Source organism: Dromiciops gliroides, chromosome 2 (genome assembly GCF_019393635.1).
Source record: "Dromiciops gliroides isolate mDroGli1 chromosome 2, mDroGli1.pri, whole genome shotgun sequence".
Taxonomy (NCBI): Eukaryota; Metazoa; Chordata; class Mammalia; order Microbiotheria; family Microbiotheriidae; genus Dromiciops; species Dromiciops gliroides.
The window spans coordinates 30,537,332-30,659,227 of record NC_057862.1 but is presented as its reverse complement, the minus strand read 5'-3'; the positions used below and the strand labels follow the sequence as shown (position 1 = coordinate 30,659,227).

Here is a 121,896-nt window from a genome sequence, read left to right as displayed (position 1 = left end):
CCAAGAAGTCACTTAACCCTGTTTGCCTCAGTTTCCTCATCTGTAAAATGCCTGGAGGGGGAAATGACAGACCACTCCATTTCTTTTCTTTTCTTCTTCTTCTTTTTTTTTTTTGCAGGGCAATGAGGTTTAAGTGACTTTCTCAGGGTCACACAGCTAGTAAGTGTTAAGTGTCTGAGGCTGGATTCGAACTCAGGTACTCCTGAATCCAGGACTGGTGCTTTACCACTGCACCATCTAGCTGCCCCCCACTCCATTTCTTTGCCAAGAAAACCCCAAACAGAGTCACAAAGAATCAGACACAATTGAATAACAGTAACAACAAATAAACTGTGGCGTGATGAAAAGGGATGAAAAGGTTAAGTTATAAGAAATAACAGTAATGAAGAATTCAGAGAAACTTGGGAAGACTTTTATAAAATGATATGGAAAAAAAATAAGCAGAACCAGAACAAACCATAAATGGAATGGAAACCAAAATGGAAAGATTTTAGAACCCTGAGTATACAATGACCAATGATGACTTCAGAAGATTGAGGAGAGGCGTATCTCCTGAGTCTCCAGAGAGAGGTAGAGGCTGATAGCTTTAGAATGATTTGTTCCCCTTGATTGTGCTTATTTGTTAAAAGTGTGTTTTCCAAAATTATTATTACTACTGTATTTTATAAATTAATTGCTATTTATATGTTAATGGCTATTATACCAGTTTTCCCAGTAAGCATTGATTATTAAGTGATATTGGATATCAGTAAAGTATTGACCACCTTTCTCCCTAACTTCTTATACCTACATAGTCCTAAGAGTAAGAGTGGGCACCAAGAGAAATCATTCTGAGCCAAGGGAGAAGGTCAAGAGAGAGCAAAAAGAGAGTGCGACCCTGGCATGGTCAAGGGTTTTATCTTCTTTAGATAGAGGCGGGTCATTATACATTGATCAAAGCTAATTGGTTAGCATCATTCAATTTCCTTGGTTGACATGACTTGAGGGTGGTCTAAATTAAAATGAACTCTACCTAAGACTTTAGTGAAAAGTATGCAAAAAGACCCTGGCTGAAGGACAAAAGCCAGGTCTATGTGTGGTTTGATCCCATTAGTTCACTGAGCTAGACAAAAGAATCAATCTCCATTTCTTTTGTTCCCTTAGGTTTATTCCAGATAAGATTTGCTTGAAGTTCCTCAAGAACTGGAGTGGGGGTGGGAGGGAGGGAGAAAGGACTGAAACTGATGTCTGGGTCCCCCCAAGAAATTCATTATTGAGCTGCTAGGTGGCGTAGTGGATAAAGCACTGGCCCTGGATTCATGAGCATCTGCATTCAAATCTGGCCTCAGACACTTGACACTTACTAGCTGTGTGACCCTGGGCAAGTCACTTAACCCTAATTGCCCTGAAAAAAATCATCATTAATAAGTATTTTCTCACAAAAGGGTGAGTAATATTACTAGGGGAAAGAGAATAGTCAGTGGGAAAGAGCAGCAATGTGAAAATGGTGAAAAGTTCATCAAATTTAAAAAGAAAAAAATGGAAATCCTTGGCAACTTAGTTAGAACAGTTTTTGTTAGGGCAGCTAGGTGGCGCAGTGGTAGGGCAGCTAGGTGGCGTAGTGGATAAAGCACTGGCCTTGGATTCAGGAGGACCTGAGTTCAAATCCAGCCTCAGACACTTGACACTTACTAGCTGTGTGACCCTGGGCAAGTCACTTAACCCTCTTGCCCTGGGGGGGAAAAAAGAATAGTTTTTGTTGAATAGGTAGGTAGGGTTGGAAGATGAAAAGCTAGAGTGTAATAGTGTTGAAAAGTCAGTGGGGGATAGGAACTCAGTATTTGACAAAAACTGCTCGGAAAACTGGAAGATAGTATGGCAGAAACTAGGCATAGACCAACATCTTACACCTTATACAAAAATAAGGTCAAAATGGGTTCAAGATTTAGACATAAAGGGTGATACCATAGATATATTAGGAGAGGAAGAAGTAGTTTACCTCTCAGATCTATGGGGAGGAAAACAATTTATGTCCAAACAAGAAATAGGGAATATTACAAAATGCAAGATGGAGAACTTTGATTACACTAAATTAAAAAGATTTTCTACAAACAGAAGCAATGCAACCAAAATAAGAGGGGAGGCAGAAAGGTGGGAAACAATTTTTACAGCCAATATTTCTGATAAAGGCCTCATTTCTAAAATATATAGGGAACTAAATCAATTTTATAAGAATGTAAGTCATTCCCCAATTGAGAAATGGTCAAAGGATATGAACAGGCAGTTTTCTTTTTTTAAAAGTATTGTATTATTTTCCAGTTACATATAAGGATAGTTTTCAACATTTGTTTTCATGGGGTTTTTAGTTCCAAATTTTTCTCCCACTCTCCCTTCCCTCCCTCCTCCCTAAGATGGAAAAGCAGTCTGATATAGGTTATATTTGTACAATCACATTAAACATATTTCTGCATTAGTCATCTTGTGAAAGAATCAGCACAAGGGAAAAACCTTAAAAAAGAAGGGGGAAAACCAGCCCAAAGTAGAAGCAGTATAGTTCAATCTGCATTCAGAATCCACAGTTCTTTTTTCTGGATATGGAGAACATTTTCTATCAGGAGTTCTTTGAAATTGTTTTGGATCATTGCACTGTTGAGAAGAACCAAGTCTATCACCACTGTTCATCACACAATGTTGCTGTTACTGTGTACAATGTTCTCCTAGTTCTGCTCCTCTCAGTCAGCATCAGTTCATGTAAGTCCTTCCAGGTTTCTTTGAACTTCTCCTGCTCATCGTTTCTTACAGCACAATAGTATTCTATTACATTCATATACCACAACTTGTTTAGTCATTCCCCTATTGATGGGAATTCCCTCGATTTCCAATTCTTTGCCACTACAAAGAGAGCTGCTATAAATATTTTTGTACATATAGGAAACAGACAGTTTTCTAACGAAGGAATCAAAGCTATCTATTGCAATATGAAAAAATGCTCTAAATAATTATTGATTAGAGAAATGCAAATTAAAACAATTCTGAGGTACCACCTCACACCTATCAGATTGGCTAATATGACAAAAAAAAAAGGAAAATAATAAATGTTAGAGAAGCTGTGGAAAAATTGGAACACTAATGCATTGTTGGTGGAGCTGTGAACTGATTCAACCATTCTGAAATTTAATTTTTTTTTGTGGGGCAATTGGGGTTAAGTGACTTGCCCAGGGTCACACAGCTAGTAAGTGTTAAGTGTCTGAGTCCAGATTTGAACTCAGGTACTTCTGAAACCAGGGCCAGTGCTCTATCCACTGTTCCACCTAGCTGCCCCCTGATCCAACCATTTTGGAGAGCCATTTGGAACTATGCCCAAAGGCTTATGGGACTGTTCATACCCTTTGACCCAGTGGTACCACTGCTACATCTATATCCCGAAGAGATCATAGAAGAGGGAAAAGGACCCACATGTACAAAAATACTTATAGCAGCTCTCTTTGTTGTGGCAAAGAATTGGAAATCGAGGGAATGCCTATCAATTGGGGAATGGTTGAACAAGTTGTGGTATATGAATGTAATAGAATACTATTGTGCTGTAAGAAACAGTGAGCAGGAGGATTTCAGAGAAACCTGGAAGGACATACATGAACTGATGCTGACTGAGAGGAGCAGAACTAGGAGAACATTGTACGCAGTAACAGCAACATTGTGTGATGAACAGTGGTGATAGACTTGGCTCTTCTCAACAGTGCAATGATCCAAAACAATTTCAAAGAACTCCTGATAGAAAATGTTCTCCACATCCAGAAAAAAGAACTGTGGATTCTGAATGCAGATTGAACCACATTGTTTCTACTTGGGCTGGGGTTTTTCCCCCTTCCTTTTTGAGGTTTTTCCCTTGTGCTCTGATTATTCTTTCACAAGATGACTAATGCAGAAATATGTTTAATGTGAATGCACATATATAACCTATATCAGATTGCTTTCCGTCTTGGGGAGGAGGAAAGGAAGGGAAAGTGGGAGAAAAATTTAGAACAAAAAATCCTATGAAAACAAATGTTGAAAACTATCCTTATATGTAACTGGAAAATAATAAAATACTTTTATTTATTAAAAAAAGAAAGAAAATTGAGTGGGAGATTGTTTCTTATGGAGCAACATCTGGGTTCAAGTTGTGGAAGCACTAGGATAAGAATGATGACATGGTAGCAAAAATATCTTTTTATTATGATACAGTTAAGCTTAAATAAGGTAGGTCACATTTGCAGCAGGATGGAGAGATATCGCTAAATGGCTGCTTAGATGGGGAACTCCCACCATCATAGGCTGATTCAAGATATAGGCTTCAATGAATGAATTGAGACAGTCCCTTGTATTTATTTGGATCTCCCTTTGACCGTCTAGGTAGTTGTAACAAATATGAGATGATCTGCTGATCACTATGAGCCAGATCAGGTGTTACATAGAATTCCATTGACTGGGCCTAGACAGTGATCACTACTCTAGCTGAAATCAAGAGAGAGAGCCTTTTTTACCTGTCTTTCTAAAGCCTCCAGTGGAAAATAGGCACACTCATGCACTTTTGGTTGAGCTGTGAACTGATCTAGGCATTCTGGAAAGAAATTTGTTATTAAAATATACATACTCTTTGACCTGGCTATACCACTACTATCCCCCAAAGATATCAGGGAAAGAGAGAAGACAAGGACCCATAGGTACAAAAACATTTAGAGTAGCTTTTTTCCTAGCAGAAAAAAAAAAAAGCCTACCAGAAAAAAAACACTAGAAGCTTGGGCAGTGCCCATGTATTAGGGAATGGCTGGGGGAACATTGCATATATGAATGGAATGGAATATTATTGCATATGCAACAATGAATATGGGATGGTAGAAAGGGGAAAGGGGAAAGGGGAGTAAACATTTTTATAGTACCTATGTAATAGAGTCTATGTAGTTTTATATAATGTTAATATTCATATTAATACTTATAGGTACCATGTAATACTTATATTTATTAATAATATTTATAGAGCTTACTGTGCTCTGGGCACTGTGCTAAACAGTGCTTTTAACAAATATTTTTTTATTTAATTCTCACAACAAATCTGAGAGATAGGTGCTATCATGATCCCCCTTTGACAATGAAGAAAACTGAGGTAGAGGTTTAGTGACTTCTCCAAGGTCACATAGCTAGCAGGTGGGGAAGTTAGATTTGAATTCACGTGTTCCTGATTCCAAGCCCAGCAGTCTATCCGTTATACCACCAGCCATGTTATAGTTGTCATCAGAAGGCATGGGTTAGAATTCCAGTTCTGCTTACTACCTATATGACTTCGGGGAAGTGGTATAACTCTCTGGGCCACAGTTCCTCATTAGAAAAACAAGGGGGTTGGACTAGGTGTTTTTACTTGTGTTCCTTTTTCAGAGAGAGGCAGTTTAATCTGGATGTGAGGAAAGGTATGTTGAAATGATTATATAAGAAATTACAAAGTAAATCCATTAGATTATGTATTCCTTGAGAGCAGGGAATCTCCTTTGCTTCTTTTGCCTCCACTGAGATTAGCACCATGACTGGCACATAGTAGGCATTTAAATGCTTATTGACCATGATATATGTAGACAAAAGACATTCATATTAGAAATCAAAGGGATGCCTATCCATTGGGGAATGGCTAAACAAGCTGTGGTATATGATGGTGATGGAATATTATTGGGCTATAAGAAATGACAAGCAGGATGATTTCATAACAGACTGGAAAGACTTGTATGAACTGATGCATAGTGAAGTGAACAGAACCAAGAGAATGTTGTGCACGGTGACAGCAATGTTGTTTGATGAGGAACTGTGAATGACTTATCTCGGTAATACAACAATACAAGACAATCCCAAAGGACTAATGATGAAGCATACTATCCACCTCCAAAGAGAAAACTGATATTGATTGAATATAGACTGAAACATGCTATTTTTTATTTTATTTCTTTCATTTTTTCTTTTACTCGTTTTCTTGTACAAAATGACTAATATGCCAATGTTTTAGATAACTGCAAAAGTGTAACCTATATCTGATTGCTTACTGCCTCAGGGATGGGGGAGGGGAGGGAGAAAGGAGGGATAGAATTTGGAACTCAAAACTTTAAATAAAAATGTTTATTATAAAAAAAGAGAGACTCAGAGATCAAAGGGGAAAAGACACTCAAAAAACTTAAAAAAATTTTTTTTAATGTACTCTATTTAAGGGAGGGATGGTTCAAAAATTTTTGTCTTTCCCTACAAAGTACATCACAAAATAAATGTTCATTGTTTAGGTGAATAGACTAGAGCCCATTGCCCATTGGGGAGCACAGCCTATTTAAAATCTTCCTGCCTTTTCCCCAAGATTCAGTCTTTTCCAAGAACCTATGTGTAGCTTACTTGCTGGCTTATTTCCATGGGTGTCTATGTTTGTGTGAGCATGTGCATGAAGCTGAGTGCAATCAACAAACATTTATTAAGCACTTAGTACAGACCAGGTGCTGTGTTAAGAACCAAGGATACAAAGCAAGGTGAAGACAGTTCCAGCTCCCAAGGAGCTCACAATAATATGGAGGAGACAATATGCAAACAGTCATGTACAAACAAGACATACAGAGAGTAACTTGGAGTTAATCTCAGATGGAAGGCACAGCTATTAGGGAACTGGGAAAGGCTTTTAGCAGAAGGTGAGACTTAGAGGAAGCCAGGGAAGACAGAGATAAGGAGGGAGAGTTTCCCAGGCATGGGGGACAACCAGTGAAAATGTACAGAATCAAGAGCTAGAGTGTCTAGTGTGGGGGCAGCTAAGTGGCGCAGTAGAAAAAGCACTGGCCCTGGATTCAGGAGGATCTGAGTTCAAATCCAGCCTCACACACTTGACACTTAACTAGCTGTGTGACCTTGGGCAAGTCACTTAACCCTCATTACCCAACAACAACAACAAAAATAGAGTGTCTATTGGGAGGAATAGCAAGGAAGCTAGTATTACTGCATTGAAGAGTGTGTAGTCAGAAGTAAGGTGTAGGAAGACTAGGAAAGGAAGAAGGGTCTGGGTTGATTCAGGCCCTCCTGAATCCAGGGCTGGTGCTTTATCCACTGTGCCACCTAGCTGCGCCCCCTGGACTCACTCTTCAAGATTGATGTCTACATCACCATTTAGGGCTCTTTGGGTTTTCTGAAGGGTCAAAGGGACTTCAGTTGTTATTGGCTTGAGCTCCTAGACTTGTGTGTTGTTCTCATTGTTAATTACTAGTGATTAGGGAGGACCTCAGTTTCATTTAATTAATTAATATCAATCAGTTTTTACAAAGGGATATTTACTGCAAATATATAGCAAGAATAGAAATATAACCATTCCCCCTTCCCCCCCCCCCAGCAGCTGGAAGCACACCGTTCCCTCTACCACCTCAGTCCCTGGAGAGAGTGGGCTTAGACTTAACAGTTTCTATAAATTCTCCTCAAATTCTCTTCCAAAATTGAGGGAATACCCATCAATTGGTGAATAGCTAAACAAGTTGTGGTATATGAATGTAATGGAATACTATTGTGCTATAAGAAATGATGAGCAGGAGGATTTCAGAGAAACCTGGAAGGACTTACATGAAATGATGCTGACTGAGAGGAGCAGAACCAGGAAAATATTGTACACAGTAACAACAACACTGTGTGATGAACAATGGTAATAGACTTGGTTCTTCTCAACAGTGCAATGATCCAAAACAATTTCAAAGAACTCCTGATAGAAAATGTTCTCCACATCCAGAAAAAAGAACTGTGGATTCTGAATGCATATTGAACCATACTGCTTCTACTTTTGGGCTGTTTTTCCCTCTTCTTTTCTGAGGTTTTTTCCCTTGTGCTGTTTCTTTCACAAGATGACTAATGCAGAAATATGTTTAATGTGATTGTGCATATATAACCTGTATCATATTGCTTTCTGTCTTGGGGAGGGGGGAGGGAAGGGAAGGTGGGAAAAAAATTGGAACTAAAAATCCTATGAAAACAAATGTTGAAAACTATCCTTACATGTAACTGGAAAATAATAAAATACTTTTATAAAATTAAAAAAAAATTTCTTCCAAATTCACTCTGCTAAGGGCTAAAATTCTAGCTAAACTGTCTAAAATATCTAATGAGTGGTTGCCAATAAATTATAAGCTTTAGCAAGAGTTAGGCTTTTAAGCATTTATCAGGGAGAATAAGAATTTGGTAAAGAGAGAGAGAAAGGCCTACATTCATCTATCTATTAAAGGGAGAGCGCATTTCTAGCTCCATTCTCCACCAGAGTCCCCAGGAAAGAGCCCCAGTCAGACCGCCAGGCTCCCCCTTCTTTCTCCCACAAGCAAACGTCACTTCCTGATGCCAAAGAAAAGCCACATGGCCTTGCCCTCAAAGACCTTCACCTCATGGCGGATCTTTTCTACAGTAAGTCTCTAGCAGGTGGCGTCATTCCAATCATTACAACTCTGGATGGGTCCCCATCTCATTACCCTCTGGTCTGGGTGGAGCAGGTCACTTAAGAGCCTCATTCCTAGGGGGCAGCTAGGTGGCGCAGTGGATAAAGCACAAGCCTTGGATTCAGGAGTACCTGAGTTCAAGTCCGGCCTCAGACACTTGACACTTAGTAGCTGTGTGACCCTGGGCAAGTCACTTAACCCCCATTGCCCCGAAAAAACCCCTAACACCCCCCCAAAAAAACTAAGCACACTCTTCAGGGCAGCTAGGTGGCACAGTGGATAGAATACCAGCCCTGGATTCAGGAGGACCTGAGTTCAAATCCGGCCTCAGACCCTTGACACTTACTAGCTGTGTGACCCTGGGCAAGTCACTTAATGCCAATTGCCTCACCAAAAAAAAAAAAATAAGTAAAGAGCCTCATTCTTAATTTTCTGGCCTCTGGCAGAACCTGGCATGGACACAAGCTCCCAGACTTCTGGTCCTTCTCCTCCCCACCCTTCAAAGCTTACAAGATCATCATCATCTCCAGTCTCCATCTAAAAGCAGGAAAAAATAGACTCAAGAAAGGCACACAAGCAAGACGATGTACTTGTGGGCCTGAGGTCACTCTCTCCACCAAAGGCTTGGTCCTTGCCTCCTCCCTTGAACACAGCCAGGCATGAATGAGAACTCTCTATACCTTGGCAGGTTAATGTCTTCTCTAATGCACCCCCCACACACTTCTGTCTAGTCATTCAGTCTCTCCATTACATGGTTAGCCAACAAGAATCATTTGTAGCATTGCTGCATATTCCAACTCAGAGATCAGGGTACTATCAATACACACTATCTTGACAATTTGGAAACAGGGTCCCCAGCCTTGGTCAAGTAGAGATTGCATCTGCCAAGCACCTTTGTATTGCAAACTAGCCTTACCCATCATCCCATTAAATATATTCACTACTGAGGGTGTGACCTGGAGGACCCAAGTAAAGGGAAAAGGACTGTTGACTTGAAAAATGGTCTTTATAGAAAGGGCCAAAGAGAATTAATTGAGTTATAATTAGTGTATACCTGAGCCATATCCTTAGACTTGTCTCTCTGAAACAGAACAAAACAAAACACTACAAAGGAGAAAATAGCAAGATACCAAAGCTGAGAACTCTAACAGAGCCTGTGAGATTGAGCTCTCAGTCCATGAAAACTCAGATCTGCATTTCTGGCTGCCAAGTCTCTGGTACGACTTTAATTAAAAAAAAAATTTTTTTAAATTTAAAATTTGTGACTTGCCCAGGGTCACACAGCTAGTAAGTTGTTAAGTGTCTGAGGCGGGATTCGAACTCAGGTCCTCTTGAATCCAGGGCCAGTGCTTTATCCATTGTGCCACCTAGCTGCCTCCTTGGTACCACTTTTAAAACTTGGCACCCTCCAGAATGCTCCCTACCATCCAGAACCCTCACCCTGTGACACCTTCATCAACCAATCAACATTCAGTTAACAAGGATTTAGTAAGCATATGAGGAGTTAGCAGGGGAGAAATTCTAATAAAGTCCTGCCCAGTTTTAACATTCTGGGCATGTCATGGAGTTGGGAGATAAGAGGGTAAGCCAGCAAGGAGAGTGACTGATAGGTAGAGTGAGTGCATGGGATTATTGTCTAACAGGGCTAGAAAGGTAAGATGGGGCCACCTCATGAAGACCTTTAAATGCTGAAGGATGGAGGTTAAATTGGATTATATAGCTCTTTCCCACATCTGACCTCTCATCATTCAGAGCTATAATTAAGGATTTTTGAACTGAGGTAACGCCACAGAGAATTCCCAAGAAGGGAGGCAGAGCTTCTAAGATTCCCTAAGACTTTTGCTGGAAAGATTACCTACTCCCTGCCCCCACAAAAAAGGAAACTTTTTTTTTTGGCAGCTTCCCATTTGAACTAGTGATTGCTAACTAGGTACCAAGGCCAGTACTCTTGGCATCCAAGAAGATTGATTACTAGTGGTCAGAAAGACAATGGTGATTCTTATGACAAAAGTTTTGCATAGACATTTTTGGCAAAAGGAGCTCAAAATGAACTTGAATTTAACTCCTCTCACACTTCTCCTCCCCAGCAGTCAAATGATGAAGTCAAAACTGAAGGGATGACAGAGATTAGCTAGTCCAATTGCTTCACATTTTCCAGAGGAAAAAACTGAGGCCCCAAACAGGGGAAGTAACTCACCCAAGGTTGCAGAGCAAAGCACAATCAACTCTTTTTTTTTTTTTTTTGGTGAGGCAATTGGGATTAAGTGACTTGCCCAAGGTCACACAGCCAGTAAGTGTTAAGTGTCTGAGGCTGGATTTGAACTCAGGTACTCCTGACTCCAGGGCCAGTGCTCTATCCACTGTGCCATCTAGCTGCCCCCACAATCAACTCTTACTGAAATTCAGACTGTGTTGAGGTACAAGTCAAATGGAGCCTATTTTTTTCCCATATAAATATTTTTTTATTTTCCAGTTACATGTAGAGATAGTTTTCAACATTTGTTTTTATAAGATTTCTTGTTTCAAAATTTTCTCCCTCCCCCCTTCCCAAGACAGCAAGTAATCTGATATAGATTATATATGTACAATCATGTTAAACATATTTCTGCATTAGTCATCTTGTGAAAGAATCAGCACAAGGGAAAAACCTCAAAAAAGAAGGGGGAAAAACAGCCCAAAAGGAGAAGCAGTATGGTTCAATATGCATTTAGAATCCACAGTTCTTTTTTTCTGGATGTGGAAGAATCAGATCAAAAAGGAAAAACCTCAAAAAAGAAAAACAACAACAACAAAAACAATAGAAATAATATGGTTCGATCTGCATCCAGATTCAACAGTTTTTTTTTTATGGATTTGGAGAGCATTTTCCATCGTGAGTCCCCTGGAACTATCTTGGACCATTGTATTGCTAGAAGAATCAAGTCTATCACAGTTGATCAACACACACTGTTGTTGATACTGTGTACAATGTTCTCCTGGTTCTGTGGAGCCTATATTTTATAGACTCATAGACTCTTTGTCAGAAAATATTAAGCGAGGCAGCTGGTGGCTCAGATGGATACAGCACGGGGCCTGGAGTCAGGAAGATCTGAGTTCAAATCCTGCCTTAGATACTTATTAGTTGTGTGACCCTGGGTTAGTTGCTTACCCTCTGATTGCCTGACAAAAGGATCTACTTGAGAAGGGAATAGCACCCCATTCCAGTGTCTGCCAAGAAAACCTCATGGACAGTAGGTCCACAGGGTCATGAAGAAATCGACTGCAAACATTTATTAAGTGCCTACTATATGCCAAGTACTGTGCCAAGGAAGCAAGGTGGATACAAAGAAAGGCAACAAACAGTCTCTGCCCTCAAGAAGCTCCCAGTCTAATGGGGAGACAAGATATATGTAGGATAAATTGGAGATGATGGAAGGCACTAGCATTAAAGGGTGATCCAAAGGGGACAGCTAGGTGGCAGAGTGGATAGAGCACTGGCCCTGGATTCAGGAGGACCTGAGTTCAACTCCGGCCTGAGACACTTAACACTTACTAGCTGTGTGACCTTGGGCAAGTCACTTAACCTCCAATTGCCTCACCAAAAAAAAAAAAAAGGCGGGGAGATCCGAAAGGCTTTTTCAAGAAGGTGGGGTTTTAGTTGGGACTTGAAGCCAGAGAAGCTGGGAGGGAGAGCATTCCAGGCATGGGGAACAGGCTGCTTTGATTTAGGAACAGCCAAGAGACCAGTGTCCCTGAACTGGAGACTATGGAGTTGGGAGAATCATCTAAGAAGACAGGGAAGGTAGGAGGGGACCAGGCTGTGAGAGGCTTTGAAGGCCAAACAGAGCATTTTGTATTTGATCGTGGAGGCCACAGGTTGCCGGGCTCTGCTTCTTGGGAAAATTTAAACAGCTTGGCAGAGTCACAGCTGCCAGGGAAAGAAAAGTTTCCAGGTTGAGAGGAGCAGAGGGATCTCCAGGAATGGCTTTCTATTGTGAACTAATGAAATGGACTCCCTTCCTTCGACCCCCAATTCTCCCCTGCTCTCATTAGAGGTGGGGATAGAGTGCTAGGTCTGGAGTCAGGAAGTCCTGAATTCAAATCCAGCCACAGATATTCACTAGCTGTGTGACCCTGGACAAGTCACTTAACCTCTGCTTGCCTCAGTTTCCTCAACTGTAGAATGGGGATCAGAATAGCCCCTACTTCCCAGGGTTGTCATGTAGATCAAAGAGATAATATTTGTGAAATGCTCCCCTCCATCATACCAGAAACCCCTCCCCAGGAAGTACCAGAAGGGGTGTGGCGATAGGATTGTTATTGTTCAGTTGTATCTGACTCTTGGTGATCCCATCTGGGGTTTTCTTGGCAAAGATACTGAAGCACTTTGCCATTTCCTTCTCCAGCCCGTTTTTCAGATGAGGAAAGAGAGGCAAATAGGGTGAAATGACTTGCTCAGGGTCACACAGCCAGTAGGTGCCTGAGACTGGTTTTGAACTCTGGTCTTCCTGACTCTAGGTCCAGTGCTCTAACCACTGTGCCGTCTAGCTTCCCTGGGGATATGATAGCTGTTGTCAAATGCTTGCTAGGAAGAAGGATTAGCCTTCTTCTCTTGGGTCCCAGGGGACAAAAACTAGAGAATGGGTGGGAGCTATCCCAAAGGGGATGGGCTGCCTGGGGAGGCAGAGACACCCCCTTCATCGGGGCTCCTTGAGCAGAGGCTGGAGGACCACTTGTTGGCAGGTTGGATTCATTTTCAAGAATGAGTTCTACAAATGTTGAGATTCCTTCCATCCTGTTTCAGTCAGATCTGATCCTATGAGTAAGGCGTCAGGTTCCTGGCTGTTATACTTGGAATGTGGTCCCTCTAGTGGGGAAAATGAGGTACTGGCTTTTATTCACAGAACAGCAAAAACATGCTCTGAGTCCTAGAAATAACTCAGCTGACTATATTCAAATCCCTGAAATGGCCTGAGCCTTGCCAAATAGATTTCTGGGACCTGGATCTTTTTGTATATCGGGTTTTTTGTGTGTTTTGTTTGGTTTGGTTTGGTTTGGTGCGGCAATGAGGGTTAAGTTACACAGGGTCACACAGCTAGTAAGTATCAAGTATCTGAGGCCGCATTTGAACTCAGGTCCTCCTGAATCCAGGGCCAGTGCTTATCCACTGCATCACCTAGTTGCTCCTATATGTTTTTTAAAAGATGAAAAGTAATCCAAATGCAGACAGTGTGGAATGTAATCCACTATAGACAACCAAGTAATGGTCAGGAGAAAATAACAATCACTAATTATGACCACATTACAGCAACAAAACTTTCCCCTCAAAGGGTACTTTTATTTTTCCAGTCATTCAGTTGTGTCTGACTCTTTGTGACCCTATTTGGGATTTTCTTGACAAAGATAATGAAACAGTCTGCCATTTCCTTCTTCTACTTATTTTGCAGATGAGAAAACTGAGGCAAACAGAGTTAGGTGACTTGCCCAGGATTACATTAGTAAGTGTCTGAGACCTGATTTGAACTTTCCTCTTCCTGACTCTAGGCCCAGGGCCCTAACCACTGTGCTACTTTTATTATGTATATGAAAGATAGCTAGGCAGCTCAGTGGGTAGAGTTCAGATTCAGCCTCGGATACTTACTAACTGTGTGACCCTGGAAAAGTCACTTCACCCTGTTTACCTCAGTTTCCTCATCTGGAAAATGAGCTGGAGAAGGAAATGGCAAACCACTCCAGTATCTTTGCCAAGAAAAGCCCAAATGGGGTCCAGAAGAATCAAAGATGACTGAAAGGGTTCAACAACAGCAAATTAATTTCCAAGTCCTTTCTCCTATTAGAATGTAAACCCTGCTAGAGCAGGGACTGTTTTTGGTTTCTCTGTCTTCTTTAGATTCTGCAATACTTAGCACTGTAGTACTTGATAAGCACTTCAAAATGCCTGTTAATTGACAAATTAAATGGAACAAGACTCATGTTTTCTACCCTGTGGGGGTGTTGTCAGGAAAGTATACAGTGGAAAGCATCACAGAAATAGGAGCAGTTACTATTGTCCAAAATGTAAACTTGAGGAAACAGGCTGGGGAGGGGGGATGGGAAAGAGTGGCTTGCCCAAGGTCATGTTCATGTGATACTTAGTGATAAATCCAGAAATTGAACTAGGATCTTGTTACTTCAAGCCCAGTATCTTGCCCCCCCCTTCCCCCCCCCCATTATATGCTACTGGCTATTACTAGAATCTACTTTTTTGTTACTCAAAATCATAGGGTCGTAGATTTAGAACTGGAAAGGACCTCTCAGGTCATTTGTTCCAACCATCTAAAGTCCCAGATGACCAGAATCTCCCTGTGCACTCGGACTTTAGAGGTAGTCATCTTAGGCCAATCGGTATTTGTTTGAGACCTTTTAACTGTATCTGAAACACATGGTGATTTCCATCCTTTGCTTGAACACCTGTAGTCAAGTCAACAAGCATTCATTAAGCACCTACTGTGTTCCAAGCATTATGCTAAGCAAGCACTGGGAATACAAAGAAGGCAAGAACTGGTCTCTGCTCTCAAGGATTTCACAGTCTAATGAAAGAGGAACCTACTCGTTCTGGGGTTGACCTATTTCACTTTTGAATAGTTCAGATAAACCCTTCCATATACACAGGACTAAAAGGGAAGACCGTACATGAGAGTGTGAACCTCTTTTTATTACAGCTTCCTTTGAATTTTAAGAATTTAAATATTTACATTTTATATATATGAATATGTAATACCTTCAACATGTAACTTTCAAAGCTGTCCTGCTTGTTTAGGATTCCTCCTGGTCTTTTTTCTGTTTTCTTCTATTTGTTTCAATAGCATGTTTCAGTGACCTTTAAAAAAAAACACCCACCTTTTTGCAAGCCCTTAGCTCCCCACTTGTTTCTCTCCATTCTCTCTAGAATCCTTTGATAAAAGGGGTAAAAACAAACCTTTATAATAGATATGCATATTTAAGTGAAACAAATGCATGCATTGGTCATGTCTAAAAATGTAATTCTAGTCTGCCTGGAGTCTGTCATCTCTCTGTCTGGAGGTAGGTGGCCTGCTTTGTCACTTGTCCTCTGGCATCTTTGGTTGGCCATTGCACAGATCAGAGTTCTTGCATCTTTCTTTTTTTTATCATAAAAGTATTTTATTATTTTCCAGGTACATGTAAAGATAATTTTCAACATTTTTTTTTGTGAGGCAATTGGGGTTAAGTGACTTGCCCAGGGTCACACAGCTAGTAAGTGTTAAGTGTCTGAGGCCAAATTTGAACTCAGGTCCTCCTGACTCCAGGGTCGGTACTCTATCCACTGCACCACCTAGCCGCCCCTCAACATTTGTTTTCATAAGATTTTTAATTCCAAATTTTTCTCCTTTCCTCCCTTCCCTTCCCTATTCCCAAGACAGAAAGCAATCTGATATAGGTTATATATGTACAATTGAGTCTTGCCATGTTGTTTTTACAATGTTACTGTTGTACAAATTGTTCTGCTGCTTCTGTTTGCTCTACTCTTCTTTGGTTCATACAAGTCTTCCAGTTTCTGAGAGATTACCTCATTTCTTATGGTATAATACTATTCCATCATATTCATATGTAAAGGCAAGGGAAAGAACAGACATAACTGGAAAGAATAAACAAAATAGGGACAGAACCAATAAAGGGGTTTTATGTCGGCCAGGGTGGGGAGAATAGGCTACTTGTGCTTGTTTTCTCACGCCATCTGGAGGCTTTATTTTTATCCTATACAGTGGTGTCTTGCTTTTAGATACTATTTACAATATTAAGAATAGGTCCGGGGCAGCTAGGTGGCAAAGTGGTTAGAGCACCGGCCCTGGATTCAGGAGTACCTGAGTTCAAATCCGGCCTCAGACACTTAACACGTACTAGCTGTGTGACTCTGGGCAAGTCACTTAACCCCAATTGCCTCGCTAAAAAACAACAACAACAACAAAAAGGTCCAAGTAGCCCTATGTTTTCTAGAGTTTTAATTTTTTTTAATTAAATTTTTTTTTTCTAGAGTTTTTAACAGAAACAAGTGGTGGCTTTTGTCAAACCTTTTTCTGTTGACTGTAATGATTGGAATGACGCCACCTACTGGAGACTTGCTGTGGAGAGCTCCACCATGAGGAAAATGCCTCAGAGGCATTGTGGCTTTTCCTTGGTGTCAGGAAATGACGTTTGCTCATGGGTGCTGTCTATCAAGTCTACCAGCCAATCAACTGGAGGAGCCTCCTATGGTCTGGGAGGAGACAGGAAGGAGGAAAGGGAGCCTGCGCAGAGAGCGCTGGCCTTTTTGGCTTTCGGACTTGATGGTGGTGGTGGCAGAGGACTTCACAGGAAATTTGAGGAAAGATGGGAATGCCAGGCTGTTAGAATTCTGTTCTCAATCTTTTTCTTTCTATTTTCCAATAAACCCTTAAAAACCTAAACTCGTTTTATCAGTGATTTTTAGTCAGTTTCCCCCAAACTGGGGGAACACATTAGAATCCACATTTAGAATCTTAAATTACACATGATAGACCATGTGTTGATTATTTTATTATTTCGTTATCAACTTAGTCTATTATGCATTTATATTTTCTTATGTCGAACCAACCCTGCCCTCCTGATATAAATCCAATTTGGTATTTAATCTTTTTTTTTTTTTGGTGGGTGGTGTATAATCTTTTAAATATGTTGTGGTAACTTCTTTAGTAATATTTTACTTAATATTCTGCATCAATATTCTTTAGGAATATTGGCCTGTAGTTTTATTTTTCTTTGTCATCTCTTCCTGTTATAGGCATCAAGATCATATTTGTACCATAGAAATTTGCCTCTATCTTTTACTACCTGTGTGACCTTAGGCAAGTCATTTCATTTTCCTGAGCCTCAATTTCTCATTTGTAAAAGGAAAAGTTGGACTAGGTGGCCTCAGATCTCTTCCAGCTCTAGATGCATAATTCTTTCTGAGATTATCCACTATGATCCCTCCCCATTTACAAGGGCTGGAGAGTAACTTACTCAAATTCACAAAGCTCAATGCCTGGTACATAGTTTTTAATAAATGCTTGTTAATTGACCAGAATAGTAATGAAACCATCTGGGTTTACTAATTCTATATCTATATCTACTATTTTTTCCACTAACCCAAAATTAGGGCCAGTGACAGAGAACTGGGCTTGGATTTCTGATTTCGAGTCTTTACTTTGCCATAATACGTGTGCCCTAGGATAAGTCACTTTTCTGGCCTTTAGGTTGTTTTTTTTTTTTTTAATCTATAAATCCATAAAATGGCAGCAGCGGTGGGATGGTGGGGGTGGAGAGAGTACCCTTTTTGTCTTGCCTAGCTCCAAGATCCTACCATTCTAAATGTCTGGTTCCTTATTTCTGCCATGGGGATAGTAACATCAATCATGGCACCTTCTTATTTCTCCAAGTGAAGATGAAGGTGATCTTGAGCTTTGCTATAGCATGTAAATGACATTATTTTGTTCCATTCATATATAGGACCCTAGTTGAAAACACATCTACCTCCTCATAGGTCAACAACGCATCAAAGATCTGTGATTTTGTCAGTGTGAAAATTTCCTCCAGCAATACACATTGTGAGCCATCTATAACTTCATAACTTGGCAGATTAATCTTCGAGAGTTACTTGAGACTCAGAGGACTTGTCCATAGTCACACAGCTAGTAAGTGTCAGAAGCAGGATTTGAATCCAGGTTGTCCTGATTCCAAATTCAGCCAACAAGCTTTATTTTTTTTGTGTGTTCTCTTAGAATAATAACTCACATTTACTCAGCTGTTTAAGGCTTATATAACATTTTCCTCATTTATTATCCCATCTTACAGATAGGCAGCCTGAGGTTCTGAGAAATAAAAAACAATTTTGCCCAGAGTCAAACAGCTAACCTGGAACCTTGGACTTTCCTGACTCCAACTGCAAGGCTCTTCCCTCTACTCAGAGTTAACTCACAAATAATTTAGGCTTGATGTTTTCTGCCTCTAAAAACTATGTTGAGTTTATTTTTGGTATGCTTATATGTGTATATTCTTATATTATATTTATATACAATATATCACAATACATCATATATATTATTGTATATATTATATCAATTATATTACCAATATAGCATCATTAGTTAATTAATAACAATAATATAATAAATAACATTATATAATATAGTTATATTATTTTATATACTTGTATGTGTAATGATTGGAATGATGCCACCTGCTGGAGACTTACTGTAGAAGAGTTCTGCCCATGAAGCGAAGGTCTTTGAGGGCAAGACCAGAAGTCTTTTCTTTGGCGTCAGGAAGTGACGTTTGCTTGTGGGAGGAAGAAGGAAGAGACTGGCGGCTCAGTCTCATTCTCTTTCCTTTGGACTCTGGTGGAGAGTGGAGCTAGAAATGCACTCTCCCTTTAATGGATAGGAATCTAGGCCTTTCTCTCTCTCTTTACTAAATTCTTATTCTCCTTAATAAATGCCTAAAAGTCTAACTCTTGCTAAAGCTTATAATTTATTGGCGGCCACTCATTAGATATTTTAGACAGACTAGCTAGAATTTTAGCCTTTAACATATGCATATATTTTATAGTATATAATGTATTTATATATTATATCACAATACAGTACATATTACTGTATACAATATTATATCAATTATATTAATAATATAATATCAATGATTAATATTAATAATGCAATAAATAGTATTATACATTATATTTTATATACTTATATGTGTATGTTGTCTCCAGAGCCAGATCATAAGCTCCCTGAGGACAGGGTCTGTTCTATTATTGTCTTTGAATCTCAGGTACCTATCGTGTGCTTAGGGCATAGCAGGTGCTTAATGCTTGTTGATTGAGTGATGCCAGGAAAAAAACTTCAAAATACTTTAGGCTTTATCAGAAGTGTCCTTGCTAGGGCAGCTAGGTGGTTCAGTGGATAAAGCACTGGCCCTGGATTCAGGAGGACCTGAGTTCAAATCTGGCCTCAGACACTTAACACTTACTAGCTGTGTGACCCTGGGCAAGTCACTTAATGCCAATTGCCTCACCAAAACAAAACAAAAACCCAACCCAAAAAAACAACAAAAAAAAGAAGTGTCCTTGCTGTCCTAGGAAGTTGGGAGCTCCCCTTCAAGGGAGGTCATCAAGCAAAGACCCGCCCAATGATCACTTGGCAGTTATACTGTAGTGGGGGTAGGGGGAGGATTCATTTTGAGTAACTATTGGATTAGAAGGCCACTGACATCCCTCCCAGTTCTAAATATGGTGATTCTATACAATAGAATCCCCATTCTCCAAGCTTTCAGTGGATTTCTCTTGGGGTCCAGGGACTCTTGGGTTTTGTTCTGTCTCCAGCACATAGCACAGGGCCTGGGATGAAGTAAATGATCAATTAACATTGTTTAAGCACCTCTGAAATCCCAGGTACTGCAGAGAATACATACACAAAGATGAAAAGAGGAGTTCCAATGGTAAGACCTTAAGCAATTTACCAAATACCAACCCCTTAGCAGAGCAAGGGCAAGACACCCAATCTTCCTCTTTCCGCTGTATGCAAAACTGCAAAGGGTCAGTCAGGTGGAACCTCTTTTTGCAGATGGAGAAACTGAAGGACAGTCATGAAGAGGAGGGCAAAGGTGAATTAAAACTATAATATCCTATTGTCATAGAGCAACTAGGTGGTGCAGTGGATTCCTGGAGTCAGGAAGACCCAAGTTCAAAACCAGCCTCAGACCTTACTAGCTATGTGACTGCAAGTCAATTAACCCTGTTTGCCTCAGTTTCTTCATCTGTAAAAGGAGCTGGAGAAGGAAATGGCAAACCACTCCAATATCTCGGCCAAGAAAACCCTAAATGGGATCATGAAGAGTTGTATACAACTGAAAAATGACTGAGAAACAAAATTGTCACAGTATATGTGTGGAGCTCGGGTCTTAAGAGAGCATTGAATTTAAGGAGAATTGAATCAAATCAAGATGATTTAAGTTCAAATCTCAGCTCTGCCATTGACTGTCCATTTCCTTCTCTATAAAATGCATGGTTTAGAGTAGGCAGCCTTAGTGCTCTCTTCCAATTCAAGGTCTAACATCCTACATCTGGTCATCAAAGTCAGGAGTTTGGGGATCCTAGGCTGGGGAGCCAAGGGTCCCAGGGGAAACTTACAGAGCACAGTGCCGGGCACATGGTAGGTACTATAAAAATGCTTATTCCTTCTTCCCATTTCCCTTTATCCCTTCCTCTCCGAGAGAGGTAAAGGTGTGTGTGGAAGGGAGGAAGCAATAGGATAGTATAACATGAGGAGAAATAAAGGTGGGGGAGAGGTCCGGTGTAGGGGCATTGAGACACCAATATACCCTGCAAAGAACACGGGGTTTAGAGTCTAGGCTCAAATCTCATGTCCATCATTTAGTATCTGTGTGACTTTGGGCAAGTTATTTAAACTGTCTGGGTCTTGGGTTCCTCCTTACTGGACTAGATAAAATCCAGAATACTTTTCAGCCCAAGTGCTGCAAACTTGTGAAGAGGTAGTGCTTGGGGCTCAAGTCAAACTATTAATTGGCTGGGAACTCAGAAATGATTTACTTGGGCTTCTGGGTCTTGTAGTTTTTTGACTCTTCCTAAATCCTGCTTGTGTCCATTTCACAGTAGTCTCCTATTTGCTTTGGGTTCATGGGAGTTTACTTGGGATTCGTGTAGTTTACTTGGGATTCTGGGTCTTGTAGTTTTTTGACTCTTCCTAAATCCTGCTTGTGTCCATTTCACGATAGTCTCCTATTTGCTTTGGGTTCGTGGGAGCATTCCTAAAAAGAGACTGTGCATTGGTGCTCGGAAATTACTCGGGATGGCTCAATCATCCATGAAGACTGACCTTTTCAGGACTTAATTTACCAATCTGTAAAGTGAAGGGATTGCACAAGATCATCGCTTAGGTCTTAGTAGATGCACTCTAGGCTTTAGGCTTTTTCAATCCCATCTTCCCTTTCTCACTCTGCCTGCCTGCCTTGCATTATGGGAGCTGGAGTCCAGCTCCTGCCTGGAGTCCTGGCCCAGGGCATATTTCCTTGTGGTTGTGCCCACCAGGATTTCCCAGAATAATTAGTAGACTTCTCCAAAGCACTTTGAACTTGTTTGACCTTAACAAAAACACTTAAAATCCCTTCGATTTCTCTAGGACTCTTCGAGGCAATGTGCTACACTGGAAAGAAATGGATTCTCCTGGATTTGATTCCAGGCTCTGCCATTTACTGCTCTTATGATCCAGAGCTAGCTAGGCATTTCCCCTCTCTGGACCTCAGTTTCCTCCTTTATAAAATGAAGGCATTCAGCTAGGTGACAACTAAGATCTCTTTTACTTCCATATCTACTGAAAGAACATTATCTCCATGGTACAGTGTAAGGAAATGAAAGTTAAAAATGTTAAAAGACTTGCCCTGGTATCAGAAATATCATTTGAACCTTATAATCAAAGCATTTAAAGCTGGGAAAGGACCCAGTTGTAAATGAATGATTAGAACTCATGCAATCTTACCTCCCACTGCCGCTTTTTATAATTCAGAAAACAGGTGCCCAGAGAGGGGAAATGACTTGCTTAAGGTAACAGATTATAAGCTTCACTGTTTCTACTACACCTTGCTTGAAGATAAACCCTGCCCTCCTTTACCTTTATATAGATCATAGTCCATTCCGGGAAGATCCTCCTCCCTTTTTGCCCATTAAATTGCTATTCGTGATTTATTGTTGTTTGTCCTTCATTCTTGACGAGCACCATGACATCTGGAGGTGATGTCATGACTTGCAGTGAACTGGATTTAAGTGAGGGATGGCTGAGCAAGGTCGCCAACCTCACTCTCTCCTCCAGAGCCATCTGGGTCCAGTGGCAAGATCAGGACAACTGGAGATGACCCTGAATGGTTAATTGGGGTGAAGTGACTTGCCCACAGTCACACAGCTAGTAAGTGTCTAAGGTGAGATTTGAACTCAGGTCTTCCCAACTTCAGGGCCAGTGCTCTATCCACTACACCACCTCACTGCCCCTATTCATCCTTTAAAGAGTAGTCAGATAGCAACCTCAGAAACTTTCTTCAGTTCCCCTAGCTAGTAATAACCTCCTTACCTAACCTGGGTGGGCCTCAGGTTCTTTTACATGTCAGATGATCTCTAAGGCCCCTTTCAAATCTAAATCTATGATTCCATCAGATTTCACATAAAACTTTATTTTGCACTGTTCTAAAGGACTTACTACGTGTAACAATAAGAGCAGCTCTGTGAGTCCAAGGAAGCTGGACTCCTTGACCTCTCCCTTTTCATTAAAGGATTTCATTCAGCTCTGAACCCTGGCTTGTGGCCTGGGTTCAGGCCTCTGGGGAACTTAACCTCGAAAGGGAGGAGTCAGGCTCTTTTTCTTGAACTTTTCTGTCTCTTTATTGGGAGCTTTGGGGTAAAAAATGACCTAAAACTTAGGTTTGGTTCATGTCTAGGGTATTCAGAAAAAGAGAGAGTAGAAAGGTACATAAGGTACAATGTAAATCAGACTGAGGACAGCTATTTATTTCCTCCATATAAATGAAACACTTAATACAAGAGATTAATAAGCACACACTGAAAAAAGACCTAAGCAGGAGAAATAATATAACTGCTCTTGAATTCTCCCAGAAGGTTGAGATTCTAGCATCAGAACATGAAGCAGTTTGTGGAACTACTGAGTAGGAATCTTACATTTCACTGTGACTTTTTCTTTACTGTCTAAGCTATTCTCTTCAGGGCCTTGTCTTCTGGCAAGTCAGATCAGGCCTGAGATTCCTTCTCCTGTCCATTGTATGGAGCAAACTGCCTCAGTTTACCCAAATAACTCGAGGAGACCACCAAGTCAAGCAGAGACAGATTTATTACATCCTCATGAGGACGGGCAAAACCCAATTACACATTGAAGTCTTGCAAAGATATGCCCAATCCTCTAGGTTTTTATAGTAATCTTGAAAAGGACTGTCCCCACGTACACCTAGGGTGGATGAGCTCACAATCTAACATCCAATCCTGTCTCATCCAAGGTGCGTGTTCAGCTCGTGATCAATGTATGGAGACATGCATACGTGTTCCAGGAGCAAGGGGGAAAAGGGGAGGGGGAACAAGGTCAAACCAAAGGAAAAGGAAACAGGGGAGTGAGAGTCAGATGTTTCAAATCTCACAGTTCCCACTGACTCCCCTCTCCAGGCCCCTGTCTCTAAAGATAAGGATGACAGGGTTAAAATTTATCTTCGGCTATGTTGGGAAGTCAAAGAAATAATTGGCAATTAAACTTAAAGGAGACAGTGAGAATTTGACAAGCAATAAACTTCTAAACTAACTATATTGGGTCAGGGCTGGGTACCTTCCAGACCCCATCCTCAGAGTTTAATCTGACTCAAATCCATAATCATATCATACACCATGATCACCCTTTCCAAGGAAGATGTTTTTGTAAAATAGGCTTTTTAAAAAAAAAAATTTTTTTATTAGTGAGGCAATTGGGGTTAAGTGACTTGCCCAAGGTCACACAGCTAGTAAATGTTAAGTGTCTGAGGCCAGATTTGAACTCAGGTACTCCTGACTTTAGGGCTGGTGCTTTATCCACTGCGCCACCTAGCCACCCCATAAAATAGCCTTTTGGTTGCTGGTCAGCTCATACTGAGGATCTCTGGAATTCTGGAGATGAAAGTTTACAAGGTTGCTTCTGAGATTGGAAATACCCTCTGTTGTGTTTTTTTGTTTTGTTTTTGTTTTTTGCGGGGCAATGAGGGTTAAGTGACTTGCCCAGGGTCACACAGCTAGTAAGTGTCAAGTGTCTGAGGCCAGATTTGAACTCAGGTCCTCCTGACTCCAGGGCAGGTACTCTATCCACTGTGCCACCTAGCTGCCCCTGGAAATACCCTCTGAAGAGTGTTGCTTAGTCACTTATACTCAGGAATGAAGCAAAACAGAAGAGGTAGTACAAAATGTCAGCTCAGATTCACCTAGATAGGACATGTGCCTTACCTGCTAGATTCAAGTAGCTGTTGTGATTCTCCTCCTGGGAAAGATTTGGAGAGAGAAAAAGCTAGACGGGAAGGTCACGCTCTTTAAGGCCTATGCCACATATTTAATATATATATATATAATATATATATATATATATGTATGTATACACACATATACATATATATGTGTGTATATACACACATATATGTATATATGTATTGTGAAGACATATATGTTATAGTTATGATGTATGTTATATTCTTTAATATAGTGTAAGCTCTTTGAGAATGGTTACTATCTTATCCATTTGTTACATTCTACAATAGTGGTTTCCTATTTGTTTTGCTGTTGAGTCTTGCATTTGCTATTGTAGTCTCTAAAAACCTCATCACTTCTTTTTTTTTTTTAATCCAAGAATCTTTTTATTATGTTTTTTAGTCATTTATGCCATGAATCCGTAGGGGATTGCTTCCAACAGCTCGGGTTCCTTGCCATTGGTCCTCACAAAGTGTGCTTTTCTGGGTAGAGCAGGCTGACGTTTCAGTTGAACCCAGGTGCCTTTTTCTTTGGCTTCCTTCTTCTTCTGGTCATTTTCTTTTACCCTCTTCAGGAAGCTATCTCTGCTCTTAGAATGCTTAATATGCTCAATACGCACATTAATTCTCTTGGCTAGAATCTTTCCCTTAACCTGTTTGTTTACAACAATGCCTACAGCATGTTGAGTAACATTATAGACCCGTCCGGTCTTGCCATGGTAACATTTGTGGGGCATTCCTTGCTGAACTGTGCCCATACCCTTGATATCTACAATATCACCTTTCTTGTATATTCGCATATACGTAGCCAAAGGGACAACACCATGTTTTCTAAAGGGCCTAGAAAACATGTAACGTGTTCCTCTCCTTTTTCCTTTTGTGTTCGTCATTTTGGCAACTCACTGGAATATGGCAGAGCCGGTGGAACAACCTCATCACTTCTTATGGGTTTAACTGTCATCTCTATGTAGATGACTTTCAGATCTATATATACTGCCTCAGTTTCTCCCTTGAGGTTCAGTCATGAATCACCAATTGCCTATTGGATATTCCAAACTGGATGTCCTGGAGACACCTTAAACTCACTTCTTATCTTTCCCTTGTGGAAATTTATTTTGATTTGGGGACCCTACCTTTAGGCTGAGATTAGAAAGCCTTAGGCCCTCAGGGTCTCTCCCCCTCCTCCTCAGCTTCAGCTGATCGAAAAAGCCCCATGGGCTATACAAGACGCCAGGTCAGACAGCTGGGGGGGGGGGAAAGCCCCCAGCTCCCTCCGACCTGAGCGGAGCTATCTGAAGGATCCTGGATGGCCTGTGCTGAGGCATGAGGCTCGAGAGCACCCCCCCCCCAGCTGCAGCTCTGGCTGGCGGATTAGCTTGGTCTGTGGGGGCGAAGGAAGCCCCGAGATTTGAGTGGAGAGAAGAAAAGGTATAGATAGACCTGGGAGACGGACTAGGGAGGAAGGCTGACTAGAGCAAGGGAAGGAGACGGATGGAGGAGACGGACTAGAGGAAGGAGACTCAAGGAAGGACTAGGAGAGAAGCTGACTAGAGGGGAGCCTGGACAAGGACAGAGGAGAGTTCGGTTGATGGGGATGACAAGGTTACAGGCCTTAATACAAACCAGGGAAAGTGTAACGTGCCCTGAGGCCAGCGGCGGCCTAGGCCCTTATTGTATTCAAGAAGTTCCAAGCGCAGCAGGTGGGAAAGAGATGCAGTGGAAAGAGACCACAGGAAAGCAGTCAGGTTGTACACTTTATTTCCCTGTATTCCTACTTTTAAATAGTATCTCATAAATAAACTCTGCTTTGATTATTTGGTTAAGAGGCTTCTTAATCTTTAGTCTATCTGTTTGGGAGCAGTGTGGTGGAACTTTATAAACGGCCCATATTAAATTAACAAAGTCAGATAGCCAAATAGTCAACAGTCCCCAGATTAGTCCTCCAGTCAGCGTCAGCCCCCAAAATTAGGCTAGTCAATTCAAAAATATTTCTACACCCTCCAGACCTTCCCCTCTTCCAAAGTTCCCTATTTCTACTGAAGATACTCCCATCCTATCAAGGGCTCAGTTTCTAAATCTTGGCATTATCTCCAACTCTCCACTCTCCCTCCCTCACTCCATGTATCTGTTTACCACATCTTGCTCTTTACAACTTCATAATATTTCTTTTATCTGATTCCAACTTTGTACTCATAACCTAGTGGAGATCCTCATCACTTTTCCCCTAGCTGCTTGTACCAGCCTCTGAAGTGATCTTCCTGCCTCAGATCTTCCCCACTGTAATCCTAACCTGCTTCCAAAGTAATTTTCCTTAAGCTCAAATCTGACCCAAATCCTCTACTTAACCAACTTCAGTGACTTCCTATTGCATCTAGGCTAAAATATAACTTCCTCTGTTTAGCTTTTTTTTTTTTTTGACAAGGCAATTGGGGTTAAGTGACTTGCCCAGAGTCACACAGTTACCAAGTGTCAAGTGTCTGAGGCCAAATTTGAACTCAGGTCCTCCTGAATCCAAGGCCAGTGCTTTATCCACTGTGCCACCTAGCTGTCCCTATTTAGCTTTTAAAGCCCTATACAACTTGGGCGCAATATAATTTTCTAGCCTGATTGGATATCACTTCTCACACTCTGTGATCAAGACAAACCAGCCCTTTCTCTGTTCTTTACTCACAACATTTTTTGCACTGGCTGTTGCACGTGCCTGTAATGTCCTCCTTCCCTATTTTTACCTTGTAGAATTCATCTCCTCCTTTGAAATGCTGTTCCTGATCCTTCCAACTGCTAGCACTCTCTCCCTAGCTACTTTGTATTGAACTATTTTGAACTTTGTACATTATACATAATATTTTGGCATTAACTTATATTTATGCTACATATTTTATATGTATGCTATTTCTCCCATTAGAATATATATGTATATATGCATACATACATGTATGTATATTTTATTTATTTATATGTGTGTGCCTGACATATATACTGTGTAATCAATCATCAAATATTTATTAAGTGCCTACTATTTCCCAGAAGCATCAGTAGCTTATTTTAAAATTTTATTTATTTATTTTTTGTTTTGTTTTGTTTTTTTGCGGGGCAATGAGGGTCAAGTGACCTGCCCAGGGTCACACAGCTAGTAAGTGTCTGAACTCAGGTCTTCCTCAATCCAGGGCGGATGCTTTATCCACTGCGCCACCCAGCTGCCCCAGCATTAGTAGCTTAAAGCTTCAGTAAGACTTCTGGGACACTCTGTATCCATTATTGTCCTAGTTCTGCTTCCCCCTCCCTTTGCATCAGTTCATATAAGTCTTTCTATACTTTTCTGTATTTTTCATATTCATCATTTCTTACAACACAGTAATATTTCATTATATTCATATGCCATAACCTGTTTATGTCTCTTATTTTTAGTGAGTGATCTTTCAAATGGTTGTTGATAGCTTGCAATTCTTTCTGGAATTGCATATTTCTTTATATCCTGTGATGATTTTATCTACTGAATGATAATTGGGGTGACTGAAAAGGTTTTGCAGTTGTTTGGGGGTAAATATTTTCTTCTCTCTTTGAAGTCATTGAAAATTGGCGAGGACTTATTTTCTCTGGAAATCTTAATGCCAATTGGCAATCCTTAAAAAAAAAAGATTGTTTAAAAAGAAAAGAACACAATCCTTGGGGCATGAGATGGACAGACAGAGTTATTGAACTTTGCTTCCAAAAGGAGATGACAGTCTTTTGGTCTTCTGCCCTGGTCAGAGCACAAGTAAAATATCATGTACAGCTCTGAGCTCTACATTATAGGAAAGACATTGACAAGCTAGAGAGGATCCAGAGGAGTGTGACCACAAATGGTAGGAGGCTCAAGAGTTTGACACACATTGAGCAATCTAGGATGTTCAAAGTTGTGGTATACGAATTTAATGGAATACTATTGTGCTGTAAGAAATAATGAACAGGCAGATTTCAGAAAAACCTGGAAAGACTTAAGTGGACTGATGCTGAGTGAAGTAAGCAGAACCAGGAGAACATTGTACACAGTAACAACAACATTGTGTGATGATCAACTGTGATAGACTTGGTTTTTTTTTTTTTCGGCAGTGCATTGATCCAAAACAATTTCAAAGAACTCCTAATAGAAAATGTTCTCCACTGAATGCAGATTGAACCATACTATTTCTACTTTGTTGTTGTTGTTTTTTCTTTTTTGAGGTTTTCCCCTTTTGTTCTGATTCTTGTTTTACAACATCACTAATGCAGAAATATGTTTAATGTGATTGTACTATTTGAAGGTTTTTTTTTTATTACAAAGACTTGTTTTACTTGGTTCCAGAGGGCAGAATTAGCAGCAGTCCAATTCAACAGAACACAGCAAGTATTTCTAAATCCCCCTCTAGTGTGCAAGGCACTATGCTACAAAGAAAGGAAGGAATGAGTTTCTGCCTTAAGAAGCTTGCAGTTTACTTCATGTTTGAAGGGTATACAGGGTATACAACATGTATAGAGATAAGTAAATACAACTGTAAGGAGTGTGAACTGCTCATGTGAGATACATTATTTCAGTGTGGGTGATGAAGGCTTGCATAGACATCTCTGGAATCTTATGAATCTTTTTCCAAGAGAGATTTTGATTTCTGCCCAGAGTGAGGCTAGAAGAGGCCCCACAAATCTGGGTGCTTTGTTCTCAGAGAAGGGGAATTGGACTAGAATTATATCTATTTGCCCCCTTTGTTGCTTTTGTTGTTCAGTCATTTTTCAATCGTGTCTGACTCTTTGTGACCCTATTGGGGATTTTCTTGGCAAAGATACCAGAGCAGTTTGCCACTTCCTTCTCCAGCTCATTTTATAGATGAAGAACTGGGGCAAACAGGGTTAGATGACTTGCCCAGGGTCACACAGCTGGTAAATGTCTGAGGCTGGATTTGAACTCACAAAGGAGAGTCTTCTCACTCTAGGTGTGGCACTCTGTCCACTGTACCACCTAACTGCCCTCCTAAATGAAACAACAACAAGCCCCACTAAATTTGCTATCCTCAGGCATACTTTTTATTTTAAGCTACTTTCCTAGCCATTCTTTCTTTCTTTCTTTCTTTTTTTTTTTGGTGAGGCAATTGGGGTTAAGTGACTTGCCCAGGGTCACACAGCTAGTAATTGTTAAGTGTCTGAGGCCGGAATTGAACTCAGGTCCTCCTGAATCCAGGGCCGGTGCTATATCCATTGTGCCACCTAGCCACCCCTAAACAACATTTAAAAAACATTTATTTAAAAACATTATCATTAGACAGGATCTATAAACTTCTCCAAGTGGCCAAAGGGGGTCTATGACACAAACAGATCAAGAATCCCTTCTTCAAACCATTTCAAAAACTACAAATCCCAAAGATCCCAGGCAAGCATCAGGAACCCACTTCCTCCTCTTATTTAAACAGCCAATGAAAGGGAGAGTTGCCAAGAGTCTCGTATGACATCTGTGCTCATTAACTCCCGAGCACCTTAAAACTGGTGGCTGCTGCTTGAAGTCAGGGGAACAGAGATTGGAGGAAAGCTTCCTATATAGCTCAGGCTGTACGGTTCTTGTTTGTTGGCTGGTGGAGATTAATCTCGATAGCGCAGAATGGATGCGATACTGAATTATAGGATGGAGGATGTTGAAGATTACTATGATTTACTGGGATGCGATGAACTCTCTACGGTAAGAGAATTAACATTGTTAATTTCCTCCTCTGGGAGCTGGAGGGGGTGGGACTAGCTCATCCCTAACATCCTTTCTAGCTCTAGAGAGCCTGCGATCCTAAGAGCCTTTATGGGAACAATTCAAAGTTCTGGGCTTTTAATTTTGTAATACATTGACATAGTTTGAACAACCTGAAGGCTGCTGCTTAGAAAGCCCATTATAGTCATAAAATCTTTTATTACCTGGGAAAGAGGAGACTTTCAATAGATCTTGGTTTCTTTACTTAAATATCCTCTTTAATGCTATAAGAGCTTCTAGAATACATACAGACATCTACATATACGCACCCATGCATTCAGTGCATGTAACAGGTAGTCTGCCAAGGTGCCTTTGAAGTATTTTTTTTTTAAACTATGAGTGGGCTTTGGAAATGAAGATGATTTAAAAATAAAAGATTAGACAGACACATATATGTGCATAGACATGTATTAAAGAACAGGTCACAAAAAGAATATCCTCAGAAGTCTTCTAACTCAATAGACACACCCACACATAAGCCACAGGTTATAACCATTAGGTAATATATGGTATAGAATCAATATTTTTCTAGTACTCTTTGATTTTTATGCTTCAATTAAATATGTACTTATAGATGCAGAGACCTGAGATATTTTACAATCATGAGTGATGCTCCGCAAGCTTTTAGTTCCTTCTGAGATCACCTTCTGTTTACACTGTCTATATCTTGTATGTATACAGTTATTTGAATGGGGGTTGTCTCTCCCATTAGAATATAAGCTCCTTGAGAGCAGGGACAATTTTGTTTTTTGTTTTATTCTGTTTGTATCCCCAGCACGTAGTACAATGCCTGGCATATAGTAAATGCTTGATAAAAACTCTCTTGATTGGATCAAACAACATATGTAAGATTGATTAAAAAAATTTTTTGGGGGGGGTGCTGCAGGACAGGACCTGTGCCTTCACCTGTATGCTCCCTTTGAGGAAACTCCTACCAAAGCATATCTCCAATTTCTCTGGTACTAATAGTCTTAGGGAGTCTTGGGGGGGCACTAAAAGCTTTAAATGACTTTCTTATGATCACATTGTATGGGTCACAAGTCTTCTTGACTACCCCTACCCCCTGGTTGCCTCTCTTTTTTTATGTTAGGATTTCAAATTGTTTGACAGAAGTTCTTCTGTAAAATTGAATAATTTCCCAAACAAATCATTGGTGGACTAATGTGGAAATATGTTTTATGTGATTGCACATGTATGACCTATATCAGATTGCTTGCTGTCTTGGGGAGGGGGGAGAGAAGAGAGGGAGGGAGAAAAATTTGGAACTCAAAATCTTATAAAACAAGGAATGTTGAAAATTGTCTTTACATATAATTGGAAAAAAATATTATTAAAATTCATTGGTGAGGGGCAGCTAGGTGACACAGTGGATAGACCACCGGCCCTGGATTCAGGAGGACCTGAATTCAAATCTGGCCTCAGACACTTCACACTTACTAGCTGTGTGACCCTGGCCAAGTCACTTAACCCCAATTGCCTCACCAACAAAAAAATCATTGGTGAAAATCCTTGTAAGCATTCAGTTGGTCCCCCAACTAAAGGGAGCCAGCTTATTTTGGTGGAAGGAATGCTGGGTCTGGCATTGGATGACCTGAGTTTGGCTCCTCTGCTGTAATACTTTCCTGCCTGCATGATTTATCCTCTCTGGCCTCAGTTCGCTTATCTGTAAAATATGGGGTTTGGACTACATGACCTCTGGTCTTCAGTTCCTCCATCTATAAAATGGAAGGATCAGATCATATGAACTCTAAGGTGATTTCCAGCTCTCAACTGTTGGTCTGTACTACTGAAGATGTATTAACTTTTTAATCAACAAAGAAGGGAGACAACTGGGGAATGGTTTCCCCCTTGAATAGTCTCAAAGTCTTAATTATTCTCTTAATTATTACTAACATAAAGTGTAATCAACCACTGAGCATTTCTTTTATTCATGTAATTCTCTTTTGAGGAGAAGACTATTGGGATAGAGTGAAGCTGGCCGCAGAACTAGGAAGATCTGCCTTCAACTTCTGCTGCTTCTCACATATACTCACGAATCACTCAACCTCTCGAGGCCTCCAGGCAACTTTCTAAAACCATCACATGCAGAGCAGGTAGCCATTTAGGAGTTTCTTTCCTAGGAGCTCCTTATACCAAAGAATTCATAGATCTAGGTCCTTTCCCCTGCCTCTCCTCCAAAAAATAAACAAATAAACACCAAAACAAAACCCCAATAACAACCCACAGCCCATTCTCCTTATATACAGTGTCAAGCCATTTCATTAAAAATATTCCATTTTGTTGGCAGAAAAAAAGGACTAGAAGCTTGTTCAAGTTCATTTAGGCAGCATGAGCCTAGTGGATAGAGGTTTGGACTAGGAGACAAGAAAATCAAAATGAAAATCTCATCTTTGACCCTTGCCGTGTCACTCCAAGAAAGCCACATGACCTTTCTTAAGTTCCATGACCTGAAAAATGTCTGTAAAATGGGGTTCACCATCACTTCCACCTCCCAGGTTTGTTTTGTGGTGACCATCAGGAGAGATAAGGCTTATAAAGCATTTTGCAAACCTTAAAGTGTTATCTAAATGTGAATTATGATCTTTATTTATACTTTATATAGCCAAACTTCACCAACCCTGTTTTATAATCAACCAAGCAATTATTTACTAAGCACCTGCTAGGGGCCAAGCAGTGTGTTAGGTACCCAAAATAAAAACATCACCCATGGTGTTATTGCTGATCCTTTGAATGACATCATATTTCTTATTTCATTCATCTAAGAAATTTTTATTTAGCATTAAGAGATGTACCTGTGTCTACCCTTCCTCACAATTTTGTCTGCATTTCTTCCTACCTTCTATTTTCTGCTTGGATTGCAAATGTATCTGTGTTGAGTTAGAAGTTTTCCATGGATTTCATTTTTATTTTATTAAGTTTTTTAAAAATCATGACATAGAACATCTTTAACAAATTGGAACTTTTCATGTATAAAGAAAGCAAGAAAAAGAGGGTTGTGTATGAAAACATGACTCAATTACTTTCAGCTTGCTTTAAAAAACATGTTAAATTTAATGTAGGGTCAACATTGCCTTGCTTGTCTGATTCTCCTTCTCAACTTCATTCTCCTGTTTCCTGTGTATTTGGGGGTGGGGGCGGGGTAATGAGGGTTAAGTGACTTACCCAGGGTCACATGGCTAGTAAGTGTCAAGTATCTGAGGCTAGATTTGAACTCGGGTCCTCCTGAATCCAGGGTCGGTGCTTTATCCACTGTACCACCCAGCTGTCCCCACTCCTGTGTATTTTTTAAAAAAATGTTTCATTGACAGGATTCTTTTCCACGAGATTTTTTTTTTTTTGCATCACTGTCAATCCCTCTCCTCCCTTGTAACCAATATTTGTAATCAAGTCAAACAAGTTTGTGTTGTTGCAGTTGTCAGAAAGTGTTTATGTCTCTTTCTGCACCTACAGTCTATGATGACCTGCATGTGGCTGCGTAATCTTACCATTAGTCATTGCATTGAACAAACACCAGAAAGTCTCTGACTTCAAGAGGCTTATATTTTACTGATTGGGAGTGGGGTAGGGTGCAAAAAATACAGATTAGTAAATATAAATACAATTCGAAATGACTACAAATACAATAAATGAGTAAATACAAATAGTTTTGATTACATACAAAATAAATACCAAGTAAACTCACTATTTAGCTAACCTGATACACAGGGAAGCTATTTGAATAGTTGTTCATCCTTTGTTGTTGTTGTTGTTTTTTTTTTTTTTTGCTGGGCAATGAGGGTTAAGTGACTTGCCCAGGGTCACACAGCTAGTAAGTGTCAAGTGTCTGAGGCTGGATTTGAACTCAGGTCCTCCTGACTGCAGGGTCAGTGCTCTAGCCACTGCACCACCTAGCTGCCCTCATCCTTTTTTCTTGAAAAGGACCAATGACATCAGGAGGGTGATGCCTATTTGAATAGTCAAATAGTGTTAGATAGTTTTCTGGTCTTTCTCCTCTAAAGGGAACTAGGTTCTTTCAGGGAGCAAATGAGATAGGCCAAAATTTTCATTTAACATACATGTTCTTGTGTGGTCATCACAATAACTCTCTATGGTAGGTGCCACAGGCATTATTATCATAGTTACTGGATTGTGTATTTGGTTCAAGTCTGGACGCTGTCTTAGGAAGGACGTGTATGAGCTGGTATGCTTTCAGAGGTGGCCCATCAGCATGGGGAAGGGCCTGGAGCTTAGGCCCCACGAGGGTCAGATGAACAGGAGCTACTGAGCAAGGAAAACAGACATTTTGAAAATGATAACTGACTTCAAATACTTGGAGGGCTATGCTGGGGCAGAAGGATTAGGCCTAGTCTGCTTTCTTTCAGAGGACAGAACTAGGTGGCTAGAATGGCTAGAAGGTACAAAGAAGCAAATTGAAGCTTTACTATAAGGAAAAACTTCATACCAAGTTAAACTATCTCCACATTGAGTGGGCCACCTGGGGAGGCAGCGAAATCTACCTCCCTCCTGTCTGGAAGCCAAGGCTGAATTTCCTCTTGAAGGTTATGACAACATAACATAAGAGAATATTTTTGTTTAGATAGTAGTTGGACTCTGTGGCCTCTGGGAGAAGTTCCTTCAACTCCGTTGATCATTTTATGATTTACAAAAGTAAGGAGCAGAAAGCTTAAATGACTTCAGAGGGAGGATTTGGAGAGTCCTCATCTCTCTTGGCTCCAGGTACAACAATCCTTTTCTTACACATTTTCCTCCCAAGAGCATGACTTGTCTTAGTGAAGAGCTGAACACACTGGTATACAAGTGCTATCTATCACTAATCTTACCTGTTTATTGAAGTTAACAATTTTTTTTTTCAGGTTGACCAGATCCTGGCAGAATTTAAGATCAGAGCTCTTGAATGTCATCCTGACAAGAATCCTGAAGACCCCCAAGCAGGTAGTTTTTTTTTTTTACTTTACAAAAAAAATTAAAATGTAAACATTTTTCTTTTTAAAAAAATGTATATTGCCTTTCTTCTGCCACCTTGGCTCCACCCCCCCTTAAAATTTATATTGCTATTTTCCATTTGTACATTGCTTTCACCTTCAAATATATCTCTTCTCTTTCTTCAATCAAGAAAGTAATACCTTGTATCAAAGAATTTTTCAAAAAAGAGAAAAAGAAAAAGCAATTTTCAAAAACAACACATTAACTGAGTTTTATAGTGTATTCAGTGTTCTATACCCATAGTTTCCCATCCCTCTAATGAAGAGAGAGGAGTACATTTTCTTATTTTTTTTCAGAGCCATGCTTAGTCCTTACAATTAGTAGCTAGTCCTTTCCTTTCCTTTCCTTTCCCTTCCATTTGCTGGCACATAGTAGGCACTTAATAAATATTTATTGACATGACTTGGTAGAAGGTATTTATTCATCTGGGAATTTCTATACAGTGAAATCTCAGGTTCAATTGTTATCCCCATGTGTACTGGTCACTGTGCTAGCAAGCAAGAAAGAAAACAAACATTTATTAAGCTCCTACTATGTGCTAAGCCCTGTGCAAAATGCTTTATAAATATGACCTTTTTTTTGTTCCATAAAACAACCTTGCCTGGGAGGAATGTGCTATCCTCATTTTTATCATCCTCATTTTTTAGTTGAGGAAATGAGATAGAGGTGAAGTGACTTGCTCAGGGTCACACTGCTAGGCACTGGCACACAGTAGGTGCTTAATAAATATTTATGAATTGATGGGAATAATGCCACAGGTCATAAATTATTCAGAGAGTGTGGAGCATCTTTAGTGGTTATTAGCATCCCTCAGAGAAACAGTGCTACAAATGGTGGGGCAGTACCAAGACTAGCAGAAAAAATAGCAAAAAATGTCACTATACAATGCCAGTAATTAAACAAAACAGAAGAAATATAATTGAAAGAGAATTTTTTTTATGTATCACAATTTCTGGAATTTGAGGATGATGAGCAGCATAAAGTAGAAGAGGTGGAGGGAGATGGTTATTTCTATACATTATAAAGTAAACTGCTATTTCTGGGTTCCATCTAGGGCTTTAGGTTTTCTGGAATGTTTTATTGATGTATTTTGTTTCTATATCAGTCATTTCTGGATCCTTCCCCTTGCCTCTGTTGAGTGCTGCCTTGTCAAAAGATGCGACACCAGCTAACATAGTGACCTCATTTGAGGGGGTACATGACATTCTTCTGTAGGCTGCCAAGAAGAGGGACACATGTTTCATTAGCTGTTTTCTAGGAGAAAATTATTTATTATAACCAAAGAGAGTTTGATTTCCTTTAGCATTGTCTGTGAGATGCCTCAATGGTCCTTATTTTTTCTCTTACCCTTCTACTGGACCAAGAGAAAAAAGAAGAACCAAATCCCTGTGATAAAGGTGCACAGTCAAACAAAACAAACTCTCCTAGGCTGAAAATATACATCTTATTCTGCGTCTTAAGTCCATCCCATCTCTATCAAGAGGCATAGCTTTATTTTATTTTATTTTCATTTAGAATTTTATTTTCCAAATTACATGTAAAAACAAATTTTGACATCAATTTTTAAAAACTTTGTGTTCCAACTTTTTTCCTCCCTCCCTCCCCACCCCCACCCCCAAGAACTCAAGCAATTCAATATAAGTTGTACATGAGTAGTCATGCAAAACATTTCCACATTAGCCAGGTTGTGAAAGAAAACAGACAGAAACAAAACTTTAGATTTAGGAACTATAAAAAAAAATTATACTTCCATTTGTTTCCAGATACTATCAGTTCTTTCTCTGTAGATGGATTGCAATTTTCATAAGTCCTTCAGAGTTATATTGGAGCAATGCATTGCTGAAGATAACCACGTCCTTCACAGCAGATCATCTTACACTATTGCTGTTCTCTTGTACACAGTACATTTCACTCTGCTTCAGTTCATGTAGGCCTTTCTAGGTTTTTCTTATACCATCCTGTTCATCATAATTTTTATATAGTACCTTAAACTTGACAAAGAATTTTCTTCACAATAGCCAAGTAAAGTACCATAAGTTTTGCCGTTATAATAAATCATCATAACTGTTTCCCTCCATCCTATTCCCTTCCCATGATATTTACTTTATTTCCTATCTTCTTTTACCCTATTCTGACTGCTCCCTCCCCCACTCTGCCCTCCCTTCTTTCACTCTTCCCTCCTTATCTCCTTTCCCTCCTTACTTTTCTGCAGGGTTAGATAGATTACTCCACCCAATTGAGTGTGTATGTTATTCCCTCCTTGAGCCAACTCTGATGAGATTAAGGTCTTTGAGCTAATTCTAATGTGTATAAGGCTTCCTTAATTCCCCACACGTCCCCCATCTCTCTCCCCACTCCATAAACCCTTTTTTGTTTCTTTCATGTGAAATTTCACCCCATTCTGCCACCCCTCTATTCCCTCCCCCAGTGTATTCCTATCCCCCCTCAATTTTACCCCAAAGATGTATTCATGGGGCGGCTAGGTAACATAGTGGACAAAGCACCCGCCTTGGACCCAGGAGGACTGGAGCCCAAATTCAGCCTTGGACACAAGACACTCATTAACCCCGACTGCCCCCCCCCAAAAAAAAGAGAAACAAAAAAATAAATGCTTTACAGGTATCATCCCTTCATAATAATTTCCCACCTGTTCTCTCTGTCTAAATTTATTCCTATCATCTGCCCTAATACTCAGAAGGCTTTTATGATTTAGACATATCATCTCCATGTAGGAATGTAAACAGTTTAACCTTTTAACATTTCTTTTTCCCGTATATTTTTTTATACTTCTCTAGGGTCTTGCACTTGAAAGTCAAATTTTCTACTCAGTTCAGGTCTTTTCATCAAGAATGCCTGAAAGTCCTCTTTTTCATTGAAGTTCCATTTTTTCCCCTGAAAGATTACTCAGTTTTGCTGGATAGGTGAATTTTGGTTATAAACCCAATTCTTTTGCCCTCTGGAATATCATATTCTGTACCCTCTGATCCTTTAATGTAGAAGCTGCTAGATCTTGTGCTATCCTGACTGGGGCTCCACGGTACTTGAATTCTTTATTTTTGCCAGCTTGCAATATTTACCCCTTGACCTGAGAGCTCTGGAATTTGGCTGTAATATTCCTGGGATTTTTCCTTTTGGGATCTCTTTCAGGAGGTGATCAGTGGATTCTTTCAATTTCTATTTTACCTTCTGCTCCTAGAATATCTTGGTTTTCAGGTAGTCCAATAATTTTCAAATTATCTCTCCTGGATCTATTTTCCAGGTCAGCAGTTTTTCCAAGAAGATATTTCACATTGCCATCTATTTTTTTATTCATTTGGGTTTGCTTTGTTGTGTCTTGGTTTCTCATAAAGTCACTAGCTTCCATTTGTTCAATCCTCATTCTTAGGGAATTATTTTCGTCAGAGAGCTTTTCCATTTGGTTTTTCAAGCTGTTGACTTTTTTCTCACGTCTTTCCTGCATCACCCTTATTTCTTCTTCCATTTTTTCCTCTACCTCTCTGACTTTATTTTCAAAGTCCTTTTTGAGCACCTCTATGGCCTGAGACCAATTCATACTTTTCTTGGAAACTTTAGATGTAGGGGCCCTGATGTTGTTATCTTCCTCTGAGGGTACACCTCGATCTTCCTTGTCACTAAAGAAGCTATCTGTGGTTTGCAATTTTCTCTGCCTGCTCATCCTGCCCATCTTTCACTTGACTTTTAACTCCTTCTTAGTGTGGGGTCCTGCTTCCAGGATATACTGTTCAGTGGGTCCCAGGTGTTATGATTTAATGAGGGGAAGTTTCTTCACTCACCTGCCCCTTTCTCTGGTCCATAGATAACCCCAGGCCAACTTGCCAATCAACCAGGCAGCAAAACTTTATGTGCCATGGTTGCTAGCTCAGATGAGCCTGCACAACTCTGCTACCTGGGCCTTCATCACTCAATGTTTCTTCCTGGTTCCTCACTGAGGTAGGACATCCAAATCCCCCCTTAGCTCCTGCATACACCACCATAGATTTCCCCCCCCCCCCAGCCAGCTGTTCAGCTCTCTCACCAGACCATGTGCTTAGTTCTAGAAGATGCTGGCACTGCAGCTGATTTGGAGGCTTGGGGGTAAGTTTCTCTGGTTCAGCTTGCCTGGGGCTGTATCTCTGTTGGTGTGATCACAGGGCTGGATCACTTCCAGCCCTGCTCTCCTTTCTGCCAAAATTCCAAGGTGTCTTTGGCTGGAAAATAATCTCAGTCATCTTTTTGTGGGTTTTTTTTTCTCTTTTTTTTTTAAATGTATAAGGTATTTTATTTTTTCCGTTACATGTAAAGATAGTTCTCAATTTTTGTTTATACAAGCTTTACAATTTCAGATTTTTCTCCCTCCCTCCCCCTCCCCCCCCCCCCCCCTCCCCCCCTCAGACAGCAGGTAATCTGATATAGGTTATATCTATATATCTCTATACATATAGATATAGATATAGATATATACACATAATAACATTAATCCTATTTCTGCATTAATCCTGTTACAAGAGAAAAAATCAGAGCAGTGATGCAAAACCTCAAAATAGAAAAAAAAAAACAACAGCACCCCAAACAAAAGAAATAGTATGGTTCAATCAGCATCTATACTCCACAGTTCTTTCTTTCTTTTTTTTTCTTGGATTTGGAGATCCTCTTCTATCATGAGTTCCCTGGAACTCTTCTGTACCATTGCATTGGTGAGAAGAATATAGTCCATCACAGTAGGTCAACACTCAATGTTGATGATACTGTGTACAGTGTTCTTCTGGTTCTGCTCATCTCACTCATCATTAGCTCATGTAAGACCCTCCAGGTTTCTCTGAACTCTTCCTGCTCATCATTTCTTACAGCACAATAGTATTTCATTGTATTCATATACCTTTTTGTGGGTTTTTCTGCTCCAAGAGTTGTTTTCTGGCTCTGTTTGGAGTTTTTTTGGAGTAATTGACCTCCTTTATTTTAAAGATGAAGACACAGCCCCCAAGTGGTACTTTGCCTTTCAGAGTCACTGTCCTCCCCCCCTGCACCACACTGTGTCTTAAATAAATGAAAACATTAATCACTTACTACCTACCAATACTATCTATTGTCTTGTTGTTAAGTCTTGTCCAACTCTTAGTGACCCTGTGAACCATATCATACCAGTATTGTCCATGGAGCTTTCTTGGCAAAGAGACTGAAGTGGTTTGCCATTTCTTTCTTCAGTAGATTAAGGCAAACAGAAATTAAGTGACTTGCCCAGGGTCACAAAGGTAGTAAATGTCTGAGGCTGGATTTGAACTCAGGTCTTCCTGATTCTAAGCCTAGTGCTCTATACAATAAGTCACCTAGCTGCCTCTATCTATTGTCTACCAATGTCTATTGTCTATTGTCTACCAATACTAATAGTAATAGAGGGAATAAATAAGAAGAGAAGTAGTTTGGCCTAGGGGATGATGAGCTGGCTTTAAAGCCAGACAGATATGGGTTTAATTCTCACCTCTGATATAAATATTATCTGTGTGACCCTGCTCCAGGTAATTCTCTTGGATTGTAAATCGTAGAGAAGGTGCCAAACTGCATTGGTGGAGGGAATTTCCTTATTAGGAATTCCCTCCACCAGTGAAAGCACAGGTCCACTTAATTTCTCTTAGTTTATTTCTCATTATTTCATCTTCTGTTCTTATTTACCAAGTTGTGTCTTGATATCTGGGGATACGAATACAAAAGTAGGACTGTTTCTTCAAAGAGCTTATGTTTTAGGAGGAGGATCCAATACACAGAAGGGAGTGATGATGGCCAGGGAAGGAGACTTTGATTTGGGAAGTCACAGAGATGGGCTTTGGAGCCATAGGGATTATAGGAAAATAGATTCCTAGTTGGAAGGGGCCTTGGAGCTCATCTCATCCAACTCCCTCATTTTACAAGTGAAGTAACTACCCCCCTACCCTGCCCAGGCTGGCAAAGTGATTTGCCCAAGATCACACAGCTGGTAAGTATCAGAAGTGGGATTTGAACCTATGTCCTCTGACTCCAGAGCTTGAGTTCTTTCCATGCTGTGTGTCCAGAGAATTCAACAGACACTTTTCCAAAGCAATGTTAATATTGGTTTGGTCACTGATTTCAGAGCAAGAGATGAAAAGTGGAGGGGTGGTGGTGATGGCGATGCAGTAGGGTAGAAGGCAAGGTCACCAGAGGGATGGCTGGTCAGCAAGATATAGTGGGCCATGTGTGTTTTCACTGTCTGACTCACCAGTCAGGACAGCATGTGTATATTCTTACCCAGGGTATGGTCTCAGGAGATTGAAAGGAAGCAGTAGAAGGGTGGATAGAAAGTAGATGTTTGGCATGGATGGTCAGAGGGTATTGAGGTAACCTCGTTTACTTCATGGTATTTGGGTATCTCCATTAGCAAATACTACTGGAAAATAATCTATTTACTCTCTGACAGTGGACTTAAGCAACTAGCAATTAGGTTAATGTCCTTGAATAGAAAAAATAATGCAAGAATAAATATTGAGAAGCACTTTCAAAACAAAACAGAGCAGATTTTTTTTTTTCAATGAAGCTTGACCTATGGCAGCATCTGTGTGGTTGTGGAAAACATCAGAGCATATCACAAATCTTTCCTGATCCTTGTCACTTCTGGTTGCCATGGAGACAGGCTTTATGCAATATTCCTTGTTCAATAGAACTGAGACTAAATAAATATTGCTTAAAGTGGGAGGATTTCCCTGTTCATATCTTCTCTTGCAGTATTAAATTAAATAGGTGACTTGGTCCATAAATGGAAATGATTCCTTACCTTAGAACTTAGAGAACCCACTCTGATATTTGGGGATGCTGTGAACTTGGCCCTCACAGGGGCCTTAGAAATTCCTGAGGCCAAACCCCTTACCTTACAGAGGAGGAATCTGAGCCCAGAGAAGGGAAAGGTCTTCTCCATATGTTTCCTAGGAGTTAGAACTAGAAGAGACCTCAGGGATCATACACTGACTTTTGGGTTTGCTTATTTCACTCTGTATTTTCCATGTTTCTCTGATTTCTGTATTTTTGTCATTTATTGTATAATGTTATTCCATTGCATTCACACTAAATCCATGATTTCATCTGTTAGAAAGTTTCCTCCAGAAATGTAGAAACAATGGTAGTATTGGTCTAGTTACAGTTCTCAGAATGGGAGGTGGAAAGATGATGGAGTTGGCTCCAGGGAAGGAGTCAGGGTGGAATATGGTCCCAGACAGTTAAGAACTGTCACCTAATTCCCTCCGAATATGGTGTAGTTTGGAGAGTGTAGTGCCTGCATTAACAGGACAGAAATGGACTCTATGAAAAGTCATTTAAGGAATTTTGCAATTTCCTGAAGACAATCCAGCCTGCTATCCCCTTTCTGTCCAACCCAAGAAACAAACAAAAAATTATATTCATATACCATGGGTCTTAAAAATTAATTTAAGAACGGTGAAAGACTTGACTATTCTCAACAATACAATGATCCAAGACAATCCCAAAGGACTATGGATGAAGCATACTATCAACCTCCAAAGAAAGAACTGATATTGATGGAATACAGACTGAAGCATGCTATTTTCACTTTCTTTCATTTTTTCTTTTATTCAAGTTTTTTTTTTTTTTGGTACAAAATAACTAGTATGGTAATGTTTTACATAATTGTACACGTATAACCTATATCTGACTGCTTGCCGCCTCAGGGAGCAGGGAGGGAAGGAAGGGAAAGAGGGATAAAAATTGGAACCCAAAACTATAAATAAAAATGTTTGTTACTTAAACATTAATTTAATTTTAAAAATTAGCAATTATATTTTCTCTTCCTCCCATCTCCTCTCCATACTGAGGGAAAAAACAAGAAAAATAAAATCCTTGTAACAAATATGAAACCAAGCGAAATAAATTCCCAAACTGGTTCTATCCAAAAATATTATGTCTCATTCTATATCTTGAGTCCATCCCTCTCTGTCAGGAGAGTGCCATAGTTTTATTTACCTATTTCCAAGTCAATGAACACTCACTTTATTTCTACATCTTTGCTACCACAAAGAATGCAGTAATCAGTTGTTGGCTATTGATTAGATATTTGTTTTTCTCTTTGATTTCTTTGAGGTTTATGCCCAGTAGTGGCATTTCTGGGTCACCAAGTAGAAATCATTTAGTCATTTTCCTTAGGTAATTCCAAATTTGTATCTAGAATGATTATGCCAATACATAGCACTACTAACAATATACCTGTCTTTCCACAGCCCCTCCAATGTTAATTCAGTGCCAGTATCCTTGTACATTTGTCATATCATAAAAGCTTCCTTAGAATAACAATTTTCTACATGCATTAACCTCTATCATGTCTTTATGGATTTACTTGTTGTTCAACTATTTCAGTCATAAAATGTTCAGTCATTTAGGGTTTTCTTGGCAACTTTATGGATTAAAGCAAAACAATTATTACTAATCTAACCTTGAAAATAGTCCATGACCAAAGGAGAGGCAGCTTGGTATAAGGGAAAGAGGGGATCTAAGTTGGAGTCTTGCCTCTGCTACTTGTCTGGCCTTGGACAAGTGACCTTATCTTCCCTGGGCTTTAGTTCACTCATTTGTCACCTCAGGCATTTGGATGATATAACCTCTAATATGTCTCTTTTAGCCCTAAATGTGTGTCCTTGATGTTACTCAATGGACTACTTGGATGTTTGCTCAGCCTTAAGTAGAGCCAATCTGCTCCTGGTCTGTGTGTATGCCACAGTGTATCCCAGGATCTGGATAGCTGGGACCCTCAGGTGGTTACACTTTGTTATATACATGTATGCCTTGTTTTGAGACCCATATATTGTGTTTGCTGAATATGACCAATTTCTTTCACTTGAAACCTTAAGCTAGGGCTGGCTAAGTGATGGTCCTGGAATCAGGAGGACCTTAGTTCCAATCCAGCCTCAGATACTTACTAGCTGTGTGACCCTAGGCAAGTCACTTACCTTCCATTGCCTAACACCCCCCCCAAACAAAAACAAACCCCCCCCCAAACCCCAAACTCTTAAGTTGACTACAACATCCACATTGCCATGCCTTACTAATCAACACAATTGAGCTTCTCAATGATTTTAACATGGCAAAAATGAGAAATGAAGCAGTGACAGAGACTTGCTCACATGGTGAAAACGGCAGAACGCCCCGTGAAGCCCATCGAGCCCTGCAGCAGAACAGAGGCTGAAGCTTTTGGTTTGATGGTCTCTTTCAAGACTTCTTTATGATTTGTTCCTGTGGCTGATTCATAGAACCCAATTTTCTGCAAATGGGAATGTTTATCTTACATGATTCATTTGCTTACTTCTCATATTGAAAGACATGCATCAGATGAAATTGGCTTTTATCTTGTACAGTGGGGAGGAAGTGAGAGAAAGGGGAGGACTGCTTCCCAGCAAAGATTATCTGTCCTTTGATCTTGGCTTATTAATGTTGCTTGGTGATCGACACAAATAGACGTTGGAACTCTCCTGCTGGAAAATCCAAATGATAACGTCTCCATCTCCTACCATTCGAAGGGGACTCACACACACCGGAAAACCTCTATAACCTCTGTGCCAGCTTGGTGACCATACACCCAACTCAACAAATGCTGATGAAGTGCCCACTGTGTGATCCCACGGCAGGGATTTTAAAATTGGGAATCCATTGATTCCCACCCTCCCTGGCAAAGGGGCCTGATTTCAGGGAGCCCATTAATTTGAATGGGGAAAAAATGACAGCTTTATTTTCACTAACCATGCCCCTCAATTATGGATATAGGCAATAAATATTATTCTGAAAAGGGGTCCACAGGCTTATATAAGCAGGTGACCAAAGGGGTCCAAAAACACAAATAAGGTTAAGAACCCAGGCTCTAAAGTACTCTGATATGTCCTGGAGAAGATACAGAGCTTAGAGAAGACACAGTGCCTGTCCTCATGGAGTTAACACATCGTTGTTGCTGTTGTTTATCCTTAATTCTTGAAGAGGACCATGACATTAGGGTGATGTCATGACTTGCACTCAGTTGGATTTACTCGAGGGAGGGCTGTGCAAGGTCACCAACCTCACTCTCTCTTCCCGAGCCTTCTGGGTCCAGTGGCAAGATATATATCAGGATGACTGGAGATAAGCCCAGATGTTTAAGGCAATTAGGGTTAAGTGACTTGCCCAAGGTCATACAGCTAGTAAGTGTCTGAGGTGAGATTTGAACACAGGTCCTCCTGACTCCAGGGCAAGTGCTTTTTCCACTGCTCCACCTAGCTGTGCCAGTTAACACACCAGTAGGGGGATGACAAACACATATGTATGTAGCATAACAGAGCTGGGCAGTCCTCCTACTCCTCCAAAGGGGCTACTAAGTCTGGACCCAAGTACATGTACTGGTTCTAGTCCTGGACACAGGGAGAGAGGTGAAGCTATTTAATAAAAGCTGGTTAATTAATTGGTCATTTCCCAAACTTGATATGCCAATTCCTAGGCAGCTTAATGGCATAGAGCAAGGCTTCTTTTTCTTTTTTTGGTGAGGCAATTGGGGTTAAGTGACTTGCCCAGGGTCACATAGCTAGTAAGTGTTAAGTGTCTGAGGCCGGATTTGAACTCAGGTACTCCTGACTCCAGGGCCAGTGCTCTATCTACTGCGCCATCTAACTGCCCCTAGAGCAAGGCTTCTTAAACTTTTTTCCACTTGTGACCCCTTTTGCTTGAGAAATTTTTATGTGACCCTGGGTATATTGGTATGTAAAACAGGTGTATATAACCTTTTACTGTTGCCAAATTTTTCGCAACCCCCACATTCAATTACATGAGATCCATAGTTTAAGAAGCTTTGGCATGAAGAATAGAATGTGGAATCAGGAAGACTTGAGTTCAAATCCAGCCTCAAAGGCTTACTAGATATTTGATCCTGGGCAACTTAACCTCTGTTTGCCTCAGTTTTCTCCATTGTAAAATGGACGTCATAATGACACCCATCTCTCAGGGATGTTGTAAGGATCAAACAAGATAATATTTGTAAAGTTTCCAGCACAGTTCCTGGCACAAAGTAGGCACTTAATAAATTCTTCTTCTGGTCCCCGCCCTTGCCTGGCGTTGTGCATTATTACTAACCACCTAAGGTATCACCTCCTATGTAAATTTTTCCTGATTCACCCCGCCTCCCCCAACCCCTGACTTTCCCTTTTCAATTTCCCTTGTATTTGCTAATCTATGCACATGCTATATCCCCCTGTAGAATATAAGCTCTATGAGGATAGGTACTGTTTTGGTTTTTGTCTAATGTTTAGTCAATCATCCATGAATTGAATTGGAGTCTCACCTGATTCATTTGTTCTCCACCCCCTCCTCCATTGCCATTTAGGAGCTGATCTAGCATTAGCTACCTAGAACAGAAGGGAATTCAGAGAACCCTATAAACCTACCCATAAATGAGGAGGTTAGTGGGCTGTCTACATGGGAACAGGCCCTTTCTGTGATATGTATTGGGTCCCAAGCATAGAAACACATTTTAGGGATTTAAAATAACTTCCCAAGAGAAAAGTGGTTTTTCATCCGCCTTTTCTTCCCCAGTGGAGAATTTCCAGAGGCTCCAGAAGGCCAAGGACATCCTGACCAATGAGGAGAGTCGGGATCGCTATGACTATTGGCGCAGAAGCAGGGTTCCTATCCCTTTCCACCAGTGGGAAGCTCTGAGTAACTCTGTCAAAACGGTAGGTTTCTCTCTTTGATGGCCATATGGAATGTGATGCTGAGCTCCACGGGAGAGTAGATCTTGGTCTTTCTTTAAAGGTCAATGGTGGGGGGCAGCTAGATGACGCAGTGGATAGAGCACCAGCCCTGGAATCAGGAGTACCTGAGTTCAAATCCGGCCTCAGACACTTAACACTTACTAGCTGTGTCACCCTGGGCAAGTCACTTAACCCCAGTTGCCTCACTAAAAAAAAAAAAGTGGGCAAGTGGATCTCGCTGTAAAATGCACCTCTATGCATTGTCTACTGGCTCATTGTCTACTGGATTTGGGACTTGGGGTGCAAGGTTTGAAACTTGGCTCTGCCACTTACTACCTGGATTACTTGAGGTTTTTAGGACCCCACTCCCATTGACTCCTAATCCGTGAACAGGATTATGGGATCCTACATCTTGAGCTAGAAAGGACCTTCGAGGTCATCTAATTCAATTTAATTCAAACTATTACTTTTCCACCTGGGGAAACTGGATCCTAGAGACTTACCCAAGGTCACGCAGACAGCACACAACACAACTTAAATTGAGCATAAAAAAATTGGCTAGCACAGAAATTGCCTTAGTAACTCAAGCTGTTAACAAGCTGTCAATATGTTTTGCCCATATGAAATGCATTTTTTGGGGGGGAGAAATAGGTGTGTATATATATAATATATATGTAAAATTATTCTATACATACTTCTATTTATCAGTTCTTTCTCTGGATACAGATAGCATGGCTCATATCCTTTTAAGAAAATTAAAAAAATATATTTCCTCCTCCTGATTCTCCCACCTGCACTGGAAACCGACAACATAAAACCCTTGTGACAAATATACATAGTCAAGCAAAACAAAAATGTGTGTCTAATCTGCATATTTAATTAATCACCACTGTATTAGGAGGTGGATAGCCTTCATCATCGGTTCTCTGTAATCATCACTAGTGATTGAATTTTTTTTGGGGGGGGGCAATGAGGGGTAAGTGACTTGCCCAAGGTCGCACAGCTAGTAAGTGTCAAGTGTCTGAGGTTGGATTTGAATTCAGGTCCTCCTGAATCCAGGGCTGATGCTTTATCCACTGCGCCACCTAGCTGCCCCCTCGTGATTGCTTTGATTAGAGTTCTTAAGGCTCTGAAAGTTGTTTGCTTTTACAATGTTATTACTGTATAAATTATTCTCCTTCTGCTCACTTCATTCTTCATCTGTTCATACAACTGCATGGGTTCATATAAGGTTTCTCTGAACCTCCCCATCGCCTTTATTATTTCTTAGGAGAGAGAGACAACATTGTTTTGTACTAATGGGAGAAACAACATGCATTTATAGAGGTACATAAAGGACACATGCAAAGGTAACCTTGTATGGGAAGGTACTGCTCTGGGTGGACCAGAAAGTGCCCCCTCTAAGTGTTACTTGGGCTGGGTCTTGATGGAAATCAGAGATTCCAAGAGATGGGGGTGTGGAGGGAGAACATTCTAGGGACAAAAAACAGAGCAAAGGCCCTGTGAGTCAGTTAACAAGCACTTATTAAGTGCCTACTGTCTGCCTTGGACTGTGTGGAGATATAAAAAAGGTAAAATATAGTCCCTGTTCTCAAGGAGCTGACAGTCTAATGGAGGAGATGGAAGATGCTCAGGGGCCTGGTGGCAAATATTTAACAATTATGCTTTCAGAACAAAAATGTATGCATGCCACACTTTTATGGGTTTTTTTTGCTTTGTTTTGTTTTTTGTTTTGTTTTTTTTGTGAGGCAATTGGGGTTAAGTGACTTGCCCAGGGTCACACAGCTAGTAAGTGTCAAAAGTGTCTGAGGCTGGATTTGAATTCAGGTACTCCTGAATCCAGGGCCAGTGCTCTATCCACTGCACAACCTAGCTGCCCCCACACTTTTATGTTTAATCTACATTATTATCACTTTCTTAAGTATAATAAATCCAACCCTGATTTGGAGTATTTGCTGATATCTAAGGCATAAGTGCTCACACTGAAATTTTTTCCCTACATTTCTTTATTTTATTTATTTCTTTATTTTAATTTTCAATTTATGGAATAAAACAAGCATTTCTAAAACATAGTATAACAAAAAAGATGCTTGCATATGAAACTGCAAATCTATTTCCCCCCTTTTATTTTCTTCCCTACCCCAGGGCTACTATTAGACACAACTAAGTGTATATATCTGAAAATTATCCTGCATGTACTTCTATTTATCATTTCTTTCTCTGGATGCAGATAGTGTCTTTCTTCATTTGTTCTTAATAGTTAATTCGGGTATTTATAATAGTCAAATTACTTACTTGCCCAAAGATATTTGTAAAACAGTACTGTGTACAATGTTCTCTTGGTTCTGTTCTCACACTGAAAATTTACCAATTGGTTCACTTGCACTCTACTGGCTCCAGGCTCACTATCTTCCTCTCCATGGAATATCATGTGTTCTGAACAGCAATTAGGCCAGCATGATGGCCATTTAGCACATGTAGAGAAGAGTGATGAGCATGAAGATTGGTGAGATAGGGCAGGAATTCCTATTCCATCCTAGGAGTAATAGAGAACCACTGGAGTTTGAGTAGAGATTTGTGGTTCAGATAAGAACCTTACCTGAGCTGCTTCTTGTGCCTTGTGCCCCAGAATTAATTGGGTAGACCAGAAGGTTAGTGGGGACATCCAGCTATACCCTGAGTCTATTGTGGGAGGAGACTGGCCAGAAATAGGTGTCAGGATTTTTATCCTTTAACATGTCACTCTAGGTTTATATACAGCACTCAATCCTGCTTAATTATTAATGGAGTGGGAGCAGCTAGGTGGCGCAGTGGACAGAGCACCGGCCCTGGAATCAGGAGTACCTGAGTTCAAATCCAGCCTCAGACACTTAACACTTACTAGCTGTGTGACCCTGGGCAAGTAGCTTAACCCCAATTGCCTCACTAAAAAAACAAAACAAAACAAAAATTATTAATGGAGTGACAGCTCAACCATCTATATGCAGTCCCATGGGAGCATTTCTAGACATAAATAATGTATTCTGCACATAGTACTGACTCTGAATCTTCCATTCACTTATTTTTACTGCAAGATTCATCCTTTGATAGAGATTATGACCTTAGGCCAAGTCCACAAGGCTGGTGTCATACAAAGTTCAGAGTACAGATATATAGTTGTTGATCTACTGAGAAATGGTTCTGAGAGTTCAGTGTAGCAGTTGGTGATTGCTAGAGGGGTGTGTGTGTGTGTGTGTGTGTGTGTGTGTGTGTGTGTGTGCGCGCGCGCATGTGTATTCTCCAGAGTAGCAATAAAGTCCTCTTACCTTGAAGACTTGTTTAGCCCTTGACTTTTTCCAATACTGATGCTGCCCCAAGACCACTGGAGGAAGGGAAGGTGACTGAATAGAAGCCAAGGGACTTGTGATATGAACTTTCTTAAGTGTTGTTTTTCCTTTCTAGCACTAATGTATTTTGCCAAACAGAAGAATAATGGCAGTTAATTTGCTTTTAATTTTTTTCATATAATATCAATTATTTACATTTTATTTTAATTATATCTCTTCAATTTAAATAATTTACTCTTAAAGGTCTGCTATACTTTAAAATGCTTTTCTTTCAATGTGGGGGTCAAAATTATTTTCAGAAGAACACATTTCAAATTTTATAATAAAAGTCCATAGGAAAATAGCATTTGCTATAGCAAAATCAACCTTATATGAAAAATTTAAGCTCACTTATTTGTATATTCTCTAAAGCAAAGCTTACTGATACTGCTTTGGCATGGGGTAATATCATGGATAGAACCTTGGACTTGGAGTTAGAAAGGCTTGTATGTGAATTTCCTCTCTGGCTCTTTTGGGGCAATGAGGGTTAAGTGACTGGCCTAGGGTCACACAGCTAGTAAGTGTCAGGTGTCTAAGATCAGATTTGAAATCAGGTCCTCCTGAATCCAGGGGCAGTGCTTTATCCACTGTGCCACCTGGCTGCCCCCATTGCTGGCTCTTTCTAGATGTGGACCTTGGTTGAATTATGCCACTTTTGTGGGCCTTATTTAGCTCCTTAATCTGAAAAATGAGGGGATTGGACCTGATGTCTTTTAAGGTCCCTTCCTGCTCTAAATCTATGATCTTTAAAGTTTTATTTATTATCATCATCATCATCTTTCCATTAAAAAATCCCAACAGTCCTATATCCATGAACCAGAAGTCTGTGAGTACATGGCATAAGGGACAAAGGAAGCAGTTCAGCCATGTCACCCCCATATTCAGCAAACTACAGTGACTCCTTAGCACCTCCAGGATCAAATACAGACCCCTCTGTTTGTTGTTGAAAGCCCCTCATAACCTAGCTGCCTCCTGTCTCCCCCCCCCCCATTTCAAGTCTTCTTACATTTTACTCCCTACATGTACCCTTTGATCCAGTGAAAGGCCTCCTGGCTGTTTCACACCTTCCCCTTGTTAATGATTTCTTATTTCTCTTGTTTTTACATACTTGTTTCTTTGATGTTCCCTCCTCCCCTCCCCCTAGATTGTGAGCTCCTTGCAGGCAGGGTCTTTTGTCTCTTTTTGAATCCACAGCACTTAGCACAGTGCCTGCACAATACAGACACATAGCAGGCACTTCATAAATGTTGATTGAGTGCAATAAAAAAAAAACATAAAATAGGGAATGCAAAGTTTTTTCTTTCTCTAGTGATTGAAATGATTTTTTTCTTTCAAGTTAAATATCAGTGCAGTGACAGTTGTTTCTTTAAGGAAGGTACAACATTTGTGTTGGCTTCCTCAAAGGGATACTCGATATCTATACAAATAACCAAGAGTAAATCTGTTTTATTGTAGCTCGACTTATACACTTAGAAATAAACGCCAGCTGTCTCTCTCCATCCGGACTTGTTGGATGACATTTAGGAGGGGGAGGGGGAGTGGGGGAGGGGGAACAATTCTAAGCACAGATAAATTAAATATGGCTCTGCCTGCTCTCTCTGACCACCTTCCAGCCTCTTATGTGTGATAATGTACCTTCTGTCCTTTAATAACTCTCCTTACTAAAATCAAGTTCAAATTCCTGAGTCGAATAAATAATGTTACCTTCTTTGATTTATAGTTCATTTTTCGCTGATTTCTGACATTGACTTCCTTTACAGAAAATGCTGATTTAGTTGTGGATTTTTTAATTTATTTTTTGATCAGTTCTCCTTCAGAAACTCACTACTAATTTATGGATCTTTTACATTCTACATTTGTAATCTCAAGATATCTCCTATCCCCAAATCCCCAAATAAACAAAAAACCATCAAACCAAAAGCAAAGTTTTTGTTCAACCATGAGTCTCCCTAGGTCTTCTGCTAATTAGTCTTGTATCTTTCTGGTGGAATGCTTTGTTTTATTGGCAAAGTTAAGATGGACCGCTTAGTTGTTGTTCTACTGCTGGTTGACATTTACTGATGGTCCAGACACGTTGAAACACTGTTCTTTGTGCAGCACCATCTTTCCATTCGAAAGTCTTCTGGGTGGCCAGTCTTTGTTGTTTCTTGCTCTCTTATTTTCATGGACTTTCTGTCCTCTGGCTTGTGATTATATCACATTGTGTAATCTGACGTGTTTGAAGTCCTACTCCTAGTTTATTTCTTCTGTTCAAATAAATGAGGAAACTAAATGTCATGTGGATTCGGATACATTATGCCCAAGTTACGTGGGCTCCAGAGTTTGTTATTATTGTGGTTGCATTAGGTAGGCAGGGTTTGTGTACATAGTGTGTGGGGATGATAGTGTCATATCACTTTTACTTTCCCCATAGCTCTCGGATGCCAAATACAACAGATATTTTCTGAGAGCAATTCACTCTGGCCCTCAATTTCCTCATCTCTCACAGATTTAGAGCTGAAAGGAATCTTAGAGATCATGTTTCACAGAATGTGACAGTTGGAAAGGACCTCAGTCTCCATCCACCCCAACCCATAGAAGAAAGCAATTTCCACTGTGACATTCTGGACAAGTAACTGTCCAGCCTCTGCTGAAGACCTCCAAGGAAGAAGAACCCACCTCTTCTTTAGACCTTCCATTCCACCTCTGGGCAGCTCTAATTGTTAGGAGATTTCTCCTGCCATTCTGTCTAATTTGAATTCTTTACAACTTCCTCTGTGGCTCCTGGTACTGTCCTTTGGGGCCACACAGAAAAAGGCTAATCTCTCTTCCACATGACATACTCTTCTGGGCCTCTGTTTGTCCTTGGGGAAAATAATGAGACTGGACTATCTTCAAGCATGACATGTTTTTCAAGTGCTTGAAGATAGTCCAGTCTCATTATTTTTCAGACAGGCAAACTGAGGCCCAGAAGAGTAAAGGGACTTGTTTAGGGTCATACAAGGAGTGACAGAGCCAGTATTTGAACCAGGCTTTCTGATTCCTCCAGCCTGGCACTCTTCCACCTATATATTCCATATCTATATCCTCCCCACATATACATATGTACTATAAAGAACTAATTGTGATTTGAGGTTTCTATGACCCCATCTTTGGCTAAAATTAGAAGCCCCTTGGCACGCCCCAGGGACAGAGCTGCAGCTCACGTCATCACCACACACTGATGCCTACATGGGCCTGGCCAAATTATAATGACTAGAAGCCCAGTGAGGGCAGCCACGTGACTGTCAATCAGGGCTGCCAGCCAATTAGCTTGCGGCTGTATACTGACGGCCTGGGGTTTTCTGGGAAGGAGAAGGGAGAAGATTCTCCATTCTGGCAGGTAAGAGGGAGAGAGATGGGGCGCAGCCATTTTGCTCTTTGGGAACAGCTGAGTCCAGTTGGTGTGATTCCAGGTCATATTGTTTTCCTTCCCCTATTCCCTTTTCCCCTTGTCCCTAGTTCTAGTAATCTTACTTATGTTTTAAATTCGTTCTTGTTAATAAACCCCGTTTTGGTTTTTTTGAAAGAGGCTGTTACTTTCCTTCCTTACCCCAATATTATGGTGAGCCGCCTAACACTTCCCAATTAAAATTTGGCACTTATAATACACACACACATATACATATATACATATGTGTGTGAATGGGCTGGATTTGGCGTCAGTTATCAGAGGCTCTGGGCTCAAATCCTGCCTCTGCCAGTTACTTTTTACGTGACTATGGATGCCCCTTAAACTCTTTGGGCCTCAGTTTCCTTATCTGTAAAATGAGGAGCTTAGACTATATGATTCTAAGGTCCCTTTAGGCTCTAAATCTATGATCCAGTGACAGTGAATTCATAAACTGCACAGAATTTTAAAAATAATACCCTTCAAAGGGTTAATAAGCTCCTGGTTTTGATATTCAATGTCTTTATATCTGGGCAGCTGTTCCATCAAATGTGCTACTACCCTATGAGTTTGATTGGTTGGCTGTCCAGATCTTCCCCAGTCTCTTCCTGTTTGCTGTATTTCCTCTTCACTGCTATTACCATGAGCTTTTATTGCTTTTCATTGAATAGGCGTGAGTCATCCTACTAAGGACAGTTCCTTTGTCACTTGTGTGTGCCCTGAATGACAAATACACTCAGGTGTCTGGGGGAAGATCTCCATGAATTTAAAAATGAATTACTTGCAGAAGGTCTAATTGTATTTGATCAAACCTCATTCTTCATTTCCTTAAAATGGAGAAGAGGATCCCTTTTTTCTTTCTTCCACTGAGGGTGACTTGGGGGGAAAAAATCAGTCAAGGGACACATTCATAAAAAGCAACTGAATTTATCATTTTAAAAAAATTGTAGCAAGAGAAATATAAGACTCATAGGATCATAGATTTAAAGGGACCTTAGAGTTCATCTAATACCCACTCTGTACTCCCCACAGATGGGGATACTGAGACCCAAGGAGAGGAAGTGACTTGATCAAAGTTAGCACCAGACAGATTCCTCGACCCCCAGTCTAGCACTCATTCCTTTTTGCTTAGAATCACTCTTCTACTCAACAACTTTTCGTGGCTCCTATTGCCTATCAAATAAGTCAATATACTTCTGACTTTTAACATTCAAGGCCCACCACAGTTTGGCTTGGGTGTACCTATTCACCTTTCTTCTCTATTACTACCCTTTATATATTCTGAATTCAAGGCAAAATGACCCCATCTTATCTTCTGTCTTGGTGCCAATTCTCATGCCTTCTCTCTTTTATTCCTGCCTGTTGAAGTCTTTTACTTTTTTAGATATCACTTCCTACACAAAGTCTGTCCTAATCCTCTGACCCCAGTTCTAACCTCTAGGTGGAAGCAAGCTGTCCCTCTTCAGATATCTCAATGCATCTTGCTTGTACCTCTCCTTGACCCTTATCTCACTCTCCCTTATTTTATTGTTACTGTGTGCTTGTACTTCCCTCCATCCTTGAGAGCAGGGCTGCTCTCCTGGGTCTGTGTAAGCCCAGCACTAGCACAATGCTTTGATGAATAAATGTTTGTTTGTTGCATTGCATTTCATTGAATCAAAGCCCATCAGGGACAAAGGATTCAGTGGTAAGAGTAATATGACACATGGCCTAATAATGATGGTTATAAAGAAAGTTGCCATTTACATAGATCTAGCATTTTACCAAATGCTAGAAAACCATTGTTAATTATTGAAAGAGCCTATCTTGAGGCCTTTTGTTTCCACAATCAGTCATTTTTAGTCTTATTTTCTTCACAATTTCCATCTTCCCCAGGGCCGGGAGCCTTCCCTTGTAACAAAGAAATATAGTTAAGCAAAACCAACACGGGGCATATCTGATAGGAGAGTGGAAGGGGAAGAAAATAAGCATTTATAATGGTGCCTACTATGCTCTATCCACGGTGCTAAATGCTTTTTACAAATAATATATTGTTTGAGTCTCACAACAACCCTGCAAGATAGATTCTATTATTATTCTCATTTTATAGTTGAGGAAACTGAGGCAAAAAGAGGTTAAGTGACTTGCCCAAAGTCACACAGCTAATAAAGTCAACTAATAAGTCACTGGCTGGATTTGAACTCAGGGAGGTGGTTGTGAGAATCAAATGAATTAATATATATGTGAGAATTGTGAGTGACACCCCCTGCTGGAAAGTTACTATAGGAAAGCCCTGCCATAAAGAGAAGGTGTCTGAGGACAAGCCATGTGGCTTGGAAGGTCAGTTCCTTGGCGTCAAGAAGTGACGTTTGCTTGTGGGTACAGTCGATCAAAGCTACCAGCCAATTAGCTTGGAGTTGTGTGTGTGTGTGTGACATGTTTCTGGTTTTCACAGGAGCTTGTGGGACAAAGAAGGGGTGAGGCGCTCTCTTCCCCCCCCCCCCCCGCCCTTCTCTCTCTCTCTCTCTCTCTCTCTCTCTCTCTCTCTCTCTCTCTCTCTCTTTTGCCAGGATCTCATGAGGAGTGGAGCAGAAATGCTGGCTCCCTGAGATAGAGAGATAAGCCTCTTTCTCTCTTCTCACCTCATTGTTATGCTCCTTAATAAAGGCTTAAAAGTCTAAACTCTTGCTAAAGCTTCTAATTTATTGGCAACCACTCATGAGATTTTTAGACAGTCTATCCAGAATCTTAGCCACCTTACAGACAGCAACTATTCAGATGGTGACCATGAAGTATTCATATGTAAAGCACTTTACAAGACTTAAAGTAGTATATACATACATACCTACAGACATACTGGCTGTAATTATTATTAATGATAATAATTATGATTATACGGATAGAGCTAGATCTGTCATTTTGCAGGTAAGGAAACTCCCTCTACCAGTGCAGGTAGGCACTTTTTTTTTTTAAAGTGAGGCAATTGGGGTTAAGTGACTTGCCCAGGGTCACACAGCTAGTAAGTGTTAAGTGTCTGAGGCTGGATTTGAACTCAGGTATTCCCGACTCCAAGGCCAGTGCTCTATCCACTGCGCCACCTAGCTGCCCCAGGTAGGCACTTTTTCTCTGCAAATGATAGTCTTAGAGAGTTGCTTAGATCACTGAGAATTTAAGGAGTTACCTAGGGTTGCACTGCCAGCATGTGTCAGAGGCAAGATTTGAACTCAGGTCTTACTGGTTCAGAGCCCAGTTTTCTCTCTACTGTGTCATGCTATATCTCATGTATGCATTTAAAATTTTTTCTTTTTTTAATCATGAACTTAAATATCAATAAACATGAAAATTTCACTATGTAAAGAACAGAAAAGAGGATTATATATATGATACCATAAAGCTTTTTAAAATGTTCACTTATTTTTTTAAAGCGTATATTTACATTTATCATGACTGTTACCAACACTTGCTTGTTCTTGTCCTCTTCTGAACTTCCATCTGCTCTTGATGCGTGTGTGTATATATAGGTATGTATGCGTATATATATATATATATACACACACACACACACACACACACACACACACACATGCACACACACACATACACACAAACCCAGTTGGATTTGATTCTTATTTTTTGGGGGGGTTGATTCTTTCAGCTATTCACAAAATATTTCCCATAGGACATCATTTACTTTCATCCAAAGACTCAACTACTTCATTCCTACACTGATTCAAGACTTGTCTAAACCTATTTTATAACTTTGATTGAATCAATAAGGAAAACTGGATCTTCTGTGTTTACATTAATTGGGGTGGAGGTCTAATTGCCCTTCCTTCCAAATATTTTGCTCATTTGTTAATTCCTTTGGTTCTGTCTTGTTCAATGCTATGGGGTTTATGTAAAAAATATTTATGCTGCATTTTATTGGATTATTCGTTTTTGTTGGTGGTTAAAGTTATAATACTTTAAAACAAAATGTGGTGATCAATGGGGAACATGATACTTGAAATATACTTTCATTTGGATAGCATCAAAAGGAATGATCACCTCCTTCATTTTGGACATTATGCTTCTCTCAATGTTGCCTAAGACCACATTAGCTCTTTTGGCTGCCCAATGTTGATTCATTCATACTGAGCTTGAAGGCCACTAAAACCACCAGATCTTTTTCAAATATACTTCTATCTGTTCATACTTCTCTTACTTTGTTTTCATTTTTGTTTTTTGTTTTTGCAGGGCAATGAGGGTTATGTGACTTGCCCAGGGTCACACAGCTAGTTAAGTGTCAAGTGTCTGAGGCTGGATTTGAACTCAGGTCCTCCTGAATCCAAGGCCAGTGCTTTATCCACTGCACCACCTAGCTGCCCCTACTTCTCTTACTTTGTACATAAGTTTTCTTTTCTTTTTTCTAGTGAAATTAGTATCAACAAATGTGAACATTTCAATCTAAAAAAAGAACAGAAAAAGAAGGTTGTATATGAAATTATATATCTATTATACACACTTTGTTGAAAATATGTATTAAATTTTAACATGATAGTAACAAAACTTCTGGCTTGTCTGTTTCCCCTTCTGTTTCTTTAAAAATGTTTTTTCATTAATATTACTTTTATTTTCTTTTTTATATCACTTTCACTACCTACCAACTCCTTCCAAAGAAGTTCTCCCTTTAAACAAATAAATATGGTCAAGCTATATCACTGGTTATGTTGAAAATGTACATCTCACCCCTCACTTCTAGTTTGTCATCTCTCTACCAAGAGGCAGGAGACCTGATTCATCATCAGTCTTCTGAAGGCATGATTGGCCACTGCATTGAGCAGTTATGTAATCTATCAAAATGGTTTTCCTTTTACAACATTGTATAAATTGTTCTTTGGTTCTGCTTATTTTCCTTTATATCAGTTTTTATAGGTCTTCCTAGGTTTCTCTGAAATTGTCATTTCTTATGGCCCAATAATCTTCCATGACATTTAAAGTATGATAGTTTTTCAGTTATTCCCCATTTGAAGAGTACCCACTTGGTTTCCGGTTCTTGTAATAAGTGCTGCTCTAAGTACTTTTGTATGTATAGTTCCTGTTTCTTTGGCTTTTATCTCACTGGGGGTATGAGATCAGTAGTGGTATCCCTGGATCTAAGGGTATGAACTAACTTTTACTAACTTTTGGGGTATGCATTACTAGAGGGAACTTCTAGACTGATGAAATTCCAGATCTATTTGAGTTTGAATAGCAATATGAACTCCAGATAGGATAGTCCCACTGTAGTCTGTGGGACTTGGGTGAAACTACATCTGGAGTGTTCTATCCAGTTTGGAACATCATGCTTAAAAGATACATCAGAAAACTGGGGTATTTCCAGCAGAGGACAATGAAGTAATGAGATCATGCCATAAAATGCTCCACTGAAGGAATGGGTGATATTCAGTGTAAAGAAAAGACTTTGGGGATATAACTGTTATTTTGCAATTCTAGAAAGGTTGCCTTATACTTGAGTTCAAAAAATCATGTTCAAAAGTACAGAATTGGGGCAGCTAGGTGGCGCAGTAGATAGAGCACCAGCCCTGGAGTCAGGAGTACCTGAGTTCAAATCCAGCCTCAGACACTTAACACTAGCTGTGTGACCCTGGGCAAGTCACTTGACCCCAAATGCCTCACCAAAAAACAAAACCCCCCAAAACCCCAGAATTGAACCAAGGAACATGGTTCTTTTGTTGTTGTTCAGTCATTTTCAGTCCCATCCAACTCTTTGTGAGCCCTTTTTGGTTTTCTTGGCAAAGATACTGGAGTGGTTTGTCATTTCCTTCTCCAGCTCATTTTACAAATGAGGAAACTGAGGCAGAGTCAAGTGACTTGCCCAGTGCCACATAGCTAGTAAGTGTCTGAGGCTGGATTTGAACTCATGTCTTCCTCCCTCCAGGCCTGGGGCTCTATCCACTGATCCATCTAGCTGCATCCAGATGGTCATTTACAATCCACATAACCTGCTTTATATCTGAAAGCCATTGTTCAGCTCTGTTGTTGGAGAATCAAAGTTGATCAATGATTGTTATACTTGGATCTTTGGACTGAAATGATTCTTTAGTAACCAATTAAACTTCAGTTAAACAATAGTGTTGTTTTATCATAATAATTCACATTTCTACAGGTCTTTAAGTTTGCAAAGTGTTTTCCAGACATTATCTAAGCTCCATAACAATGCTGTGAGATCAGTGCTAGAGGGTTTTTTGTTTTTTGTTTTTTTTTTTGGTGTGTGGGGCAATGAGGGTTAAGTGACTTGCCCGGGGTCACACAGCTAATAAGTGTCAAGTGTCTGAGGCCGGATTTGAACTCAGGTCCTCCTGAATCCAGGGCCAGTGCTTTATCCATTGTACCACCTAGCTGCCCCTAGTGCTAGAGGTTTTAATATTCTCATGGCACAGATGAAGAAATCAAGTCTCAGAAAGGTCAAATGACTTGTTCAGGGTTAGAGTGCCTGAGGCAGGATTCAAATCCAGCTCTTTTTGACTCGAAATCTGTTGCTCTGCCTACTACTCCATTCATTCTGCCTCACATATATATGCTCAAAGGTATATGTAATGTAAAGAATGGAGTTATCAGAGCTAAAGAAATAAAGAAAGATCCATTAAAAGGATTCCAGAGAAATCTGAGGGAGAAAATTTTTTTAGAGAAGGTATCACTTGAGCTGAGAGTAATTTATTCTCTCTAAATCTCAGTTTCTTTATCTGTAAAATGGGGATAATAATAGTATTTACCTTTCTGACTTGTTGAGAGGTTGTAAAGCACTTTGCAAACCTTAAAGCATTAGGTAATAGTAGTAGCAGCAACAGCAGCAGCAGTAGATGATTAGCTTCTTGGGGGCAGATATGGTTTAATTTCTCACTTTTATATCCCCTATGCTTAGCACAATGCCAAATGGTTAATCAGTGTTTCCTGAATTAAGTTGAATTGTTTCATGCTAATCTTCTCAAGGGAGCAGGTAGGTGGCACTGTAGATAGAGTGCTAGCTCTGGAGTCAGGAGGACTTGGGTTCATAACTAATCTCAGACATTTACTAGCTGTGTGATCCTGGGTAAGTCATTTAACCTTGATTGCTTTAATCCACTGGAAGAGGAAATGGCAAACCATTTCAATATCTTTACCAGGAAAGCTCCAAAGGGGGTCACAAAGAGTCAGAACATGACTGAACAATAGCAAATCTCTTAGAGACCACGGTCATGTGTCAGGTTAGTGAAAGGACCTTAAGTTAAATTTTAAAAAGAGTGAGCACCCTACACAACCTTTGTCTCTTTTTTCAATTCTTCTAGTCTATGCACTGGGCTGTCAGAAGTAAGAAGGAGAAGATGCTGGAAGAACCTGACCCAGCTGACACCCATAGCCTCAAAAATGAGGAAGGAATCCAACAAAAAAACACCAAAGAAGGATTGAGCTCCACCACCAAGAAAAAGGAGCAAGGAGAACCTGAGACCTTGGACAAATCATGGTCCCCACAAAGCCCAGACTCCTCAAGTAAGTCTTGGCCATGATGGGTTCCCAGAGGAGAGAAGGGAAAAAACAATGTGCCTAATATGCTCTCTGAGCCCTAGACGATTCTCTATAGCTATTCCTTGCTGAGCAGAAGCTGACCTTCATTGGTAGAACAAATTCCTCATTGGGAGTTCCTTACACTGATGAAATCACAGATCAGGTTAAAAAAATGAAAAAAAGGAACAGACACATTATTTATGCGAGCACACAGACATTTTGTTCAACCAAGGAAAAAAGGAGGCATTTTTGGCCAGATGTGTTTTTCAGTCAGAAGTGACACTTGAACCCAAGACTTCCCCACACCTGAGTTGGAATTTTTCCCCCCATCTATGTGTGAACCTAGACAAATCATTTAGTCTCTTCATCACTTAGTCTTCTCTCTCCTGCAGAGAAGGTGCCAATCTGTACTGGTAGAGTATCCTTTTTTTTTGTTCGGTTGTTTTTCAGTCCTGTCTAATTCTTCATGACCCTATTTGGGGTTTTCTTGGGAAAGATATGGTAGTGCTTTGCCATTTCCTTCTCCAGCTCATTTTTTTAAAAAATAAAAGTATTTTATTATTTTCCAGTTACACGTAAAGATAGCTTTCAGCATTTGTTTATATAAGATTTCAAATTTCAAATTTTTCTCCCTCCTTCCCCTCTCCCGAGACAGCAGGCAATCTGATATAGATTTTATACACATACACACACACACACACACACACACACACACACACACATATACATATATGCATATATATATACACATACACATATACATATACATAACAACATTAAACATATTTCTGTATCAGTCATACTATAAGAGAAGAATCAGAGCAATAAAGAAAAACCTCAAAATAGAAAAACAACAGCACCAAAACAGCTCATTTTTTGCTGCTCCAGGCATTTTCCTATGGTGTTATTTTCTCATTTTTTGATAATGAGGAAACTGAGGCAAACAGGGTTAGGTGGCTTGCCTAGGTTCACATAGCTGGTAAGTGTCTGAGGCCAAACTTGAATTTAGAAAGATGTCTGTCTCACTTCAGGCCCAGCACTGAGCCACCTGTCTGCCTCAAGGTTTTCCATAGGAATTGATAATTGAGCCTGGACTTGGATGTGCCATTACTCTGAGTGGGAATACAATCATGACAGTTGCCTGTCTTTTGGACAGCAGATCTGGAGAATGATGGGATTCTGTGGAAGCTTATGTGGACCCCTGTGTTCCTGCTGTCTTTCAGATGGAGTCTCTCTGTGATGAGAGACACAGAGTTCAATCCCAGCATGCCCTCTGCAAAATCACAGAGGATCTTGTTTCCTTGCAATGTAACAGTTTTCATGGCCCCAGCATTCAAAGAAATAGAAAAGCGTTTGAGTGGATTTTACAAAGCCTGGCAATATTTCTCATCTATCACTCTCTGGTGCCCTTTCTAATCTGCTGCAAGCCCCAGGTGATTGACATCTGTTGTGGCGGGTTCCTTTTGTCCAACCTCGGGCAGACTGCCAACCAATATCCTCAGTCTCATTTGAGCTCTTTGGTAAAAATGAAAAGTATGGAAAATGGCTCCTGAAATGTGTCTGTATCTTGCAACATGGTCTCAAGTTTATAATTCCTTCCCTTTGAAAGCATAAATGTATAGCTTAGGTATTCATTCATGCTTTTTGGTTTGTTCTTCATGCCATAGACATTTCCCAATACCATCTGCTCGGAAGCCCCCATTGTGAAAATCAAACAAAACAGTGAAGTAGAATAAACCATCACAATGTCTGATGGTATATACAGCACTCTACACCTGTGGCCCCTCACCTCTCTACTGAGAGGAGAGAAATTCTTTTAAAAATCACATTAACTCTCTGGAGCCAGCTTTGGCCATTGTTCTTAATCCAAATTCTAATTATTTTTTTTTTGGTGTTCCTTTCATTTTTTAAAAAAAATGTTATTTTATTTTTAATAATAAACATTTTTATTTAAAGTTTTGAGTTCCAAATTCTATCCTTTCTTACCTCTCTCCCCTCCCTCCCAGGCTGTTTTCATTTATGACCACATTGTTTATGTTGTTTTCTTATTTTTGCCTATTTCTGCCCCCGCCCTCCCCCCCCCCCCCCATTCCCATTCTCATTCTTCACTTGCTCAAGCATGGACCTCTGAATTCCTCACCTTTGATGGTGTGGTAATATTCCATTACATTCCTATGCCAGGCTGTTCAGTCATTCCCTCACCTATGGGCACCTTCCTCCCTCCCTCCCTCCCTCCCTTCCGTCCTTCCTTTTTTTTTTTTTTTGCTAATGCCAAAAGTGTGGTTATGAATATTTTGGTCTACATTTGTAAGAGGAGAGATAGCTTGGTATAATGGTTAGAGTAAGGAAGTCCTTCCTCTTATCCTCTTGGTTGTGTGACCCTGAGCAAATTACTTAACCTCTTAGTGCCTTGGAAGCTGAGTAGCCAATTTCATCAAGAGGGGCGTTTCTATCCCATGAATTTCCCACACCAAAACAATAAAATTTGGTTTTCCAGACCAAAAGTGTTCAAAGCTCTGGATTAGGAACTTAAACATTTTTTTAAATAAAAAATTTAACATTCTTTTAAAATAATTTTTATTTATTTATTATTTTTTTTATTTTAAATTCCAAATTTTCTCTCTCCCTACAGTCCCTTCCCTACCCATTGAAGAGGCAAGCAATAGGATATCCATTATACATGTGAAGACATGGAAAAACATTTCCATATTAGTCATGTTGCAAAAAAATTAAGCAAGAATAAATATAATAATAAAGAATGTGAAAAAATTTGATTCATGCATTTAGAGTTTATCAGTTTTCTCTCTGGAGGTGGACATCGTTTTTCATCACAGGGCCTTTCGAATTGTCTTGGATCATTATATTGATTAGAATAGCTAAGTCTTTCATAGTTGATCATCTTTACAATATTGCTATTACAATGTACACTGTTCTGGTTCTTTTCACTTCACTGAAATCAGTTCTTATAGGTCTTCACAGGTTTTGCTGAAACTATCCTCTTTGCCATGTCTTACAGCACAAATAGTATTCCCTCACAAACATATACAACAAGTTGTTCAGCCATTCCCCAATTCACAACTATCCCTTTAATTTTCAAGTCTTTGCCACTGCAAAAAGAGGTCCTATAAATATTTTTTTGTATATATAGGTCCTTTTCCTTTTCCTTTGATCTCTTTGGGATGCAGATGTACTAGGAGCTTTTAATGTCACTTTAAATGATCAGCATTTGAAGTTAGATTTCTGCTTCCTGCAGTTTCTATCTCTCTCCCTGCTTTGTCCAAACTCAGTCCTGTGGCATGAATTCAGGGATTTATTTTAAAGGGAATTCTATCCTAACAGATTTATGATGCTGACCTCTGGGCTGATGAGAATACTCTTCCTCCCAGGTTCCTGCTAGGAGCAGAGAGTCAGCAGTGGTAATACAATGTTCACACTGTGCTATGTTTGGATGGAAATTGGTCCTGCAGGGAATTTCTTCCCAGGATTCTCTGACAATTGGCAGGTTTCTGAATGAGGAGAGGTTGTGTTTGGCAGTGAAAACCCATAACGGGACATCCATTTTACTAGAAGATGAAATAGACTAGTTCTAGGCAGAACTCTTTCATGTTTATCCTTTTCCTTGAACCTTTAATTGCAATGGGGTGATGGGTTGTGCCCAACTGGATACCAAATGTAATAAGTACCAAACTTGAGAGGACATTGTTGGTAGTGATGACATTCCTTCTGCATCGTAGAAATGACTGAGTTTCTGACGGGGTTAGCAAGAATAATTAAGCAATGTAGTTAGCAACTGGATCAAAGACTAATAGGTTTGGTGCTAGAAGCAACCACAGACATCATCTTGTCCAACTCCATTTTACAGATGGGGAAACTGAGGCTTGGAATGCATAAATAATTTGCCCATAGGCCACAGAGACAGGAAATGTACAAAGCAGCATTTGAACCAAGTTTTTCTTGAATCATCCCTGCACTTTAATCACTATACCATGTTAAAGTTCTGATGTGGTGAAGTGTGTAGGAACCAGAATAGAAATCAGGAAGATCTGGGTTGAAATCCAGCCTCAGATACTTAATAGCTTTGTGAACATGGACAAATCACTTAACCGCTCAATGCCTCAGTTATCTCATCAGTCTATGACCTCCACAGTCTTGTGATGGTAACCATTGTGAGCTTCTTCCTGTCCTTCCCTGTTTTTGAAGGTGGGGGTGTTACCTTCCTGACAGTGACTTATTGTCAATATCCACCCCTCCCCCATTTACCCAAACCCCTCAACCGAGAACATATTTCATCCTAGTTACAGTTCTGATCATCACATTTCTGTAAAACTTTGAGGCTTAATGGTTTCTTCATAACACTGTAAGGTAGGCACTTCAAGGTGGTTTAGCATCCCCATTTCACAGATGAGAAAATTGAGGTTCAGAGAGGAGAAATGACTTTTCCAAGGGCATGTAAGTGTCAGAGATAAGATTTGAATGCAGCCCTCCAGACCAGTAATCTCCAGACCTGGAGTTAAGGATATATATATATATATGTATATATATGTATGTATGTATATATATATACATATACACACATATACATATATTATGTATTGCCTCGTTGTCCCACTATATATATATATATTTAAAATTTTTTAAAAATTGTTTTTATTTATTTATTTATTTATGTTGGTGGGGCAATGATGGTTAAGTGACTTGCCCGGGATCACACAGCTATTAAGAAAGGACATATTTCACAATATTACATGCTCTAGTCAGGTCCTAGTGTTTAAAATCTTTTAGGGTCCTTCCATCAGCCAAACCCTGGTGCCCAGTTATGAGACTAAGAGACTGTTTTCATTTCCCAAGGAAGTAATTCATGCTGTCTGACATTTCAGTCATCACAGTGAAGTGTTGTTACGCACTATCACATTTTAGGGATGATACTGATAAGCTTGGGTAAGCTGGGATGGGGCAGGAACTCAAATTCCTGTCACATGAGGATCAATGGGAAGAACCAGGAATGTTTAGCTTGGTTAAGAGAAGACGGGGTAGAACATAATTGTATTTACGTCTCTGAAGGGTTGTCGATAGGTTAGACTCTTCTTGGCCTCAAAGACCATGGGCAGGCAGGGTGCTGCTCTGGAGTCAGAGGGTCTGGGTTCAAATCTCTCCCCTGATGCTTACTGCCTGTGTGACCTTGGGTCACATTGAGGAGGTTGGACTGGCTGGCCCATGGAGCCCCTTCCAGGTAGAGATCTATGGTATTAGGAAGTGGGAACAATGGCTAAAAGTTTCAGAGAAGCAAGTTCAGGTTTGCTGTAAGGAAAAATTAATTAATGAATTAGAAATTAATGTTATTCCAAACAGGCTCCCTCTCCAGGTGAGTGGTTCCCCTTTTTGGAGGCCCTTAGGCCTTAGGTAGGATGTAGTGGGGTTTCTTATTTAGGCCTAGATTGGACCAGATGATGTCCAAGGGCCCAACCGACTCAGAGGTTTTTGGATTCTGCTGTCGAAAACTTAGTCTATCTATCCTTGGTTTCTAAAAGTGGATTCCTCTCTTTTAAAGGCTTTCCAGATGGGAACTGCTGGCACCTGCGTTTTCGCTGGTCAGGTGACACCCCGTCGGAACTCCTGCGGAAATTCAGAAACTATGAAATATGATCTCGTCTTCAGTGGAGAGAGAAGCAGAGAGAGGGCCAGCCGCCGCCATTTCTTAGGCTTGCCCCATTGGGTCCTTTGGACCACATCCTTAAAAAGAAGTCTTTGTTCTTTGTGATTGTGTAGAAAGAGCCTTAGCTCCTCTGAGCACCACTGCTCAAGCCATGAAGCCATCCCTATGATGTATGTGATGAAAGAAAAACTGGAAAGAGGGGGACACCCCCCTCCCTACAGGGTTCACATATGTTGAAGGAGATCCTGTATTAATAGACATTGTGGTCTTGTGGATGCAGGGCCAGCTTTGGAATCAGGAACTCCTGGTTTCAAATCTTGCCTCTGCCCCACATAGACTGTATCACCCTGGGCAAGTCATATCCCTTCTTAGAGTCCCACATGACTCTTGGAGATTGTAAGTTGTAGAAGAGTTGCTAGTGTCCATCAGTACAGGGAATTTCCATGTTGGAAGGTCCCCACACTGATGAAATCAAAGATCTAGACCAAAAAGAAAGAAAGAAAGAAAGAAAGAAAGAAACGAAATGAAAATTCTCATGGCTTATATTTGTTCTTTTGTGAATTTTATTTATAAATATACTTTGTTATTGTCATTGTATCTGTGGTACCTAGTGTGTTGCCTCGTATACAACGAGGCTTAATAAATGTTGGTTGAATAGTGTTTCTTTGTTGAGTATTAAATCTTAAAATCCATTCAGATGCTTATATATTTTTTATGGACTAGATGATGAATTTAGTGTTGATTACACAAGAAATACACCCCTGCTCCCAACTTATATCACAATGTGGATTATTTGCTTAAAAACTATGATAGCACATCTGTCACTTTCCAATAGCAGTCAGTAAGTTCAGTGGACCTTTTAAATGAACCCCACAGAGCCTATTTCCATTTTATCTTTAATATATTTGGAGCTGTGATTTTTGTCAGTATACTAAGCCTGATGGATTATAGAAGGCACTAGAAAGAAATCACATGCAATTTAAAAAAAGTTTTTAAAATATATTTTATTTCCCCCCCCCCCAATTACATGCTTATGTTTTGTTTTTGGTTTTTTTGAGGCAATTGGGGTTAAGTGACTTGTCCAGGGTCACACAGCTAGTGTCAAGTGTCTGAGGTCAAATTTGAACTCAGATCCTCCTGACTCCAGGTCTGTTGCTCTATCTACTGCATCACCTAGCTGCCCCCCTACCCCCACCCCCCGGCCAACTACATGTTAAAACAATTTAAAAACCTTTCAAAAAAAAAGTTTTGAGTTCCAAATTTTTTCCCTCCCTTCCTCCCCTCCCCCTTCCAGAGACAGTAAGCGATCAGATAAAGGTTATACCTGTGCAATCAATCACATGCAATTTTAGAATGTGGAAGAGCAGGAGATTGCAATGCTGCCTGATTCTGGGGGACTACATCCAGACTTTATAACTGCTGGTTTAGCAGGGTGTTCCCAGTTCCTGCCTCTTCCCCTCAAAGACAGGATTGGTATATGCCACTCATCTCACATCCCTGCCTCTTCCAAAGCTGCCCAGGGTACAAGCCTAACCTGGGGAAGATTTCATGATGTAAAACTGTGATTTGATTTCCAAACTGGCCTATACTTTTTTGGGGGGAGTGGGGGGCGGGGCAATGAGGGTTAAATGACTTGCCCAGGGTCACACAGCTAGTAAGTGTCAAGTATCTGAATCCAAATTTGAACTCAGGTCCTCCTGAATCCAGGGGAGTATTAGAAGCTCCGCTCTTTTTTCATCCTGCTTCCTCCAGCCCCAGCTCTTGGTAACTTTCAGCCTTATTGTTCCAAAGGCTTTCTGTCACTAATGTAGTGCGTAAAAGACGGGGTTTCTATGGGGAATCGGACTGAGGATGGTGGAGATGAGCCTTTTCCTGATTATGGCTCACTGTGCGACTTAGAGCAAATGACTTGGCTACTGGGAGCTCCATTTACTCAACTAGTAAATGGAGAGAATAATACTTCCTGTGAAGGAATGCCCTGAAGCTTAATAAGGTTGAGACGGCTCCTTCTGTGTGGCCTTTGGGAAAATCCTTTAAGAACGAGGGTGTTGGGGCGGCTAGGTGGCGCAGTGGATAAAGCACCGGCCCTGGATTCAGGAGTACCTGAGTTCAAATCCAGCCTCAGACATTTGACACTTAGTAGCTGTGTGACCCTGGGCAAGTCACTTAACCCCCATTGCCCCGAAGGTTTCTGCAGCCATCACACAGCTACAAAAGGAGGCTGGAGATCCACAAATTAATTGGATATTTCCCAGGCTCCTTGTCTCCCCCCCCCAAAAAAAGACAAACCCAAAAAAATCCATGCTCCCGGATCATAAAATATGTATGTCTAATCAATAAAAATCAATTAACAAACATTTATTAAGCAGTTTCTCTGTGCCAGGTGGTCCCAGGCAAGAGAACCCAGCAAATATTGGTTTTCCCACTAGTATGACTAACCAGTTAAGGAAGACTCTTCTCTGATGGCAGTGGTTTGTGAAACCTCTCCTGGAGGACCTGGGCTCCTCGATGCCCTCATTCTCACCCCAAACTCCAGCTGAAACCATACTTTTCATTTAAATGTTTATTAAGTGCCTACTATGTGCTAGGGAATACAAAAGGAGGCAAAAGATACTCCCAGACCTCAAGGAGTTTACAATCTATTTTTTTTTGGGGGGGGCACAACATGTAAACAAAAATATACAAAGCAAGCTAGGAAGGCACTGGAATTAAGAGGGATTGGGGAAGGCTTCAATTGTAGAAAGACTTGTGGATATATCACCCAAGGGTGCCCTGCACTCTGGGTCTATTTATTCCTCTGTGGGAACTATAGAGAACTCAGTATAAAATCCAAGTGGCCTTTCATCATGTCTTTTTTGTGTGCATGTGAGACAATTGAGGTTAAGTGACTTGCCTAGGGTCACACAGCTAGTAAGTATCAAGTGTCTGAAGCTGGATTTGAACTCAGGTTCTCCTGAATCCAGGGCTGGTGCTCTATCCACTGTGCCATCTAGCTGCCCCCTTGACAGACCTATCTTGCCCTTTCAGGAGGTCCTGATGAGCACATCCATGGATTGGTAGAAAGGCAGGACACAGGTTGGCAACCAAGACCACTTGTTGGTCAAGTGCTCATGGTCGTCTCCCCATGTTGGGCAATAGGGGGATGACAAGGGACCGAGGGGCAACAAAAATAGCTGTGGTTTTTCCATGTAATTGGAACTTCTCTGCCATGCTGGGCTTTGTCATCATAACAAGAAAAAACTAGGGTGGGGATCCTCTAGTTAGCTTCTTATGACTAAGCAAGTGAATTTACAAGCTGCAGTTCACAGCTCTGGGGCCTAATACACAAAACTTATAATCACCACCCCATGGAATCGTATCAAACTGATTCATACTAATTGGAATTAAATAGGGTTCCAAAAATAGGGGTCCGATTAATCATCTATCAGACGGCCAACCTCAAAGGCCTTGTTTTATCATAACCCTGCCTTTGCATTCCTGATGACTCAGCCTTGGCCCCACATCACAGAATCTGGAAATTGTAAGGAACTCCAGTGACCATCTAGTCCAATCCAAATGTTGTTTTCCTTTAGCTTTCAGATTATTTTCTCTTCTATTTTTTAAGGCAAAAGCTTCAATACTCTGTCTCTTTTTTTGGGGGGATGGGGCAATGAGGGTTAAGTGACTTGACCAGGGTCACACAGTTAGTAAGTGTCAAGTGTCTGAGGCTGGATTTGAACTCAGGTCCTCCTGAATCCAGGGCCGGTGCTTTATCCACTGTGCCACCTAGCTGCCCTCAATACTCTTTAAATAAAGTGGTACAGTTTAAAATAATATTATTGTGTGAAAGGAGAGAGAAGGAATCAGAGTTTTCCATGCATTAAATAGTACATGCCAATAGTACAAGCTCTTTCTTTAGTCAATATACATTTATTATGCACCTACTATGTGCCAGGCACTGTGCTAAGCCCTGGGGACACAAAAAAGAGGCAAAAGAAAAGTCCCTGGCCTCAAGGAGCTCACAGTCTAATGAGGAAGACAACAAGCAAACAAATATATACAAACAACCTATATGGGATAAAAGGGAGATGATCAAGAGAGGGAAGACACAAGGATTAAGAAGGCTTGGGAAAGACTTACTGGAGGAATGGGATTTTAGTTGGGACCTGAAGGGAGGCAGCAAAGCAGAAGGCAGAGATTTGGAGGGAGAACAGTGCTGGAAGCTTTCAATCTGGGGACAAGATTTGGCATATATACAAGTGAATAAATAAAATACATGTGAAATGATACAAAGTAGTTTCCACAGGGAGAGTACAATAATGGGAGCAATCAAGGAAGGCTTCATGTAGGAGGCGAAACCTGAACTGCACTTTGAAGGAAGCTTAGGATTTTTTATAACATGGAAAGAGTGCATCCCAGGTATGGGGATGTACAAAGTAAGAGATGTAAGAAATGGAATATTATGAACAGGGACAAGTTACTAGGTCAGTCAGACTGGAATGGAGAATCTGTGAAAGGAAGTGATATGAAAGAAGATTGTAAAGAAGTAGGAGCCAGATTGAGGAGAGTTTTGGATATACAGGTTGAGGAATTTGCTTGTTTAAGAGGCAATAGGAGCCACTGTTGGGAGGTAACATAGACAGGTCTATGTTTTACTAGCATCAATTTGGCAGTTTTGTGGAAGATAGATCAGAGATAGGAAAGACTCTTCTTGGCATCACACTTGGAGTTATATTGACCCAGACTTGAATCAATGGCTATGCTTGTTATCTACTCCTTGAACCTGACATCTTGGCTTCCCCTCATTTTCATCTCTCTCTACCCTTTCCATAGATCAGCACCTATCAGCAAACCTTGCTACCCAGTAGATTTATCACTCCTCTGGCTGCCTCCTTGGTCACACTAATGACTCCCAAGCTTTCTTTTCTACCTTTTCAATTAGCTAAGTATGTTAAGGGTAATTATAAGGCACTCTGTAACCATTCAAGGACCACAACTTGCTTTGAGAAGAAGCCCCCATCCCATCACCTGCTCAATTATCCTTTGGTATGCCAAATTCAACATGTCCCAATGGAACTCATTATTTTTTCCTCCAACCCAGCCCCTCTTCTAAACTTTCTTATTTCTGCCAAAGGCACTATCATTTCCCCAGACAACCAGGTTCATAACCTAGGAGTCATCCTTGATTCTTCTTTCTCATTCATCCTCATAAGACCATTCTTAGAAAGAAAAAAAAGAAAGTTCTTTCCATGGATCTAATTATTGGGTGTGTTAGAGTCTTTACATTTTTATAAAAGAGTAGTAGCTAGGAAATGCCTCTGGGCCATAAGTTAAAAGAGGGATAGTAGAGCTCATTTATCTTCCTAGGACTAAGGAATAGACTCCCAACCAAGGACTGTATTTGAAAACAGAAGCTTGAAAGAGAAGCCATCACAAACCTTTGTCTAATGGAATTACATATGGCAGTTTCTACACATGTGGCCAGGACACACATATGAAGGTATAATCATGAAGGGAACAAGTGTGGATAGGACACAGATATAGAGGGGGCACACATAGGGGAATCACTTGTGGACTGAACATACATGTGGAGGGGCACATGTGTGGCTAAATACATGACTGGAGTTGCAACTTGCAGTTCCTATGCTGAGATGCCTCCTACTGATCTCATCTTATTATTCCTTTGAGTCTGCTTCCTCCTTGTTTTGAATGGCTTATATTCTCTGCTTGATGAATGATTTCCATTGAATTTGGTCTTTTCCAGGCACTACTCTAGACATGTGTGCTCCTCCATGTTTATAGCCCAGACACATATCCATTCTTCCCATTGTTGGCGTGTGTAGTTGAGGGAGAGTATGCTCCAGGAAATGTCCCCCCCCCCTTTTCTTAATTGTTCTATTTCATTAAATGCCTTTGCTTTGAACTGTGTCCTCTGGCTGACTAGTAAAGCTAAACACATTGGTGGGGGCTCTCAAACTCTACTTTTGAGTAGATACAGATCCACAAGGTACTCCTTGAATAGTGGTTAGCCTTGTTGAGGGAATGTATTGTTAAATGCAGGAAGGATCCTAGTTACTACATATATAAACATGAGCTAATATTTAATGAGAAGTATAAGAGCTATAGTAGAGCGCTAGTCTTTTTTTTTTTTTTTAGTGAGGCAATTGGGGTTAAGTGACTTGCCCAGGGTCACACAGCTAGTAAGTGTTAAGTGTCTGAGGTCGCATTTGAACTCAGGTCCTCCTGACTCCAGGACTGGTGCTCTCCACTGAGCCACCTAGCTGCCCCCTGTAGAGCGCTAGTCTTGAAGCTAGAAAAACCTAGACTCAGGTTCTACCTCTGACTGTGTGACTCTGGGTAATTCATTTCATATAAGTTAAAATAGTGCTATAGGAAACTTTCTAAGGCTATAAGTTGCAGAGAAGGTACCAACCTGCATCAAAAGAGGGAGTGTTCTCATCTGGAAGTTCCTTGTACCAATTAAATCACTTGTCTTATCTCTGTATTATTTAGTAATCACTCATTTACATAGCACTTTCAGGTTTATAAATCTCTTTCCCCACAACAATGCAGTGAAGTAGATGGGCAGATCCTGTATTATAAACAAAGGTAGATTTGAGGCCAGATCTTTTGCCTCTAACTCCATCACTTTTCCCACTATAACTTGCTGCCACCTTATTTGAACACAGCTATCATGCCCTCACCAAGTCTTATCTAAATGAAGTCACCATTTCTTTTCTTTTCTTTTTTTTTTTTTTTGTCTCAACAAGGATTTACTTTAACAGAACCTTGCACGGGTACACTATGCTCAAGTCTCACTAATAAAGGAGTCACTTGGATTTTACAGTACAAGCCACTGGCCAAACACTTAGATCCATTGCCGAATGGAATGGAGCAGCATCATAGACAACATTTTAGACCCTGGCTCTATGTGCCTTTAATACTTTTTCCCCCTTTTCCTCTGTGTTTACTAAACAGGATTTTTTCTTGTTTTTTCTTTTTTTTATAAGGGTTCTTTCTGCAGGCTCTTTTTCCCCTCTTGTATTTATCGTGTTTTTAATTTCTTCTCTGAGCAGGAATTCTCTGAATCTGTGTCTTCCAATTCCCCATGGTGCCTTTTGAGTTCACTTCGTCCATGGGTGCTCCTGCTGTCTGGCAAGTGAGGTTTGGTTGGGTCCTCTTTAGTACTAGTGCTGTGGTCCTCACAGTCTTTGTGCAAGAGTGCCCCAGGCAGGAGCACGTTGTCACTGTCAGCATGTGAGTGTCCTGGGAAGAGTGGGTGACTGCCTCAGACTTCCCAAAATTCTGTCCATTGTTGTGGAGGTGAAGGGGCTGAGGGTGGAAGTGTCCATTGTTGTGGTTGGGGCAGACAGTTTCAAGGTTCCTTTCTTCACTGTCATCAGTCTGGGTCCTAGGACAGCCTAGTGGATCCACTACTGAGGGCCAGGCAGGATCCTTTGGGAGCTGTGGACAAGGGTTGCTCCTCAGACCTCTCACTCAAGGCTTTGCAGAGGGCTTTTCCATTGAGCTTCTTGGTCTTGAAAGTGTGTTCAATAGAGCTGCTATTATTGGTGTTCCGGGATGTGCCTTCTTGTTCCTCTGAACACGGGTGGTTGTCACGATCACAGCCTTGGCCATTACTAGAATTTGTGGTAGGACTGCTTTCTTTCAAAGCTTTCCTGCCTTGGCCTTCAGAGGGAAGATCCTGGTTGCCTTGGGGAGAAGCTACACTCAAACCACTTTTACTGGAAGAAGGGGTAGGGTTGCTTTTCTCACTTGTCCCAGGTTTTCCCTCATCTGTCTTCCCAACCCCTAAGGAAGTCTCTTCATCTTTACCAGTTGAATAGGAGATGTAGGAGTAGTGGAGCCATTTGTAAGCTCTGTAGATTTTCCACTCAACTGACTCCATGTCAGAAGATGGGGATGCCCATCTGGGGTGAATCTCCATGTTGGAGGCACTACGTTCTGGGGAGGAGGCTGGTGAGGGAGAGAGATCATCCACTTTGATCTGTGGGTAGTCATAGTTATCTTCTCCAATGTAGGTACCAGCATGCTTTGCTGGGGCACTGGGCTTTTCATCTCGCAAGCCCTGCTGTGACAGGAAGCCCACCACAGACCTCATGCTGCTGCCCCACCAGCCAGTTCTCTTCTTCATGCTGCGACCCCCGCAGCTCCTGCCTGCTTTGGCTGCTCCTCCCTCTCCTGCCACTGCTCCCTGGGCTCACCACCCCACCGGGGCTGGCCCAACCTCGCTGTCTTTACCTCGTTAACCTGGAAATTATGGAAACAATCAATATAGGAGAAATAAGGACTTTAATGGGGCAGAGGAACTATAGCTTGTGGTATTGCAAAGCTTGAAAGCTAGGAATACCCAAAGATGGGAACAGAGGACGGGGTTTTTAATGGGGTAATAGAACAAAAAGGGAACCAAAAGATGGCTCCAGAGTGACAGATAGCTAATTAATGTAAATGAACCTTTGGCAAAAGAAATACTAGAACTGCTCCTAAGTTAAGTCTAGGCGTTGCTGTCTCTGAATAGAAACTGCTTAATGCAGGTGGACCCTTTTTACATAATAACATAAAGTCCCGGAGTAAGGTGGGGAACGTTGGGAGGGGATGAGTTGCTTGGGGGAAGGTCCTTAAGTCCATCAAGAGTCTGAAAATGACAAAGAGTCAGCCCCGGGCAATTCACCTGCCTGGGAAAGAGAGGACTGGGTGGGGAATCAGTTCTCAGTAAATTTTGCAGTTCTCACCCTCATTTCTTTTCAATGATCCTTGAAGAACATGGTTAAGTCTGCTCCCTCCTAGAGTGATCTGGACGCCTTGGACTAGTTACTGCATTTTTCTGGGCTATTTCCTTAGTTGTAAAATGGTGGGAGGTTCTTGGACCAGATACCTTTAGAGTCCCCTCCAGTTCTACATCTAAGAAAGTGTGAGACAATATTTTAGACACACTTTGACCAAGACAGAAGATAGGGAAGGCTGGTGCCCCTTCTAGCTTCCACTTCTAGTTTTCACCTTATTGAAAACCTTTTAGATCAAAACCTTATGAATGGAACCTACTTCATATAGAAGCTCATGTGGCCAGTAGGCTGTTTCTTTCTTTTCTTTCTTTCTTTTTTTGGTGGGTGGGGGTGGGGCAATGAGGGTTGAGTGACTTGCCCAGGATCACACGGCTAGTAAGTGTCAAGTGTCTGAGGCTGGATTTGAACTCAGGTCCTCCTGAATCCAGGGCTGGTACTTTATCCACCGCACAACCTAGCTACCCACAAGGCTTTCTGTTTCTTTAGAAAAGTTCTGATATTTCACTTTCTTTTTCCCAAAGTGGTGTGTAATTTAAGATTCTAAATGTGGATTCTAATGTGTTCCCCCAGTTTGGGGGAAACTGACTAAAAATCACTGATAAAACGAGTTTAGGGTTTTAAGGGTTTATTGGAAAATAGAAAGAAAAAGATTGAGAACAGAATTCTAACAGTCTGGCATTCCTATCTTTCCTCAAATCTCCTGTGAAGTCCTCTGCCACCACCACCATCAAGTCCGGAAGCCAAAAGGGCCTGCGCTCCCTGCGCAGGCTCCCTTTCCTCCTTCCTGTCTCCTCCCAGACCATAGGAGGCTCCTCCAGTTGATTGGCTGGTAGACTTGATAGACAGCACCCATGAGCAAGCGTCATTTCCTGACGCCAAGGAAAAGCCACAATGCCTCTGAGGCATTTTCCTCATGGTGGAGCTCTCCACAGCAAGTCTCCAGTAGGTGGCGTCATTCCAATCATTACAGTGGGGCCATTGCCAATTGCCCAAACCTATTTTTTGCCACTAGACTCCTGATGACTTTGGAGGAGAGAGTGAGGCTAACAAGTTTGCATACCCCTGCCTTACTTAAATCCAATTCACTTGCAAGTCAGGACATCACCCTCCTGATGTCATTGGTCCTCTTGGAGAACAAAAGACCAACCACCACCAATAACAACTCCAAAATAAATATTTATTGTATGAGGTCTTTTTGTTGGGGTTTACTTATTTCACCCCTATCTCCTCTGTTTTTTCTGGGAGGATTTCACTGGAAGGATTTCTTTTCTTTCTCTTCTTTAGTCGTTGCTCTGCTTTTACTCTAATTGGCACATTTCTTGCTGGTTTGAGGTGATGAAGGGGAGCTGGGTTGGGCAGGCCAGCTTACTCACCCACCTTGCAGTTGACATTGTGTGTGTGAGGGAGAAATTCATCCTCTTCTCAATGATTCTCAGGAACTCAGCAGCGAGGTGACAAAGGCTTTATTTTCTTCTCATGAGAAGGAGGCACCCTAGTGTGCAGCTAGTGGGTGCCCCGAAAGGGGGCTCACAGGCCCTGTCTTATACCCTAGTCCCTAACGTGAATGGACCTTCCCCTTTTTCATCACTGGTCGGGGTTACAATCTACGTGCAAAAACTAGCTAATCAGAACACAGTATTCCCACCCCTCTTCCTTGTATGGGCATAACTCAGGAGTGGACCTTATACTTCCTTATATGGACAGAACTCTGGAGAGGACCTAATTGAGACCAGGGCTCCTTGAACCATGTGACCTTGCTAACCTGAGGGGGAGGAGGGGATCTGAGACCTTTGTCCTACAAACAGGTCAGGGGAGTAAGACTGACTGTTATATCCACATTGAGAGGAGACAATTACCCATTTCTCACATGTGATAAATAATTACAGTTCAAAGTAGATAGGTGAGAAGACCCATGTCTAACTTGGAGAGGGAGAGTTTCTGTACTCCTTCCCAAATCCCATAGCTGTGTCTCAGAAACTTACCTAGAAATCTGATAGAGTGAAAAAGAGTACCGTATTTGTAGACAGAGGCCCTGGGTTCAAAATTGCATCTGTCACTTAATGCCTGTGGGACCTTAAACAAGTCACTTCCTCTGTGCCTAAGTTTCCATAGTGACAAATTGAAGGGGTTGCATTCTGTCTATGGCCTTAGGACTTCTCTCAGTCTCAGTTTCTTCATCTGGAAAACGAGAGCACTTGAACAGATAATACTTTTGATCTTAGCTTTCTGGGAGGTGGGAAGGGGAAAGACAAGGTGAAATCTAGTCAATGTAAAGCCCAAAGAAATCAATAAAATACATGAATCTTAAAAGTGCTTGAATGCGTGTTGATGCAAGAACAAAGTGAACTGAGTAAGTAAATCCTTTAGGCAAAAAGACTTCTCTGCCTTTTAGTTTCAAAGTTTTAATGAAAGCTTCCACAGGATCAGACTTAGCACTGTCCTTTATAACAATGAATTTAAAATTTTTGGGGCAGCTAGGTAGTGCAGTAGATAAAGCACCTGCCCTGGATTCAGGAGGACCTGAGTTCAAATCCGGCCTCAGACACTTGACATTTACTAGCTGTGTGACCCTGGGCAAGTCACTTAACCCTGAGAACTACAAAATTTACTGAGAACTGATTCCCCACCCAGTCCCCTCTTTCCCAGGCAAGTGAATTGCCTGGGGCTGACTGTCTTTGTCATTTCCAGACTCTTGATGGACTTATGGACCTTCCCCCAAGCAACTTATCCCCTCCCAATGTTCCCCACCTTACTCCCTGGACTTTATGTTATTATGTAAAAAGAGTCCGCCTACATTAAGAGAGTCAGTAAAGCCTATACTTAAATTAGGAGCTGTTCTATTATTTCTTTTGTCAAAGGTTCATTTACATTAATTAGCTATATGTCACTCGGGAGCAATCTTTTTGTTCTGTTACCCCATTAATACCCTGTCCTCTGTTCCCATCTTTGGGTATTCCTAGCTTCGGAGCTTTGCGATACCATAGTTCCTCTGCCCTGATTAAAGACCTTATTTCTCCTATATTGATTGTTTCCTTAATTTCCAGGTTAACAACCCTCATTGCCCTGCAAAACAAAAACCAAAACAAAAAATTTTTTTAAAAAAAAATTTTTATTTGTGATATATAATTATATTTTATGCATATATCAAACATAGATGAAATATATACATATATGACATATATAATGTAAACTTTCTACATTATTACATTTAGATATACCTAGACATATTCTAATACATATAACTTAGTATATTAAATCTTTAAATAACTGCTTAGTAAATAATGTATACATATCAATTTATATAAATAATATATATGACAAATTTGTTTAAATATAATTATTATATAAATAAGACCTAAATAACTCATATGTGCAACACATATATTTATGTGTATATAAATACATATATACCTCCTGAATCTTTCCCAGCACCCCCCCTTAAAAATTTTTTTTTTCCAGATTAAACATTTTAGTTTAAATTTTTCTGTTCCAAACTCTAACCCTCCTTCCTTCCCTTCTCTCCCTGCTCCTGAGGTAGCAAACAATCTGATATGGGTTATACATATATGATCATGCGAAACATTGTCATATTTGTTACTTAATGAAAGGATATGAAAAATAGCAATCTATTCCATCAATATCAGTTCTTTCTTTGGAGGTGGATAGTATGTTTCATCAATATTCTTTTGGGATTGTCTTGGATTAATGTATCGTTGAGAATAGTCAAGTCATTCACAGTTCTTCATCAAGCAATATTGTTGTCTCTGTGTACAGTGTTCTCTTGGTTCTGCTCACTTCCCAATACATCATTTCATACATGTCTTTCCAGGCTTTTTTGAAGTCATCCTGTTTGTCATTTCTTACTGCACAGTAACATTCCATCACCATCATATACCACAGTTTGTTTAGCCATTCCCCAATTGATGGGTATACCTTTGATTTCCAATTTTTAGCCACCACAAAAAGAGCTGCTATATTTAAAAAAAAAAAAGACAGAAAATCAATGAAAATCAACACATTGACAGATCTGTTAAATGCAATGTTTCACACCCATACCTGTCTTCTCTTACCTCCTCCCCACCCTAATTTCTCTAGAGGAGAGAGGAACAGATGGCTTCTTAGGCCTCTTCTTTGGGGTCAAGCTTGTTTTTATACTTTTTCAAAAGTTTTGTTTGTTTTCTTTTCTTTCTTTCTTTCTTTCTTTTTTTTAGAGGAAATGGGGGTTAAGTGACTTGCCCAGGGTCACACAGCTAGTAAGTGTCAAGTGTCTGAGGCTGGATTTGAACTCAGGTACTCCTGAATCCACGGCCAGTGCTTTAACCACTGCGCCATCTAGCTGTCCCCAGTTTTGATAGTTTTCAACAAGTTTTTAAAAAAAAATTTTTAAAGCACTTTAAAAAATTGTTTTTAAAGCACTTACTATGTGCTTGGAACTGTGCTAAGTCGAGAAATCAAGAAAAAGCAAAAACAACCAATGCTTTCAGGAGTAACAATAGGCATGGGCTGGCAACTTTAGCAACTGGGGGATTGGTGGTTTGGGAGCAAATATACTGGTTTCCCTACCAGGATCACCAGCCAGTTTGGGAACACTTTCTTCTCAATTTAAAGGCAAGAATCAGTCTGATGAAACCTCTTCCCCGGTACCTAGGCTCCTGGACGCCCTCCCTCCCACCCTAAAGTCAAACTGAAAGCTCAGTTTTTTTGATGTTTATTTCTGAGGCAGGAGGACAACAACCAGGGCCTTGGATTCCATGCAACACCGGCTGGAAACAACCTCTTGGAACATCAGAGACAGTGGCAACTCAGGCTGTGGTTTGGTAATTGTGCATCACCTGGCCTGCCGGAGCTGATGGATAAAGCTTAGTCATGTATCTGACTGAGTGGGATGGAAAGTACACCCACTGACCCCTGTAATAGAGACTCGAGGAGAAAGGAGGCCGAAGCATTGATTTTATTTCTTTCGAAAGAAAGGTGTACCACACTCACTGGGACAACCAGGAGGTGTGACACACCGGGATTAGAAATCAAGCAGTTTTTATACTTTTTACAGACATCTAATTTGAGCAAAATGCGGTAATTGGGTTCAGCAATAAATCTTTCTCCTGGGATGTTCAGCGATAAGTCCCTCTCTCCTGGGTCAGAGTGCCCCAACCTCAGGGGTTCAGCCATAGGTTATTTTGCAAAATTTCATGTTTCAGCAACAATTTATCATATCTACATAATGTCTCGGTGCAGACCCTATGAAGCAATTTTTAAGTTGATATGCCTATATTTAGAAAGGGGGATAGTAGCTTCCCGTTTATTGCCTCTCTCTAGAGAAAAAACAGAGAGAGAGAAATAGGGGGCTTTAAGGGGCTTTAAGACTTTGAGATCAGATCACTAGGCCGAAGGGGGGGGGCACTTTCCATCTCAGTGGAGGGTCATATCCATATGTCCCTCTCATGACGAATGGATGGAAAATGCAGGAGACTTTGCCCAAGTGGCCCACGAAGGGAGATCTGAGAGAGGAAATGATCTCATTTTTCTTTGTTTCCTTTCATATCCTTCCATTGCTCTGATCTGATGGCGACTTCAAGCTCAATAACAGCCCCGAGTGCTGATAGCAAGCACTTTTATTGAAGGGAGCCTTTAATTTCCTGAAGGCAAACACCATTACCCTCCACCTTCATAACACAAATGAGACGGCAAGACTACTAGGGAGTCAGTGGTGGGAGAAATGATACAGCTGATACGATCTCCGAGAAAATGATAAAGCGCTGTCCAATGAGCAGCGTCAGCCTCCTTCCCTATCAGGGTTGGCGATACGCATCAGCGTCGCTGGGCCCTCGCTAGCTCTTATTACTGTTCCTCCGCTCTTGTGCATGGCGCTGTCATGGTGGGGAGTATTAGAAGCTCCGCTCTTTTTTCATCCTGCTTCCTCCAGCCCCAGCTCTTGGTAACTTTCAGCCTTATTGTTCCAAAGGCTTTCTGTCGCTAATGTAGTGCGTAAAAGACGGGGTTTCTATGGGGAATCGGGCTGAGGATGGTGGAGATGAGCCTTTTCCTGATTATGGCTCACTGTGCGACTTAGAGCAAATGACTTGGCTACTGGGAGCTCCATTTACTCAACTAGTAAATGGAGAGAATAATACTTCCTGTGAAGGAATGCCCTGAAGCTTAATAAGGTTGAGACGGCTCCTTCTGTGTGGCCTTTGGGAAAATCCTTTAAGAACGAGGGTGTTGGGGCGGCTAGGTGGCGCAGTGGATAAAGCACCGGCCCTGGATTCAGGAGTACCTGAGTTCAAATCCAGCCTCAGACATTTGACACTTAGTAGCTGTGTGACCCTGGGCAAGTCACTTAACCCCCATTGCCCCGAAGGTTTCTGCAGCCATCACACAGCTACAAAAGGAGGCTGGAGATCCACAAATTAATTGGATATTTCCCAGGCTCCTTGTCTCCCTCCCCCCAAAAAAAGACAAACCCAAAAAAATCCATGCTCCCGGATCATAAAATATGTATGTCTAATCAATAAAAATCAATTAACAAACATTTATTAAGCAGTTTCTCTGTGCCAGGTGGTCCCAGGCAAGAGAACCCAGCAAATATTGGTTTTCCCACTAGTATGACTAACCAGTTAAGGAAGACTCTTCTCTGATGGCAGTGGTTTGTGAAACCTCTCCTGGAGGACCTGGGCTCCTCGATGCCCTCATTCTCACCCCAAACTCCAGCTGAAACCATACTTTTCATTTAAATGTTTATTAAGTGCCTACTATATGCTAGGGAATACAAAAGGAGGCAAAAGATACTCCCAGACCTCAAGGAGTTTACAATCTATTTTTTTTGGGGGGGGGCACAACATGTAAACAAAAATATACAAAGCAAGCTAGGAAGGCACTGGAATTAAGAGGGATTGGGGAAGGCTTCAATTGTAGAAAGACTTGTGGATATATCACCCAAGGGTGCCCTGCACTCTGGGTCTATTTATTCCTCTGTGGGAACTATAGAGAACTCAGTATAAAATCCAAGTGGCCTTTCATCATGTCTTTTTTGTGTGCATGTGAGACAATTGAGGTTAAGTGACTTGCCTAGGGTCACACAGCTAGTAAGTGTTAAGTGTCTGAGGCCGGATTTGAACTCAGGTCCTCCTGAATCCAGGGCCAGTGCTCTAACCACTGCACCACCTAGCTGCCCCATCATCATGTCTTTTTAACACTGATATTGCTACACAGGGTGTGTGTGTGGATGGGAGGTGTCATTAGAACTCAGAACACAGCCTGTGCTGCAAGCACTTGCTAGGGCTGAAGCTTTCGCACATACAAATTCTTACTCCTTCCATCCCTCTTCCTTCCAGAGGTTTATTTTTCTTACTCAAAGGAGCTAATATGTAAAGTGCTTTGCAAACCTTGAAGGGCTACATGAATGCTAGCTACTACTACCACCACTACCACCACTACCACCACTACCACCACCACTACTACTACTACTACTACTACTACTACTACTACTACTACTACTACTACTACTACTACTACCACTACCACTACTACCACCACCACCACTACTACTACTACTGAGCTGGAGAAGGAAATGGCAAACCAGTGAAATATCTTTTCCAAGAAAACCCCAAATGGGGTCATGGGCAGCTAGACACAACTGAAATGACTGAACAGCAACAAAAATATACCAGACACTGTCCTGAATGTTTTACAAGTATCATCTCATTTGATAACATAGTAGTAGCAGCTAGATGGTGCACAGGATTGAGTGTAGCCTTGGAGTCAGGAAAGTCTGAGTTAAAATTCTGCCTCAGACACTTACCATCTATGTAATCCAGAACAAGTCACAAGCTCTTTGAGCCTCAGTTTCTTCATCTGTAAAACAAGTATTTTATTAAATACTGTTATTATTAACTCATGGGGTTGTTGTGAGGATCAAATGAGATAATATATGTAAAGCATTTTACAAATTTTAAAGGGTTATATAAATGCTATCTATTGTTATGATTAGCTATTATTGTTAATAATAAAAGCCTTCAATGATTCTTTATTCTGTATGGAATAAAACATAAATCCTTTGGTTTAGAATTTAAGACTGGTTCCAATCTTTTTTTACTCTCATAATCTCCATATCTTCCTGTATTCCACCTCCTTGCCAAACTGGATCCCTGTTGTTCCAAGACCTTGTTCTTCTCTCTCCTACCTCTTTGCATTTGGCCAGACCGTTCTCCATGCCTGGAACACACTCTCCATACCGCTGTTTTTCAAATTCTTTTTCTTCCTTTGAGATCCTACTCAGGTGTCATCTTTGCCCTAAAACCTTCTCTGGTCCCCTTGGCTGAAGGAAGCAAAGGAATCAAATTGCCTCCTATCATGTTTCCTGGCTTACTCCCATCACATTCTGCCATTACGCTGATGATTACTGTATGTATAGAATCCCCTCTATTGGATGACATTCTTGTAAATGCTTTGAAGGTCTCATTTTTCATCTTTACCAGTAGAGTTCCTGGCTCTGAGTCTGAGTTCTGGATGTTCTGTGTAGTATGCGTGACTTTGGGCAAATCACTTAACCACCCTGGGTCTCAGTTTCCTTACCCTGCAAAATGAAGGGGCTGGGCTAGATCACTTCTGAGGGCCCATCCAGCTCTAAATGTTTGATGAATTTAATTGCCATCTCTCTGCAAGAGTGTCACATGTGCATCTGAAGTGAGGGTCAAATGAGTTAACATGTGCAAATCTTAAAGTACTAGCTATTATTCTAAATGTTCCAATGTGACACTTCCTAATGGTCTTTTTCCAATCATTGGAATAATTTCCCCCCTTCTGCTTTAAAAAAAGACATCTCTTCCTCCATATATGTGTGTGTATGTGTGTATATATATGTATATATATGAATTTGGATTGATTTCCTCTTGCATAAAGATATGGGATTGGACTAGATGATCTCAAAAGGTCTTGCCAGCTCATTAAGTACCTACTATGTACCAGGCACATGGGGCAGCTAGGTAGCATCATAGTGCACAGAGTGCCAGGCCTGGAGTCAGGAAAACTCATCTCCCTGAGTTCAAATATGGCTTCAGATATTTATTAGCTATGTGACCCTGGGCAAGTCACTCCACTAGTTGTAAGATATCTTATTCTGTGATCTAAGGTCCCTTATAGCTTTGATACTCCATTTTCTAAAGTCTTTCCCAGTTTTAGCATTCTGTGTTCTACATTCTTTTTTTTTTGGGGGGGGGTGGCAATGAGGGTTAAGTGACTTGACCAGGGTCACACAGCTAGTAAGTGTCAAGTGTCTGAGGCCGGATTTGAACTCAGGTCCTCCTGAATCCAGGGCCGGTACTTTATCCACTGTGCCACTTAGCTGTCCCCCATACTTAAAAAAAAAAACTTTTTTTTTCTTGTTTTTTTTTTTTGGGGGGGGTCTGTGCTTTCTTTCACAACATGACTAACATGGAAATATGTTTTGCATGATTGTATACGTATAACCTCTATCATATTGCTTCACTTCTCCTTAAAGTGGGGCACTATTTCCAGGCTGCAGTATCCCAAGCTTCAGAAGTCCCAGGTGGTATGATTTAAGGAGGATCAGGTTCTTCACTCACCTGGCCTGTTCCCTGGTCTGTAGATGACCCCAGACCAACTTGCTAATCAACCAGCTTTGTGTGTTGTGGTTGTCAGCTCCAACGAGCCTGTGCCCCTCCCCCACCTGGGCCGCTGCTACTCAAGCCTACCTCCTGGTTCCCAGCAGGGGTGAAAAACCCAAGTTCTGCCTCAGCACCAGCATAGACCCCTGTAGTCTCCCCCCTGCCAAGGGCTCAGCCCTCTCACCAGACTGTGAGCTTAGTTCCGGACGACACTAGTGCTTCAGCTGATTCAGAGGTTCTGGGGGTCTCCTTCTCTGGTGAGGCCTTCCTGGGACTGGATCTGTGTCAGGGTGACTGTGGGGTTGGGCCTGACTCCTGTCTCAGCACAGCAGCTCCCCCCTTCTGACCTTCCAAGCCGTTCTTGGTTAGAAGATTTTTCAGCACATTCTTCTGTGGGTTTTACTGCTCCAGGCATTGTCCTATGGCATTATTTGGATGTTGTTTGGAGTGATCATGTCATGAGTTCGGGAGCTCACTGCCTTTCCTCTGCCATCTTGGCTCTACCCCTGAAGTCCTCTGCTTTACTTCTCCATGAGGGGAGAGGGGAGGGAGGGAACTTCAAAATCAGAATTTAAAAACCATATAATTGGGGAAAAACAAAATATTTAATAAATAATAAAAAAAATAAAGTCCCTCCCAGCTCTGACATTTTATATTCTAAGGTCTCCCTGAACTCCGGCATTCTATGTTCCAAAGTTCATTGCAGCTCTCACATTCTATATTTCAACATTTTCCCCACCTCTGACATTCTATATTCTAAGATTGCTCCCAGCGCCGTGACAATCTACGTTCCAAGGTCCCTCACATCTACGATGTTTTATGTTTATGAGTCTTTCACCTTGTGTAACTGAAATTTAAATATGAAACATTTCCTGGCTGGTTTGAGATTTAGTGAGGTTCCTATCACAGGATTAAAAACATGTTTTCTTCTGTTACATCTCTTTCTGGAAGAGTTTGTATCTTTTACCACAGATCATTACATTTAAAAATAACATTTAGGCAGAAAATATAATAAGATTAAAAAACAGTTGTATTAGAGTGTTTAATAAAATACATTAGAAATGTGGCAAGGTATATTTTTGGCATTCTGAGTGATGGAATGTTATAGAACAGATGCCATTTAAATAAAATAACTCGCTGTTTGACCTTAGACAGATCACCTGACCTCTCTGATCCTACCAGGCCTCATCTGCAAAATTAATTCAATTCAACTCAACAAACATTTATTGAATCAATGAGTTGAAGTAGATAATCTTTCTGGTGTCTTCAAACTCTAACATTTTCCAATTCCCTGAATTTCATTATTGGTTCTGACTTCCAAAAGACACGGATCCCTTTATTGGTATAGTACATATTACCTATGTCTCTTTGGGGCAATCAAATAGACCTGGAGAAACGGTCAGTTTTGGCTGTCTCCAAGATCTCTCTAGTTCACTGCACAATCAATTTAGCAGCAGTGTCTGCATAGATGGAGTTGACTGCTCAAAGCAAGTCAAGCTGATTGATTGGTTGTGTCATTGGTTTTGCCAAGGTCAGTTGTTTGCTTTGTATAGATCCACCATTTATTTCCCTTTCCTCTTCCTTTGCTTCCTATTCCTACTCCAATTTCTTCCTTATATTTCTACTTCTAAACCCTTCCTTTGTTTCTTCTTCTTCTTATCCCCTTCTTTCCTTTTCTCTTTTCTTCTTCTTCTTCCTTTTTCTCTCCTATTTCCCCCCCTCTACTACTCTTTTTCCTCTCTTCTGTTTTCCTTCTTCCTTTAGATTCCCCTACTGTCTCCTCCTATCAGAGGCTGAGGTTCCTGAGAAGTGAGGAATAAAGATGTGTTATAATTGCCAGATATTCCCTGAGGACTATTTGAGGAGGTTGGGAAATAACCTTAGGGTTGGCCTTGAGTTCTAGAAAGTATCCTTGTTGTAGCACTGGAATGATTGACCATGGAATGGAAGACTGAGCTTGAAGCTGAGAGGACATTTGAGTTTCTAAGAGTCTATGAAGGAGTGTGGATGGGACACTTGAGTGGTATAGGAACAATCAGACAAAGATAGAATCACAGAACAGGGGCTGTTTGGTTCAATCCAAAGTTCTTTTCTACATTAGCCCCATCCAGCTTTTGTGTGAAGACCTCCGGTGAAAGAGAACTGATGACCTCCTCAGGTAACTCATTCTACTCAATTGTGAATTATTAGAGTTTTCCATACATGAATCATAAATCTGCTTCTTTGCAACTTCTACCTATTATCCTTACTTTTACCCTTTGGGTCCAAGGATGAGTCACCAAACATATCAACAAGCATGTAAAAATAATTCATTTTCAGTCAACAAAATTATATTTTCTCTCTATTAGAAAAAGAAGAAAAACCCACTTTATAACAAATATTCATGATCAAGCAAAACAAATTCCTATATTGGTCATGTCTACACAGACTCTCTTTCTTTTTCTGTACACACACACACACACACACACACACACACACACTATACGTTCATCTCTCTATCCACCCACCCACCCACCCAAACACCCACCCACCCACGCATCCATCCATCAATACATCCATCTATCTATCTCATTGGGAGTTCATTACCTCTATGTCAGGAGTCCACAAGCATTTTTATTATGCATTTTCTCTTTTTCAGACACTGAGCTAAGTGCTGGGGATACAAATACAAAGAATGAAATAATTGGTACTCTCAAAGGGCTTACAAATCCAAGAAGATGCATTGCTATATGTCTCACCTTCAAACTCTGAAGACCTTGGGACCTTTCCATATGGCTTGCAGCTAAGACCTCCAGTGTGTATTTTCTCCCCCTATTAGAATGTTAACTCCTTGAGAACAGGGACTGTTTCTGCTTTTCTATTTGTTCTTTGTGTAACCAGGGTCCATTTGCATAAAATTTTCCTTAATGGTGGAGATTCATGACTTGTCATTGGTGAAATCTTGGGGTAAGAGGGAGCCTGGTCTTCTGGCTTCCAGCTTTGAGAAAGAAGACACAAGGTGACACATTTTCTTCAGGTCCCCGAAGCAAGAGAAACTTAATTCCCTGGTCCTGTGGGAACACAGAATCAACAAGCTCCACCAATGAGGAGAATCTGATGCTGGACTCTGAGCCTGCATTTCTTTGCCCCCCTCAGTCTCTTCCTATGATTGTCATAGAGGAGCACTGATGAGATGCTGGGAATAAGATTTAGTCTTATACTTTTTATTTGATTGGACCATTTTTCTAAGCTCTTTCTGGATTGTTTTGGGTTTGGAATTGCCCTTGAAATGGGGGCTGGAGGAGGTAGAAGGGTGACATTGCATGGAACATATGTGATTATGAGGATTGTGACACCATTTCTCCTTTTTCTTATCAAAACCTAATCTCTCTCCTCTTCTTCTTTTTCCTTCTTTTCTTTCTCCTCCTCCTCCTCTTCCTTTTTCATGGTATAATGACAAGAGCATGACATTGATTTACAGAATCAAAGAATTTTAGTATTTGAGAACAAGAAGTAGCTTCTGAGGCCACCTAGTCCAACCCAGACCCCAGTAGGACTTTTCTCTACAACATGGCAGACCATAGGGTTATAGGATCCAAGTCTGGATCAAGAAAGGACCTTGGAGGTCACCTACTCCAATCCCCTCATTCTTCATAGGAGGAAATGGAGGCCTAAGGAAGTTAAGTGACTTACCCAAGATCATACAATTCTTGAATATTCTTCCTCTCCCTCCAGGCTGCCCTGCTGACTCATCTCCACCCAATGAATCCTTGTTTCCATGCCATGAGGACTAGGTGAAGAAAGTAGGAATTTTGAACCTGGAGAAGAACAGACTTAGGTGGGGCAAGATAACTATATTCAAGCATTTGAAAAACTGTCACAAGGAAGAAGGAATAGATTTTTTTTTTTCCTGCTTGGCCTCACAGGGTAGAACCAGGAACAATGAGCTGAAGATGAAGAAAGGCAGGTTAAGTTTAGGAAAAACTTCCAAACAATTCGAGCTATTCAGAGGTAGAATGGGTTGCCTGGGGAGGTGGTGATTCTCACCTCATTGGAGGGCTTTGAGAGGAGGTTGTATGACCCTTGTAGAAAGTATGGGTTGGACTAGTGACTTCTTTGCTCCAATCCAGCTTTGACATTCTATGGTGAAATGACTCCCTGAAATATCAAAGCACAAGACTCCACAAAAATATTATATATGTGACTAGCATTGTATCAAATAAAATTCAATGAATGCCACCAAGAATCAGAGGAAGTACACCTTTAAGATGTTACTGTTGCTACTTCATCTTCTGACTGGGCTCTACTGAGGCATTTCCAGGGCCTCTGCATACATCTCAGAGACTCAACTCCCATTCTGAGATTGACAGGAAGGAGGGATTGGAGACCATGGTATTTGGGAATTGGGTGAAAAAACTGGGTATGTCTGACTTGTCAAAGATTAGATAAGACAGATGAATAGGGAGCATGGGTGGAGTAGTATACAACCTGTAAAATCACAAAATTTCAAGGAACTGAAGTATAGACAAAGGAGAAAAAGGCAAAGCAGAAAGCATTGCAGTGCATAGCTCATTGCCTGGCACAGGGTGCTTAATAAATATTTATTGACTGACATTGACATTTCAGTGATGGGAGAGCACCTAAGTTGAGGAAGTAGGATAATTACTTTAATCACTTTAAGAACATTCATATGGATGAGAGATTAGAGCAATTGGTAGAAGTGACAAGGATACAAATTTATGAATGAAATAAGAAAAAATTTTCAAATAATTGGACACATCCCTTAATGGAAAGGGCTGCCTTTGGACATGCCTTTGCTTCACCTTCCTTGAATGCTTCAAGAGGCTTGCTGAGCAAGTCAGCTGTGGTGATAGATAGAGGGGATAGAGTACTGGATTCGGATTCAGGAAGACCTGAGTTTGAATCCAGCTTCAGAGACTTACTACCTATGTGATTCTGGGAAAATTCACAGCCTCAGTTTTCTCATCTGTAAAATGGGCATCATAATCATATTTACCTTGCAGGGTTGTTGTAAGGATCAAATGAGATACAATAGGAAAAACCATTTTGCAAACCTTAAAGCACTATATAAATGCCAGGCATGCTGATGATTTAGAGGGAATTTTTGGTGGGATGCAGCTAGTGATCTCTGAGGTCTTTGGTACCTTGAGATACTTTGTTAATATAAAGCAGTCTTTGTAATCCAAATGGTATGTACACAGAACTCTTTACCTAGCTGTAGCCAGCAGGTGTAAATGGCTCTAGCCCAAGGATTTTTAACCTCTTTTATGTCAAAGACCCTTTGGGCAGCCTGGTGAAGACTCTGGAGTCTTATCAGGATGTTTTTAAATATTTAAATAAAACAAAACACACTGGATTACAAATGAAACCAATTATGTTGAAATAAAGTTATAAAAATGTTTTTGAAATACCAAGTCTGTAGACCCCAGGTTAAGAGCATCCTGCTCTGGTTGCTAGTGTACCCATAAGCAGGGGTTACTGCTAGCAGTGTTAGATTGGGTGATTTTGAATGGACGAAGGGTAAAGCTTCCCAACACTAGAGTCCTCCCCTGGTATTTCATCATGACCTAGAGGTGGTCCTGGCTTCTCAAAGACCCAATTGCTGAAACACAAACTCTACCAGATCCTACCCACCGTCATGCACAGGGCTCAGAAGCATGGTGTACATGTCTATTTCACATGACCATCCCAGTGTGATGTATAAAAAGTTCAAGAGACATAGTTTCTGACTAATTGGACATTTTATCAATAACATTAGAACAAAAGGATGGTCATTTGACCATCTCTCTTAGACCAAAGACAAATCATGGAACCCACTCAATGCTTACATGCTGTTGGAAGAGTGGATGTTTCTGAGGGTGGAAATAAACTCTGATTCATTAACAATTAATGAGAGAATGCATATAATAATGAGAGCTGGGCCTGTTGTAATGAGGGTTGTGACTGCTGACTCAGCCTCGGACAAAGGAACTTGTCTGTATTCATATTACCCTGTCTGACAAAAGGGAGAATTTACATATCTCCAGAACTGTTTGAGGAAAATACAGTGGGCTTCCCTAGCAGGATGGGGTCTGAACAAGACTGGGGAGAAAGTTGATCCAATCTCATTATCAGCAATGTTTTTCAGATGCTGGCTTGGCCTAGAATAAGTTTTCAGAAAGAGATAAATCCTGTGTCTCCCCAATATTAACACTTGGTTATTTAATAATCATTTCTTTCATCAGCTAAATTCAGATACCTTCATGACCAAGAGTTTGACCAATAATTATTAGGCAACAGAGACTGTGGCAAAGTGGAAAGAACATGGGATTTGTATTTCAAAACCCTGTGTTTTAGTCTCATGTCCCCTGCTTTCTATCTGTGAGACCTTAAGCAAATCACTTCACTTAATTGGGCCTCAGTTTCCTGATCTATGAAATGAAGATTTTGGATGGATTTCTAAGGTCCTTTTAACTAGGAATCTTATGAACTCCTGAAACTATTTACAAGATAGAGGAGTTACTATTTCCATGTCGGCAGGAAGTATTCACAATGAATGAAATCAAAGATTTGTTGAAGTGGGAAAGGGGTTAAGTTCTACTAAAGGCATTAAGAAGGGAGCAATGCCATTAACACACATATAGAGGGCTTTAAGGTTTGCAAAGCACTATGCTCAAAGTAATCTGCAGAGGTGGGTGGTGCATTTGTTTTACTGCATTGTACTCATGAGCACACATTGTGCTCATTCTGATACAGATATTAAGAGTCTGGGTCAGTTAGGTGGCAACAGTGGATAGAGCACTGGCCCTGAAGTTGGGAGGACCTGAGTTAAAATCGCACTTCAGACACTTACTAGCTGTGTGACCCTAGGCAAGTCATTTAACCTCAATAGCCTTAAACCTCTGGGGTCATCTCCAGTCTTCATGATATATATCTTGCCACTAGACCCAAATGGCTCTGGAAGAGAGAGTGAGGCTGGTGACTCTGCACAGCCCTCCCTCACTTAAATCCAAATCCACTGCAAGTCGTGATATCTGTCATGGTCCTCTTTGAGAATGAAGGACAAACAATAAAAAGTAAGAGTCTAAAGTAGAATTTAAACCCAGGTCTGTTGAGTACGAGGTCACCACTCTATTTGTTGAGCCAGTTACTAGGAAATTAGCTGGATGTAGGGAAAGCAGCAATTTTGATTCAAGCACAACTGGAGGACTTCCCATCTTTCCAGTATTCCTAAATGAAGCTCTAAGGTAGCAGCTAGGTGGCAAACTAGGTAGAGCACTGGCCATGGAATCAGGAAGATTTATCTTCATGAGTTTGAATCCAGTGTCAGACACTTTCTAGCTATGTGAGCTTGGATAAGTCACTTCACCCTGTTAGCCTCGGTTCCTCCTCAATAAAATGACCTGGAGAAGGAAATGGCAAACCACTCCAGTATCTCTGCCCAGAAAACCCCAAATGGAGTCACAGAGAGTTGAATTGAGCAACAACAAGGTAATTTCTATGGGTCCAGGGCTAATAGCAAGGAGCGTGATAGGAACTGAATTCTCTTGGCCCAACCTTGAAAATCAGCAGGCTGGAGAGAGTAGCTGTTAAGACATCATCATGAACAACAACAACAAGCAACAATAATTTAGTAGCATTTACATAGTGCTTTAGGTATATAGGCTGAAGCAAAGAAGTTTCAAAAGAGATTTACTTGATCAAAGGGTTTTTGGTGGATGACTGGGTGAAACTTTCACTGACTCACAAGAGAACTAGAATTATCCTGAGGCTATGGGACAGAGGCCACAAAAAGAGCTGAGATCACTCTCCTATTGAGAAAAGACTAACTTCAGCAACAATGTACCAACAAGAGGGTACAATGAGAATCAGCTGATGGTAGTCAATTAGCAGAGAACAAGGAGCAGAGAACTACTAAATGGCAGCAGGATGCTGAAAATAAGCTAGCATATGCTACCACCAGCGCCCAGCTCATGAAGGGAGGGAATAATTATTTATTAAGCACCTACTATGTGCCAGGCTCTGGGCTAAGCACTGTACAAATATTATTTCATCTGATATGGGATGAAGAAAGCAGCCTAGAAGGTGACATTACCAGACGAGGTGATGGCATCTGTGATGAGACTTCAGAGGTAGAAATGGTTTCTCTGGACATGGTCCTTAGGACATGAATTGCCCCAATTGCACATATTCCCTCTCCCGAATTGAGAACCTATGGGGGGGGCAGCTAGGTGGCACAGTGGATAGAGCACTGGCCCTGGAGTCAGGAGTACCTGAGTTCAAATCTGACCTCAGACATTTAACACTTACTAGCTGTGTGACCCTGGGCAAGTCACAACCCCAATTGCCTCACTTAAAAAAAAAAAAAGAGAACCTATGGGGAAGTATGTCTACTTATGTAGTGATGGGCTAATGTCCTTGTTATATATATATATATATATATATATATATATATATATATATATATATATATATATATATATACACACACAGTTTAATTAGGCGACTCTTGCTTTGAGTTAATATGCCTGCTAAACCATTAGTGGGGGCACCTGAGCTGTGGTTTTGAATACCTACAGACTCAAAGCATACTTTGAGCCTGCCATAACTTTCAGGGGCTCGTGTTTAAGGGAGAACCAGGCTACGCATTATAATTTTGACAATAAGGGTTGGGAAGATGATTTTTATTTAAGGGGAGATAAAAACTCTTAGGATATGCTCACCTTAGGTTGCATTTCCAAAGAAATGTAAGTTGGAGAGGCCCTTCACACAAATGTGAGGTGATCCCAACCTTATTATCCCACTGGGTCTTCCTCTGGGAACTGACTACATTTCTCCCCTGGTGCCCCCTCTACTTCTTGCCCCCAATTGAGCTTTTGTTATCAAAGTTTCTTTGTGAAAAATTTAAAGCTGGTATTTAGGAGTATTGGGATGGCTACTCACAGACCTCTTGCCCCCGCTTTTTTTAGTAAGTCTGTTTTAAAAGGAAGTTGACCACCCTTGGACTAAATTACCTTTAAGAATAATTCATTCCACAAATGTTTATTATGTATTTACTGATACTAAGAGCTATGCTAGGCACCAGGGAGACACAGAGTTTATATGAAAAATGTCCCCTGCCCTCAAGAGGCTTATAGTCTAGGTTGGAGATTAGACACAAATATGGAAGAATGCAGGGTATATCACAGGTTGGCTTTGGGGTCAGTGGAATGTCCAGTTTGGATGAAGCATGGAGTTTGTGGAAAATCTATGATAAGAGTTTTCCACAAAATCTCAAAAGTTCATTGGATCATAGATTTAGAGTTGGGAAGAACATTATACTGAGTCTTTTTTTTTCTTTTTGGGGCAATAAGGGTTAAGTGACTTGCCCAGGGTCACACAGCTAGTAAGTGTCAAGTTTCTGAGGCTAGATTTGAACTCAGGCCCTCCTGAATCCAGGGCCAGTGCTTTATCCACTGTGCCACATAGCTGCTCCTGATTATATAGAGTCTTTTTTTTTTTGCGGGGCAATGGGAGTTAAGTGACTTTCCCAGGGTCACACAATAGTAAGTGTCAAGTGTCTGAGTCCGGATTTGAACTCAGGTCCTCCTGAATCCAGGGCCAGCACTTTATCCACTGTGCCACCTAGCTGCCCCGGTTCTATAGAGTCTTAAAGGAAGTTAAGTAGTCTAAGAGTCAGAGGTTGGGAGGGAGAGCATTCCAGGTATGGGGAGAAGCCAGTGCAAAGACACAGACATGGAGTGATGTAAGAACAGCAAGTCAACCAGAATGACTGGATTGTGTAGGGGAGTAGAATGTAATGTTATGGCAGCTACATGGTACAGTGGGTAGAGTGGTAGATTTGGAGTCAGAAAGACCTGAGTTCAAATTTGACTTCAGACACTGACTATGTGACCCTACACAAGTCACTTGACCCTGTTTGCCTCAGTTTCCTCATCTGTAAAATGAGCTGGAAAAGGAAATGGCAAACCACTCCAGTATCTTTGCCAAGAAAACCCCAAATGGGGGCATGAAGAGTTGGACATGACTGAAAAATGACTCAACGATGAGAAGAATATAAGAAGATTGGAAAGGTAAGTAAGGGCCAGAGTATGAAAAGCTTGTCGATGTCAAAGAACCTTATGTCTGATCCTAGAAGTAGTAAGGAGCCACTGAACTGAACTTCAGGGAGGGTCAGACCCATACTTAAGAAGAAACATATTGGCAGCTGAATGGTGGCTAGACTGGAGTGGGGAGAGACTGGAAGTTGGGAGACCACTTAGAATGCTATTGTAATAGTCCAGGCAAGAGGAGATGTTGGGCCTGCTGGTAATTGTGTCTATGTGGCTGGGGACTCTTGGGAAATATGTCACAGAGAAAGAAATAATGTTTTGATGATTGACTAGACTGTGATCAGTAGAGGGGAGTTGAAGATGTCATTGAGGTTTCAAACCTGGGAGACTGGAAATATTGTGGTCCTATTGAGAATAACAGGGAAGTTCAGAAGGAAGAAAGGTTTGTGAGGAAAAATGAGTTCTGTTTTGGACATATGGAGTTTGAGATCCCTCTAGATATCCAGTTCAAAATATGCAACAGGGGGGCAGCTAGGTGGCACAGTAGATAAAGCACTGGCCTTGGATTCAGGAGGACCTGAGTTCAAATCCAGCCTCAGACACTTGACACTTACTAGCTGTGTGACCCTGGGCAAGTCACTTAACCCTCATTGCCCTGCAAAAAAAAGAAAGAAAGAAAGAAAGAAGGAAAGAAAGAAAGAGAAAGAAAGAAAGAAAAAGAAAAAAGAAAAGGAGAAATATGCAACAGGAAATTGGTAATGTTGGACTAGCTCCAGAGAGACGAAACAGATGGACAAAAAGATGTAAAAATGATCCACGGGGAGATAGCAATTGAACCCATGGGAGCTGATGAGATCACTGAGAGAATATAGAGAAAAAAGAGGAGAGAGTCCAGAAAAGAGTCTTCTGGGATCTCCCTAGTTAGTAAGCATGGCATGGATGAAGAACCAGCAAAGGAAGATGAAGAGAGGTGATTGGATAGGAGAGAGTAGAGAGGTCTGACAACCCAGAGAGGAAAGAGTATCCAGGAGAAAGTGATTGACAGTGTCAAATGATGCAGAGAAGTGCTGAAGGATAAAAACTTCGCAAAGACCGATAGATTTGACAATGAAAACATCATTCACTTTAGAGAGCGCAGAATGTTGAGGTCTGAAGGCAGGTTACAGAGGGTCTATATTATTTGTTTATTCTATTTATTTATTCTAAATTTGATGAATATCAAATAAGATGAGCATTTCCACATATATTATAAGAGGATTGTATAGATGGTCAGAGTCATTCAGGACTGGATTTGGCAAGGCATGAACAGCAACAGGGCAAGGGAGCATAGGATTCCAGAGGAGAAGATAGTGTTGAGCTGAATTGTTCACCAAGGGGTCAAGACTGGGGAGATAGGCTAGAGCACAGGAAGAGGGTGTGGGCTAGTACTAAGGGATGGAGAGATTGGAAGTCATGAAGAGGTTGAAGTTCAGGAGGACTCAGCCATAGAGAGACATGGAGAGATAAAGATTATGATCATTCAGTCAACAAGCAGTCATTAAGTACTTACTATGTGTTAGGCACTCATAAAGGAAATTCCAAGTTAGTATAACTGGGGGAAGAACATGTATGTTGAAGTCTCCTAGAATTGGTGAAGGAGTTGGGGTGGAGAGGAGGACTGAGGTAGGCACTTTAATAAAGGGAATCCAAGTCAATAGATAACAGTTACCAGAATTGGGCATGAGTGACAAATTTGGGTTGATGAACCTCTAAAGAGGAGAGGGGCTGCTGGTGATGGTGGTAAAGGGAGAGTCTGGAAGTGGCAATGGAGCAAGTAATATTCAGATACTCCCCAACCCCCCAGGAGGGTGAATTGAGGGCTAGGAGTGGAAGTGCAATGAGTCCTAGAAAGGGTGCCTTGGGATGCTAGGTCATCAGGAAAGAGCTGTGTCTCAGTGAGCGACAAAAGGTGGAAGGAGAAAGGAAGAGATTGATGATGAAAGGAAATTTGTTAGTTACGGATCAGGTTTGGTGGAATAAGTAGATCTGAAGTGGGGCACCCGAGGGATGGGATTAAGAGGGATGGGAATGAAATGACAAACAGCTGAGGTTGGGGAGGAGGGTTGTTCTTTGGTAGCCCTGGGGTTGAAAATGACAGTGATGGGGAGAGTAGAAAGAGATGAGCAGATGAGTCCAAGCAGAGGAAGAGTCAAGTTTCCCTGATGAAGGCAGGTGATTTGACAGTTCATAGTTGACCCGCTGGATTTTTAAGAGCTTTCAATGACCCAATCTGTTGTGCTGCTGTGTGTGTTCAGAAGCCTGTCTTGTGGCAGGTATGGGCAGGAGGGTGCATGTTTCTGGCTAGGAGACTGACTGCTGTGTTCCACTGTGCCAAAGGAATCCCTGAGCATCATGAGGCTTTAAGCTTTAGATCCAGAAGGGAACTTAGAGGTCGTCTAGTTTAACCCACTTAGGGCAATGAAGTGGTATAATGGATAGAGTGGCCTGGAGTCAAGGAGACTACTCTTCCAGAGTTCAAATCCAGTCTTAGACACGTATTGGCTGTGTGACCCTGGGCAAGTCACTTCATCCTTTATGCCTCAGTTTCCTCATCTTTAAAACTGAGCTGGAGAAGAAAATGGCAAACCATTTTCTTTGTCAAGAAAACCCCAAAAGGAGTCACAAAGAGTCGGACATGACTGAAAAATAACTAAACAACAACAACAACAATCCAAACCCCATCTGTTACAGATGAGAAAGCTGAGGTCCAGTGAGGTTGGTAAATGACCAACTCAAAGTCATACAGCCAACAAGCAACATGAACTGCCATCCTCTCGCTCCAGCTCCAGCCATCTTTCCAGTGTACCATACTGAGTTGTCTAGTCCAACGAGAGCAGGGATCTTCCTCTAAGAATATTTCTGACAAGGGGTCATTCAATCTTCACATAAAAGTCTCTGGGGTGGGGGTGGACATAGCATAGTGATAGATGCTACACTTTAAGTCAGCATGATCTGGATTTCAAACTTGATGAGCTGCAGGACCCTGGGTCAGCCTTTAACCACCCTTAGGCTGTTTCCTCATCTATAAAATGGGAATAATAAAAGCCCCAACCTTACAGGGTAGTTGTGAGGATCAAATGAAATAACAGATGTAAAGTGCTTGACAAACTTTAAAGCCTCATATAAATGTCAACTCTTTTCTCCCTCCTTTCCTTGGTCATTCTTCCTCTCCTCCCTTTGTTTCCTCCTTCTCTCCCTTTTCACTCAACCCCCATGGTACTGTCTACATTCCAAACAACTGAAAGGGGCTACTAGACTAAAAACCAGTGAGACCAGGCAGTGAAATGCAAAGCTCTTTGATGGCCAATGAAACACACCCTTATTTTCAATCTGCAGGAGCCAGCCAGCCTTTCCTTTGGTTAGCCAGGAGATGGCAGTATCGGACTGAGAGTAAAGGAAAGTTTCTGGGCTGGCACTTGATCAAGCAGCCTGAGTGGGTTCAAAAGATACAGGGCATCATTGTTTCTCTGTCTCTGCCCATGAGCTTCAGATGGTGTCATCGTCCTATTCCACACAGAGGTTCACAATTGGGAAAACGCCAGAGGGGTCACTGACCTGCCTTCCACCATGGAGAAAGACCGTGAAATTTAAACAAATCTAGAAATTACTGACTCTAGTTTGCTGACATTGCTACTGTTTGTGCGGTAATGATTTGATTCAGGTCAATTCAACCCATCTTTATTAAAAGTCCGCCATGCTCCAGGTGTGGTGCTAGGTGCTGGGGATGCACAGACAGCCCCTGCCCTTAAGGAATTTACTTTCTGCTGAGGAATGACATGTCCTATGATGAATAAATGCCAGGTAATTTGAGACGAACCTTAACAGTTGTGAGAGTCTTTGTGTGCCGGGAAGTCAGGGAAGATTTCACAGAGGAGGTGACATTTGAGTTGGTGATATGTGTGGGACAATGAGGGTTAAGTGACTTGCTCAGGGTCACACAGCTAGTAAGTGTCAAGTGCCTGGGACTAGATTTGAACTCAGGTCCTCCAAAATCCAGGGCCCGTGCTCAATCTACTGCTCCACCTAGCTGCCCCCAACTCTTAAAGGATAATAAAGATTCTGGCCTAGGCCCTGCTTTCTATCCTCAAGTTGACTGAGGATATATTCCAAAGAAAAACTTGTGTTATTAGAAATTTAATGAACAGAGACTGAAACAACATATTATGATATATTCTAGGATCCCACAAAATGAGGCAATGTGGCACATTGGGAAAGACACTGTATTTAGACTCAGAATTTGGGTTCAGATCTAACCCCTGACACTTTCTCCTTGTGTGACCTTAGGCAAGTCACTTCATCTTTTTGGACTGTTTCCTCATCAGTAAAACCAAGGGGTTGGATTAGGTGGCTCCTGAGGGTCTTTCTAGTTCTTTTTTTTTTTTTTTTAAGGGAGGCAATTGGGGTTAAGCGCCTTGCCCAGGGTCACACAGCTAGTAAGTGTTAAGTGTCTGAGGTCGGATTTGAACTCAGGTACTCCTGAATCCAGGGTCGGTGCTCTATCCACTGTGCCATCTAGCTGCCCGGGTCTTTCTAGTTCTAAATCTATAATGACATGATTTTTGCACAAAACCTATTAAAATGTGGTGGGGAAAATCATCTACATTTTTGGGAGATTGGGGAGGCCAAAGGAAGAGATCAGGCTAGGAGAAAGAGGAGCTAGATGGGAACCAGAACTAAGTTTAGGCAGGGAAAAGAATGCTATGTCAGCAGGCAGAAAGAGGGGAGAAGTTGGAGGAAGGTGATCTGTTGGGATTGTGCTAAGGCAAAACAGGAAAAACCAAGTGGATGAAGAATGATTCTTATCCACATTATGACATAATCTTGGAGATAAAACCAAGAGAATTGGGCCACTGGTACCGTATATTTTAGAGGGACTACTCCTCCAAAATCTAGTAAAGACTCCTGTAGAGGTGTCCTCTTCATTACATCGAGGATCTGTGAATTTTATTTTATTTTTTATTTTCGGTGTGAGTACTTCGTCTGCTGATGAAGCTCAACCCCCACCCCCAAAGGTCTTTGAGAATTTATATGGCCCCCGGATTTGTCCCTTGTAGTCACTATTTTGAGGAGCCCCCCAGAGCTTAGGCTGATTCTTGGACAATAAAAATACAATCAGTTGTTAGGACTTTCTAGCTTGGTTGGGTCTGCCAGAGCTCAAAGTCATGGGTTTTGAAACTCAAGGCCACCTCCATTATACCAGAGGCACCAGAGGAAGCTTTAGCAGTAAAAGGACAAAAATGCAAGGTCCGAGAGAGCAGAAATCATTTCAGTCCTTGTCTTTGCATTCCCAAGGATTAGTACAGTGTTTGGCACAGAGAAAATGCCTAAGAAATACTTTTTGATTAATTGGCTGAAAAAAGGGCAAGAAGGACTCTTGAGAGAATGACTTTAATACAGCACAGGGGACAAAAAGCCATTCTGCTGGGAGTCCAGAGAGGAGGTGGTAGGTGTCATGGTCCAATGTAAGGAATACCAGCTCTGGAGTCAAAGCTCTCAGGTCAAAATCCTGACCCTTCCATTTGTTACTTGTGAGATCTTGAGTGAGTCCCTTAACTTTTCTTGGCCTCAGTTTCCTCATTTGTATAATGAGGATTGGACTAGGTGACTTCTGAGATTTCTTCCAGCTATCTATGAGTCTGTGAGGAAGAATGATAAATAGCTTCAATAACTTTGTCCATCTGGCCATTAGTACATCCATTCTGGATAAATGAAGCTTCTTCATAACTGCTATATTATACTTTCATGCCAAGTTTGTGATTTGCTTCCCAAACTTCTCATTTATTTTTCTTCTTCCAGTTGAATGGACTTTTATGTCTTTTCAACAACATCAATTCTATTTTTTTCTTCTTACTAGTGATCCTTTCCCAAAAGATTTCCACTGTTTTCTCCCTTAGGTTTTTGGATTCCTCACATGGGTATAGATCCTTAATATATAATGCTATTCCACTGACCCTATCCTTTTTTTTTAAACATCTAATATTTTTCTTAACTTTTTGTGTGTGTTGCACCCCTGTGGATCCCTCCTCAGAACAATATTTTCAAATTCACAAAATAAAAACTACAGAATTGCAAAGGAAACCAGTTATATTGAAACATATTTATTGAAATATTAAAGAAACCAATTTAATGGATACCGGGTTAAGAACTCCTGTACAGGAGTGGCGAATGTAACAAAAAAGGAAAATTTTGGATATTGGAGGGGATGTGGAAAAACTGGGAAGTTAATCTACTGTTGGTGGAGTTGTGAAAAGATCCAACCATTCTAGAGAGCAATTTGGAATTATGCCTAAGGGCTATAGAACTGTGCATACCCTTTGATCCAGCAATACCACTGCTAGGTTTATAAACCCCCAAAAGGAAAAAGACCTATTTGTACAAAAATATTTATTGCAGCTCTTTTGTTGTGGCTAAGATCTGGAAATCAAAGGAATGCACATTCTTTGGGGGATGGCTAAACAAGCTATGGTATATGATGTTGATGAAATATTATTGTGCTATAAGAAACGACAAGCAGGATGACTTCAGAAAGGCCTGGAAAGACTTGTATGAACTGATGTATAGTGAAGTAAGAAGAACCAAGAGAACATTGTGCATAGAGACAACAATATTGTTTGATGAAGAACTGTGAACGATTTAACTATTCTCAACAATACAGTGATCCAAGACAATCCCAAAGGACTATTGATAAAGCATACAATGCACCTCCAAAGAAAGAACTGATATTGATGGAACACAGACTGAATCATGCTATTTTCCACTTTCTTTCTGTTTTTCTTTTATTCAAGTTTTCTTGTACAAAATGACTAATATGGTAATACTTTGTATAATCATATGTTTAGCCCATATCTGATTGCTTACACCCCCCCCCCCAGGGGTGGAGAGGAGGATAGGGAAGGAGGGATAAAAATGGAATTCAAAAATGTAAATAAAAATGTTTATTATTAAGTTTTTTTTTTTTTGGTGGGGCAATGGGGGTTAGGTGACTTGCCTAGGGTCACATAGCTAGTAAGTGTCAAGTGTCTGAGGCTGGATTTGAACTCAGGTACTCCTGAATCCAGGGCTGGTGCTTTAACCACTGCGCCATCTAGCTGCCCCCCTATTATTAAAATTTTTTTCAAAAAGGAAAAAAACTGTATAGGAAACCTTTCCTTATCTCCCCTCCTTAGAGCCTTTCCTCCCATTTCCTTTGAATTTATTTGGTATATGCATTGTGTAACCACTAGGTGTCACTGTACATAGCATGGTCTGGAGGCCAGCACTTGTCTCTCCCCTCCCTTCTGGTTTTCACTCAAATCCAATTCACAAGCAAGCCAAGACATTACCCTCCTGATGTCATTGGTCCAAACAACCCAGTAAAAGGCCTGAGGAGCCCAGGTTCAGGCTCCTACTTGTGCTCCAGGTTATACAAGCTCGGTCTTCTAAGGGAAAGAAAGCGAACCCCCAAGTTCAGGTTGAAGATTTGGCTTATTGAGGGAGTTACAGAACTCAACAATAGCTTATCAAGTCCCGGGGCACCCAGACCTCCGGCCTGGGAGTGGGAATTTACAGCTAGTTAGCTCCCCAGCCAGACATGCCCCTTGCCCTCTCACAGTCTCCTGCAAGGGCACACATGCTAGGACACATATCTTGGCTCCCAAATTTTTATAGAGAAAGAGAAAACAGCTCAGCACTTAACAAGGAAACAATCAGCAGTGAATGCCTGCTAATGAACAAGCAAGTGGAAGGGAGATGAGCTTCAGCCACACAGGCGGGCTGCCAGGAGGGCAATCTCGGAACCTCTCTATAATCACTTCTTCACCCCGCGGATCTGGGAAAGGAAACAGCTGGGCTGGTCCTGTAACAACTGCAGCTGCCACTTCGGGGCTCTCAGTGTCCCTTCTGTCATCTCTGCAGCTGCTCCCTGCCCTTCTCCACTTCTGCCCTTCCCAAATCTTATACACTCCAGTCCCCAAGGGGTGGGACAGTTCTTTTGAGATTCAAACTACATTTCATTCAGTGTCTAGAGCCTTGATCTGTTTCTAGGCTGCTACACTTGTATAATTGTATATGTATATTGCACATGTATGTGTGTAGATGCACACACACACATAAACACATATGCATGTATCTATGTATATACACAAGAGACATACATATATGTGTATGAATTTGTTTTTGTTCTGTCATTTTCAGTCAGGTACAACTCTTTGTGACCCCATTTGGGGTTTTCTTGGCAAAGATACTGGAGTGATTTGCCACTTCCTTCTGTAGCTCATTTTATTGAGGAAACTGAGGTCAACAGGGTTAAGTGACTTGTTCGGGGTCACATAGCTAGTGTCTGGGGCTGGATTTGAACTCTGGTCTTCCTGACTTCAGGCCTGACTCTCTGTTTTCTCTCCTCGCTCCTTTCTCCTCTCTCTCTCTGTCTCTCTCTCTTTTGTCCCAAAGTCCATTGGTTTGGGCCTCTATTGGTAGAGTTGAGTGCCCTTGAGAGTCCAGGAAGGGGACTGGCTAAGAATTGTTTCTGGACAGCGTCATGCCATCCCTCACACAGGGCAACATTCATCTCCACCAATAAGGAGTCTCATACCAATGGGCTTTGGGACAAGCATTATATTGTTTTTTTCTTATAGAATGTTAGCTCCTTAAGGGCAGGAAATGTTTTAATTTTATTTTTGTATCCTCATCCCCTAACACCCTACTGTCCCACAGTACACACTTAATAAATGAGGACTAATCGATCAATCAATCCTGCTTTCTCTGTTCCTTTAGACTAAGGTTTCACTTTCATGCCAGGTTTTTTTTTTTTTTTTTTTTTTTTTTTGCGGGGCAATAGGAGTTAAGTGACTTGCCCAGGGTCACACAGCTAGCAAGTGTCAAGTGTCAGAGGTCGGACTTGAACTCAGGTACTCCTGAATCCAGGGCCAGTGCTTTATCCACTGCGTCATCCAGCTGCCCCTTTCATGCCAGTTTTAACTGCTGCATGATGGAGTGGGCAGAGATAGGGCATCAATTTGTTAAGGAATTTTCTGGGCCAAAGAGATCTGGTAGAAACTGAAAGTCTGCCCAGTAAACCCTAAGGGTAAGGGGGATGTGCCCCTGTCCTCCTGCCTCTTCAATTTCTGACCTAATCAGTAACAATTCTAGAGAAAAGTAGAGATCAAAGTATGAGCAAGACACAGACTTAATCTTTCTAGGATCCTGGCTTCAAATGAATCATCTCCAGCTTCAGAAGCTCTTGGGAAATGACTGGGATTCTAGGAATTTTTGTTAAGAATTCCAGCCATCCCCAGAGAAACTTCTAGGTACGCTAGGTGATGCTAACATAATTGTATCCCTCCCTGCTCCCGCCAAGGTAGGGCCTTGGGGATATGAAAGGTACATGTTTTATGAAGAATTACAAAGAATTCAGGGTTGAGAACTGCCTTGTAGAAGGACAGGATTATTTGTAAATGGGTATATGGGAGTTGAATACCCTGATGAGTTTTTTCAAGTACCACACTGATTCATCATGAGATGACATTCCAAAGTCAATTTCTGACCTAACTTTGCAAGAATAACTTTAAGGGTGGATTCTTTTTAGAAACTAATCTATTTCCCAAATATGGGCAAACCGACCCAGAAATGTCATTATCTATCGCTTTTCCTACCCCCGACTTTGCTATGGAAATTTGCCAGTCTGTCATTCCTGATCTCTGGGTGACAACACGATTTCGATTTGCTTTCTCCCTAGCTGTGAAAAATGACCATCAGTCATGGAGATTGATGCCTCTTAAGCAGCTCATTTCTTACATGTGCTAATACATCTCCACCGACTTGGAGTCCTCCATCTCTGAATCATTCTTTGTGTCCCTCTCCCCACTTCCTTTTTAAGGTTCATTAGAAAACCCCCTTCCAACCATTTCCCCCAATATTGTCTCCATAAAGCATCCCGACCACCACTTCCTGCTTTGCATTTTCAAGTTTGAGTTGGCTCTTTCCCCCCCTTATTCAACAATCACTTGTTTTGTTTTCTTTTTGTTTGTTTTTTGGTGAGGCAATTGGGGTTAAGTGACTTGCCCAAGGTCACACAGCTAGTAAGTGTTAAGTGTCTGAGGCTGGATTTGAACTCAGGTACTCCTGAATCCAAGGCCGGTGCTCTATCCACTGCGCCACCTAGCTGCCCCCAACAATCACTCGTTGAATAACAAGTTATTTCCCTAGTGCTCCACTGAAGCTCTCTTCTGACGAAGCCTTTTCCTGAGAGCAGTGACCCAGCTTCGAGGTCATGTCAATGTATCAGGCTGGTCCCGCTTGGAGTATATCAGTCAAGGGACAGCGTGTCTGCACTACAAAGACCAGCCTAGCTAAGTTCAGAGAGGCTCCCGAAGAAAGGCTCGAACTGAGTGTTTGGGTCGCTGCAAATGAGGATACCAGAAGAAAGAACGTTGGAGTTGGGGGTTAAAAATCCCATTGTACTACGTCCTGGGTGGTCCCTAACAAGTCACTTCACTTATTTTGTTCTCAGTTCCCCTTCTTCAAAATGAGGACACATGTTAATCCTGGGCTCACAAAATTTCAGCAAACTCTAATCTGGGGGTTCTTAGTTTTTTGGGTGTGTCCTGGATTCCTTGGTAATCTGATGAAATCTCCGGACTCTTTTTGAATGCATAAAATAAAATATGAAAGGAAACCAATTATATTGAAACACAGTTATCAAAAAATATTAACTCCTCCCCTCCCCCAACAAGTTTATGGATCCTGGGTTAAGGCCCTTTGTTCTGGGATCAATTATAATCTCCTTAGTCTGGTATTCAAAGGCCTACCTTGAGTGCTTCAACCCTATCTTTCTGCCACATTTCTCCTCTCTACCACCATTTCATGACTCAGTCTCTGGACTTCTCCACCTTCTCCTAGCTTTACTTCCTTCCTGACATAGCCCATTTTCCAGCCCCTCCCCCCCTTTTATTTTTGGCAGGGCAATGAGGGTTAAGTGATTTGCCCAGGGTCACACAACTAGTAAGTGTCAAGTGTCTGAGGCTGGATTTGAACTCAGGTCCTCCTAAATCCTGGGCTGGTGCTCTTATCCACTGTGCCACCTAGCTGCCACTTCCAGTCCCCTTTTATGAGTTGTTTGCCCCCATGAGAATGTGAGGTTATTGTGCCTGGATTCCTAGTACCTAGCATGGTTCCTGGTAAGCACTTAATAAATGGTTGAGACCCATTGATTGATTGTTTTATTATTTTGGAAGGTCATACAATGGAGTGAATTAGTAAGTGCTTAATAAATGCTGTATTTATGTATCTGTCTACTTACTATCTACCTATCTTATCACCTAACACTGATCTGTCTTCATGCACTGCACTTTTGAGCCATGTTGGTTAGCTTGATACTCTATCTCCTCATTTCTGTCTGTCACCATCTCTATCTTTCTTCAAGTTAATTGAAGATCCACCAAGAAAGCCTCTGATTCCCTCATCTGGAGGTTGTCTTCCCTCCTCAAATTATTTTGCATGACAATCATCTGTGCCCATGTTCTACCCTCCTAGGATAATGTAAGCTCTAGAGGAAAGAGGCTTTGTCATTTTTATCTTCATTTTGACCACAGTGCCCTGTGCAATACTTGGTGCATAGTAGGCCCTTGATAAGTATTTGTTGAATTGAGTGAAATCAGTAAGGTAGGCCTTTTCTGCTTGGCCCAACAGGGCAGAACTAGGAGCACTGGAAGGAAGGGTTAGGTTTGATTGGCAGAAAACTTCCTCATCCATCTAGATCCTAGCTTCTTCTTCTTCTTCTTCTTTTTTTTTTTTAGTGAGGCAATTGGGGTCAAGTGACTTGCCCAGGGTCACACAGCTAGTAAGTGTTAAGTTTCTGAGGCTGAATTTGAACTCAGGTACTCCTGACTCCAGGGCCAGTGCTCTATCCACTGTGCCATCTAGCTGCCCTGTCAGCTTTCTTTTTTGAACTAGATACCTCTGAGGTTCCTTCTAACTCCAAAATTCTGTGATTCAGTAAGTTTCCCCAGAGCTGTTTGTCACAGGTGCCAACTGGCCTCCATTGGCCAATGTGACCAGAGCCAGCATATGCTCTGGTTCTGCCATACCTGCCTGGGTTTCCCTTGGGAAACTGGCCAAGTCTAGTCCTCCTAGAGGTTGGCTTGGATAAGCCTTATTCCCTTTGACCACTGGAAGGGTCTTTTTTTAGGGGTAGGGATTATTTGTCCCTGTCTTCCTAGCATGATGCTGGTTGGCACCTAGTAGGTCCTAAATAAGTGTGTGAATATACATATATGCATGCATGCATACATATGCTTGTATATTCCATTTTGAAGACCTCACCTGCCCGGGACTCAGTTTCTTCGCCTGTAAAATGAAAGGCTTAGAATAGATGACCTCTAAGGTCCCTTCAGGTTCTCTATCTAAAAGGTTACCTTAGGTACTTGCTTTTCCCTGCCTGGGCCTCAGTATCCTCACTTGGCACATTAGGTGATTTCTATTGTTGAACTGGCACTTCCTCCTTCCTATTCTTATGCCTGGCCAGGCTCGTAAGGGTTGAAATCGCATTTTAGAAGGAAAAGGAGACGCTAAAATACGAAGCTCCCGCTCCACCCGCAGCGAGCAGGGTTCGAACCTGCGCGGGGAGACCCCATTGGATTTCAAGTCCAACGCCTTAACCACTCGGCCATCGCTGCTGTCGAGAAAGAGGGCGGGCGGGGACTCCTTAGAGCACTTGCCAATGCGGACGCACGCCGCCGGTCGTGGGGCGGGGCCTTCACGTCTCTAAGGAGAGTGGCCGGAAAAGCGAGGCGCCTGCGCGCGAGGTGACGTCACCCAGACAAGGCTCCTGGGCGGGGCTCAGGGCTCCCGGGGTATCGTACTGGAGGGGGAAAGGGGTGTGGCCTGGTCTTTGCGCTATTTGGATTTTTTTTTATGACCCGCCCGAGAGTCCCCAGAAGGCTGAGCGAAGGTTGTGAAACTGAAGGCTCCTCTGTTCCTTTGGGACTTGGCCCCGCCCACTCGAGAATTCCTGCGGCGTCTCCCGCAGAGAACCCCCGCGAGCGGGCCGCTGTTTGAGGACCCCGGGGTCACAACGCAGAGGCCTGGGAAAGGGGGAGGCTCTCCCCTAGGTCATACAGGAACCGAAGCGAATTCGAACCCAGAACCCTGATTCTGCAATCAGCTCTGCTTCCAGGAGAAAATCCTGCCCCTCTCCCCCTTTCCCCTTCCTCACGTCCCCCTCCCCTACTCTACTCCCCCCTCTCCCCCTCCTCTCTTTCCTCTTCCCATTTCCCTCCCTCCCCTTCTTTCCCCGCTCCTCCCCTTCCTTTTTCCCCCTCCTTAATCCTCCGTTTATCTCACCTGTCCATCTCCTCTCCCCTCCTCAAAATCAGGTTCAGATCAACCATCATTTCAGAGTTCTAGGGGCTGTGAATATAAAGAGGGGGGGAGATGGTGCAAGCTTCCCTTGATCAATCCCCCCCCCCCCCCCAGCTTCCTTGTGAAGGTAAGGCGGAGGTGACAGAAGCAATGAACCAAGGCCCTACATTGAATTCAGAGAAGTGTCAACACGATGACTCCTTTAGCACGAGTGACCAAGTCGAGTTTGTGGCAGTAGAGGGTGGGCAGCCCCTGGCTGCAAGCAGGATGGAGGGCCCCAGGTGGTCCTGTAAAAACCAACCAAATCAGGGCCTGGTAGTGGAGAAGAGGGGCCAGCCATGAAAGACCCCGTTTTTAAAAATAAAAGTATTTTATTATTTTCCAGTTACATGCAGAGATAGTTTTCAACATTTGTTTTTATAAGATTTCTAGTTTCAAATTTTTCTCCCTCCCTCTCCCCTCCCCAAGACAGCAAGCAACCAGACATTGGTTATATATGTACAATCACAATAAACATATTTCTGCATTAGTCATGCTGTGAAAGAAGAATCAGAGCAAAAAGGAAAAACCTCAAAAAAGAAAAACAACAAAAAATTAGAAATAGTATGATTTAATCTGCATCTAGATTCCATAGTTTTTTTTTTTCTGGATTTGGAGAGCATTTTCCATCATGAGTCCTTTGGAACTATCTTGTACCGTTGTATTGCTGAGAAGAGTCAAGTCTATCACAGCCGATCAACACACAGTGTTGCTGATACTGTGTACAATGTTCTTCCGGTTCAGCTCATCTCACTCAGCATCAGTTCATGTAAGTCCTTCCAGGTTTATCTGAAATCCGCCTGCTCATTGTTGAAAGACCCCATTTCTTGGCAGCTCTTAAAGAAGGCAAGTCTCTTGGTTTTCCCTCTACCTTCCCTCCCATGAAATTTTCCTGGTCTCACCTAGGAACAAAGCAGTTTGATAGTAGAAGGCAAGCTGGGAACAGACTGAGATTAAGGTCAAGGGTTGAAAGTAAATGGAAATTTGGGGAAAATATTCCCCCCATTTGCTGCCAGTTTTCTCTAAAATTCTGCAGGGCAATTTTAACTGTCCAACTTTAGTATGTGACATTTGGAAGAGAAAATACCAATTCTACAGTGCCTCCTGTGAAGGCATAGTGGTAGGTACTGGACATTCAAAGACAAGAATGAAACATTGCCAGCCTTCAAGGAGATTGCATGTAAGCATTTCAGGCAATTGCATTTTAGTGATCGAAAATCCAAATGGTAAACATGAACCCATGAACCTGATTTTGTGACATTGACCACGAGAAACACAAATGACATTTTCATTGACTCTGTTTTGGTGCTAGGACTTTAAATCTAATTATCTTAAGGGGAATAGTGAATTTTTTCTTTCTTTCTTTCTTTCTTTTTTTTGGAAGATGAAAGTTCAAGAGATTTATCTGACTAAGACTTTTAGGTAAATACATTATATTGTCAATGATCCCAAGCTGCATTCCCTGACAGAAAAGTTCATTTTTCCTCAACACTGACATTGTCCTAGGGATGATACATGGCTGTGAATCATGGAACGAAAAGATCTCTGAACAGACACATTTGCAGGTGACCCAGAGGGTGATGGGGAGACTCTTGGGGAGTGTAAGTCAGCTCTACCACATTACCAAAGTTTATTTGTGTGCTTCCAAGAAGTGGCATGAGATGCTTTCAAAGACATGGTACAGAAATAGAGGCAGATAGTCATATATCAAGAGCAAAGGATAGTAAGTAGAAACCCTAAACATTGCCTTGATACCTCAGAAATATTAAAAGTCCTATAGGAAGGTGTCTAGTGTATTGGGTAGATTGTCAGATGAATAGAAAGGCCCTGACTGAGAAAGCTTACCTGGCTTGTGATGATAATAATAACTGACATTTATATAGTACCTTACATATCTAATGAAAGATGGAGCTGGACAAGTGCTGATGGATATGCTATCTGCTTTGCTGAGACATGACAACTTGTGCAAGGGGAAGTAATGCTCATTTTTTTTTTGTGTGAGGCAATTCGGGTTAAGTGACTTGTCTAGGGTCACACAGCTAGTAAGTGTTAAGTGTCTGAGGCTGGATTTGAACTCAGGTACACCTGACTCCAGGGCTGGTGCTCTATCCACTGTGCCACTTAGCTGCCCAGGAATGCTCATTTTGATGAGAGTAGGGGTACAACAAAGTGTTGGGGTATCAAGGCTATCGTCATTGGAAATATTTTTGCCATTGGAAAATTCCCTTCTATTATTTTTGCCTTTGATTTAGAGAAGTGATTTTAAATGATCCTCATTGCTTTAGGAACAGTGAATGAGACCAAAAGGTGGTAAAGGCTTCTTCTTTTTTTTTTTTTTTTGACTCCTGGGCTTGGGTTTATCACGTGCATGAAATTTCTCTTCTGCCTTTTAAGTCTCATTGCTTTTTGTGAGGAGTAATAAGTTTCCATCCACTTTCATCTTGTTCTCAGTGTCCAAATGTGCTCCAAGAGAAGCTGGAATTTAATTTGATCTTTCTGACTACTTGTCCCTTGATTGTCTTTTTCCTTCTTTAACTGCAGCTGGGGGATGCATATGGTTCGAAATCACTCTCTCTTGCCTGAGACCCATCATTTGTAGAGTGTTTTTTAAACACTTGCTTAAAAGCTGGACTGTATAAGGGATTGATTATTTTTTGAATAGGTCAACCAAAAAAACCCCAATTTGTTCTGAAATGATTGTTTGGAGGGTGGAAAGCAGAGGAGACTGTTGTTGTCCTTCATTCTCGAGGTGATGTTATGACTTGCAATGAATTTAAATGAGGGAGGGTTATGCAAGGTCACCAGCCTTACTCTCTCCTCCAGAGCCATCTGGCTCCAGTGGCAAGATATGTATCAGGAGGACTAGAGATGACCCTGGATGTTTAAGGCAATCAGGGTTAAAGTGACTTGTCCAGGGTCACACAGCTAGTAAATGTGTGAGGGGAGATTCGAACTCATATCCTACTAAACCTGACCCAAGGTAGGAGAGTGGAGGGTAGGGGGTGGGGGTTGGGGGAAAGCAAACCTGAACAGGAAGGAAGAAAATGCTACCAAGTTAATATGCATTTGGTGAGATACATTGTTATTTGAAATCTCTCGCTACATCTCAGCTACATCTCAAGAGTGTAATGTTTGTATGTAATAAGATTTAATTTTCAGTTTGAGTTAAAGTAGTCTTTAAAACTGATATCTCGGCTTTGTTTCTCACTGGTCTTATTTTAAAAAATGCACAAAGAGATTGGAATGATCGTTGAACTCTGAAGGCCTTTCCATGTCAGCTGTTTCAAATTTAACTTTAGAAACAGAAGAGAGCTTCGTAGTTTTGTGAGATGGGCCTTAGTGTTGCCATCTAATGTGGTGGCAATTCCGGGACAGCACGGACAAAGTACAGAAACCCACTTGCTTTGGAGCAGGAGAAGTTGGTTGAGTTCCAGCTCATTCTCTACTTTTTTTTGTTTTTTTTTTCCCCTGTTTTTGTTTTTTTGTGGGACAATGAGGGTTAAGTGACTTGCCCAGGGTCACACAGCTAGTAAGTGTCAAGTGTCTGAATCCAGATTTGAACTCAGGTCCTCCTGAATCCAGGGCCAGTGCTTTATCCACTGTGCCACCTAGCTGCCCTCTGAGTCCCTTTTCTTCTGCCCACAGGTAGGCAACTTCACATTAATGGGCCTCAGTTTCCTCTAGGGAAAAACAAAGGTTCTAGATTGGACTCTGTCTAATTCAGCAAATATTTGTTAAATGTCCACTGTTTGCAGGGCATTGCTCTAGGAGGTGGGGCTCCCTCTTCTCTTAGCTCTGCTCCTCACCCTCTGCAACCTTCCTGCCCTGGAAGATGCCTTTTTCTTCCTCCTCTGATTGGTAATTTTGTTCCCAGAATCTCCATTTGGGGAAATGCCCAAGCAGCCATGCTCACTCCTCTTTAGCTCCTGACTCTGGGGACTTCTCCAAGCCTGAAAGCCTCCCCCTCCCAGCCTCCCTGGCTTTTCAGCTCTTTCTTGTTGTCTTCCCCCTTGAGAATGGAAGCTCAATGAGGGCCAAGGACTGTCCCCCTCCCTCCCCCCAAATAAATCTTCTATTCCTGGTGCTTATCACTGTACCTGGAGCAGAGGAAGTGCTTAATGAATCTCTCTCTCTCTCTCTCCTCTCTCCTCTCTCTCCCCTTCTCTCTCTCATTCTTTCTCTCTCTCCTTTCTGTCTCTCATTCTCTTTCTCCTTTCTCTCTGTCTCCCTCTCTCTGTTTCTTTCCTTCTCTTCCCCCCTCTATATCTCTTTTTTCTTTCCTCTCTCCCTCCCTTCCTTCCTTCCTCCCTCCCTCCCTCCCTTCCTCTCTCCCTCCCTTCCTTCCTCCCTCCCTTCCTTCCTCCCTTCCTCCCTTCCTTCCTCCCTCCCTTCCTCCCTCCCTCCCTCCCTTCCTTCCTTCCTTCCTTCCTTCCTTCCTTCCTTCCTTCCTTCCTTCCTTCCTTCCTTCCTTCCTTCCTTCCTTCCTTCCTTCCTTCCTTCCTTCCTCCCTCCCTCCCTCCCTCCCTTCCTTCCTCCCTTCCTCCCTTCCTCCCTTCCTTCCTTCCTTCCTTCCTTCCTTCCTTCCTTCCTTCCTTCCTTCCTTCCTTCCTTCCTCCCTCCCTCCCTCCCTCCCTTCCTCCCTTCCTTCCTTCCTCCCTTCCTTTCCTTCCTTCCTTCTTTCTTTCTTTCTTTCTTTCTTTCTTTCTTTCTTTCTTTCTTTCTTTCTTTCTTTCTTTCTTTCTTTCTTTCTCTCTCTCTCTCTCTCTCTCTCTCTCTCTCTCTCTCTCTCTTTCTTTCTTTCTTTCTTTCTTTCTGTCAATGAAGGTTAAGTGACTTGCCCAGGGTCATACAGCTAGTGTCAAGTGTCTGAAGCCAGACTTAAACTCAGGCTCTCCTGACTCCAGGACTGGTGCTTTATCCACTGTGCAACCTATCTGCCCCCTACCTGCCCCCTACCCCTCTCTCTGTCTTACCCTCTCTCTGTCTTTCTTCCTCTCTTTGCTCTCTCTGTCTCTCTTCTTCCCTCTCCCATTTTTATATCTACCTATATCTCTCCATTATCTCTAACTATATATCTTTCTGTCATCTCTAAAGACAAAAATGAAACTTTCCCTGCCTTTAAGGGGCTTATATTCTCCTGGAGATAACCCATGGACAAATACAAAGTACTAAACCATCATTCCAGCAGTTAGAAAGCTCTTCAGGGTGGGAAAAGGAGGGAGCACAATGTGTGAGAGCACAATGGCACCTGAGAGGTGCACTGGAAGAGGTTAGGGCTTCTAGGAGGTAAAGGGAGGGAAGGATTTCATTGTAGGCACCAGGGTTGGGGAACAGCCTTTATAGAAGCATGGGGTAGGATCTGTGATGGTGTGATGGAAGAATAACATAGGTCAGTTTGCTTAGAACAGAAAACACAGGAAGAGGACAGGGGGGATAGGCCTTGAAAGATAACTTGGCGCCAGATGGTGGAGGTGACCAGATTCCTTTTCCTCTGCAGCCATCCGGGACACTTTGATTTTACTATCATTCCAAATGAAAGTCAAACTGTCGGCAGCAGCGCTTTGTGTGCTGGTCTTCTCTTGTTAAAGGGAACAGGTTGGGCTATGGCTGTAGTCTTCCAGGATGATTTAACCAAAGGGAATGACCTTGTTCATTGGCACTGCTCTTGTTTCTAACATCCAAAGCAGAATTCTGGGCTGCGTGGCCTCTTCTCTGAGTCAAATGGTGCTTTTAAAATGGTTAAATAAGAGTGGCTGTGGGGACAGCTAGGTGGCATAGCAGATAAAGCACCGGCCCTGGATTCAGGAGGACCTGAGTTCAAATCCAGTCTCAGACACGTGACATTTACTAGCTGTGTGACCCTGGGCAAGTCACTTAACCCTCATTGCCCCACAGAACAAAACAAAACAAAACAAAACAAAACAGGGTGGCTGAAAGCTTTTCTTCAGTTGTTGGCTTGTGCCCCATCATAGACATGCAGTGGTCATGCTAGCTGGGATCTTTGAGATCATCAGGCCCAACCTGAACCCTTTTCAGATGAGGGACCTGAATGCCACAGAGGTTGGTGGCAGAACCAGGATTAGAAACTAGGCCTCTTGGGGCAGCTAGGTGGCGCAGTGGATAGAGCACTGGCCCTGGAGTCAGGAGGACCTGAGTTCAAATCTGGCCTCAGACACAACACTTACTAGCTGTGTGACCCTGGGCAAGTCACTTAACCCCAATTTCCTCACTTAAAAAAAAAGAAAAGAAACCAGGCCTCCTGACTTGAATCTATTGTTCTGTCCACTAATAGATGCTACTAACAATCTATTTAGAGAGACACTCTGATACATTTATGGATCCATGGTCTCCTCTCTTCTTGGTGTACATCGTGGGACATCAGACTTTTTCATCCAGTACAGTTCTCCCAGAGGATGCCTTCTTCTGGGTCTCTCTCTCTCTCTCCATATACATACACACACACACACACACACATACACACACACACATATATATATTTTTTTGGGGGGGGCAGAGCAGTGAGGGTTTAAGTGACTTGCCCAAGGTCACACAGCTAGTAAGTGTCAAGTGTCTGAGTTTGGATTTGAACTCAGGTTCTCATGAATCCAGGGCCGGTGCTTTATCCACTGGGAAACTTAGCTGCCCCTGGGTCTTTTAATATTTAATGAATTCCATTGTGACCCTCAGAACATACATCTTACAGGGTCTGGTATCATCTGGAGACTGTATCCCCCAGAAGTCTGTGCTGAGCTTTGCTGCATGGTGATGTCACCCAATGTACACTCTTCTAATACACAGTTTAAAAAATAGGATGAGAATCTTGCAGGGGTGAGGAGATACAGGTGTGGGTGCAGCAACTAGGAAGGGAGATGGGGAAGATGTGGCTGTCCTGATGGACAGACAGGGTGAGAAACTTTTCTCTGACTTCCAGGAGAAGCTCAGTGGCCTCTTGCCTGCTCTGAACATCCTAGCACTCTCTAACCCAGACAAAGCCAGTGCTTGGGAGAGCAGTGTATGTGAAGCTCACAGCCTGCTGTGAGTGAACCAACAAATTACTACCCAGCTGCACTGGGGAAACAGAGAATTGCCTGGGAGCTAATGCTTGGAAATCCTTGGGTGGGGACAGGGTGGCAGTCATTTGGAAATGCATAGTTACTGAGAGACTTACATTTTTTATTAAAAATTTATTTTTTGAGATTTTCAATACTTTATCCAGTTCTGTGTTATTCCTTCGTCATTCTGTTTTAATTGAGTCTTTGCTTTGAATGCATGTGTTATCTTGTTTTGTCTGGTATGGAAATACACTGATGGGAGTGGGGGTGGGAAGCAGCTTAGGGTTCTTGAAAGGGCTTTATGTTTTCCCCCTCTCAAATGTGGTTCAGTCCATTATTCTTCTTTTATTAGTGCATGGATAGAACACTGGGCCTCCAGACCTGAGTTCAAATTTGACCTCAGATATTGGCTGTGTGACCCTGGGCAAGTTATATAAGCTCTGCCTCAGTTTCCTTAGCTATAAAGTGAAGATAATAACACCTACCTCACAGGGTTGTTATGAGGATTAGAGGACATATTTGTAAGGTTCTTAGCACAGTGTCTGGCACATAGTAGGCACTTAAATTTCTTAAGAATAATAGATAAGGGGCAGCTAGGGGGCACAGTGGATAAAGCACGGCCCTGCATTCAGGAGGATCTGAGTTCAAATCCGGCCTCCGACACTTGACACTTACTAGCTGTGTGACCCTGGGCAAATCACTTAACCATCATTGCCCCGAAAAAATACCAAAACAAAAAAAAACAAAACAAACAAACAAAAAATCAAGTCCCAGCTAAAATCCCACCTTTTGGGGCAGCTAGGTGGCACAGTGGAACTGACCCTGGATTCAAGAGGACCTGAGTTCAAATCCGACCTCAGACACTTAACACTTACTAGCTGTGTGACCCTGGGCAAGTCACTTAACCCCAATTGCCCCAGAAAAAAAAGAATAATAGATGAGAATTTATCTTATTCCCATCCCTCTCCCCCCTTCAGTCTGAAGCCAGCTTATTGTCCTTCTGTGGTACATGTCCAAGATTTATGTACTGATAGATGAACTTAGTGAGATTCTTATCAAACTATGTGGCTAAAAGATTCATTATGTCCCCCCCTCCCCCCCCATGTAGATGGCTAGGTCAGTCTCTTTTAAATGGCCATGGATCCCATTGCATGGGCATGAGTTTTCAATAGTATCAGCAAAGTCCTATGCTAGGCTCTCGTACTCATTGTTTTGCCTTAGAACAGTGAACTAGATAACTCTTGGAGTTTTCTATCGATGCCACTAATCTATAGTGTTTATTTTATTATTTTTTAAAATGATGATTGCTACGATGGGAATTCCATGGAAAGCCCTTCATTAATCAAAATGAGTTTGATCTGGCTCATCTATATTTCGTCCCAACCAAACCTTGCTAACACACATCACTTGACAGAAACTTTCCCAAAGATGATTTTCCCATTTTATTTTGTTAGTATTAATACCAGGAGTGGTGGCATATGCCCGTAGTCCTTGTCACGAGGTAGGCCAAGGCTGGTGGATCCTGTGAATTTGGCAGTTCTGAGATATAGTAGGGCTAAGGTCAACCAAGTGTCTTGATTAAGTTTGGCTCCAGTGTGGTGAGTCCCCAGGAGGGAAGGGGGTACCAGGCTACCTGAGGACAGCAGACTAGCCCACGTTGGAAAGTGAGCAGGTCAGAGCATCAGTACTGATGAGCATTCGTGGGGTCAGGCCTTTCAGTGGCTGCTGCACTTCTAGCCTGGAAGAGATTGTGAGTCTTAAAAGAAATATTTTTAAGTTTAAGCGAACAAAACACATCAATGCCCCAAGAAGGCAGGCAGGCTAATATGATCCTGAACTTGGAATTAGCACCGACCTGTTCAAATCCTCCTTCCCTTTGGGGTATGATTTGTCTCCCAGGATGGACTGGGAGTTCCCACATCTAAAATCATGTGGCCTTCCTTCCTTAGTGCATTGATGTGTTTTGTTCACTCAAACTTGAAAACAGTTATTTTCTGGATGAATTGTATCAGTCGCTTTAGCACTAAATTCTCTCCGAGTTTATAGAAAGATATATGAAAAATTAGTATTAAGGCTCTGGAGCTAAAGGGTTTTTTTACATGTAATTGGGGAAAAATGTTATTACAAATTATTGAGAAACCCTCCCCACAAAAAGGCTCTAGAGCTGAAGGGGACTTCAGAAGATATACGGTTAAACCCCATCATGTACAGGGGAACAAACATCCATGAGAATTGTCTTGCCAAGGCCCCACATAAGAGAAGCAGCACTAGAGTCAGAGGACCTGGGTTTGAATCATGTTCTGCCATTTAATGTTTGTGTGCCTTTGGCCAGGTCACTTACCTTCTCAGTTTGTTCATCTGTAAAATGGGATTAATGGTCCCTAATGTCCTTTCCAGTTATTCTGTCCTACCATGCCCTTTGCTTACTTGGTCTAGGTTGTAGGTTTAAAGACCTGGATGGATATCTAGGCCACAAAACCACCAGATACTTTGGTGTAATTGGCAGCTGCTGATCACGAGAGGGGTCCCAATGCTTAACATCAACGCACATTTCTATTACCAGGGAGATTAAAATGGAGTCTTGGGTTTCGGATCCAGCTCAATTTGATCCAATTCCTTTCAGCCTTCGTTTGTTAAGTATCTGCTTTGTGCAAGACCCACACTTTAAACTGGAAATGTTACAAGGGCAGACTGACCCTTAAGTGAAGTTCTGCATGCCTCTTTCAGTGCCCACCATGACCAGTCCCGGAAGCAGATACTTGTGGATGGATGTTCCAAAATGTCAGACTACCCAGGGGAATTTTTTTTTTTTTTTTTGCAGGGCAATGAGGGTTAAGTGACTTGCCCAGCGTCACACAGCTAGAATGTGTAAAGTATCTGAGGCTGGATTTGAGCTCAGGTCCTCCTGAATCCAAGGCCAATGCCTTATCCACTGTACCACCTAGCTGCCCCTACCCAGGGGAATTTGTAACAAAAGCAAGTGTTTACATCCTCTCTTAAGGTTGGCAAAGCATTTTACATGTTATCTTATTTGATCCTCATGATAACCCTATGAGGTCAGTTATCCCCATGAACTAGTGAGAAATCAAGTTACTTGCCCAAGGTCATGCAGATAATAAAAGTTTGAGACAAGATCTGAGTTCAAGTCTTCTTGACTCCCAAGGCCAACACTCTATCCACTGAGACACTGGCTACCTAAGTATGAAAGAAGGAAACTTCATAGATAAGAAAAAAGTGTGTGCATGATGCACTTTTTGTTTGTTTTGTTTTTTTAGTGAAGCAATTGGGGTTAAATGACTTGCCCAGGGTCACACAGCTAGTAAGCATTAAGTCTCTGAGGCCGGATTTGAACTCAGGTCCTCCTGACTCCAGGGTCGGTGCTCTATCCACTGTGCCACCTAGCTGCCCCGCATGATGCACTTTTAATTTTAATCTTTATTGTTAGCATTTTCTCCATCACAAAATCTTACCTTTGTCCAGAGATCAGAGAGTAGGTAAATCCACTGCTCTGAAACTATTCCTGAACCAAGGAAAAGTGTGTGGTGTCCAGCTAATCTGTGGCTACCAGTGAGAGATTATTCACCTCAGTGGCCAGAATGTGAATAATGTGTCTGCTGGCCCTGGGAAATAATCAAATGAAATGCCCAGGTGGGTCTGTATTGGTGATTTGCCTTAGAGTCTTATGAGTAGGAAATCAAACATTTCCCTCTTAAAAGATTTCCTTCTAATAAAATCTTAGAGTCTGGAATGTTAAAAGAACTCGAGAGCGTGGTGTGATAGAAGGTATCAAAAAGTACCTGGGTTTGAACCCCACCTCCCCCACTCACTCCCTGTGTGACCTTTTTGGGTCTCAGTTTCCTCATAAAGAAAATGTTTGGACTCCGTTGGGTCCTTAATTTTTTTGTGCCTTGGAGCTTTTTGGCAGTCTGGTGAAGCCCCGGGTCCTTTCTCAGAATAGTTTTTTAAATGCATAATATAAAAATACATAGGATTACAAAGAAAAACAATTATGTTGAAATGTAGTTATCAAAGTTTTAAAAACCCCTCAAATTCATGGACCCCCTACAATCTATCCATGGATACCTTGGCTCTTTGTTGACCCTAAGTTAAAAACCCTGCTCTAGGTCTCTTTAAAAAACCAAAAAAAATTTTTTTGGTGGGTGAGGCAATTGGGGTTAAATGACTTGCCCAGGGTCATACAGCTAGTAAGTGTCAAGTGTCTGGGGCCGAATTTGAACTCATACCCTCCTGGCTCCCAGGGGTGGTGCTCTATCCATCTAAGTCTCTTAACATTATATGAAAACTAGTGCAGTGCCTGGACTAAGTTGGTCTTGGTTATTCCTCATCCTTGCCACAGGACTGGTACACCCATGTCTCTTTTGGGTCAAACATCTCTTGTTCTAGTTAAGTATCTTTTCATCCCTCCCTCTACCACTTTGTGCATGGAATTCTTCATTAGCAACATGCTGTCCACAATTTACACCTGCAATGCATCTCTCTATTGCCCCCTGGTGGATGCACAATTTTAATTCGTTGGAGATTGGAACACGGCATGATTTTCAGCCTTGTGGTATTGCTAGGAGACTCTAAGGGCTAAGAAAATGGGGTTTTATTTTAGAGAGAAGCTCCTGGTCATTGAAAATGCTGAGCAATTTCCTAAACACAATCCATTGCACTCTCTTCCTGGCTCATTTCATTGTCTGGCAGCCATGTCTACCCAATACATATGCCCTGATGGACCAGCCTTAGGTTTTGTTCAGAACTGCATAGCATGGTCTGGACAATAGACATGCTTCATCCACTTGGATTTTTTCCTAGGGGCAGTTGGGCCAAATTCCACTGAATGATTGTGGAGCTCATAGGAGAGTTTTTGCAGTGTTCCAGGGCTTGATGCAAACTACAGGAAGATACAAACTACAAACAGAGGCATCTGGTGGACTGTACTCTCTACTCTTTCTTCCATTTGGACTTTGCATAGGACACCCTTGGTGACAGCATCAGAGGCCTTTGACAGACAGATGCCTCCATGTTTTATACCTTGTCTGACACGGGAAAATCAGGAGACTCATCAAACCAAATGATCTCTATTCTATGTATTAAAGGATATTGTAAGATATTAGCATATGCTTGGGAGTCATTTTGTTCTGTTGAAAAGTTAAAGCACTAAAGAAATAGCCAATAATAATAATAAGTATAATGGAAACTTGTGTTCTCTCTACCTTTCAGTCAACGTGTGACTGTAGGGATGTGGTTGCTTATTGATGATCATTTGCCAAAATGAATCTCATTGATTCAGGAGTTCCCTCTGATCATACAGATTATATTATACTCATATATGTCCATTCTTGGAGACTCTCGTCCATCCATGTCATCCCCAGAGTTTGCCAACAGGCTGGAGGCCTTCCTCTCATTCTCTGGACCTCATTCGGGTACCAGATCAGAACTCTGGGCAGTTACCTGTTCTCCCACATATTCCCCTTGAGAAAAGCCCACCTTCTCTTTCTGGCATATAATTCTTTTGATTCTAATCAAAATAATACTACTAATAACTGCCATTTATTTCCCACTTTAAGGTTTGCAAAGTACTTTAGGTCAATGATCTCATATGCAGTTTGTTCTTCTCTTGGCAGACAATTAGAAGAGGCTATTGATGTGGGCCTTCCGGCAACCCATTAAAATTTCCCACTTGCTCCGGAAACTAGGAATGCATGGGGTGCACTTGAGCGGAAATTATAGCCTTCAGAAAACAAAGCAGGGGATTTAACTTTCCCTTTATTGTTTTTATTTTGGGATATTTAGGCATTTATTTAGACAAAGGCTTGAAAGACACAGGCAAGATGGGGTGGGCAATCTCTTCCCGCCCCATCTCATATGGTTCATTTAACAAATAAGTTAATAGATCTGTAAATGGGCCTGCCATTTTGAAGCAGTCTGTAAGCACTACCATTCCCCATGCAGGGTGGGCACGAGGCTCATTATTGTGCTCCCTCCCAACCGGGCCCTGAACGGGATGGAATTTCCCAGGGTCACCTTTCAATTAACTTTAGGGAAGCTGACAGGAGAAGAGGCAAAGGGGGTGCTGGTGATTTCTGGCAGCAAGGGTATAATATGAATAAACCAATTAATTATGAGAGCCATGAGCAAAATTAGACAACCC

General features: G+C 41.4%; 3 protein-coding genes and 1 non-coding gene across 4 annotated transcripts; 1 reads left to right on the top strand and 3 right to left on the bottom strand.

Annotated features, from left to right (window-relative positions):
* Nucleotides 1-24,871: 24,871 nt before the first annotated feature.
* Nucleotides 24,872-25,372, bottom strand: LOC122743392 (60S ribosomal protein L21-like). Its single transcript, XM_043988327.1, has one exon. It carries the CDS (start codon nt 25,352-25,354, stop codon nt 24,872-24,874), a length of 483 nt encoding a protein of 160 aa, XP_043844262.1. The 5' UTR covers nt 25,355-25,372.
* Nucleotides 25,373-29,917: 4,545 nt separating this feature from the next.
* On the top strand, nt 29,918-67,527 carry DNAJC12 (DnaJ heat shock protein family (Hsp40) member C12). Its single transcript, XM_043981221.1, has 5 exons — nt 29,918-30,147; nt 35,061-35,139; nt 46,750-46,889; nt 60,968-61,169; nt 66,733-67,527. Exons 1-5 carry the CDS (start codon nt 30,070-30,072, stop codon nt 66,825-66,827), a joined length of 594 nt encoding a protein of 197 aa, XP_043837156.1. The 5' UTR covers nt 29,918-30,069; the 3' UTR covers nt 66,828-67,527.
* Nucleotides 67,528-73,779: 6,252 nt separating this feature from the next.
* LOC122738204 (DDB1- and CUL4-associated factor 5-like) lies at nt 73,780-74,971 on the bottom strand. Its single transcript, XM_043980261.1, is given in 3 exon segments — nt 73,780-74,088; nt 74,091-74,238; nt 74,240-74,971. Coding segments are annotated over 3 exon segments (1,107 nt in total). The 3' UTR covers nt 73,780-73,861.
* Nucleotides 74,972-107,881: 32,910 nt separating this feature from the next.
* Nucleotides 107,882-107,963, bottom strand: TRNAS-UGA. Its single transcript has one exon. It is a non-coding gene; the product is annotated as a tRNA-Ser (tRNA).
* Between the last annotated feature and the right edge of the window lie 13,933 nt (nt 107,964-121,896).

Bases quoted from the DNA above. Each gene is read 5' to 3' on its own strand.
- DNAJC12 (XM_043981221.1), top strand. From the start codon at position 30,070: ATGGATGCGATACTGAATTATAGGATGGAGGATGTTGAAGATTACTAT. The intron at 30,148-35,060 runs GTAAGAGAATTA...TTTTTTTTTCAG, and splicing joins GATGCGATGAACTCTCTACG to GTTGACCAGATCCTGGCAGA. The intron at 46,890-60,967 runs GTAGGTTTCTCT...CAATTCTTCTAG, and splicing joins TGAGTAACTCTGTCAAAACG to TCTATGCACTGGGCTGTCAG.
- LOC122743392 (XM_043988327.1), bottom strand. From the start codon at position 25,354: ATGACGAACACAAAAGGAAAAAGGAGAGGAACACGTTACATGTTTTCT.